The following is a 144,179-nucleotide window of genomic DNA, read 5'->3' as shown; positions in this document are numbered from 1 at the left end:
CAATATCACCAGACAGTTTAATGGTCTGTCGTCCTTTTACAGTTCTGGGTTTTATTCTGTCTTCAGATGCAACAGATGTATTTTTAAAATACGTAAATAACAATTCTGGTGCAGCAAAGCATTCTGATTAATTCAGATTCACTCTTCACGTGTGTTATAGATATCATATAATGTTTTTGTATCCACGCAAAACCTCGCATGAAGTTGATAAACTTTGCTTGTAACATATTTAACAAGGCACAGTGCCAAACTATTAAAATACATCAGAAAAGAACCCGAACTCATCTAATTGATGTATTTGAAACGAACGGATGGGAGACTTTAATATGGCGTTCTGGAAATTCACTTTTAGGAGTTTTCGGAAGTCTGGACCCAGATATACAGTGAGGGAGGAGTGCTTTGACTTCCTGCTTTCAGCTCGTGCATTGTTTCTACGTGTGACCACCAACAGAGAGAGCTTTATCGGTTCACAGAAACGTCCCGGGAGTTTTCTAGGTTAAGAGGGAAGAATAAATGTAATAAATGGAGATGTTATTGCCGCTGGGGAGTATGAAGGCGGTTTAGCGAGGCGGTGGCGTGTGGGGGGAGGAGACGCGCATTCCGCACGGGCAGCGCAGAGCAATGAGTCACACCTGCTGCGCGCTGAGTCCTGTCCTATATAACCGCTGAGCCCGGACACACAGCCTCTCCAGCCAGTGCTGGAGTTTTTTTTTAAATAATACTTCAGAAAGTGCAGGAACTGACTCTTTTGCTCAGTTGAGGCTATAGGAATCTGTGTTTCTTTTCAGGCTGTCAGGAATAGCGCTTATTATATTTTTTTTTTCTCAGACTAAACAGTCTCATTGGGCTGAATTTCAGTTAAACGCCTAGTTTAGGAAGATCAAGAATGAGTTGGGGAAGACAGAGGTGGAGACTAATGGAAGTTATGAAAGCCATTAATGGGTTGTCTCTGCTTGAGCTTGATTTAGACCTTCGTAGTGTAAAGTCTAGGGGTTAATTGCAACAAACTGAAAGTGAAGTACTAACAGGCGTTCAACCCGTGTTTAGTACGCAGCTGTGGTCTGAAGTTGTGCTCCACCTTAAGTCCAATTGCAACGAACGTTGCTGCTATGCTTAGTCCACACCGTACTAAACCTGTTCTCAATTGCAACGAACACAGAGTAATAGTTGTTGCCCTCTAGAAGTGACTAAACTAGTGAATTATTTTAAACCACCTCTTAATATGGCTTGAGCAACTTAGTACCATACTTGGTGTAACGATGAATTGCATTAGAAGGCTCCAGTATATAGTGGAAATAATAGTTACCACATACTGAATTTATGCATCTGCTTGAAAACATTGTAATATTTAATTAAAATTGCTTAACACTCATAACACATTTATTCATAATGAAGCTGATTAATGTGTGTATTTACAAAAGTGACATTTACTAATTATGTTGAATGTTAATCATTACTAGTAGCTGTGAAGTTTAAGGTGCTAGGGAGTGAAGAGAACAGAACTTAAACTATTATTTATATAAATGTAGCGTGAGGCTTTAATATGTTCTATAAAATCGAGGAGTCAACTGGATAGATTTGTTAAATATTTTAGTGATGGGTCTCCGTATTTGTGGTTATTGGAGGAAAGCAGGGATGAGGAGGAAATAGGTGGCACCCAAGTATGTTAAAGGAAAAAACTCAGCATCTTAAGTGATTTATGATGGTTTACAGTCCCTTTTCTGTCCTGTGGCTGTGATCCAATGACTGTGTTGAAACAGCCAGGGTTGTGCTACCTCTTGATGGACTGGTATGCAAACCAAATGACAGACAAGCAAAGCGTTGTTTACCAATTCTGAAAGCTCGTTCAATGTGGCTTCTTGTGTTTTTATGACTCCTGTTATAGCGCTGGTCTTGTAATGTTGTTGGATTGTGCGCAGGTGTCAGAAGATACCGTCATAAAGGATAGGCACGACTTGGCAAAACAACATGCCAGCAAGCACTTCCCCACTTTGAAAGGAAGATGTTGGAACTGATTAAAGAGCTTAATCTGAACTGATACAGGAGAGAGAGAGAAAATCAAAGTTCTGAAAAGTAAGCACAAGGCACACCCTGCTAAAGAAATGTATTGCCTTAAAAAAATGCTTAGAAGGTCAGAGGAACAATTGTTGTGTTGTTTTTTTTTTTGCTCAAGTATTTTTATAAGTTTAATTTCCAGTTCTGTTAAAAATAAAACTTAACTTTACTGATTATTAGTCGGTGTCTTTTGTAACGATTTAGCTGTAATGATGTCTGCTTATTCATCTGGAGTGTTAAACAAAATTAATTCTGCAATAATACAGTAGTGTTTAATTTCAAATGGACAGGTGCTGTTCTCATTTGTTTCATGACTAATTATAATTGGCTATCTCATTAATAACTATGTAGCCTCATCAGGTGAATCGTCGACTAAATGCAATTCTTAAATTAAAAACTAACTGATTTGTCAGGAAATTTTGTTTGAATATAAATGAAACAGAAAAGTAATTGTATATTAATGTGGCCTACATATTATTCTACTAATCAGAAGTGTTCTGATGTACAGTCCTCTCCAGTTCGGGCTAATTAGTACAACAAGGCCGAGCCCTTGGAACCGGATTAAGCACAAGTTGAGCTGAGCTCCAACTTTGTTCCACATGTTTTTTGCTGCAATTGAACTTGGAGCGGGAGATGATCTCCAGAATGTACCATACTAACTTAGTACGCGGCTGTGTTTTAACTCGGGAAGTCCATTGCATTTGACCCTATGGGTTTATATACATGGGTTTCTCTGCATACACTACCATAAGGGAGGAATGGTGAGTTAGAGGGAGGGCACCAGTTTGGTTTATCAACAATTCACCAAACTGAGTAGAACTACTCAGTTCTCACAAAGTCTAGGCTAGGTGTTACACCCCACTGTGTTTATGTAGATTAGACAGTTCTACTTGGGGAGGGGAAGGAACTTTCAGTTTTCTGGTGTCATTGTTACCGTAAATTCTCCTATAATACGGCAAGCAAAATAATAGTATCCGGAATTTCCGCAAGGTGGAGCTAATAAAGCTCAACCTCTCATGTTTGAGCTGTGGCCATCCAAGTCTTTAACGAAGATATTACTAATAGTAGTAATAATGAATGACCTTGGACGAGCTTTAAGTGTAAACTCAAAGTATTGCCCTGGTCAACATTCTTTTTTTCATTGACCCTCTTTGTAAAAGTAACACCACAGCATTTCGCAATCATGCATTTGTTTCCAATCATGCAAAGTACAGTAATTTTTGAGAATCAATTCACCAATGCTTTCACATGCTCATAAAAGAGATTGATTTAGGAACATAAACATATTACCGTATGCAAACTGTACTGTATACAGTATGTATATGTATATTTAATGTCTTAACTGTGCCCTTTAAGTATTGAATATTTATATGGAATTTTACCACTGAAGGGAAATCTTAGTGCCTGAGCATAAAAAGAATAGGAGCATACTGCAACGCGTGTGAAGGCCATAAACGATATTAATTTTGGAACTTAAACATACAGTATATGGCTGGTCTCGGTACTTTAAAGAAAACATACACACCAGTATTCCATTTCTCCCTAAACATTTTAAGCATCGAAGTCTTTAACTAACGTGATACCGAAGTCAACAAGCATACTTTTAGAATTTGATTAAAAGGGAATATAATATGGAATCGCGTATCTCAAGAAATTAATAACGATATGATTATAGTCGTGTACTGCGACAGGGCTGTGTAGGGCTGTTTCGCCTCTCTTTTCATGCGACTTCCCTTGTAGCCCACTGGTCTACGTGCCCGATTACCAACTCACGGGTTGTGTGTTCAAATCCAGCTGGTGCTGGACTTTTCTTTTAACAAACATTTCTTCGAAAAAATAGAATAGGAATATTATGGACAATCCATTGACTTTTATATTTCAAAATATCACAACATGATCGATTCTAAGTCATTTTTGATAACAATGAATAGTCACCTTCTTCCCTTCTGACAACGGTCCCTGCTTCTGCTTCCTGCTTCTATTGTGTGTGTGTGTGTGTAATAGAGTAAATTTTTATAGAGAAATGGAGGCTGGACAGTATGCGTTACAATATAAACATTTATATTGATTTAAATCGTGTTTTGATTTAAATCGCAAACGCATGTTTAATTATATGTGTTTTTTAATCATAATCAGACTAATGCAACATAAATTGATACAGTATCTTTGTCTTCTAAGTATCTTAATAAACTTTCAGCATAGCTTTCTACCCGTTTAGATTTATTTTTCTTGGGATTTTGGGATCAAACGTGGAAGGATTAGATTGTAATCGTTTTCTAAAACGTATTTGAAAAATAAAATCTATACCTGCCCAGACTGTACGCCTTCCTAAACCCCACCCTGACCACTTTCACTCCTGTCCTGCTCTTCCCCGCGCACCCCAGCCGGGCACTCTTCGGCCTCTGCCCGGGACGAATGTATATTTTGATCTTTACACCCGGCATGGCACCGAGGGAGCGTCTGCATTTATAACTTAGTTTTTAAAATTAGTCAAGCAATATGAAGATCTCCTTTTACTTTTAAGTCCCTTAAAGCACAGCTACTCACCACTTAAGATTGCTTTTTGATACCATCCTTACAAAAAGCAGAAACTTTCCGATGACTCACAGTATAAGTGGAAAGATTACAGATTTTAATCGTCTTTAATTTTGTTACGTTATACGTTTTAGGAACGTTTCATCTAAACAAACACCACAAAACTATTCTCGATTGTATTTCTGAATGTTATGTTACACCTGCAGTAGTTCACTGTTTTAAATACATCGAATTAAGAAAGTTAGATGTAGCACTTTAGATCTTTTTTTCTGAACCAGGGAAAATCTGATCATGTTTCTCCATAACAATAATAAAAAAAAATATTTTACATATCACCTTTAAAAGTGGCGTCTCAAAGCAATACTGTAGACTGTAAAAACAGTTAAAAGGGACCAAGGTAAATACCAGACAATCGCAAACGCGTTTTCAATAAAATTCTTTTATTCATTCAGCAGAGAGTGAGAGGGACATCCAGCAGAGAGAGACACACACACAGGTTTCCATTGACAAACGTAATTGTTTTTTTACATTCCTCTTGTCTAACAGGAATGTTTTGTTTGTGGACAGACTGTTAGACGAGAGGAAAAGAGCACCTTCTACGAAGCATTTCGTTGATCCGATCACGAATTATTTTCCAGTCGCACAAAGTAAGGGTTGAGAATCTCCGATTCACCATGCTACTAATGGTTTCCCGGAGATTGCAAGGCAAGGCACTTTTGCCTCTGGACCCATCGAAATTTACAGACGTGGTCCACCCCCAGTAAATTTCAAAAGTCACAAGATTTCGAAACATGAGGGCGGCGTAGCAGTCGGCTCTTGCTTTCCCGTCTATGCCGATGCACTGCAAGTACAACCCCCCCTCCATCTCCTGAGTGATGGGTAGCAGTTGGACATCTGGGAGAATTATTCGTCCCACTGGCGTCTGTGAATTCCGCTGTGCTTCCTGGGGGGAGATAGACGGCGGGGACAGCATCAACCAATTCCCATGCGGTGGTGAACGGAGAGGCCGGGATGGAGTGTCCTGAGGCGGTGTGTGCTCTGCGGGGGGCAGAGCTTCCGCCAGGCATTGCAACCTGCGCGGCGGGGAGAGGCACTTTTCGGGAGACAGCTGCTCAACTGTTTGACTGCTGGAACATACTGTCTCCTTCCTCTGCATTTTCAGGAGTGTCTCTAGCCTCCCAGTCCTCCCCAGTAATGCATCGTACTGCTCCCGCTGCTGCCGAAATGTCTCCACACAGATGCTGCTTCTACAGGTTGGCACCCTGGCCAGTGGCCGAGAGCAGAGACCCACGGCCTGTGGCAAAATAACATAATTCATGTAAGAAATAAAGTCACACAGTAGTATTCATCAGTCGCGGAACAGAAGTCAAAATAAACTTTTCTTTTTTTCCGTCTTACCGCTTTCTTTTTTACTGTCCTGGTGGTAGATCGTTTCGCCCGTGCGGTGTTTTCTTGAAGAACAGGCTACGAAGAAATAATTATAATTGAATTTAAAATTCAAAACGGCAATAATACCTTGTAATATACGCTGTAATCACGTATTTCAGATGAAGTCTGCTGTATTTGCTTACCCTTCGCTCTTTGGAAGCTGGGGCGGCAGAAGCACCCCGTCTCTTCCTGTAAAAGGTCTTGGTCTCCATACTGTACTGTGGTCGCTGTAGTGCAGGTTCGCAGTTTTTTTTGTGATGGGAGCTCACCCAATCCCTTTGTGTATTTATGCTATATTCACATGTACGGCTAGAATGTTCATTGTCTTCCAATGAAAGGCGGGTGCCTCTTGCCGAAGTCGGGAGACATTAGAGGCTTGCCACACCCGGACTGTTAAACCAACGCATTAGCACGTCAAACCCCTTTGAGGAGCCGGGTGCAATAATTGTTTTGTCCCTTGATTTACTGATCTGCATTAATTATGGAAATCGAGTTCCTGCTCTTTGCAGACGACCTGGTCCCGCTGTCGCCCACAGAACAGAGGCTGCGCCAGAACCTGGCGCTGCTGGAGCAGCACTGTCAGACCTGGGCGCCGACAGTCAATCTGGACAAGACCAGAGTTATGGTTTTCCAGAAAAAAAGCCAGACCTCAGGGAAACAGGTACAAATTCACACTTAACAACACATTAACACCTAACAACGGGAGCAGGGACGAATAAGCCCAGTACCCACTATTGTTAAACATACAGAAAAGAATATTAAAGTATTGAATATTAGTATTGGCTTTAGTATTAGCCATACAGAACATTAAAGTGCCCCTTTTCCATTCAGCAGGTGCCTGAGCCGCTGTGTCCTATCTTCTGACAGTCACCGTTGTGAATGTCTGTAGAGTGTATCTTATTTTTAGTACTAAAATAAATACTTAGTACTTTAGTACTAAGTACTAAAATACTAGTACCGAGGGAGCGTCTGCATTTATAACTTCGTTTTTAAAATTAGTCAAGCAATATGAAGCATCTCCTTTTACTTTTAAGTCCCTTAAATACATTGAGCACAGCTACTCACCACTTAAGATTGCTTTTTGATACCATCCTTACACAAAGCAGAAACTTTCCGATGACATACAGTACAAGTGGAAAGATTACAGATTTTAATTGTCTTTAATTTTGTTACGTTATACGTTTTAGGAACGTTTCATCTAAACAAACACCACAAAACTATTCTCGTATTTCTGAATGTTATGTTACACCTACAGTAGTTTACTGCTTTAAATACATCGAATTAAGAAAGACTTTAGATCTTTTTTTCTGAAGCAAGGAAAATCTAATCATGTTTCTCTATAACAATAATAAAAAACTTTATTTTACATATCACCTTTAAAAGTGGCATCTCAAAGCAATACTGTAGATCGAAAAACAGTTAAAAGGGACCAAAGTAAATACCAGACAAACACAAACGCGTTTTTAATAAAATGCTTTTATTCATTCAGCAGAGAGTGAGAGAGACATCCAGCAGAGAGAGACACACACACCGGTTTCCATTGACAAAATTGTTTTTTTTCAATTCCTCTTGTCAAACAGGAATGTTTTGTTTGTGGACAGACTGTTAGACTAGAGGAAAAGAGCGCCTCCTTCTACGAAGCATTTCGTTGATCCGATCACTAATTCTTTTCCAGTCGCACGAAGTAAGGGTTGTAAAGCGCTGATTCTTATGGAATGTGTTCCGCCGGGGATTCAAAAAAATTATTTGACAATTTTTTTTTTTCAATTCCTCTTGTCTAACAGGAATGTTTTGTTTGTGGACAGACTGTCCACAAACGTGAGACTGTCTTTCTCAGACTTACATTCCCGAATGTCCCCCGCCCCGGTCAACAATCCTAGGAAGAACACGAAACAGCCTGTTAATAAAATTTTTACAATTTTGTTCGGTCAGTTCTTCCTCCCAGAATTTACAGATTGCATCGATCAGTTCCTGCTTTGTGACGGGCTTAGCAGTTTTCGGAACGTAGTCTTTCAACGAATGCCAAACCATCTCTATCAGATTTAGATCTGGGGATTCGGCTGGAATTTTCACCCAGTTCACTCCTTCTGCTATAAGCCTCGCCCTTGCTGCTGTGTGTTTCGGATCGTTGTCTTGAAAGAGACGGTGCCTTGATCCAAACTGCTCCCTGATATATGGGGCAGCATGCTGTGTGACCACAACTTCCTCGAAGAATACACGGTCCATAATTCCATCGAAAATAAGAAGTGGTCCCGGGCCTCTTCTAGATATACCCCCCCAGACGTGAGCCTTCAGTGGATGTTTGGGCTTTGGCTTGTCCACATATCTCCCCTTTTTGCAAAATGCCATTGTTGAAAAGTGTTCCAGAGCCACTGTTGTTTCGTCGGTGAAAAGTACATCCTGAAATGCCTCCCCCTGTTCAATCCATTGGAGCGCTTGCTTGAGTCTTTCCTCTTTGTTTTTTTGCCTTATCATGGGGCATGTGTTAGTTTTTCTGTATCTCCATCCAAGCCTCCTGCGTACTCTTCTTATCGATGTCGGGCTAATGTTCGCACCGAGGTCAGCCCATAGCCGTCTTTGGACTTGCATCGCCGGTAGTTCATCATTTTCATCAGTCAGTTTGTCGACAGCTCGCACAATAAGACTTGAAAAAAAATAGATCAGCAGTTAGTTTTAAAAATAATGTGCGTAGTTGTATTTACATGCAAGAAAGGTATTTTTAGAAATTTATTTACCTTTGAATCGTCCTCGGTTTAGATTCTCTTTGCCTCCTCTCCCCTTCATAATGCCGTCTCACTGTGCTTTCAGAAACGAAGATGTCCAATCGAAGCCAACTGCTGTACAATGTCCCGTGTTGACTTCCCGTTTCTTTTCATCTTCATTATTTGGTGTGAGAGAGTCTTCGTGATTTTAGTCATTGTCCGTCCCCTTACCAAAGCGATACAGTGGTGCAGCTTGAATTCTGTACCTATATACTGTATGGTATGGTACAGATAAAACTTACACCATACCGATGAGCTAATGCCAGGGAAAGACACTCCTATTTTATTTAAAACACAATACGCCAGGAAATGTGTCTGATGCATTAGCAAGTTAAAACAATTGGGTCGAAAACCTGGGCGTAACACCATTTCCTTTTTCTGATCATTCGCTTTCTGGATACACATTTCACCTGTCCTGTTCTTTGTTTTCCTGGTTTGCTGATTATGCCTGCTGTGGTCCACTCCTACCCTCACACCTAAAGAATACTATTTTAAATATCTTGGCGCAGTTCATTAACCCTTGTATGTGCTGTCCGCGCCCAAAATGCAATTTAAAAAAAGTCAAAAACCGCGCTCAAAATGCAATTTAGAGCTTAATAAGATACACTCCACAGGCATTCACAACAGCAACATATGAAACGTTTATTTTTTAATTGCTGTCTAAGGAAATCTCAGTATAACTTTGTTCATGAACAAACAGTGGCATGTTACATTATTATTAGTTTTTTTGTTAACAAGGCTCGCCAGCTAATGTGAATTGAAACCTGTCTTGCTAGCTTTTAAAGTCGTGCATGTGTAAACGACAATTGAAATAGAGAAAAAAGACCTGACTGACAAGCCGATACATACTCTTAGAGTTTGATTAATAGGGAATATAATACAAAAATATAGTACTAAAAAAGGTACTACCAATTTTAAAGGTGATTTTACTTTTAAATAAAAATTTGAATCCCCTGCGGAACACATTCCATAAGAATCAGCGGTTTTACAGTACATATCGCCTTTAAAGGTGGCTTCTCAAAACGCTTTACAGGATAAAAACAACCAGAACAGCAACAACAACAATATTGTATTTCATTGCACTTTAAAAAACAAGTAATAACTTAACTATACGTGCAAACGTTTCATATGTTGCTGTTGTGAATGCCTGTGGAGTGTATCTTATTTGCCTTGAGTCCTGGTTATCTCTCTCCCCCTTCCCCCCTCTCTCCCTCAATTCAATTCAATTCAAGGTGTTTTATTTGCATGACAGATGGGTACAATCAGTGTTGGGTATGTATATTTTGATATTTACACCCGGCGCGGCACCGAGGGAGCGTCTGCATTTATAACTTTGTTTTTAAAATTAGTCAAGCAATATGAAGCATCTCCTTTTACTTTTAAGTCCCTTAAATACATTGAGCACAGCTTTCTCACCACTTAAGATTGCTTTTCGATACCATCCTTACACAAAGCAGAAACTTTCCGATGACTCACAGTACAAGTGGAAAGATTACAGATTTTAATAGTATTTTATAGTACTAAACTAGCGCTTCGTAGAAGGAGGCGCTCTTTTCCTCTAGTCTAACAGTCTGTCCACAAACAAAACATTCCTGTTAGACAAGAGGAATTGAAAAAAAAAACAATTTTGTCAATGAAAACCAGTGTGTGTGTCTCTCTCTGCTGGATGTCCCTGTCACTCTCTGCTGAATGAATAAAAGAATTTTATTGAAAACGCGTTTGCGATTGTCTGGTATTTACCTTGGTCCCTTTTAACTGTTTTTACAGTCTACAGTATTGCTTTGAGACGCCACTTTTAAAGGTGATATGTAAAATAAATTTTTTTATTATTGTTATGGAGAAACATGATCAGATTTTCCCTGGTTCAGAAAAAAAGATCTAAAGTGCTACATCTAACTTTCTTAATTCGATGTATTTAAAACAGTGAACTACTGCAGGTGTAACATAACATTCAGAAATACAATCGAGAATAGTTTTGTGGTGTTTGTTTAGATGAAACGTTCCTAAAACGTATAACGTAACAAAATTAAAGACGATTAAAATCTGTAATCTTTCCACTTGTACTGTGAGTCATCGGAAAGTTTCTGCTTTTTGTAAGGATGGTATCAAAAAGCAATCTTAAGTGGTGAGTAGCTGTGCTTTAAGGGACTTAAAAGTAAAAGGAGATGCTTCATATTGCTTGACTAATTTTGAAAACTAAGTTATAAATGCAGATGCTCCCTCAGTGCCGCGCCGGGTGTAAATATCAAAATATACATACCCAACACTGATTGTACCCATCTGTCATGCAAATAAAACACCTTGAATTGAATTGAATTGAGGGAGAGAGGGGGGAAGGGGGAGAGAGATAACCAGGACTCAAGGCAAATAAGATACAATCCACAGGCATTCACAACAGCAACATATGAAACGTTTGCACGTATAGTTAAGTTATTACTTGGTTTTCAAAGTGCAATGAAATACAATATTGTTGTTGTTGTTGTTGCTGTTCTGGTTGTTTTTATCCTGTAAAGCGTTTTGAGAAGCCACCTTTAAAGGCGATATATACTGTAAAACCGCTGATTCTTATGGAATGTGTTCCGCAGGGGATTCAATTTTTTATTTATTTTTTAATTGCGTATCTAAGGAAATCTCAGTATAACTTTGTTCATGAACAAACAGTGGCATGTTACATTATTATTCGTTTTTTTGTTAACAAGGCTCGCCAGCTAATGTGAATCGAAACCTGTCTTGCTAGCTTTTAAAGTCGTGCATGTGTAAACGACAATTCAAATAGAGAAAAAAAGACCTGAATGACAAGATTTAATTAATGCACATCAGTAAATCAAGGGACAAAACAACTATTGCACCCGGGTCCTCAATGGGCTTTGACGTGCTAATGCGGTGGTTTAACAGTCCGGGTGTGGCAAGCCTCTAATGTCTCCCGACTTCGGCAAAAGGCACCCGCCTTTCATTGGAAGACAATGAACATTCTAGCTGTACATGTGAATATAGCATAAATACACAAAGGGATTGGGTGAGCTCCCATCACAAAAAAAAAAAACTGCGAACCTGCACTACAGCGACCATAGTACAATATGGAGACCAAGACCTTTTACGGGAAGAGACGGGGTGCTTCTGCCGCCCCAGCTTCCAAAGAGTGAAGGGTAAGCAAATACAGCAGACTTCATCTGAAATACGTGATTACAGCGTATATTACAAGGTATTATTGCCGTTTTGAATTTTAAATTCAATTATAATTATTTCTTCGTAGCCTGTTCTTCAAGAAAACACCGCACGGGCGAAACGATCTACCACCAGGACAGTAAAAAAGAAAGCGGTAAGACGGAAAAAAAGAAAAGTTTATTTTGACTTCTGTTCCGCGACTGATGAATACTACTGTGTGACTTTATTTCTTACATGAATTATGTTATTTTGCCACAGGCCGTGGGTCTCTACTCTCGGCCACTGGCCAGGGTGCCAACCTGTAGAAGCAGCATCTGTGTGGAGACATTTCGGCAGCAGCGGGAGCAGTACGATGCATTACTGGGGAGGACTGGGAGGCTAGAGACACTCCTGAAAATGCAGAGGAAGGAGACAGTATGTTCCAGCAGTCAAACAGTTGAGCAGCTGTCTCCCGAAAAGTGCCTCTCCCCGCCGCGCAGGTTGCAATGCCTGGCGGAAGCTCTGCCCCCCGCAGAGCACACACCGCCTCAGGACACTCCATCCCAGCCTCTCCGCTCACCACCGCGCAGGAATTTGTTGATGCTGTCCCCGCCGTCTATCTCCCCCCAGGAAGCACCATTTACAGAGCGGAATTCACAGACGCCAGTGGGACGAATAATTCTCCCAGATATCCAACTACCCATCACTCAGGAGATGGAGGGGGGGTTGTACTTGCAGTGCATCGGCATAGACGGGAAAGCAAGAGCCGACCGCTACGCCGCCCTCGTGTTTCGAAATCTTGTGACTTTTGAAATTTACTGGGGGTGGGCCACGTCTGTAAATTTCGATGGGTCCAGAGGCAAAAGTGCCTTGCCTTGCAATCTCCGGGAAACCAATAGTAGCATGGTGAATCGGAGATTCTCAACCCTTACTGCGTGCGACTGGAAAAGAATTAGTGATCGGATCAACAAAATGCTTTGTAGAAGGAGGCGCTCTTTTCCTCTTGTCTAACAGTCTGTCCACAACAAAACATTCCTGTTAGACAAGAGGAATTGAAAAAAAACAATTTTGTCAATGGAAACCGGTGTGTGTGTCTCTCCCTGCTGGATGTCCCTCCCACTCTCTGCTATATGAATAAAAGCATTTTATTAAAAACACGTTTGTGTTTGTCTGGTATTTACTTTGGTCCCTTTTAACTGTTTTTCCCATCTACTTTTTTGCTTTGAGATGCCACTTTTAAAGGTGATATGTAAAATAAAGTTTTTTATTATTGTTATAGAGAAACATGATCAGATTTTCCCTGGTTCAGCAAAAAATATCTAAAGTGCTACACATAACTTTCTTAATTCGATGTATTTAAAGCAGTGAACTACTGTAGGTGTAACATAACATTCAGAAATACAATCTCATATTTGAAAAATTAAAACGATTACAATCTAATCCTTCCACGTTTGATCCCAAAATCCCAAGAAATATAAATCTAAACGGGTAGAAAGGTATGCTGAAAGTTTATTAAGATACTTAGAAGACAAAGATACTGTATCAATTTATGTTGCATTAGCCTGATTATGATTAAAAAACACATATAATTAAACTCGCGTTTGCGATTTAAATCAGATGACGATTTAAATCAATATAAATGTTTATATTGTAACGCATACTGGCCAGCCTGCATTACTCTATAAAAATTTACTCTATTGCACACACACACACACTAGAAGCAGGAAGCAGAAACAGGGACCATTGTCAGAAGGGAAGAAGGTGACTATTCATTGTTATCAAAAATGACTTAGAATCGATCATGTTGTGATATTTTGAAATATAAAAGTCAATTGATTGTCCATAATATCGCTATTCTATTTTTTCAAAGAAATGGTTGCACAAGCTGGATTTGAACACACAACCCATGAGTTGATAGTTGGGCACGTAGACCAGTAGGCTACTAGGGAAGTTGCATAAAGAGAGAGGCGAAACAGCCCTACACAGCCCTGTCGCAGTACACGAATATAATCATATCGTTATTAAATTCTTTAGATACGCGATTCCATATTATATTAGCAGAAAAGCTTAAAACTACCATTTTTTCACACGCTATTTCACATGCTAGTTATATACTTCGATGCTTAAAATCGTTAGGGAGAAATGGAATACCGGTGTGTATTTTTCCTTTAAAGTACCGATTCCTGGAATCTGACCGGCTGACACCCCTCTGAAGTCGTTCCATAAAATCTGGTATACGGAAAAGAAAGTGTTGCTACATACAAGTATCTTTTAATACAGTCTTTGCTGTGCTCTTGAGGATCCTTGTGATATTTTGAGCTCTAGTTGAATGATAAGTGTCGCATTTTAAATCATTTTCGTAGTTAGAAATTATGAAACGCCCTGTTAAAAGCAAGAAAGTTTTTATGCCCGTTGAAGTAAAACAAAATGCCTGACAAAGTACGGCTTGGACAGATTCCAAGTGCTTGTACAAATGTGCTAAAGAAATTATACTTTGAGTATACAGCTTGTCCAAAGTCATCCATTATTAATACTATTAGTAATATCTTCGGTAAAGGCTTTGATGCATAAATATTTCTGATAAAGGTAGGTTGTGTACTTTTGTCCAACTGAGCAATCTTGCTTTCATAAAATATACCAACATTTTAATGACTGATGATTAACATGCTGTAATACACAGTTCAAAATTAAAAGCTCAAATGCTGTACATGAGAGGTTAAGCTCCCACTGGCGGTTTTACAAGGTGACGCCGGATAGTTTCCGGGATGACACCAAATGACGCGATTAACCGCGTGATACTGCGTGACACCGCGACACGCCCACCGGGGTATGCCGCGAAATACCCCACCCATTTTGAATTGCTGCATCTGTAATACCTTGTGATACATGCAAGACATCTGTAAACGAAGATGTAATTACAATAAAATTGGCAATTCACAGAAAACCACAATTTGTATAATATTATTCCTCGATATCAATGATCAATTAAAGGATTTGAAGAAACAGCAGCAATAGCAGATGATTTTGGTTTTGAACCCATCTTTACACCTCAATAATCCATTTGTCCTCGAAAAAAGAAAAGACAGGCATATTTTGAGTCTCATAATTATATGTGAATATGTGAATAACAGTTTAACCCCAAATGTCTGTAATTGTGATTCTGTTAAAATTCAAAAAAGCATCTATCAATAGTAAGAAATTATTAAGAAAGGAAGAAATTGTGTTATTTCATAAACTGTAAGACATGAAGACATTTACAGGTTATATCCTTTGCTTTGTCTTTTAACACAAGTGTTCAGGATCAAAACCCATATTCGGACGGTTGTGTTTCTCTTGTAATCATCAAATGTCATTGTTTTGTCCGTCAGTTCTTTCTCGAGTTGTACCATGGATATTTTATACCATCAATACTTTTCATGCTCTTTTGCATTTTCTTTCACATACAGAAAAAAACTCAAGGCGTTCTTGTCACTGTGCTACACAGTACAGGACTGTTGCAGACTCGCTCGCTGAATCATCTCTCAGGAAATCCCGGGTGAGATTCAAAAGGTAAACCTGGCTCTCTATGAACACGAGCAAAGAGTTCTCACTCAACAGAAGATTTCAATGTGAGTACAGTTATATAAAACACCTGAAGATGCCAGGGATTGAACCCCGGTCCTGTGGAGCAGTAAGTGACTTGTAGCGCTGACATAAGAGATACTTACATAAAGTGCTTTTACTGACCATATTACAAATCACAGGAAGTAAGGTCTTGAAACATTGGGCAGTAGTGGGATTTAAACCCATGCCCCTGAGAGAGTGGAGCCTAAAATCCAGCATATTAGACCATTCAGCCACACTACCTCTGGCCCCTTCTCCTTTCCTCTCGTTGCTGAGTATAGGTGCCTTCATGCAATTGAGCCAGGTTTGAATCCCAGCCAATGCATCTCCAAATCTTTTCAAATGAATCTGTGATCTTGTAGCACATCCTCTGAAACCAGCAATCGAAATTGGAAACGTCTTCTTCAACACTGAAAAGCTCAATTAGGATGAAGCAGTAATACACAGGACAGCAGTACCATATCTGTTCTTGATTGATTCAGACTCGTTCTCAGTGGTTCTTGCTCACCAAATAACTAAAAAGCTGAGGAAGAACGCTACGAAAAATACTAATCAAAATACAAAATAATAATCAGTATTAACCAGAAACAGCAGAAAAACTGGTCACAATTGTGATTATGTCGCTTCTCTGCTTCAGCAAGGTCAATAAAGGACTCTCTGAAAGTAGTAAAGCACTAAAGCACTGCAAAACTGAATTCAAAATCATATTAGGAATTCTGAGTGGTGCCTGCTTACATGCAATCCAATACGGATGTTGTCTTTAAATAAGAATTCTCTATGTTTCCCTGCCTTTTCCCTGGAGTGAAACTATTGGATTGAAGGAATTCTTCTGACAGGTTTACAAGGTCCCGTTGATATTTGGATAAGTCTATGAACTCGTGATTTTTATATACTTTAAATAACTGCCATACACACAGAATAAAATGACAGTACTGATGATTTTTCCTGAGATGAAGCACAGCTTATCTTTCCAAGACTGCTTATAAAGGCAAGCCAGTGGATACTCTAGCAGAACATGGACAAACGTTCAGCTTCGTAACCAACAAATTCCCCATTTAGATCTGACATGTGAGGTATGCTTTGTGATTGCTTGAAGTGAAACCCACAATCTCTTTTGGACTTAGACAAGTTATTTCTGATGGAGCGCTATGCGGAAAGACATAATCAGCTCTACCCCTGAGGATGACTCGACTTGAAAATGCAGAACATTAACGTTTCACAGAAAAAAGGAGCACAACCGACATTAAAATTGAGGGCGCACTGTGATTTGCACTGACTCAAAAGTGATCTTGGTAGACAAACTTCCCTGCTGAAGGTGGAAACGATAAATTGTGTTGAAAAGAAGAAACGCTTTTTTCTCCCTGCTTTGATGTTAAGCTGATAAAGTAGCTTTTAACACATTGCTCCATTTGGTGGTTGTAACACAAAGACTCCTAGCAGCAGTGGGATTCAAGCCCACACCCCCAAAGAGACTGGAGCCTTAATCCAGCACCTTAGACCGCTCGGCCACGCTACCCACTGGGCTCTCTTTTTTGGTCTCATTACTTGCCTGGAGGAAGCCGGGTGGGTTTTGCTCTTGTCGCCCAACTTAGGGGCGTTATGACCGTGGAACCGACTGCACCTGCTTTTTCTGAGATGCTTCCCCTCTCATGGCGAGATCTCGACTTCTTTAACACCTCTGGATAAAGATCTTCTGTGGAGCAGGTTTCAGACCTCTGCGTACAGCACCCTTGATGTCATTTTATTTTTAAAGCAGCCGCATCTGGAAAGTTGTGTCTTTTACTTTTTATTTGAACAACAAAACTACATACAATACAAACAAGAGCACATATAACGTATCAAGAAAATCGTCAGGGGCACATGCTATAATACAATTACACTTTATGAAAAACGATTACACAAGGTAAATAAAGATAAGGTCCGCACAGCTCGTTCTTACATTTCGAAAGAGTCCGTAAATACCCCTTTACGTCTATTTTGAACTGTTCAAACGTAGGACTCTTCCAAAACCATTTCACTTTATACCACATTCCTAAACGAGGATGCTTCTCCTGTTTTAGAACTATTTTGGGCGGTATGGCTTATACAACACACCCACAGTATTCTAATGGTGGACTGCAGATCTGTGCTATAGTTCAGTCGAATTCAAAGGATCCAGCAATCTTACTGGATTTGACTGGGATTCTGAAATGTCTCTTGCAAAAGTATTCGGGTTTGCTTGAACCTTTGATAAAAAAAGTGATCTGATCTGAAACTACCCAGCTTACAATCTCTGAGGTAGTTGTCACTAAACTCGGACGTGATGTGGCACACATGTGCCGTGTGCCTTTACTTTTGTAAAAAACTGGTATCGGGAAAAGTTTCTTAATATTTCTTTTGATTAGCATGCAAGAAAATGTGATCATTACCTATGGAATTTCCCGCCAGCGTGGAGCTTGAATTCACAACCTTGAGACTCAGTGTTCAAGAGTCACAGAAGAGGTCAGCCTGGTCTTCAGTTTGCCAACGATAAGCTCCGGCAGTGCTCCTCTGTAAAGCAGATTGTTCGGATCGGTTATGTGGGACGGCACTTCGATACTAAGATCGTTTGCAGCACACGCATGGTTTCCCCCTTCACGCAAAAAACATAGACGAAGGAAACTCTCTTGTCTTGGGCTGCTGACTCCCGGATTTAAAGCGCTCTGGGTGCCAGCTATGTCTCTAACAAGCACACTATAAAGACAGGAATTACACTTTGCTCACGTCACGCATGGAATGGCGAGGCTACTTGTTCCAATATTATCTACTCTCACCTCATATGGTGCCGATTCCTGGTTTTCATTTAAGAAAGAGCACTGCAAACACCGTAAACAGTGCAAAACGTGTGATGAAAGAAGTCTTTTCCCCCCTTTGTCTAAAGCAGAACACAGCGGAGTCATGCCGAGGGTTGTGAGATCAAGATTTCAGTGGAGCACTGTTGTCTACGTCTTTAGCTACATGAGTTGGACATCCTCTTGTACAGGGAAAGCAGATAGAGATCCTCTGACATGAAAAGTGACAGAAAAAAGCCATTTCTCATCCTTTCTCTTAGTGGTGGAACTATCGCATGTAAATGAGGCAACTTGCAGGGCGAGCAGGCTCGGTGCACACCGAACGCAGATGTCTCAGAGCAGTTGAGACGTGTCCAAGTGGCTGTCAAAGGACAGCACTTTGCCGGCGCCGTGGCTTAGTTGGCTAAAGCGCCTGTCTAGTAAACAGGAGATCCTGGGTCCGATTCCCAGCGGTGCCTTTCTTCCTGTCTTACTGTACAGAATTTATCCTTATGGGCAAATCCCATGCCTTTTAATTCAGGTGCATGCAAGTGTTCGTTTCCTTTCTGGAACAACTTGTTTTGAAAGAAATCTATACAGCTTGCGAAAGATGAAACACAAATCTTGCTTATCAGTGAAGAAGAGGTACTCCCAGCAGGCCAGCTAATACCAGCAAAGTTTTTTTTTCACCCTAACCCAGAGAATGGAGAAAAGCGAGGCGCCTGTGGCTCTGCAGTGTAATCAGTTCGCGAGTTCGGTGGTTAGCTGAAAGAGTGGTAAATGGAGCTCGCCCCAGCCCGTCCTTATTCTTTTAAAGAGGATAAAAAATTAACTTCGCCGCCATTACTACCAGCTTTAAAAGACTGCCATGGGCACGGAAAAAAACACACTACAGATGACTTTTCTGGAACCGAAGCAGAGATTCCTTTACGAACCAACTGATAAAGCTCAGCCAGTGAATACTGTTAACAGAATGTGAAAGCACGATCAACTTTGTAACTGCAACCACAGGAAAAACAGCAAGAAGCAGGCTCCATTCCCCATTTAAATCTGTCGTGCGAGGCATGCTTTTTGCACGCATGAAGTAAATCCCACGATTGCTTTTGAACTTGGACAAAGTACTTCCAAAGGAGCGCTATGCGCAAAGATTTAACATGTTCTTTACCACCCCTGGGTGCTGCAGGTGCTTCAGGTGGAGAAAGGCCTGCAGGTAATACAGTACAAGAAGCTGCTCAGGCAAGGTGATGTCTTGCCCAGTCTGTGCAACACATCTCTCTTTGCAACCATCAACACCTTCCAGCAATCCTTCGTACTTGGTTCTGGACTCTGCAACTGTCTATATCTGTTTGAGAAATTCGTACTCATCAACTTTTTTTGTATTCAAATTAAAAGTACAACTGAAAGAAGTTTTATAATGAAAATGACCTAATTTTAGTAATCTCTTGGCAACATTCTTACTGTTCTTCTTCTGAATATCCTTTAGGATACTTTGGAAGTTGATGATGAGGTTAGGCAGGCTGGGATCCTCTACTTTCACACTGATATCATTTAGGATGTAGCCCGGAAAATGGTTTATGTTCTTAATATAATTAGCAATGATTTGGTGAGACAGTCCAGTGGTCTTCATTTGGTTACAATAATTGTTGTTTTGGATAGGCCCTTTACAAAGTTTAAGGAAGATGCAGATGGATCCATAAAAACAGTAATCTGGAAACATTTTCTACCTGATAAATGTAGAGTCACTATGTTTATGGCTGAGATTTCACATGGGTGAATTTTAAGCTAAGGAGTAAAAACATGTGCTATGGAAATATCACTGCTCAATTTTAAATGCCTTTAAAAAATAAATACCTCCTGAGAGCAATCTGCCACTCCAAGATCCTTGGTAAGGTCCTGTTTAAACCCAGCCAGGTGAGGAGCATCCAGGGAGTGCGTTCTGTCCAGTCCAGCCTGGGTCACCATCTTCCTGAAAGCCTGCTGATGGCTTTTAAGAACTGGGGGGACAGAAGGAATACAAAATACACATTTAAACATTTTTACTTCTAAGACAAACTAGAATACAAGTATAAAACAAAAGATACATTTGGAAAAAATAGAAAGTTCCCCAGAACTCACATCTTCCCCTTCCTCTTCCACTTCAGTCTCTGGCATCTCTTCCTCCTGGACAGCAGCCTCTTGCTCAGGGCATCTGGACCACTGGTATATCATTTTAACATACCCTTACATAAAGGTAAAGGTTAGAAATGAAACAGAAGAACCCTTATAAATTCTAAATATCTTACCTTGCTGATGTGTCTTCAAGATTCCACATAAAACAGTCCATGGACTCCGCCAGTCTCACATTCTCACCACACATGAGCCCTATGCTCTTGCAATCCCTGACCTGCCGATTCCTCAAGTGATTCAACAAGTCCTTCCTGGCCTGGAGAAGGACCTTGCTGATCTCCTCTGCTGAGGCTCATTTCATACACACCCTCTTTAGGTGAAGAGGAAACTGGTCAAATGTCTTCAGGCAGGTCTTGCACACCAGAGGAATCCTCATGGGTCTCTTTTGAAAATAAATAACTTTTGTGTAAAGGAACAAGTCAAGACTGTTTCAGTTTCTTAACCGAGCCTTAATTTTCTCTCCAATAGCTTCACCATATTGTTTATTGTATTTTTATCAGAATTATACCTTGCTCTAAAATAATGACTTTATAAAACAACTTAACTCTTACTTGGTCTTGTTCGCAGTCTTTCCAGTAGAAGTTGTTGTAGAATTTAAAAACTGCTGTGATAATTTGATCTGCCCGAGTGTCCTTCCCTAACCCAGTATTGATAGTTTGTGTACTGTAGGGTCCAAAGGTGGTGTTCTGCAATTTCCTCCCATAATGTTTCTTTGATCAGTTGGAAGTAAGTGTGAAAGCTTCCTCCCAGTGGGGAAGCTCAAGATCCTCTAGTTGTATGACAGATTTTCGTCGTAGTGCTCTTCGAGGATCTGCAGTGTGGTGTGAAGCCAATTTTTGGCATTGCTTACCAGCTTCAGATATGTGAGTTTAGGTGGCTTGGCAGGTTTTATGAGTTCCTTGGTCTTCCGTCGTAGGCTGGCGGGTGCTCGGTTCTCCCGTCCAATAAAACTGCTGTGTTTTGTAAATGGTGGACTGTTTGGATCATTTTGTAGATGATCCTGGTTCCTTGGTGGAAGGTATCCTGTCTGACATGTTTGCTGTGTAGGCAGTGTGGAGGGTGACCATATGGTTGCGTGCATTGTCAACTCTGGATTGATCCATACTTACCATTTAAATGCCTAAAGCTTCGTTGACACCGTTAGGTTTCCACTGTTAGGCAGCTTTAACTCTGTAGAATCTGTGGCTCCATAGGAAGACTATCTTGCCTTTCTGTGTGTCGCTATGTTTCTGCCTGGGTCTTCTTCAGGCATTGTTCTGGAACACTGTGTCCATGCTGGCTTGTTTTTATCCTGTTTTGTAAGGGGCAGTGTGTTGTAGTTCCTCCTAGGGGGCTAGTTTGTATCCTATGGTCTGTGTTCCTTCTGTACGTTTCTGTATGAGTAGGTGCAGTTTCAGTTGGTGAATGGGTTTCTGCTTTCCCTGGTGGGGATTATGCATGGACCATTAACATCTCAATAGGCAATCAGGGTCTTTTGTTTTCCTCCCTAGTAGGACTGTGCAAGCTGTGTGAGTTTCCATAGCTGATTGGTTTCAGTTATTCTTCTGTTTGTTGCGTGTTAGTATGGTGAAGAGTTCCAGTCCCTGTAGGATCTGGCTAGTTAGGAGAGGGGAACGAAGCTCCTTCTCCCAGACTTTATCCGAGAGGGGACCATCTGGGACAAGGAGAGGACTCTCCTTCCAACGACTAAAACCCTCCCAGTTTTTCTGATGTACAGGTCTTGTGTAAAGATAGTATTAAGTCTTTTGATCCACTCCCTTTCCTTTTTCTTTCTTTCTGTCTCTGTCCAGTTGGGGTTGCTTTCCAGTCCCGTGGTTCCTGATGTACCTGTGTTGTGTCAGCTGGGTTCGGATGGAGTTACCCGTTCCCCCCACATAGGTCACCCCGCACTTTTTGCACTGGATGCTGTAGATAGCGTTATTGATGTTTTCTGAGAGTGCCCTTTGCAACTGGAAGATTTCTTTAGTTTCTTTGTTTTGGATAGTTGTTTTCTGTTATGAAATGTTTGGCTCTTGGTGTATATGATCTGTTGTGTACAGGTTTTAGCTTGCTTTGGTCTAATTAATGCTAAAGGTTTTTGTTTTTTTCTGTGTGCAGATATGATTTTGTGCTCCCTCAGTATGTTTGTGTTTTCTAATATCATGGTTTTTGGTTGGTTTTTATGCTGAGTTGAAAATATGATGTGTTGAGGGGTATTTTTCTGTCATCTGGAGTTTTTCTATTTAGAAATGTTTGTGCCACATTTTTGAGGAAACTTTGTGTGTATCTTCTCTGGCATAAAGCTTGGAAGAGTGTTTAATGGCTTCCTCAAAGTCTTGTTGTTGTGTACAGATTTTGTGGAAGTGTAGGAGTTGTGATTTTACCAGTCCTTTGAAAGTATGTTTTGGGTGGAAGCTATCCTTGTGCAGTAAGCCGTGTGAATGTGTCTTTGAAAAATACCTTGATGTCCAGTTTGTCTGTGTTGTTGAAGGAAGAAACTTTGTATGTGGTGGTGTCTAGGAAGTCTATCAGGCTACCATGCTTGGTGTATTTGAGTTTAATGGACCTGTGGTGTGTGTTGAGGGTGTTAATGATTTCTTGTAAGGCTTGATATGTGCTGCCTATATGTTTATTTTTTATATCTTTGCCCTGTGATGGACTGGTGTCCTTTCCAGGGTGTAGCCTGCCATGTGTCTATTTCTTGCCACATTTTAAAGTGGAGTTATAATCTTACTATTTTTACAGTTTTAAATTGACATTTACAAATGTATATTAAAGCAGCTACCCACCTGAACTAAACTATGTCAGCATGTGTAGTCTGCAAAGGAACAAGTAATAGGTTTATTCCATACTGAAAAGAGAAGAGAGAAAACTCAACGTTTCGTCTGTGAAGCCTTCAGGTGTGAGAAGGACAGGGCAGGTTACAAAGGTTAAATAGCACAGAAGAACAAAAGCTGGGAGAGGGGAGGAGGCAGGAGCGGCAGAGAGGCCACTCAGGAAGTGCAAAGTGGAGAGAGGTGAAGAAAGGTATGAAGTCAAGACCTGCAAGAGAATAGAGAAGATTACATTAAAATAAGTCAGTCATTGAGAGATCCTGGCCATTTGAGGTGAAAAGAAAAACTATGGGCTTGGAGAAATCTTTAACCTTCCCAGCCCTAATATGTTCTCTGAAGCGTTCTCCTAGACTCCTTTTGGTTTCCCAAATGTAGATAGCTGGGCATTTTTTGCAAGCGATACAGTAAATGAGATACAGGATGTTGTCAGGGTTATCCGGAATTGTCCTGTGATGCCCTGAATGTCGTTAGATATGTATTTGCAAGTGATGCAGCGAGTGCTGTTGCAGGGGAAGGTGCCAAGTGCGAGGGAGCTGTGAACAAGAAGCTTATGTGGTGGTCAGCGATAAGAGATGATTGGGCGGTCGGGAAAAAAGAGTACCGATGGAGGGATCGTCCTGTAAAATGGAGTCATTGTTAATGATGGTCCTGGGGATAGAAATTGGGTTAGGGTGGTAGGAAAGCACCGAGGGAATGCGGTTGTGAGACCAGGAGTTCCGGATTGAGTTGATGAGCCGAGGGCTGTTTTTGGCCTGTGAGTAGAATAAAGTGACACCTTTCGTCAAACTTTTTGACAGGTACCACGCCCCCTTTTTCAGGCAATGGGAGGCCGCCATGGGCAGATGTCCTGCCCCCTTTTTGGCTAATGGTGCATCATTACGAGTGGATGTCCCGCCCCCTCCAGAGCCAATGGTGTGTCATTATGAGTGTTGTTGTCCCGCCTTCCACTCCCTGGGCCTCAGGGTCCAAATACCCACCATCGCATCCCCCTCAATTTATAAATAAGTGTATGAAAGCACGTATTAGCGACGAGGGTTGGAAGGTGATCAAGTCTGCCGTAGGTTTCAGCGCGCTCTATTATAACCCTAAGGAATCGGGGCGTTACGGCGGTGTGTGGGGAGTCTGGTGAGGGCCGCGAGTTCCCGGGGTGTAAGCGGCACCAGCCGCAGCCAGGTGTCAGACTGGTTGACCCTGATAGCATGTCTCAAAAAACATCAAGCGCGCGCGCACGCGCGCGCACACACACACACACACACACACACACACACTGAGTAAAGTGGGCCGCGAGATCCCGGGGTGTGGGCTGTTGCAGCCAGGGTCCGGTGACAGTGTGGTTGACCCTGACAGCAAGTCTCAAAATACAGCAAGGGCGTGTAAACACACACACACACACATACACACACAAAGTCTCACGGAAAGAACTCGCAGGACAAATAACATGTGAAATGTGAACCACTTTACTTCATCAGTAGGTTTTCAAATACAGAAACATCAAAGGAAACATCCCAGTATGCACTTTTGAACTTTTCACACACGTTACAGACTACTGCTTGCAATCACCAATTAAATGTTGGTGCAGAAAATCAGTTGTAGCTATCACCCCAACATTGTTCAGAAACTCAGCAGCATCTGAAAAAGCATTCATAAGGCCCTTTCCCTCGCCATTTCTATAGCCATGAACACCAAACTGGGCCACTCTGTCTAACAGATCAAATAAATTTGCCTGAGTGATCAGAGGGACGGTGTAACCACAGGTTCTATATAAAATACGTTGTATTTTGGAATACACACCGCTGAATCCGCCAGGCTTCAGTTTCTAATCTGAAAACATCAGAATCACAGTAATTTCACTCATGTTCTTTACATACACATCTATCTCTTTAACAAATTCAAGGACATGAGCATTCTGTTTATTGATTTTAATTTCAAGCTTTGCAGAAAGAAGGGTGTAAAGAACTCTTTGTAAGAATTCTAACGTATATATTCGGAATTCTTCATTCTTTGGACGATGGCTCACCCGTCTCTAAAACACAGCCATGGTTTTACATAGATCTTTTTTTCTCTTGTGTAAAAATAAGTATAATGTTTCTTTTGCAATGCACCAAAAGTCACGTCTAGTATTTTTCCATCTACCTTTTCAAGTAAGGAGCGTACACACTCATATGGCGATCGGTTGTCAATTATGTTTCTCAGCAAGTGTTTTATACTCCGCTCAGTATGATTTGTAATGGTATAGGCACCCAGGCCCCTGGCGATGTACAGAACAGCCGATAAAATTTGGGCTAAACTGAGAGACGTATAAATTTCTAACGCAGCAAACGACACATCTTCGTACCCATCCGCGCACCCGTCAACCAGGCATGTGTGACCCCGTTGACCTGGATGATTAATCAAACAGGCCTCGCATTCATCAATCAGAACCCCCTTTAAACAATGGCTGAAGATGCAACATTCCACCGACTTTACAATCTGATCCATAGCATCAGGCTCATTAGAGCCATCATTAGCTAAACTAAGTTGAACATCATCATTATTAACATTTTGGCGAATACATATGCACAGACACGAAACATTCAAGCTCGATGGTAATTAGAAGATTGATGCGTCGACCTCTTCGTTATTCTATTAAAGGAAAAAAGAAAAGGAAGGCTTAACAAAATAAATAGGCATGCTTTTTACCTAAACTATTTACCATTTTAATGCCTCTTTTGTGTTAGAGTTTTTCGTTTCCTCCACACTCTTCGCGGTTTAATATTGACTATTTGTAGCGACTCTTTATCATCAGTCGTTGACGGTTCACCAACACCAGATTCCCCGTACGTGCTCACATGACAGCCACTGTCACACACCACTGAGTGCGGGGTCAGCTTTTGCTAAAAAGAAGACGAAGTGTTGAAAATGATATACGCTAAGCGCAGATTGAAACAACAATTCCATTATCAGAAAAAATATTTTAGCAACTTACCTTTTCAGTTTGCATAGCAGAGGAATCCGATGATTCACTACTTAAAGAAGCCATCTTCGCAGCAGTCAATATCGGGGCCTGACAGCTAAGGTGTCACACTTCAAAACCGGCAAGTCGGCTCATTTAAGCATAAACTCCAAATCCGTAACCATGCCTACATATCTCAAGACAGTTTTCAAATGGTTGTGATGTTTTAGAATGCCCCACCATATCCCCCTGCCCCAAAATCACACGTGTTTTATCGAGAGCGAAAAGTAATCACGTTGAATTAAAATACGTAAGCTTATTTTTAATGAGAAAGTCAAGAACAGCTCCTCGGACAGCGCGAAACAAGCCATCCAGCAGATCCGTCAAGCACGTCCTCAAATCCTTCAATCCATCACAACTGAAAAAAAAGAGGTGCAGCAGCCCCTCCGTCCACTTCCTGCACACAGGGCAGAGGGAGTCCTCCTCAGCATGGAAGCGCTGCAGTACGATCTTGGTGAAAACGCAGTTGTGACGGATGAAGTCCAGCTGCTTGCATCTCTAGGGCAGGAAAGGCAGCCTCAGACATGCCCAGATCCATGTTGGCTCGAGGTGGCGGAAGATCTTACCACAGAACTCCTCAGAGATTGGCACACTGAACCATTTCGCCACCATCAGCCTGTAGAACATGCTGGTGGTGCACTCTAGGAGGTCCACCCCACGGTCCCCCCACTTCACCCTCAGCTCCAGCCAGGCTGGGCCTGCTGCCCCGTCTTGTGGACGGAGCTTCTCCAGCCAACTGTCCGGGAGACCGAGTTTGAGCTGCTCGTAATCCTGATGGATCTTACTGACAGGCAGCTTGTTGTCGACCTCTCGCACAGCGTCGACAATAGCCTGGGTGGGCAGAAAACTGTCCTTTACTTCATAAAGAAGATCCTTGACCTTGGATATGCCAGCCTCGTAGAGCCGCCTGTTCCATCGAGACCCCAGCAGGGGGTTGAGGAACAGAGGCTGCTCCAGAAGCTGGGCCCGGGTCTCCGGCGTGTAGGAGACATGCTGGGACATGAACTACCCCCTTGCCAGCAGGACCTCCCTGTAAAAGGAGGGCAGATGTTTTATCAACCCCGGAGTCAGCCTCACCAGGAGAGTCTCCTGCCCCAAGCCCCCACAAGTCATCGAGGTAGCGTACCATTAAAAATCTTCCAAATGCCGACATTATCCAGGTCAAGGAATTTCTTCACTACTTTCAGCCTAAAGCTTTTCAGCTTCAGGCCTACATCACACAGCTTCAGCCCACCCCTGGAGATTTCCCCAATGAGGGTGTCATGAGCAACCCGTGGAGGCTTCCCCTCCCACACGAATCCCACCACAAGTTGCCTAATCTCATTCTCTACCCATTCAGGAAGAGGCATCACAGACACCGGGTACCACAAGAGGCACAGGCACAGTGTGTTAACGAGCAGGACCCTTCCCTTTAGGGTCAGGGACCTGTGTCTCCACTGATTTAGCCTGGCCCTCATCTTAATGAGCTTCTCCTTCCACAGGAGAAGCCCAGTGGCCTGCTCATCAGCGCTAATGTAGACGCCAAGGACCTTCAGGTGACCCGTCTCCACCCTGACAGGGTAGCCGAGGAGCGGTGCAAGGTCTGCCCTCCCCACTGGCATGACCTCAGACTTCTCCAAGTTTACCTTGGCGCCCGAGGCAGCGCAGGAGGCCTGCACCACCTCCAAAATGGCCGAGATCTCCGCCACCTCTGCCAACGTCAGTGTGGTGTCGTCAGCATATTGGTATATCAACGAGGTGGCGGTGCCCCCAGGCAAGGTGACACCGCACACCCCCTCCTTACTGGGGATCGCCAGACCCAGGGGCTCAGCCACTAAGGAGTAGAGCAGAGCTGACAGAGGGCAGCCCTGCTGCACTGACCTGGTCACTGGAAAGAAGCTTGTGAGGGAACCGTTCACCTTGACACAGCTCATGATCCCCTTGTACACGAGCCTCACCCAGGAGATGAAGGCCTCGCCGAAGCCGAAGCTCTTCAAGACCTCAAACAGGAAGGAATGCTCCACACTGTCGAAGGCCATCTCCAGGTCCAGTTTCAGGACGTATCCGCCCTTCGGCTGCTCCCGCATAAGGTCCACGACATCTCTGATGGAGCACACCGTGTCCGCGATGTCTCTCCCCTTGACGCAGTAGGTCTGCGAAGGCGACAGGATCCGGGGCAGAACCTTCCCGAGCCTGAGGGAGAGAACACGAGTTAGGATCTTATAGTCTGTGTTCAACAGACTGATCGGGCGAAAGTTTTTCAAAAGGGAGGGATCCCCCTGCTTTTTGTAGACGAGAGATCACCCCCCTTCTCATAGATGGGGTCAGAGCGCCGGTCCTGGCAATCTCCTGGAACACCTCCAGAAGGAGGGGCCCCTGGGACTGCTGAAAGTGTCTGTAGAGCTCGGAGGAGAGCCCGTCCCACCCTGGGCTCTTGTTAGGAGACGAGCCCCGAAGTGCCTCAAGCACTTCCTCCAAGTTCAGCGCACTGTCACAGAGCTCACGATCGCTCTGTGACAGGCAGGTACTCACCCTGGCCAGCATGGCCTGGGTCTGCTGCTCATCCACCCATTCGGACCGGAACAAGGCGCTATAAAAAGAAAACACCTCATTCCTAACGGCCTCAGGGGCAGAGAGCCGCACACCGTCCTCTCCCACCAGCTCCTTGATGAAGGAGCTGCGCTGCCTCTCCTCCTCCAGGACGAAGAAGAACCTTGTGCTCTTCTCGCCCTTGGCCAGATACTGGGCTCTGCTGCGCACCCTGGCTCCTCTCCACTTCTCCTCCTCCAGGGCTTGCAGCTCACCCCTCAGCTCCAGCAAGAGCTCGCAGCCCCCGCCGTGATCTGCCAGGAGCCCGAGCTCTGAGGTGATCCGAGCCCGAAGCTCTCTCTCCCGCCTGGCCTTCTCCCGCCCCCGGGACAGGCCATACGAGATACTGAACTCTTTGATGGCGTACTTGAGATTATCCCACCAGACCAGCTTTTCTGACCTTATTAAAGCACCAGAGGCCAGGGCCCCGGTCCTCCTGTGCCCCTGCTAGAGAGAAGTGAAGCACAGCATGGTCGCTCAGGGTCGTGAACACATAGTGCATCCGGCTCAGGCACGGGAAGAGACTCATGTCCCCCTGCAACAGGTCGATCCGGCTCTGTCTCAAGACACCTTCGACGACCTGCCGCCGAGAAAAGTCCCTCCGCGCACCATAAGCCTGACGCCACGCATCCACGAACCAGTGAGCTTCCGCACTGCGCTCCAGGAAGCTGCGAGCAGCGCTGCTCTTAAAGGTCATCCCAACCGCGACATCGAGCGCACTCAGTGCACAGTTAAAATCTCCGACGACCAGCCCTGGCTACTGAAAGCAGCTCGCCTCCAGCTGCTTGAAGAAGGCGAGCCGCTCAGCTTCCCCATTGTGGGCGTAGATGTTGCTCAGCAGCACGGACTGTCCAGGAAACCCAAGACAGACCTGCAGGAGCCGGCCCTCCGTGTCGCGATGCAGGAGCCTTACGCTCTCGTACACTCCCCTCCTCACCAGCACGGCCACCCCCCCTCCTGCACAGGCCGGAGGCGTTGCTGTAAAACAGCTCCCAGTCCCACTGTGCTCGCACCTTTCGGACACACTCCTCGTCCCAGAAGGTCTCCTGGAGGCAGACAACATCCATCCGCCCCAGAAGAGCTAACACTGCCCCCAGCTTCGCTCTGTCCCTCAGCCCGTTGGCATTTAAAGAGGCGAAAGATGCCATCACGTATATGGCCAGGAAAGAGTGAAGTTAATTCTCCGGCCCGCACAACAGTTTCCCCGCCCTTTCTGCCACATTCTCATTGCCAACACTTGCTGCTTCCTCCCCACCTCCTGTCTCCGCCACCGCAGAGACATCAGGGATGGGTCTGCGGACAACTCTTGAACTGGGATTGAGGTTGGGCTGAGGCCTGACGTGGTGCCACTGGATCCCGGCCTTCGAGGGCCCAGGCGGTTGTACCCCGGCTCGCCCACTCCTCTCCCCCTCCTCCCTGTCCTCCCTCTCCACCCCATCCATCTCCACCACCTCTCCTTCCCCCTCCATCTTCATGCCCTGTAATTCCCCCTCCTCTGTCCCTGCCCCATCCATCTCCAGACACCCATCCTCCATTCCTACTTCCACCACTTCCCCTACCTCTCCTCCCACGACCATATCCAACTCCCCTTCTTCAGTCTCTGCCAACGGTGCCTGACCGAGTATTGAAGAGGCTCCCTCACCAGGCAGGCCGGTGTCTTGTGGCTGCTGCAGGGCAACCGGGCGCTTCCCCTCAGGCTCCTCTGGGTCCTCGGGCGTCTCTTCGTTTGGGCCTATGTACACCTTGCCAGGCTCTTGTCGCCATTGCTGCTGCCGCTTGGTCACACGCCTCGCAGCAGCGCCTTTGCTGACCCCAGCAGGTTTCTCATCCCTGGACCCAGAAGAGGGCCCTGCTGGCTCACCGGTAAGCTGGGGAACTGCTGACGGTGATGGTGGTGGTGGTGCTGGTGCCGTCGCCTCCTCCCTCTGCCTCTCTCCCTGCACAGGCTGGGGTGTCATAAGCCCACTGGTACGCTGAGGGGCCGCCTCTGGTGGTGGTGTCCGTAGGATCTCAGCTGCACCACGCTGCACTGCCGCCTGTTGTGGAGCAACCTTCCTCCGCTTCTCTTGCGGCACAGAGTGGGACGCAGCAGGTCTGTTAGGGCAACGGGGCGCCCCTGCTGGTGGAGATGCTGGCTGGTCCCCGGCTCCTTTCTGCTGCGCTGTACCCAGGATTGGAGGGGCCTCCCTCTGCCTCTCCCCCATCACCGGCTGGGGCGTTGCTGGCTCACTGGGGTCCTGGGGCACTGCTGCTGGCAACTCTCCATGCTCAGCTGCAGCGGCCACTCGTAGTCCATCTTCAACCCCTTCAGCGTTGCGGGCAGCTGCTCCTGCTCCGGCTGGATCTTCCGGCTCCGGCTCGCAGTTGCAGCTCATGAGCGCATGGAGGCAGTCCGGGCACTTGGCAGCGGTGCATTTCCTGGCGCGATGGCCGGGCTGTCTGCACTCATAGAAGAGGAACTCAGGGCAGTCCTTGGCGATGTGCCCCAAGTCCAGGCAGACATGACACACCCTTTGTTGCTGGTCGTGGAGGACCCTGAAGTACTGCCCCCCCTCTGCCGTGGCGAAGCGGGTGCTGTATGGCAACGAAGCTACATGATCGGGAAAGCGAATCCGAACAAACCTCGTGCCATCAGCAATGGTGGTCCCGGGGTAGTGGCGCATCCTGATGTCCGAAATGACTCTCACCCCCCAGCTACTCAGCTTCTCCTTGATAGTCTAATCTGAGATATATGCCGGGAGGTGGAGGAAGGACACCACTACCTCCTTCCGCTCCAGCCAGCGGCAGTAGCAGGGTGTGAACAGGGTGTGAACAAAAGAACATGCGTCCGCATGTTCTTTTGAGTCCAGAGTCAGTTCAAACTCTTTTGGCGTCTGGGGGCGGCAGGCAAAAAGAGAGCCCTCCCCACAGACGCCGTACACAGCTGCGATAATAGCACCCGCAGACGGTTTCTCCACGCCGCTCACATCCACCACAACAGTATGCGCCCTTGCAAAAACCCGCCAGGGGGGTCGGTCCAAATTCCTCATCCTTCTCTTACCTACACTACAATAACATTCTCTGCCTCCATGTTTTTTCCTTCCATTAAAACACATACAGGACTCAGAAAGCAACAAAAAAGCAACAAAAAAACCCCAAAAGTCTCTCCCCTCCCCAAACAGAGCTAGGCTGAAGGGGAGGGCTTAAAAATCAACCAAAAACACCAAAAAAACACAAAAAAACAAAGTCTAACTTAAGACAAACAAATCCTCTGTTCCTCTTCTTCTTCTCCTTCTTATAGAGAGAACAGCTCCGTCACCTCTTTTACGACGCTGCTTTTTTGAGAGCTGCTGCTGTGCTTTGACATCTGAGCTCTGTGGAAAACGATCTCAATACAATTCTGAAAAACGCGACTCCCCGAACGCCAGCCGAACAAGTCTCCACAGCGGAAGCGCTGTGTCTCTTTTCAGCTGGCGATAAACCTTTCCTCGATCCTTTGCGGACTTGTAAAACTGTTCATGATCAGTTTTACAAGCTCCTGCGCTTAAAAGCTTACAGCACCTGGTATTCCCAGGTGGTCTCCCATCCAAGTACTAACCAGGCCCATCTCTGTTTATCTTCCGAGATCAGGCGTGCTCAAGGGGGTGTGGCCGTAAGCAAGAGCAAGGATCGCTGGCACCCTTCTTATAGAGAGGACAGCTCCATCACCTCTTTTACAACGCTGCTTTTTTCCCTTGCGTTTTTCTCTTCTTCCCACGTTCTCTCTCTTCACTGCCTTCGTCCCCGCTCTATTTCACTTCAACCTTTCACTCTTGCTTCCTTCCAATGAGGACGGAGCTGCGGGAGAAAGGGCGCTATAGAGGATCGCTGTGGAGAGCTGCTGCGGTGCTTTGACATCTGAGCTCTGTGGAAAACGATCTCAATACAATTCTGAAAAACGCGACTCCCCGAACGCCAGCCGAGCAAGTCTCCACAGCCGAAGCGCTGTGTCTCTTTTCAGCTGGCGATAAACCGTTCCTCGATCCTTTGCGGACTTGTAAAACTGTTCATGATCAGAATAAAAAAAACGCTCACACTAATACACAAGCACCCGTGTCTCGCCAGAGCTGACAAATAAACAGACGGACAAGCCTCACTGCACTTGTGAACAGGGGAATGAGCGAGCGAGCGGGGATAGGGCGCCTCCTGCGCTTAAAAGCACCTGGTATTCCCAGGCTGTTTCCCATCCAAGTACTAACCAGGCCCATCCCTGTTCAGCTTCCAAGATCAGGCATGCTCAAGGGGGTGTGGCCGTAAGCTAGAGCAAAGCTCGCTGGCACCCCACTTATAGAGAGGACAGCTCTGTCACCTCTTTTACGACGCTGCTTTTTTTCCCCTGCGTTTTTCTCTTCTTCCCACGTTCTCTCTCTTCACTGCCTTCGTCCCCGCTCTATTTCACTTCAGCCTTTCACTCTTGCTTCCTTCCAATGAGGACGGAGCTGCGGGAGAAAGGGCGCTATAGAGGATCGCTGTGGAGAGCTGCTGCTGTGCTTTGACATCTGAGCTCTGTGGGAAACGATTTCAATACAATTCTGATAAACGCGACTCCCAGAACGCCAGCCGAACAAGTCTTGAAGTGGAAATCTAATAAGTAAATTGATTCTTAAAATGTAGAGAGCTTTGCAAGAAATATATTGGTGCTTTAAGATGTAGCGGTGAGGCTTAAATAATAAGGCAGAATTAAGTGTTTCTGAGCTTCCCAAATGAGGCCCCATTTCTCTGTTCATCTCTGTGGTGCAGCCACAGAGAAACTATTCATGCAAGATGTTTTCTTTTGATAAGGACAGCTCCCACAGGGGGATGCACTTAGCTAAGCCTGGCTATCATGATCAATGGTCATCCATTGGCGCCTATCTGTTTAGGGAGTGCCAGTTGGACATCTGGACTGCATTACTAAGTGTCAGGACTAAGTGACTCATATCTCACCTTGATCAACCAATCAGGGACTGGTAGGGCCGAGTAACCCACGTGGGACTCTGATGCCCATGGAACTTTCAGCCAATCAATGAGCTGAAGTTCCTCCAGGTAAAACAGGCAACACAGAGAGCCTGGGAGATTGAGATTCAGATTCAGATTCAGACAAGATTCAGATTCAGATTCAACAATTCTAAAGGGAATTCAAAAGAGAATCCCAAGGGCAGGACATTCTCACAGCGCGCCTCCTGACCATCCTGAGACTCAGCCCGGACAACCACGGAACGGCCAGTGTGTCCGAGTGCCAGAACTTTCCTTTGTTCTAAGAGTCTAGAGTGGAGGTTGCCAGAGAGTAACCAGCAGCAGGCCTCGTGAACAGGTCGGAACTGTGGACAGCTGAATCACTATTCAGAACTAGCTCTTCATCAGGAACGAACCAGTCCTCTTCCTGACTTGCTGGGACCCACAGTCATCTTTTCTCCTGTGCACAAACTTTGCTAGTTAAGCCAACAGTGAGCATCAGCAGCGCACCGTCGCAAGCCGCACAGCACAGCCTGGCACGGAGCCAGAGAGCGCGGATTGGACAGCAACAGCCTGCAACTGTTTCTTTGTGCCCGCAGGAGATCTGAATCCCCAAAGATTGGATGAGTATTCAACTTCAATGCATTACAGCTCGAGAATTCAATTGTTATCCAAACCAGTTGATATCAATTTAATTCCTAAGAGTTATGTACTTGTCTGAGTATCTAATGTAGAAGTTGTAACCAAGTTCACTTTACGAAACGGTCTTAATGAATGATATACTGAATGTATGTCCTCTGTATATGTGTAACACTTTGTAACTGATTGAATATATACCTTTTGTATTCTGATAACCCTCTCGATAAGATCTGTTAGGTTTACATGCATATTCTATGTATTAATAAATGTATCCTCGTGTGTTAGTACCTGTGTGTGTGCGTTGTTTGAGTTATGTCGCATGGTTGGATTCTAAAGCCATCAAAAGAATCAACTTTGTGATTTACTGCTACAATTAATAATTGTCTCAGTAAATGCCCAAACCCTACAGAACTGGTGCCTTCAGAGAGCCACTATCATTACATATTTGGCGTCCCTGGACCGGTTTTCCCTACATTATTTGGCGTCCCTGGGTCAGCTTAATCTACAAAGATAATATATTTCAAGGATGTAAATGCTGTGCTACAGTACGTGCAGAATTTTAGAAAACAGTTGTAGCGGCGAGGCTTAATAATAAGGCAGAATTAAGTGTTTCTGAGCTTTCCCAAATTAGGCCTCATTTCTCTGTTCATCTCTGTGGTGCAGCCACAGAGAAACCATTCATGCAAGGTGATTTAAGGTCCAAGGACAGCTCCCAAAGGGGGATGCACTTAGCTAAGCCTGGCTATCATGATCAATGGTCACCCATTGGCGCCTATCTGTCTAGGGAGTGCGAGTTGGACATCTGGACTGCATTACTAAGTGTCAGGCTTAAGTGACTCATATCTCTCCTTGATCAACCAATCAGGGACTGGTAGGGCCGAGTAACCCACGTGGGACTCTGATGCCCATGGAACTTTCAGCCAATCAATGAGCTGAAGTTCCTCCAGGTAAAAACAGGCAACACAGAGAGCCTGAGAGATTCAGATTCAGATTCAGACAAGATTCAGAAGGAATTCAAAGGAGAATTCCAGGGCAGGACGGCCCAGGAGCAGAAGGCTCCCAAGGGCAGGACATTCTCGCAGCGCGCCTCCTGACCATCCTGAGACTCAGCCCGGACAACCACGGAACGGCCAGTGTGTCCGAGTGCCAGAACTTTCCTTTGTTCTAAGAGTCTAGAGTGGAGGTTACCAGAGAGTAACCAGCAGCAGGCCTCGTGAACAGGTCGGAACTGTGGACAGCTGAATTACTATTCAGAACAATCTCTTCATCAGGAACGAACCGGTCCTCTTCCTGACTTGCTGGGACCCACAGTCATCTTTTCTCCTGTGCACAAACTTTGCTAGTTAAAGCCAACAGTGAGTATCAGCAGCACACCGTCGCAAGCCGCACACCACAGCCTGGCACCGAGCCAGAGAGCGCGGATTGGACAGCAACAGCCTGCAACTGTTTCTTTGTGCCCGCAGGAGATCTGAATCCCCAAAGATTGGATGAGTATTCAACTTCAATGCATTACAGCTCGAGAATTCAATTGTTATCCCAACCAGTTGATATCAATTTAATTCCTAAGAGTTATGTACTTGTTTGAGTATCTAATGTAGAAGTTGTAACCAAGTTCACTTTACGAAACGGTCTTAATGAATGATATACTGAACGTATGTCCTCTTGATATGTATAACTCTTTGTAACTGATTGAATATATATCTTTTGTATTCTGATAACCCTCTCGATAAGATCTGTTAGGTTTATATGCATATTCTATGTATTAATAAATGTATCCTCGTGTATTAGTACCTGTGTGTGCGCGTTGTTTGAGTTATATCGCATGGTTGGATTCTAAAGCCACCAAAAGAATCAACTTTGTGATTTACTGCTACAATTAATAATTGTCTCAGTAAATGCCCAAACCCTACAGAACTGGTGCCTTCAGAGAGCCACTATGATTACATATTTGGCGTCCCTGAACCGGTTTTCTCTACACAGTGTATCAACAAAGGAAACTGTTTAGGTTACTTTAGAAGACAATGTACCAAAACAATATATGCTTTCTGGGTCGTTAGAATTAGCTGAAAGTAACTGATTAGCTTTGAATAACAAATCTAGTGCTTCTTCTCTCGCTTTTTGATGTAATCTGTTTTCTCTTAGGGAAAGGGGAACTTTTAGAAAGGACAAAGCGCTGAGCTTTTTTACAGCGCAACATCTTTTAAAAACCCTGTACTGCTTGTAACAAATTGAGTCTCTGGTTGCACTTTGCGAAGTGGCAGCAGGGCTTGCAATATTGAAATAAAGACCTTACTCAGGTGAGAACTCTCTCTTGTGGCTTCCTTGATAGTTCCATAACAATTTGGGGGCCCGTCCGGGATCAGAAACCTGAACGCGAACGGCTGCTGAAACTCCATCTGGACCCTGACAATTTTAGCAAAATTGGACGAACCTCAGAGGATAAATTGTTTATCCTTCCAGAGACGCGTCTGGAGAATTGGCAGCTGTCTGACGCCAGTAAGTGATCCTTAAAAATTAATAGTTTGAGAAGCGAGCCACAGGGGTGTTCTCACGTGGGTTTGATGAGTCTGGGACTCATATAAAGAACTGATCTTAACACAGACGTGTGGTTTTTGCTCTGCGGAGTAGTTGATGTGATAAGGTTCTAAGTAAGGCACCGATTGGTAAAAATGGGAAATTGAAATTCAAAGATGAAAATGGGACCGAGCAGTCCAGCAAAAGTACATGTACGACAAATTCAGAGAAACAATTATAGCCTGGGTTTGAGTAAAAAAAATGTTTTATGTTCATGAACTGTAAAGCTAGGGTAATAGGTGTAAGGGAACTTGCACATAATTTATATATGATAATTAGGGGCCCATAACTATGAAGGATCTTTGTAAGTGAATCAGAATGGACAGAGGAAAGTTGAATTAGGAAAAATAAGTTTTCTGAAGAAGGGGAAACTAAGAAGAGAAGGAAAAGAACGGAAAGAAAGCGAATTGGAAAGCTTATGTAATGGAAAGAGAAATCACAGAAATAATGGGAAGCTTCAAAAAAGACTAGTCTTGAAACTAAAGAACAGCAAGCTGCAGCTAAAGTCATGACCATGCCTTCTAAAAAGAAAAAGTCTCCACCAAAACTAGAAAGCGGTCCGGAGCCAAAGCCTTTTCACTTGTTCGTGAAATGCCAATGTGCACTTTAACAGGTCCAGAAGGAACTCCAGCATATGTACATTGACATTGGTCTCCTAGTGAATTATTTGCATTAGTTAAGTCTTTTCCTAAATTGCCTGATGACCGTAAAGAATTTCGAAGAAAGGCAAGCCTTGTTCTTGATTGTCTTAAGCCTAATTACAGTGACATAACCTTGTTGCTAGATTATATTGTTCCTAAAGGTTTACAACGTCCTCTAAAAAGGAGGAGGCAGATTGGCGGATATGTAACCCAAATGATGAAGAAGTATCCATCTAAATTAAACCACACGGACATGGAGAGGAAAAGTTAGGCGACCGCTTCTAAAAAGAGGTAAGGACTCCTCTTTTCTAAAAAGTCCCTTGTCCTCTCCATGTTGCTGTGGTGCTGAAGCAAGTACAACAGAAAAATGAGTTAATGGTGTATGTGTTTTTAGATGCCTGTTTTGTGAAGGTGGGGTAGAAAAAAAGGGATTGCTGAAGGAATAGCGTCTCGCCCTGCCCGTGCGAAACAATCCAGGTGTTGCATCCTGGTACACAACTGCAGTATGGCTGAAGGTAGTAACTAGAACTGTACTCGCAGAAGAGCCGAAAATGGTAACTCGATTCAACTGTGTGTTTAAAGCCAGGATTTGGAACCTGGTCCGTGTTCCTGAATTGTGATAGTTCGTCAGTTTGTCTCGACTGGGGGGTTCCGCGGGGCGCGTGGGAGACGTGAAAATGGTTTGGTGTGAAGAAAAAAAAAAGTTTGATTAATCCAAAGTGAAACAAAGAAATATGTCGGACGGAATTTAGGCTGAACAGGAATGTAGAAAAGTGTATGAACATTTGGATAAAAATAAACAATATTTAGAGGAATATTTGAGAATTCAACAGAATATCATAGATGAGACACAAAAATCTCTGATGGAAAAGCTAAAAGCAATGGCTGAACGAAACGAAGTTATATATGCAGAAAAAGAAACAGCAAAAGAAGAAATAGAACGCCTTAAGAGAGAATCTAGGAGAAGGGTGGGAATTAGTGTGGAGATTTTTGAAAGAGCATTACCCACCGAAAACTGATTAGACAGCATGTCAGCAGAAGGAAGTGAGGATGTTTCAGATTTTACAGAAAGGTTTATAGCTTTATGGATATTATACTCGGGGTTAGCCGATGAGAAGGAAGTGAATGAAGATACTTCCACAGTAATAAAACAAATTTACTTGAGTGGGTTGATGTTGCTGATGATAAAACCTGATGTTGCCAAGAATGTACAACTATGCTTTCCTGATATTACGGACAGCGGAGACAGATTTGATTTAATAACTCGTGAAGCATGCATGCAGAAGTGCGAGCGCTGCAAATGGGGTAAAAAGACTCCCAAGGAGGAGAAAAGGGAGCCGCCAGTTTGTTGAAATTATTGTGCGACTTTAATGTTATACCGAGATATAAAACCCCAAAGACAAAACTACTAATAAGCTGGTGTACAGTTACTAAAAAAAAGGTGTTTTTTGGAGAAATTGTAAGAAAGAGGCTTGATTTCACAATTAAAGAACATGTCAGAAGCTGAAACGAGAGCCGTGCGTGAACTAACAGTTTTAATCTAGTAAACCCCTCTGTAGCCTTCCTAAATTTATCTCAGGATTTAAATAAAAGTGAAATAATCTTACAGTGTGCAGTAACTGGGGGACACAGGAGCACAGCTGTCCTGTTTTTAGACTAAAACAGCATAAAGATGTGATATAAAGTTTTCTAACGGGTAACAGGAGGCTACAGGAGAAGGGGTGCAAGGGTTGTGTTTAAAGCAAATATAAGCTGTCACAGTCTGCTTGGGAAAAGATGTACAGTTTCAACTACTGATGTGGGTGGGGGACACCCCAGACCTATTTTAGGCCCAGACCGCAGCATTTTATAAGGAATTACTGCATGAAATAGCATTTATGTAAACTAACTCAATAGAGTTATGTGATATTGTGATTGTTTTACCTAATTACGGAATCCATAAGGCCGGGCTACTCCAAGTATTGGATCTAAAGAGGAAAAAAAGGAGTATAAAACCAACTACATGATAAAGCCAGGGTGAATGCCTTCTCAGAACGAGCTTGTCCAGTGACGTATTGGTTTAAGGGGGGTAGTGCAGTCTAAAGACAAAATTGCCTTGACCCCTGCAGCAGAAACCGTTTTTGATGTTTTGAAACAAGCTTTCTTGCAGACACTGGCCCTGGACTGTATTCCCTCAGACTGATCATCTGCATGTAATCTGTCTGTAAGTGAAAGAAATGGGTTGTGAGCCGTTGTGCTGGTGCAGGAGCATGGAGATAGGCATCGTCTGGTGGGTTATTATTATTCAGGACCCCTTGATGCGGTGGCCAAGGGGCCGTGTTTATGTGTTGTGCAGGCTACCTGCCTGGCTGTATAAACTGTGAATAATCTGGTGTAGAGCTAGCAGACCGAATGAAAATATTTAATTGAAACTTGTAAATATGCTAAATGGAAAATTGTAGCAATTTATATAGACTGTATATATACATTTGGTGTATGCCACAATTTTGGATGGCAGTGAAGGAATAGGGATTTCCCTAACATGGAAGGGACTCCAATCAAGAATGCTGGGTTTGTCTCTGAACTGTTAGAAGCTTTGCAGCTACTGACTGAAGTAGCTGTGGTAAAGTGTAAATCGCATAATAAAGAAATGTTTCCAGTAACTCGAGGGAACAACTTTGCAGATGTAGCTGTCAGGTGCACAGTCCTGGTAGAACAGGAGTCTGAGACCCCTGTGAGACCTCTGTTGGTGAAAAGGGGACAGCTACAGGATATTCAGGCTGAGGCCTCTAAAGCAGAGAAAAGGACATGGTTAGAAAAGAGTGTGGTGCTGCCAGCACACTGGACGCTCTGCATGCCCTCACAGCCTAATGCCCTTTGTAGCTCGACTAATGCACTGTGTCGGACACCTGGGTGTGAGTCAAATGGTGTGCTGGTTACCCAAACCTGGGTGGGGACCGTGTTTGAAGCAGTAGCCACTTATGTGGCATCTCAATGTGATGCTTATCAAAGGAACTCAACTACAGTTCAGGTGCAGGTGCTACAGCTCAAAAGGCCTGCTCCTGAGAAACCTTTCATGCAGTACCAAATGTTTACAACCTTGGCTCTTATAATCTGTTTTCCCAGTGGGTTGCTGTCACTGCCTCTGTGTCTACCAAACACTTGATGATGGAGATAAGCCCTTGGTGGGCACTGCCCTACCGCATGTATTATGATCAAGGGACAGGCTGTGGCTGGATTATTCGGGGTGAGATGGACTGAGATCACCCTCAGTCTGCTAGAACAGTGGAATGAAGGAACAGAAAAGATTGACTAGACATCAGACTGAAGGAACACCATGGGATGCGGGCTGGATCAAACAGAACTGTGTAATAGAGCCTGTTTGATATCATCACAGGCCAATCAACGAAACTTCCTAGAGGGATGAATTTGGCTAATGGATTGTTGAATTTGCTAATTCTCTATTGTAGTATTGTAGGTTGTTAATTGAAGTGGTGCACGGGGCTGGTGAACAGGTGCTGGACACTTGGAGACCTCCAGTAGAGGGAAGACACGACCTGATACCTGGCGAGTGGGTGTGGGTGAGGAAGATATACCCTGCCAGATGTTGCAACCCTGCTGGGAAGGACCATATCAAGTGCAACTGACTACCGACTCTGCCATCTGAGTGACAGGATGAGATCGCTGGATCTACGCATTGCGCTGACACCGAACCACTGCACCAGAGACTGAGTGAACATTATTATATTGTCACTGTTTCTGTGTTTGTTGAGCTTCCTGAGGGGGGGTGACAGTGTACCTGTTAAGTGTAAGGAGTTTTACTTTAATAAATGGGGATATGGAATCAATACTTTATCAGTCAGCCACAAATAATAATCAGAGCTCCTGTTGGGATTGTATTGCTATAAAAGATGCTCATGGGAGTAATCCCCTTTGGTAGAGGTGATTATTTAGGTTAATTGGCATGGGTAAATAGCCCTGCTTTTAGTCTGAGTGTAACTCAGATATATTAGAATGGAAATAACTGTATGCTCCTCGCTATAATCACAGTTTTAGGCCATTCTCTATTAGGGTGATAGACAGCTGTTTAGGTGAGCAAAGACTAAACAGTACTTGTATTCTAGACAATTATTAGCAAATGAATGACTTAGCAAAGCACATCTATGATGAAGAAAAATATATATCATAATTAGAATCCAGATGATTGAGGCACTGGTGCATGGCTACAGTCTGTGCTAGGAACCTGGAGAGGGTCTCTGGTTCAATACATATTTGTGTGTCTGGTATTATTCGTTATGATCATACTGTTAATATCCTGCTTGAAAAACATGTGGACTAAAGCTGCTGCTTCTGTGCTAATTGTACGCCCTGAAGGGATCATGAAGGTCAAAAAATGATTTCATGGGAAAGGTTCTCTTATTTAGTGGCAGAACCTGATGGGTAGAACAATATAGTTTTAAGGGGGGTTACCCTTGGGAGTGATTCCCATAGATGCACATTATTATTATGGTTTGTTTGTTCATAATAAGATGTTTTGCAGGAACGGACCAAAGAGAAATTTTACAACTTCAGCTAGAATTGTTCTGCAAAACGGCACAGCTGAGTCAGTGGAACAATGTGTAGATTTTTCCAAGAGTTATTACCCAGCTGTTGACCAATCTTGTAAAAAAAAAACCCTAAGAAAAATGCTGGGCTCCAGCCCACAGGGATTTACCTGTGCTGTAAGAATTAATGCATGAATAAGGAGACTGGATTCTGGTGAAAGACTTCAGGAAAAAGAAATGGTGTTCACTCAAGTGGAGGGGGCCGTGCCAGGTGCCCTGAATTCATGCTTCCCACTGTAAAAAGGTCACAAACGAACTGAGCAAAGCGCAGGAGTGATGTCTCCACAGGGATAGATGGGGATCACATGCTTGGGACTGATCTGCACAGCCTTTTTCCTTTTTATGTCGAAGCCTGTCACCACCCAGAAAGAGGAAGAATCTAAATGTGAAGCCTCTTTGTATACAAACTGGCTGAATGAAACTGATAATGAGGGGGATATGAGTAATTTGTGGTATAAACTTAAAATTCATACTGTAAAGTTAAAGAAATGTAATGCATCTTGTTATGTATGTGCTTTAATGCCTCATTCTACAGCCTCACCCATTTCTCTCCTGGTTAGAATCACTGTTTGGGCCAGGGGGAATGTTTTTCTTTAAGTTACTAACACCGATTATAGTAGCTGTGATACTTGTCTTCCTGCTTTTGTGTTGCTGTACGAAATATATTATTCCAATGCTTTGAAATATGGTAATGAATATTTTTGCGCATCAGTATGTTCTGATAAGAACGCAAGAATCCGAAGTATGGGAGACTCCTGGGAGTCCATATGAAGAATCTAACTTTTAATCATTTTCAAGAATAAAAAGGAGGGAACTGAAGTGGAAATCTAATAAGTAAATTGATTCTTAAAAATGTAGAGAGCTTTGAAAAAAATATATTGGTGCTTTTAGATAATATATTTCAAGGATGTAACTGCTGTGCTACAGTACATGCAGAATTTTAGAAAACAGTTCGTCAACAAAGTACACTGTTTAGGTTACTTTAGAAGACAATGTACCAAAACAATATATGCTGTCTGGGTCATTAGAATTAGCTGAAAGTAACTGATAAGCTTTGAATAACAAATCTAGTTTTTCTTCTCTCGCTCTATGATGTAATCTGTTTTCTCTTAGAGAAAGGGGAAGTTTTAGAAGGGACCAAGTGCTGAACTTTTTTACAGCGCAACGTCTTATAAAAACCCTGTACTGCTTGTAACAAATTGAGTCTCTGGTTGCACTTTGCAGGGCTCCCAATATTGGAATATTGAAATAAAGACCTTACTCAGGTGAGAACTCTCTCTTGTGGCTTCCTTGATAGTTATATTTCCATGACAATTCTCTATAAGAAGGGTGCCAGCGAGCCTTGCTCTCGCTTACGGCCACACCCCCTTGAGCACGCCTGATCTCTTCCGATCTCGGAAGCTAAACAGGGATGAGCCTGGTTAGAACTTGGATGGGAGACCGCCTGGGAATACCAGGTGCTGTAAGCTTTTAAGCGCAGGAGGCGCCCTATCCCCACTCGCTCGCTCATTACCCTGTTCACACGTGCAGTGCGGCTTGTCCGTCTGTTTATTTGTCAGCTTTGGCGAGACACGGGTGCTTGTGTATTAGCGTGAGCGTTTTTTATTCTGATCATGAACAGTTTTACAAGTCCGCAAAGGATCGAGGAAAGGTTTATCGCCAGCTGAAAAGAGACACAGCGCTTCGGCTGTGGAGACTTGTTCGGCTGGCGTTCGGGGAGTCGCGTTTTTCAGAATTGTATTGAGATCGTTTCCCACAGAGCTCAGATGTCGAAGCACAGCAGCAGCTCTCCACAGCGATCCTCTATAGCGCCCTTTCTCCCGCAGCTCCGTCCTCATTGGAAGGAAGCAAGAGTGAAAGGCTGAAGTGAAATAGAGCGGGGACGAAGGCAGTGAAGAGAGAGAACGTGGGAAGAAGAGAAAAACGCAAGGGAAAAAAGCAGCGTTGTAAAAGAGGTGATGGAGCTGTCCTCTCTATAAGAAGGGTGCCAGCGATCCTTGCTCTTGCTTACGGCCACACCCCCTTGAGCACGCCTGATCTCGGAAGATAAACAGAGATGGGCCTGGTTAGTACTTGGATGGGAGACTGCCTGGGAATACCAGGTGCTGTAAGCTTTTAAGCGCAGGAGCTTGTAAAACTGATCATGAACAGTTTTACAAGTCCGCAAAGGATCGAGGAAAGGTTTATCGCCAGCTGAAAAGAGACACAGCGCTTCCGCTGTGGAGACTTGTTCGGCTGGCGTTCGGGGAGTCGTGTTTTTCAGAATTGTATTGAGATCGTTTTCCACAGAGCTCAGATGTCAAAGCACAGCAGCAGCTCTCAAAAAAGCAGCGTCGTAAAAGAGGTGACGGAGCTGTTCTCTCTATAAGAAGGAGAAGAAGAAGAGGAACAGAGGATTTGTTTGTCTTAAGTTAGACTTAGTTTTTTTGTGTTTTTTTGGTGTTTTTGGTTGATTTTTGAAGCTCTCCCCTTCAGCCTAGCTCTGTTTGGGGAGGGGAGAGACTTTTGGGGTTTTTTTTGTTGCTTTTTTGTTGCTTTCTGAGTCCTGTTTGTGTTTTAATGGAAGGAAAAAACATGGAGGCAGAGAATGTTATTGTAGTGGAGGAGGACAGTGGTGTAGGTAAGAGAAGGATGAGGAATTTGGACCGACCCCCCTGGCGGGTTTTTGCAAGGGCGCATACTGTTGTGGTGGATGTGAGTGGCGTGGAGAAACCGTCTGCGGGTGCTATTATCGCAGCTGTGTACGGCGTCTGTGGGGAGGGCTCTCTTTTTGCCTGCCGCCCCCAGACGCCAAAAGAGTTTGAACTGACTCTGGACTCAAAAGAACATGCGGACGCTGTGGCTGTGGGGCTGGATGTGCAGGGCACACCCTGCTACTGCCGCTGGCTGGAGCGGAAGGAGGTAGTGGTGTCCTTCCTCCACCTCCCGGCATATATCTCAGATTAGACTATCAAGGAGAAGCTGAGTAGCTGGGGGGTGAGAGTCATTTCGGACATCAGGATGCGCCACTACCCCGGGACCACCATTGCTGATGGCACGAGGTTTGTTCGGATTCGCTTTCCCGATCATGTAGCCTCGTTGCCATACAGCACCCGCTTCGCCACGGCAGAGGGGGGGCAGTACTTCAGGGTCCTCCACGACCAGCAACAAAGGGTGTGTCATGTCTGCCTGGACTCGGGGCACATCGCCAAGGACTGCCCTGAGTTCCTCTTCTATGAGTGCAGACAGCCCGGCCATCGCGCCAGGAAATGCACCGCTGCCAAGAGCCCGGACTGCCTCCATGCGCTCATGAGCTGCAACTGCGAGCCAGAGCCGGAAGATCCAGCCGCCGCAGGAGCAGCTGCCCGCAACGCTGAGGGGCTTGAAGATGGACTACGAGTGGCCACTGCAGCTGAGCATGGAGAGTTGCTAGCAGCGGCGCCCCAGGACCCCAGTGAGCCAGCAACGCCCCAGCCGGTGATGGGGGAGAGGCAGAGGAGGCCCCTCCAATCCTGGGTACAGCGCAGCAGAAAGGAGCCGTGGACCAGCCAGCATCTCCACCAGCAGAGGCGCCCCGTTGCCCTAACAATCCTGCTGCATCCCACTCTGTGCCGCAAGAGAAGCAGAGGGAGGTTGCTCCACAACATGCGGCGGTGCAGCGTGGTGCAGCTGAGATCCTACGGGCACCACCACCACCAGATGCGGCCCCTCAGCGTACCAGTGGGCTTATGACACCCCAGCCTGTGCAGGGAGAGAGGCAGAGGGAGGAGGCGACGGCAGCACCACCACCACCTCCACCATCACCGTCAGCGGTTCCCCAGCTTACCGGTGAGCCAGCAGGGCCCTCTTCTGGGCCAGGGGATGAGAAGCCTGCTGGGGTCAGCAAAGGCACTGCTGCGAGGCGTGTGACCAAGCAGCAGCGGCAACGGCGACAAGACCCTGGCAAGGTGGACATAGGCCCAAACGAAGAGATGCCCGAGGACCCAGAGGAGCCTGAGGGGAAGCGCCCGGTTGCCCTGCAGTGGCCACAAGACATCCTGCCAGGTGAGGGAGCCTCTTCAATACTCTGGCAGGCACCGTTGGCAGAGACTGAGGAAGGGGAGTTGGATATGGTCGTGGGAGGAGAGGTAGGGGAAGTGGTGGAAGAAGGAATGGAGGATGGGTGTCTTGAGATGGATGGGGCAGGGACAGAGGAGGGGGAATTACAGAGCATGGAGATGGAGGGGGAAGGGGAGGTGGTGGAGATGGATGGGGTGGAGAGGGAGGACAGGGAGGAGGGGGAGGGGAGTGGGCGAGCCGGGGTACAACCGCCTGGGCCCTCGAAGGCTGGAATCCAGTGGCACCACGTCAGGCCTCAGCCCAACCTGAAGCCCAGTTCAAGAGTTGTCCTCAGACCATCCCTGATGTCTCTGCGGTGGCGGAGACAGGAGGTGGGGAGGAAGCGGCAAGTGTTGGCAATGAGAATGTGGCAGAAAGGGCGGGGGAACTGTCGCGCGGGCCGGAGAATTAATTTCACTCTTATGGCCATATGCGTGATGGCAACTTTCGCCTCTTTAAACGCCAACGGGCTGAGGGACTGAGCAAAGCTGGGGGCAGTGTTAGCTCTGCTGGGGCGGACGGATGTTGTCTGCCTCCAGGAGACCTTCTGGGACGAGGAGTGTGTCCGGAAGGTGCGAGCACAGTGGGACGGGGAGCTGTTTTACAGCAACACCTCCAGCCTGTGCAGGAGGGGGGTGGCTGTGCTGGTGAGGAGGGGAGTGTACGAGAGCGTAAGGCTCCTGCACCGCGACACGTAGGGCCAGCTCCTGCAGGTCTGTCTTGGGTTTCCTGGACAGTCCGTGCTGCTGAGTAACATCTACGCCCCCAATGGGGAAGCTGAGCGGCTCGCCTTCTTCAAGCAGCTGGAGGCGAGCTGCTTTCAGCAGCCAGGGCTGGTCGTCGGAGATTTTAACTGTGCACTGAGTGCGCTCGATGTCGCGGTTGGGATGACCTTTAAGAGCAGTGCTGCTCGCAGCTTCCTGGAGCGCAGTGCGGAAGCTCACTGGTTCGTGGATGCGTGGCGTCAGGCTTAGTGTGCGCGGAGGGACTTTTCTCGGCGGCAGGTCGTCGAAGGTGAGACAGAGCCGGATCGACCTGTTGCAGGGGCACATGAGTCTCTTCCCGTGCCTGAGCCAGATGCGCTATGTGTTCATGACCCTGAGCGACCATGCTGTGCTTCACTTTTCTCTAGCAGGGGCACAGGAGGACCGGTGCCCCGGCCTCTGGTGCTTTAATAAGGCGCTCCTGGGGAGGCTTCATTCTGTCAGGGCATAGAAGATCTTATCCGGCAGCAGCTGCAGTGTCCCCTGTATAGGTCAGAAAAGCTGGTCTGGTGGGATAATCTCAAGTACGCCATCAAAGAGTTCAGTATCTAGTATGGCCTGTCCCGGGGGCGGGAGAAGGCCAGGCGGGAGAGACAGCTTCGGGCTCGGATCACCTCAGAGCTCGGGCTCCTGGCAGATCACGGCGGGGGCTGCGAGCTCTTGCTGGAGCTGAGGGGTGAGCTGCAAGCCCTGGAGGAGGAGAAGTGGAGAGGAGCCAGGGTGCGCAGCAGAGCCCAGTATCTTGCCAAGGGCGAGAAGAGCACGAGGTTCTTTTTCGGCCTGGAGCAGGAGAGGCAGCGCAATTCCTTCATCGAGGAGCTGGTGGGAGAGGACGGTGTGCGGCTCTCTGCCCCCGAGGCCATTAGGAATGAGGTGTTTTCTTTTTATAGCGCCTTGTTCTGGCAGAAGTGGTGGATGAGCAGCAGACCCGGGCCATGCTGGCTTGGGTGAGTACCCGCCTGTCACAGAGCGATCGTGAGCTCTGTGACAGTGCGCTGAGCTTGGAGGAAGTGCTTGAAGCACTTCGGGGCTCGTCTCCTAACAAGAGCCCTGGGTGGGACGGGCTCTCCTCCAAGCTCTACAGACACTTTCAGCAGTCCCTGGGGCCCCTCCTTCTGGAGGTGTTCCAGGAGATTGCCAGGACCGGCGCTCTGACCCCATCTATGAGAAGGGGGGTGATCTCTCTTGTCTACAAAAAGCAGGGGGATCCCTCCCTTTTGAAAAACTTTTGCCCGATCAGTCTGTTGAACACAGACTATAAGATACTAACTCGTGTTCTCTCCCTCAGGCTCGGGAAGGTTCTGCCCAGGATCCTGTCGCCTTCGCAGACCTACTGCGTCAAGTGGAGAGACATCGCGGACACGGAGTGCTCCATCAGAGATGTTGTGGACCTTATGCGGGAGCAGCCGAGGGGTGGATACGTCCTGAAACTGGACCAGGAGAAGGCCTTCGACAGGGTGGAGCATTCCTTCCTGTTTGAGGTCTTGAAGAGCTTTGGCTTCGGCGAGGCCTTCATCTCCTGGGTGAGGCTCGTGTACAAGGGGATCGTGAGCTGTGTCAAGGTGAATGGTTCCCTCACGAGCTTCTTTCCAGTGACCTTGCCTGGGGGCACCGCCACCTCGTTGATCTACCAATATGCTGACGACACCAGACTGACGTTGGCAGAGGTGGCGGAGATCTCGGCCATTTTAGAGGTGGTGCAGGCCTACTGCGCTGCCTCGGGCGCCAAGGTAAACTTGGAGAAGTCTGAGGTCATGCCGGTGGGGAGGGCAGACCTTGCCCCGCTCTTCGGTTACCCTTTCAGGGTTGAGACGGGTCACCTGAAGGTCCTTGGCATCTACATTAACGCTGATGAGCAGGCCACTGGGCTTCTCCTGTGGAAGGAGAAGCTCATTAAGATGAGGGCAAATTAAATCGGTGGAGACACAGGTCCCTGACCCTAAAGGGAAGGGTCCTGCTCGTTAACACACTGTGCCTGTCCCTCTTGTGGTACCCACTGTCTGTGATGCCTCTTCCTGAACGGGTAGAGAATGAGATTAGGCAACTGGTGGTGGGATTCGTGTGGGAGGGGAAGCCTCCGCGGGTCACTCATGACACCCTCATTGGGAAAATCTCCAGGGGTGGGCTGAAGCTGTGTGATGTAGGCCTGAAGCTGAAAAGCTTTAGGCTGAAAGTAGTGAAGAAGTTCCTTGACCTGGATAATGTCAGCATTTGGAAGATTGGTATGGGAAGCTACCTCGAGACTTGCGGGGGCTTGGGGCAGGAGACTCTCCTGGTGAGGCTGACTCCGGGGTTGATAAAACATCTGCCCTCCTTTTACAGGGAGGTCCTGCTGGCGAGGGGGTAGTTCATGTCCCAGCATGTCTCCTACACGCCGGAGACCCGGGCCCAGATTCTGGAACAGCCTCTGTTCCTCGACCCCCTGCTGGTGTCTCGATGGAACAGGCAGCTCTACGAGGCTGGCATATCCAAGGTCAAGGATCTTCTTTATGAAGTAAAGGACGGATTTCTGCCCACCCAGGCTATTGTCGACGCTGTGCGAGAGGTCGACGACGAGCTGCCTGTCAGTAAGATCCGTCAGGATTACGAGCAGCTCAAACTCGGTCTCCCGGACAGTTGGCTGGAGAAGCTCCATCTACAAGACGGGGCAGCAGGCCCGGCCTGGCCGGAGCTGAGGGTGAAGTGGGGGGACCGTGGGGTGGACCTCCTGGGGTTCACCACCAGCATGTTCTACAGGCTGATGGTGGCGAAACGCTTCAGAGTGCCGGTCTCAGAGGTGTTCTGGGGTAAGATCTTCCCCCAGCTCGAGCCAGGGCGTACTTGACGGATCTGCTGGATGGCCTGTTTCGCTCTGTTCGAGGAGCTGTTCTTGACGGGGTGCCCTGGAAAGAGCTGTTCCTCTTTGGGTACCGCGGGTCTGAGAGGGGGGTTAACGCCATTTTAGTGAACCTCCTCCTCAGCCTAACGAGGACAGCTGTCTGGGAGAGGAGGAACCTCATGATGTACAATGGCCTGAAGCCAGACCTTGTCAGGCTGTGCATTGCCAGGGTGAAGGACTGCTTCTCTCTCAGCCTGGCCTACTGCAGGGCTGAGAGGCGGATGGCCGACTTTCGCAGGATCTTCTTAAAAAATAACATCTTTGTGGACCTGCGGGAGGAAGGCCTATACTTCCGGCTCTGAGATGGGGGTGTCTTTGAACAAAAGACACACACGGCTCCACCCTTTTCCACCCCTGAATAGCATTGGCGAGTTGAATAGCATTCAATTCACATCGAATAGCATTGGCCCCTGAATAGCCCCTGAATAGCATTGGCGTAGCTCAGCACTGGGCCACTGGGCACAATTTCCCGCCGTTTCCAGAGTGTAGTGGTTATCACGTTATCACGTTAGACCGTTACACAGACAGTTTCCATGAGACGTTGGACTTCCGATATTTAGAAGGATCCGTTTTTCAAGAAACATTTAAATTGATTCTTTTATCAAGCTCGTAGTTTTCCTTCAAATCTTGAAAGCTCTCAGTGAGAACATCATAGGCTGCAGGACGCCCCGTAACTTGATTACTTCAACAGAAAGAAGAGCAGACAGCTCGACAAATATGTGAGGCGCAGAGAGCGCAAGGCGAGCCGCACACGTTTCGGTGGCTGAGAGAGGGCAGTTTTTGCTTCTGCATTTCCCAAGTAAGGACGCATGACAACAAGCGATCGCGGTGCTCATCTACGACACAGTGGTGATGAGTTTTCAGTACGTGTTCTTTTGAACGAGCAATGAGGTTGCCGCCTTGGACAGCTGACTGCACGCTCTCATTGTGCCACGTGATGAGAATTCACCAGGCTCGTTCAGTCATTAGTCACATTCCATCGTTTGCCATAAGCAGACGCTGCGAAGTGATGTGGATATCAGTTCCCAGTCTTGTGGAAGAGGAGGAAAAGAGCACACGAGGGCTCGTCCGGGAGTTGAACCCGGGACCTCTCGCACCCTAAGCGAGAATCATACCACTAGACCAACGAGCCACAGCAGCACTTTCCATTTCAATCTGTCAGCGAGCTTGAGGATGGGGAGAGGCGCCATTCGCTCGTCCAGTCAGACCTTCATCAATAAGTCAAGAAAGCCGCAATTACACGACTGCCTTGCAGACGAAGGGCAGTGAACTGTGCCCGGTAAGAGGGGAACAAGCGGCACTAGGTGACGCCGAGGCATAAGTCCCAGCGAGGGGGGTTGGCTTGTATGGTACAGCGCTTGCTTTGCATGTGGGAGATAGCAGGATCAATTCCCGCATTCTCCAGGTGTGTGCTTAGAGCTTGATGTGCCGAAAGGTGTCCTTTAGCCTGTGGTCCCGCCTTACATGGAGAGCATCGTGCAGCTGTCAAGCGTTTCGCAGCCACGCCCCCTTTTCATCTTCTCTCTGGCTTAAGCGTCACTCCGCCCCTCTCTCTTGACATTTCATGTCAGCATGTCAGAAGTCCGAGTGACATTTTTAATGGCTGAGTTAGGGCACGATGCTGAAGCAGAGAGGCCACTTCAGCCACAGAGACTTGTGCTAGGTGAGATCTGAAAGACGGACTCGCAACAGAAACAGACCAAAAATGTATCGGTGAGATCAAAAGGCAAATGCAACATTCAGCAGAGGGCGTCTAAAGATTAGGGAACGGGCGACTGAAATCCATGTGAGGCAAACTTTCCGGTGTGTGTACTGCAGCTGGGCTTGTTGGCGTAATTGGTAGTGCGTCAATCTCGTCATCTGAAGGGCCTGAGTTTGATCCTCACACGGGGCAGGGCTGCTTCCTCTCTTGCTCTTTTCAAACACTTGCGGCAACTGTTCGCTCATAACCACGTCTGGAATGCGTGACCTTTACATGGGCAAGAAGCAACGCCGCATCCCTTTTCTAAAGAACATTCACATTCAGAAATAAGTCAAGAAATTTGCCATTACTTTCGCTCGCACTGCTGTCAGCCTGCCCATGTTGCCAAAGAAAGATTCACTCGGCGTCAACATGACAGAACAGCGATCACTTGAAAACAATGTTCCACACTCCGTAAGCAAGAACTTCAGTGTTTGCAGTCACCCGATATGCCGATAGTCAAAGGAGCGCAAAACACGAAGCGTCAAAAGACAAGATGAGTTGATGGAAAGAGCGTTGAATTGATGAGCACAAAAGTTCAGCTCGTACAATAGGCAACGAAGGTCTCAGCGTCGTCATCGCACTTGAAAGGACTGCCTTGCAGACCAAGGGCAGTGGGCGGTGCCCGGTAAGAGGGGCAGAGGCGGTAAGACATGATGCCGAGACGCATGAAGTGAGGGAGATTAGCTCAAATGGTAGAGCGCTCGCTTAGCATGCAAGAGATAGCGGGATCGATGCCCGCATCCTCCAGGTCTGAGTTTGGATCTCCGGAAGCCCGGTGCTCTTGTTTAGCTTCTGCGACTTCTGACAGGTGCTCCTCCGTTGCGGAGAGAATGTCCTTCAGTTGTCAAGCGTTGAAGGGCCACACCTCCTTCCCAACCTCAGTCTGCACTGAGTGCGTCTCCGGCATTTTCTCGTCCAATTTGTCAGCTTAGCAAGTGAAAAGTATATCCGAGTGAAAACAGTGCTGATAATACTCTCACGAATTGTTAGAAGACGTGCTTTTGATCATCGATTGCTTAACAATCACATTCGGTCGACTTGAGCCATCAAGCTCGTAGTTTTCCTTCAAATTTCGAAAGCTCTCAGTGAGAACATCATAGGCTGCAGGACGCCCCGTAACTTGATTACTTCAACAGAAAGAAGAGCAGACAGCTCGATAAATATGTGAGGCGCAGAGAGCGCAAGGCGAGCCGCACACGTTTCGGTGGCTGAGAGAGGGCAGTTTTTGCTTCTGCATTTCCCAAGTAAGGACGCATGACAACAAGCGATCGCGGTGCTCATCTACGACACAGTGGTGATGAGTTTTCAGTACGTGTTCTTTTGAACGAGCAATGAGGTTGCCGCCTTGGACAGCTGACTGCACGCTCTCATTGTGCCACGTGATGAGAATTCACCAGGCTCGTTCAGTCATTAGTCACATTCCATCGTTTGCCATAAGCAGACGCTGCGAAGTGATGTGGATATCAGTTCCCAGTCTTGTGGAAGAGGAGGAAAAGAGCACACGAGGGCTCGTCCGGGAGTTGAACCCGGGACCTCTCGCACCCTAAGCGAGAATCATACCACTAGACCAACGAGCCACATTAGCACTTTCCATTGCAATCTGTCAGCGAGCTTGAGGATGGGGAGAGGCGCCATTCGCTCGTCCAGTCAGACCTTCATCAATAAGTCAAGAAAGCTGCAATTACACGACTGCCTTGCAGACGAAGGGCAGTGAACTGTGCCCGGTAAGAGGGGAACAAGCGGCACTAGGTGACGCCGAGGCATAAGTCCCAGTGAGGGGGGTTGGCTTGTATGGTACAGCGCTTGCTTTGCATGTGGGAGATAGCAGGATCAATTCCCGCATCCTCCAGGTGTGTGCTTAGAGCTTGATGTGCCGAAAGGTGTCCTTTAGCCTGTGGTCCCGCCTTACATGGAGAGCATCGTGCAGCTGTCAAGCGTTTCGCAGCCACGCCCCCTTTTCATCTTCTCTCTGGCTTAAGCGTCACTCCGCCCCTCTCTCTTGACATTTCATGTCAGCATGTCAGAAGTCCGAGTGACATTTTTAATGGCTGAGTGAGGGCACGATGCTGAAGCAGAGAGGCCACTTCAGCCACAGAGACTTGTGCTAGGTGAGATCTGAAAGACGGACTCGCAACAGAAACAGACCAAAAATGTATCGGTGAGATCAAAAGGCAAATGCAACATTCAGCAGAGGGCGTCTAAAGATTAGGGAATGGGCGACTGAAATCCATGTGAGGCAAACTTTCCGGTGTGTGTACTGCAGCTGGGCTTGTTGGCGTAATTGGTAGTGCGTCAGTCTCGTCATCTGAAGGGCCTGAGTTTGATCCTCACACGGGGCAGGGCTGCTTCCTCTCTTGCTCTTTTCAAACACTTGCGGCAACTGTTCGCTCATAACCACGTCTGGAATGCGTGACCTTTACACGGGCGAGAAGCAACGCCGCATCCCTTTTCTAAAGAACATTCACATTCAGAAATAAGTCAAGAAATTTGCCATTACTTTCGCTCGCACTGCTGTCAGCCTGCCCATGTTGCCAAAGAAAGATTCACTCGGCGTCAACATGACAGAACAGCGATCACTTGAAAGCAATGTTCCACACTCCGTAAGCAAGAACTTCAGTGTTTGCAGTCACCCGATATGCCGATAGTCAAAGGAGCGCAAAACACGAAGCGTCAAAAGACAAGATGAGTTGATGGAAAGAGCGTTGAATTGATGAGCACAAAAGTTCAGCTCGTACAATAGGCAACGAAGGTCTCAGCGTCGTCATCGCACTTGAAAGGACTGCCTTGCAGACCAAGGGCAGTGGGCGGTGCCCGGTAAGAGGGGCAGAGGCGGTAAGACATGATGCCGAGACGCATGAAGCGAGGGGGATTAGCTGAAATGGTAGAGCGCTTGCTTAGCATGCAAGAGGTAGCGGGATCGATGCCCGCATCCTCCAGGTCTGTGTTTGGATCTCCGGAAGCCCGGTGCTCTTTTTTAGCTTCTGCGAATTCTGACAGGTGCTCCTCCGTTGCGGAGAGAATGTCCTTCAGTTGTCAAGCGTTGAAGGGCCACACCTCCTTCCCAACCTCAGTCTGCACTGAGTGCGTCTCCGGCATTTTATCGTCCAATTTGTCAGCTTAGCAAGTGAAAAGTATATCCGAGTGAAAACAGTGCTGATAATACTCTCACGAATTGTTAGAAGATGTGCTTTTGATCATCGATTGCTTAACAATCACATTCGTTCGACTTGAGCCATCAAGCTCGTAGTTTTCCTTCAAATCTTGAAAGCTCTCAGTGAGAACATCATAGGCTGCAGGACGCCCCGTAACTTGATTACTTCAACAGAAAGAAGAGCAGACAGCTCGACAAATATGTGAGACGCAGAGAGCGCAAGGCGAGCCGCACACGTTTCGGTGGCTGAGAGAGGGCAGTTTTTGCTTCTGCATTTCCCAAGTAAGGACGCATGACAACAAGCAATCGCGGTGCTCATCTACGACACAGTGGTGATGAGTTTTCAGTACGTGTTCTTTTGAACGAGCAATGAGGTTGCCGCCTTGGACAGCTGACTGCACGCTCTCATTGTGCCACGTGATGAGAATTCACCAGGCTCGTTCAGTCATTAGTCACATTCCATCGTTTGCCATAAGCAGACGCTGCGAAGTGATGTGGATATCAGTTCCCAGTCTTGTGGAAGAGGAGGAAAAGAGCACACGAGGGCTCGTCCGGGAGTTGAACCCGGGACCTCTCGCACCCTAAGCGAGAATCATACCACTAGACCAACGAGCCACAGCAGCACTTTCCATTTCAATCTGTCAGCGAGCTTGAGGATGGGGAGAGGCGCCATTCGCTCGTCCAGTCAGACCTTCATCAATAAGTCAAGAAAGCTGCAATTACACGACTGCCTTGCAGACGAAGGGCAGTGAACTGTGCCCGGTAAGAGGGGAACAAGCGGCACTAGGTGACGCCAAGGCATAAGTCCCAGCGAGGGGGGTTGGCTTGTATGGTACAGCGCTTGCTTTGCATGTGGGAGATAGCAGGATCAATTCCCGCATCCTCCAGGTGTGTGCTTAGAGCTTGATGTGCCGAAAGGTGTCCTTTAGCCTGTGGTCCCGCCTTACATGGAGAGCATCGTGCAGCTGTCAAGCGTTTCGCAGCCACGCCCCCTTTTCATCTTCTCTCTGGCTTAAGCGTCACTCCGCCCCTCTCTCTTGACATTTCATGTCAGCATGTCAGAAGTCCGAGTGACATTTTTAATGGCTGAGTGAGGGCACGATGCTGAAGCAGAGAGGCCACTTCAGCCACAGAGACTTGTGCTAGGTGAGATCTGAAAGACGGACTCGCAACAGAAACAGACCAAAAATGTATCGGTGAGATCAAAAGGCAAATGCAACATTCAGCAGAGGGCGTCTAAAGATTAGGGAACGGGCGACTGAAATCCATGTGAGGCAAACTTTCCGGTGTGTGTACTGCAGCTGGGCTTGTTGGCGTAATTGGTAGTGCGTCAGTCTCGTCATCTGAAGGGCCTGAGTTTGATCCTCACACGGGGCAGGGCTGCTTCCTCTCTTGCTCTTTTCAAACACTTGCGGCAACTGTTCGCTCATAACCACGTCTGGAATGCGTGACCTTTACACGGGCGAGAAGCAACGCCGCATCCCTTTTCTAAAGAACATTCACATTCAGAAATAAGTCAAGAAATTTGCCATTACTTTCGCTCGCACTGCTGTCAGCCTGCCCATGTTGCCAAAGAAAGATTCACTCGGCGTCAACATGACAGAACAGCGATCACTTGAAAGCAATGTTCCACACTCCGTAAGCAAGAACTTCAGTGTTTGCAGTCACCCGATATGCCGATAGTCAAAGGAGCGCAAAACACGAAGCGTCAAAAGACAAGATGAGTGGATGGAAAGAGCGTTGAATTGATGAGCACAAAAGTTCAGCTCGTACAATAGGCAACGAAGGTCTCAGCGTCGTCATCGCATTTGAAAGGACTGCCTTGCAGACCAAGGGCAGTGGGCGGTGCCCGGTAAGAGGGGCAAAGGCGGTAAGACATGATGCCGAGACGCATGAAGCGAGGGGGATTAGCTGAAATGGTAGAGCGCTCGCTTAGCATGCAAGAGGTAGCGGGATCGATGCCCGCATCCTCCAGGTCTGAGTTTGGATCTCCGGAAGCCCGGTGCTCTTGTTTAGCTTCTGCGACTTCTGACAGGTGCTCCTCCGTTGCGGAGAGAACGTCCTTCAGTTGTCAAGCGTTGAAGGGCCACACCTCCTTCCCAACCTCAGTCTGCACTGAGTGCGTCTCCGGCATTTTCTCGTCCAATTTGTCAGCTTAGCAAGTGAAAAGTATATCCGAGTGAAAACAGTGCTGATAATACTCTCACGAATTGTTAGAAGACGTGCTTTTGATCATCGATTGCTTAACAATCACATTCGTTCGACTTGAGCCATCAAGCTCGTAGTTTTCCTTCAAATCTTGAAAGCTCTCAGTGAGAACATCATAGGCTGCAGGACGCCCCGTAACTTGATTACTTCAACAGAAAGAAGAGCAGACAGCTCGACAAATATGTGAGGCGCAGAGAGCGCAAGGCGAGCCGCACACGTTTCGGTGGCTGAGAGAGGGCAGTTTTTGCTTCTGCATTTCCCAAGTAAGGACGCATGACAACAAGCGATCGCGGTGCTCATCTACGACACAGTGGTGATGAGTTTTCAGTACGTGTTCTTTTGAACGAGCAATGAGGTTGCCGCCTTGGACAGCTGACTGCACGCTCTCATTGTGCCACGTGATGAGAATTCACCAGGCTCGTTCAGTCATTAGTCACATTCCATCGTTTGCCATAAGCAGACGCTGCGAAGTGATGTGGATATCAGTTCCCAGTCTTGTGGAAGAGGAGGAAAAGAGCACACGAGGGCTCGTCCGGGAGTTGAACCCGGGACCTCTCGCACCCTAAGCGAGAATCATACCACTAGACCAACGAGCCACAGCAGCACTTTCCATTTCAATCTGTCAGCGAGCTTGAGGATGGGGAGAGGCGCCATTCGCTCGTCCAGTCAGACCTTCATCAATAAGTCAAGAAAGCTGCAATTACACGACTGCCTTGCAGACGAAGGGCAGTGAACTGTGCCCGGTAAGAGGGGAACAAGCGGCACTAGGTGACGCCGAGGCATAAGTCCCAGCGAGGGGGGTTGGCTTGTATGGTACAGCGCTTGCTTTGCATGTGGGAGATAGCAGGATCAATTCCCGCATCCTCCAGGTGTGTGCTTAGAGCTTGATGTGCCGAAAGGTGTCCTTTAGCCTGTGGTCCCGCCTTACATGGAGAGCATCGTGCAGCTGTCAAGCGTTTCGCAGCCACGCCCCCTTTTCATCTTCTCTCTGGCTTAAGCGTCACTCCGCCCCTCTCTCTTGACATTTCATGTCAGCATGTCAGAAGTCCGAGTGACATTTTTAATGGCTGAGTGAGGGCACGATGCTGAAGCAGAGAGGCCACTTCAGCCACAGAGACTTGTGCTAGGTGAGATCTGAAAGACGGACTCGCAACAGAAACAGACCAAAAATGTATCGGTGAGATCAAAAGGCAAATGCAACATTCAGCAGAGGGCGTCTAAAGATTAGGGAACGGGCGACTGAAATCCATGTGAGGCAAACTTTCCGGTGTGTGTACTGCAGCTGGGCTTGTTGGCGTAATTGGTAGTGCGTCAGTCTCGTCATCTGAAGGGCCTGAGTTTGATCCTCACACGGGGCAGGGCTGCTTCCTCTCTTGCTCTTTTCAAACACTTGCAGCAACTGTTCGCTCATAACCACGTCTGGAATGCGTGACCTTTACACGGGCGAGAAGCAACGCCGCATCCCTTTTCTAAAGAACATTCACATTCAGAAATAAGTCAAGAAATTTGCCATTACTTTCGCTCGCACTGCTGTCAGCCTGCCCATGTTGCCAAAGAAAGATTCACTCGGCGTCAACATGACAGAACAGCGATCACTTGAAAGCAATGTTCCACACTCCGTAAGCAAGAACTTCAGTGTTTGCAGTCACCCGATATGCCGACAGTCAAAGGAGCGCAAAACACGAAGCGTCAAAAGACAAGATGAGTGGATGGAAAGAGCGTTGAATTGATGAGCACAAAAGTTCAGCTCGTACAATAGGCAACGAAGGTCTCAGCGTCGTCATCGCATTTGAAAGGACTGCCTTGCAGACCAAGGGCAGTGGGCGGTGCCCGGTAAGAGGGGCAGAGGCGGTAAGACATGATGCCGAGACGCATGAAGTGAGGGGGATTAGCTGAAATGGTAGAGCGCTCGCTTAGCATGCAAGAGGTAGCGGGATCGATGCCCGCATCCTCCAGGTCTGAGTTTGGATCTCCGGAAGCCTGGTGCTCTTGTTTAGCTTCTGCGAATTCTGACAGGTGCTCCTCCGTTGCGGAGAGAATGTCCTTCAGTTGTCAAGCGTTGAAGGGCCACACCTCCTTCCCAACCTCAGTCTGCACTGAGTGCGTCTCCGGCATTTTCTCGTCCAATTTGTCAGCTTAGCAAGTGAAAAGTATATCCGAGTGAAAACAGTGCTGATAATACTCTCACGAATTGTTAGAAGACGTGCTTTTGATCATCGATTGCTTAACAATCACATTCGTTCGACTTGAGCCATCAAGCTCTTAGTTTTCCTTCAAATCTTGAAAGCTCTCAGTGAGAACATCATAGGCTGCAGGACGCCCCGTAACTTGATTACTTCAACAGAAAGAAGAGCAGACAGCTCGACAAATATGTGAGGCGCAGAGAGCGCAAGGCGAGCCGCACACGTTTCGGTGGCTGAGAGAGGGCAGTTTTTGCTTCTGCATTTCCCAAGTAAGGACGCATGACAACAAGCGATCGCGGTGCTCATCTACGACACAGTGGTGATGAGTTTTCAGTACGTGTTCTTTTAAACGAGCAATGAGGTTGCCGCCTTGGACAGCTGACTGCACGCTCTCATTGTGCCACTTGATGAGAATTCACCAGGCTCGTTCAGTCATTAGTCACATTCCATCGTTTGCCATAAGCAGACGCTGCGAAGTGATGTGGATATCAGTTCCCAGTCTTGTGGAAGAGGAGGAAAAGAGCACACGAGGGCTCGTCCGGGAGTTGAACCCGGGACCTCTCGCACCCTAAGCGAGAATCATACCACTAGACCAACGAGCCACAGCAGCACTTTCCATTTCAATCTGTCAGCGAGCTTGAGGATGGGGAGAGGCGCCATTCGCTCGTCCAGTCAGACCTTCATCAATAAGTCAAGAAAGCTGCAATTACACGACTGCCTTGCAGACGAAGGGCAGTGAACTGTGCCCGGTAAGAGGGGAACAAGCGGCACTAGGTGACGCCGAGGCATAAGTCCCAGCGAAGGGGGTTGGCTTGTATGGTACAGCGCTTGCTTTGCATGTAGGAGATAGCAGGATCAATTCCCGCATCCTCCAGGTGTGTGCTTAGAGCTTGATGTGCCGAAAGGTGTCCCTTAGCCTGTGGTCCCGCCTTACATGGAGAGCATCGTGCAGCTGTCAAGCGTTTCGCAGCCACGCCCCCTTTTCATCTTCTCTCTGGCTTAAGCGTCACTCCGCCCCTCTCTCTTGACATTTCATGTCAGCATGTCAGAAGTCCGAGTGACATTTTTAATGGCTGAGTGAGGGCACGATGCTGAAGCAGAGAGGCCACTTCAGCCACAGAGACTTGTGCTAGGTGAGATCTGAAAGACGGACTCGCAACAGAAACAGACCAAAAATGTATCGGTGAGATCAAAAGGCAAATGCAACATTCAGCAGAGGGCGTCTAAAGATTAGGGAACGGGCGACTGAAATCCATGTGAGGCAAACTTTCCGGTGTGTGTACTGCAGCTGGGCTTGTTGGCGTAATTGGTAGTGCGTCAGTCTCGTCATCTGAAGGGCCTGAGTTTGATCCTCACACGGGGCAGGGCTGCTTCCTCTCTTGCTCTTTTCAAACACTTGCGGCAACTGTTCGCTCATAACCACGTCTGGAATGCGTGACCTTTACACGGGCGAGAAGCAACGCCGCATCCCTTTTCTAAAGAACATTCGCATTCAGAAATAAGTCAAGAAATTTGCCATTACTTTCGCTCGCACTGCTGTCAGCCTGCCCATGTTGCCAAAGAAAGATTCACTCGGCGTCAACATGACAGAACAGCGATCACTTGAAAGCAATGTTCCACTCTCCGTAAGCAAGAACTTCAGTGTTTGCAGTCACCCGATATGCCGATAGTCAAAGGAGCGCAAAACACGAAGCGTCAAAAGACAAGATGAGTGGATGGAAAGAGCGTTGAATTGATGAGCACAAAAGTTCAGCTCGTACAATAGGCAACGAAGGTCTCAGCGTCGTCATCGCACTTGAAAGGACTGCCTTGCAGACCAAGGGCAGTGGGCGGTGCCCGGTAAGAGGGGCAGAGGCGGTAAGACATGATGCCGAGACGCATGAAGTGAGGGGGATTAGCTCAAATGGTAGAGCGCTCGCTTAGCATGCAAGAGGTAGCGGGATCGATGCCCGCATCCTCCAGGTCTGAGTTTGGATCTCCGGAAGCCCGGTGCTCTTGTTTAGCTTCTGCGACTTCTGACAGGTGCTCCTCCGTTGCGGAGAGAATGTCCTTCAGTTGTCAAGCGTTGAAGGGCCACACCTCCTTCCCAACCTCAGTCTGCACTGAGTGCGTCTCCGGCATTTTCTCGTCCAATTTGTCAGCTTAGCAAGTGAAAAGTATATCCGAGTGAAAACAGTGTTGATAATACTCTCACGAATTGTTAGAAGACGTGCTTTTGATCATCGATTGCTTAACAATCACATTCGTTCGACTTGAGCCATCAAGCTCGTAGTTTTCCTTCAAATCTTGAAAGCTCTCAGTGAGAACATCATAGGCTGCAGGACGCCCCGTAACTTGATTACTTCAACAGAAAGAAGAGCAGACAGCTCGACAAATATGTGAGGCGCAGAGAGCGCAAGGCGAGCCGCACACGTTTCGGTGGCTGAGAGAGGGCAGTTTTTGCTTCTGCATTTCCCAAGTAAGGACGCATGACAACAAGCGATCGCGGTGCTCATCTACGACACAGTGGCGATGAGTTTTCAGTATGTGTTCTTTTGAACGAGCAATGAGGTTGCCGCCTTGGACAGCTGACTGCACGCTCTCATTGTGCCACGTGATGAGAATTCACCAGGCTCGTTCAGTCATTAGTCACATTCCATCGTTTGCCATAAGCAGACGCTGCGAAGTGATGTGGATATCAGTTCCCAGTCTTGTGGAAGAGGAGGAAAAGAGCACACGAGGGCTCGTCCGGGAGTTGAACCCAGGACCTCTCGCACCCTAAGCGAGAATCATACCACTAGACCAACGAGCCACAGCAGCACTTTCCATTTCAATCTGTCAGCGAGCTTGAGGATGGGGAGAGGCGCCATTCGCTCGTCCAGTCAGACCTTCATCAATAAGTCAAGAAAGCTGCAATTACACGACTGCCTTGCAGACGAAGGGCAGTGAACTGTGCCCGGTAAGAGGGGAACAAGCGGCACTAGGTGACGCCGAGGCATAAGTCCCAGCGAGGGGGGTTGGCTTGTATGGTACAGCGCTTGCTTTGCATGTGGGAGATAGCAGGATCAATTCCCGCATCCTCCAGGTGTGTGCTTAGAGCTTGATGTGCCGAAAGGTGTCCTTTAGCCTGTGGTCCCGCCTTACATGGAGAGCATCGTGCAGCTGTCAAGCGTTTCGCAGCCACGCCCCCTTTTCATCTTCTCTCTGGCTTAAGCGTCACTCCGCCCCTCTCTCTTGACATTTCATGTCAGCATGTCAGAAGTCCGAGTGACATTTTTAATGGCTGAGTGAGGGCACGATGCTGAAGCAGAGAGGCCACTTCAGCCACAGAGACTTGTGCTAGGTGAGATCTGAAAGACGGACTCGCAACAGAAACAGACCAAAAATGTATCGGTGAGATCAAAAGGCAAATGCAACATTCAGCAGAGGGCGTCTAAAGATTAGGGAACGGGCGACTGAAATCCATGTGAGGCAAACTTTCCGGTGTGTGTACTGCAGCTGGGCTTGTTGGCGTAATTGGTAGTGCGTCAGTCTCGTCATCTGAAGGGCCTGAGTTTGATCCTCACACGGGGCAGGGCTGCTTCCTCTCTTGCTCTTTTCAAACACTTGCGGCAACTGTTCGCTCATAACCACGTCTGGAATGCGTGACCTTTACACGGGCGAGAAGCAACGCCGCATCCCTTTTCTAAAGAACATTCACATTCAGAAATAAGTCAAGAAATTTGCCATTACTTTCGCTCGCACTGCTGTCAGCCTGCCCATGTTGCCAAAGAAAGATTCACTCGGCGTCAACATGACAGAACAGCGGTCACTTGAAAGCAATGTTCCACACTCCGTAAGCAAGAACTTCAGTGTTTGCAGTCACCCGATATGCCGATAGTCAAAGGAGCGCAAAACACGAAGCGTCAAAAGACAAGATAAGTGGATGGAAAGAGCGTTGAATTGATGAGCACAAAAGTTCAGCTCGTACAATAGGCAACGAAGGTCTCAGCGTCGTCATCGCATTTGAAAGGACTGCCTTGCAGACCAAGGGCAGTGGGCGGTGCCCGGTAAGAGGGGCAGAGGCGGTAAGACATGATGCCGTGACGCATGAAGTGAGGGGGATTAGCTCAAATGGTAGAGCGCTTGCTTAGCATGCAAGAGGTAGCGGGATCGATGCCCGCATCCTCCAGGTCTGAGTTTGGATCTCCGGAAGCCCGGTGCTCTTGTTTAGCTTCTGCGACTTCTGACAGGTGCTCCTCCGTTGCGGAGAGAATGTCCTTCAGTTGTCAAGCGTTGAAGGGCCACACCTCCTTCCCAACCTCAGTCTGCACTGAGTGCGTCTCCGGCATTTTCTCGTCCAATTTGTCAGCTTAGCAAGTGAAAAGTATATCCGAGTGAAAACAGTGCTGATAATACTCTCACGAATTGTTAGAAGACGTGCTTTTGATCATCGATTGCTTAACAATCACATTCGTTCGACTTGAGCCATCAAGCTCGTAGTTTTCCTTCAAATCTTGAAAGCTCTCAGTGAGAACATCATAGGCTGCAGGACGCCCCGTAACTTGATTACTTCAACAGAAAGAAGAGCAGACAGCTCGACAAATATGTGAGGCGCAGAGAGCGCAAGGCGAGCCGCACACGTTTCGGTGGCTGAGAGAGGGCAGTTTTTGCTTCTGCATTTCCCAAGTAAGGACGCATGACAACAAGCGATCGCGGTGCTCATCTACGACACAGTGGCGATGAGTTTTCAGTACGTGTTCTTTTGAACGAGCAATGAGGTTGCCGCCTTGGACAGCTGACTGCACGCTCTCATTGTGCCACGTGATGAGAATTCACCAGGCTCGTTCAGTCATTAGTCACATTCCATCGTTTGCCATAAGCAGACGCTGCGAAGTGATGTGGATATCAGTTCCCAGTCTTGTGGAAGAGGAGGAAAAGAGCACACGAGGGCTCGTCCGGGAGTTGAACCCGGGACCTCTCGCACCCTAAGCGAGAATCATACCACTAGACCAACGAGCCACAGCAGCACTTTCCATTTCAATCTGTCAGCGAGCTTGAGGATGGGGAGAGGCGCCATTCGCTCGTCCAATCAGACCTTCATCAATAAGTCAAGAAAGCTGCAATTACACGACTGCCTTGCAGACGAAGGGCAGTGAACTGTGCCCGGTAAGAGGGGAACAAGCGGCACTAGGTGACGCCGAGGCATAAGTCCCAGCGAGGGGGGTTGGCTTGTATGGTACAGCGCTTGCTTTGCATGTGGGAGATAGCAGGATCAATTCCCGCATCCTCCAGGTGTGTGCTTAGAGCTTGATGTGCCGAAAGGTGTCCTTTAGCCTGTGGTCCCGCCTTACATGGAGAGCATCGTGCAGCTGTCAAGCGTTTCGCAGCCACGCCCCCTTTTCATCTTCTCTCTGGCTTAAGCGTCACTCCGCCCCTCTCTCTTGACATTTCATGTCAGCATGTCAGAAGTCCGAGTGACATTTTTAATGGCTGAGTGAGGGCACGATGCTGAAGCAGAGAGGCCACTTCAGCCACAGAGACTTGTGCTAGGTGAGATCTGAAAGACGGACTCGCAACAGAAACAGACCAAAAATGTATCGGTGAGATCAAAAGGCAAATGCAACATTCAGCAGAGGGCGTCTAAAGATTAGGGAACGGGCGACTGAAATCCATGTGAGGCAAACTTTCCGGTGTGTGTACTGCAGCTGGGCTTGTTGGCGTAATTGGTAGTGCGTCAGTCTCGTCATCTGAAGGGCCTGAGTTTGATCCTCACACGGGGCAGGGCTGCTTCCTCTCTTGCTCTTTTCAAACACTTGCGGCAACTGTTCGCTCATAACCACGTCTGGAATGCGTGACCTTTACACGGGCGAGAAGCAACGCCGCATCCCTTTTCTAAAGAACATTCACATTCAGAAATAAGTCAAGAAATTTGCCATTACTTTCGCTCGCACTGCTGTCAGCCTGCCCATGTTGCCAAAGAAAGATTCACTCGGCGTCAACATGACAGAACAGCGATCACTTGAAAGCAATGTTCCACACTCCGTAAGCAAGAACTTCAGTGTTTGCAGTCACCCGATATGCCGATAGTCAAAGGAGCGCAAAACACGAAGCGTCAAAAGACAAGATGAGTGGATGGAAAGAGCGTTGAATTGATGAGCACAAAAGTTCAGCTCGTACAATAGGCAACGAAGGTCTCAGCGTCGTCATCGCATTTGAAAGGACTGCCTTGCAGACCAAGGGCAGTGGGCGGTGCCCGGTAAGAGGGGCAGAGGCGGTAAGACATGATGCCGAGACACATGAAGCGAGGGGGATTAGCTCAAATGGTAGAGTGCTCGCTTAGCATGCAAGAGGTAGCGGGATCGATGCCCGCATCCTCCAGGTCTGAGTTTGGATCTCCGGAAGCCCGGTGCTCTTGTTTAGCTTCTGCGACTTCTGACAGGTGCTCCTCCGTTGCGGAGAGAATGTCCTTCAGTTGTCAAGCGTTGAAGGGCCACACCTCCTTCCCAACCTCAGTCTGCACTGAGTGCGTCTCCGGCATTTTCTCGTCCAATTTGTCAGCTTAGCAAGTGAAAAGTATATCCGAGTGAAAACAGTGCTGATAATACTCTCACGAATTGTTAGAAGACGTGCTTTTGATCATCGATTGCTTAACAATCACATTCGTTCGACTTGAGCCATCAAGCTCGTAGTTTTCCTTCAAATCTTGAAAGCTCTCAGTGAGAACATCATAGGCTGCAGGACGCCCCGTAACTTGATTACTTCAACAGAAAGAAGAGCAGACAGCTCGACAAATATGTGAGGCGCAGAGAGCGCAAGGCGAGCCGCACACGTTTCGCTGGCTGAGAGAGGGCAGTTTTTGCTTCTGCATTTCCCAAGTAAGGACGCATGACAACAAGCGATCGCGGTGCTCATCTACGACACAGTGGTGATGAGTTTTCAGTACGTGTTCTTTTGAACGAGCAATGAGATTGCCGCCTTGGACAGCTGACTGCACGCTCTCATTGTGCCACGTGATGAGAATTCACCAGGCTCGTTCAGTCATTAGTCACATTCCATCGTTTGCCATAAGCAGACGCTGCGAAGTGATGTGGATATCAGTTCCCAGTGTTGTGGAAGAGGAGGAAAAGAGCACACGAGGGCTCGTCCGGGAGTTGAACCCGGGACCTCTCGCACCCTAAGCGAGAACCATACCACTAGACCAACGAGCCACGGCAGCACTTTCCATTTCAATCTGTCAGCGAGCTTGAGGATGGGGAGAGGCGCCATTCGCTCGTCCAGTCAGACCTTCATCAATAAGTCAAGAAAGCTGCAATTACACGACTGCCTTGCAGACGAAGGGCAGTGAACTGTGCCCGGTAAGAGGGGAACAAGCGGCACTAGGTGACGCCGAGGCATAAGTCCCAGTGAGGGGGGTTGGCTTGTATGGTACAGCGCTTGCTTTGCATGTGGGAGATAGCAGGATCAATTCCCGCATCCTCCAGGTGTGTGCTTAGAGCTTGATGTGCCGAAAGGTGTCCTTTAGCCTGTGGTCCCGCCTTACATGGAGAGCATCGTGCAGCTGTCAAGCGTTTCGCAGCCACGCCCCCTTTTCATCTTCTCTCTGGCTTAAGCGTCACTCCGCCCCTCTCTCTTGACATTTCATGTCAGCATGTCAGAAGTCCGAGTGACATTTTTAATGGCTGAGTGAGGGCACGATGCTGAAGCAGAGAGGCCACTTCAGCCACAGAGACTTGTGCTAGGTGAGATCTGAAAGACGGACTCGCAACAGAAACAGACCAAAAATGTATCGGTGAGATCAAAAGGCAAATGCAACATTCAGCAGAGGGCGTCTAAAGATTAGGGAACGGGCGACTGAAATCCATGTGAGGCAAACTTTCCGGTGTGTGGACTGCAGCTGGGCTTGTTGGCGTAATTGGTAGTGCGTCAGTCTCGTCATCTGAAGGGCCTGAGTTTGATCCTCACACGGGGCAGGGGTGCTTCCTCTCTTGCTCTTTTCAAACACTTGCGGCAACTGTTCGCTCATAACCACGTCTGGAATGCGTGACCTTTACACGGGCGAGAAGCAACGCCGCATCCCTTTTCTAAAGAACATTCACATTCAGAAATAAGTCAAGAAATTTGCCATTACTTTCGCTCGCACTGCTGTCAGCCTGCCCATGTTGCCAAAGAAAGATTCACTCGGCGTCAACATGACAGAACAGCGATCACTTGAAAACAATGTTCCACACTCCGTAAGCAAGAACTTCAGTGTTTGCAGTCACCCGATATGCCAATAGTCAAAGGAGCGCAAAACACGAAGCGTCAAAAGACAAGATGAGTTGATGGAAAGAGCGTTGAATTGATGAGCACAAAAGTTCAGCTCGTACAAAAGGCAACGAAGGTCTAGGCGTTGTCATCGCATTTGAAAGGACTGCCTTGCAGACTAAGGGCAGTGGGAGGTTGCTGTTTTGAGACGGAGGCATTGGGATGGTGGGCCGAGATCTATTCTTCTTAAGGAATTCTTCATCGTGAAAGATCGGTCCACAGGTCATCCAACGAACTCAGGGAATCATGTGGTACTGAAGAGAGTGAAGTGCTGAAACACATGACATGCCCCCTTGATCTCACATGCACAATTCTGCTGCAATATACACAGCTACCGTCCACACCAGGCAGTGGGGCTTCAGCAGAATCTGCTACGCCACCTGTAATTACATATCCAGCTGCACACATATACATGGCCCTTCTGTCCTTTTCAGGATCTCAAAAAAAAGCATAGCGTGGTTTTCCTGCCACATGATTGACCTCATCTCCCTCAGAATGTGCCCCGCCACATTCATTGCTGAAGCAGGACGGAGGCTAACGGACATGTCAGAACAGTGAGGTTCAACGATCTCTCCAAAATATTGTGGTTGTAGTGGAAGAGATATGTTTTAAATTGTACCTTGGTATTTCAAACTCTCTCTAGAATGTTATCCATTTCTATTTTATTTTGACAGGAACTGTTAAAAGGCTAATGACACTAGATGAAAAGAGAAGAAAGAAAACACAACGTTTCAGCTGTGGAGCCTTCTTCAGGTGTGAGGGCTCCACGGCTGAAATGTTGTGTTTTCTTTCTTTTCTTTTAAGCATGGAATAGACCTATTACTTGTTCCTTTGCAGCCTACACATGGTGATGCAGCTCCCCACCTGAACTGCTAATGATACTAGATGCCTGGTAGTTTGTGGTACTTGGTTATTGTCTTATGTTTGCTCAAACTGCATATGTGTTGTAGCAGCGAGGCTTATTAATAAGAAAGAATTAAGTGTTCTGAGCCTTCCCAAATGAGGCCCCATCTCTGTTCATCTCTGTGGTGCAGCCACAGAGAAACTATTCATGCAGGCTGATTTAAGGTTTCCTTTGATAAGGGACAGCTCCCAAAGGGGGATGCACTTAGCTAAGCCTGGCTATCATGATCAATGGTCATCCATTGGTGCCTATCTGTCTAGGGAGTGCCAGATGGACATCTGGACTGCATTCCTAGGTGTCAGGAGTAAATGACTCATATCTCACCTTGATCAACCAATCAGGGACTGGTAGGGCCAAGTAACCCACGTGGGACTCTGATGCCCATGGAACTTTCACCAATCAACGAGCTGAAGTTCCTCCAGGTAAAAACAAGAAACACAGAGAGCCTGTAGTAAGATTCAGGAGAATTCTGTGGACTTTTCTAAAGGGAATTCGAAGGAGAATTCCAGGGCAGGACGGCCCAGGAGCAGAAGGCTCCCAAGGGCAGGACATTCTCGCAGAGCGCCTCCTGACCATCCTGAGACTCAGCCCAGACAACCACGGAACGGCCAGTGTGTCCGAGTGCCAGAACTTTCCTTTGTTCTAAGAGTCTAGAGCGGAGGTTGCCAGAGAGTAACCAGAGGATCCACCCAAGGTTAGCACCAGTAGCAGGCCTCGTGAACAGGTTGGAACTGTGGACAGCTGAATCACTATTCAGAACTAGCGCTTCATCAGGAACGAACTGGTCTTCTTCCTGACTTGCTGGGACCCACAGTCATCTTTTCTCCTGTGCGCAAACTTTGCTAGTTAAAGCCAACACTAACTAGCCGGTCAGTGAGCATCAGCAGCGCACCGTCGCAAGCCGCACAGCACAGCCTGGCACCGAGCCAGAGAGCGCGGATTGGACAGCAACAGCCTGCAACTGTTTCTTTGAGTCCGCAGGATATCTGAATCCCCAGAGATTGGATGAGTATTCAACTTCACTGCATTACTGCTCGAGAATTCAATTGTTATCCCAACCAGTTGATATCAATTTAATTCCTAAGAGTTATGTACTTGTTTTGAGTATCTAATGTAGAAGTTATAACCAAGTTCATTTACGAAACGGTCTAAATGAATGATACATTGAACGTATGTCCTTTTGATATGTGTAACACTTTGTAACTGATTGAATATATACCTTTTGTATTCTGATAACCCTCTCGATAAGATCTGTTAGGTTTATATGCATATTCTATGTATTAATAAATGTATCCTCGTGTATTAGTACCTGTGTGTGTGCGTTGTTTGAGTTATGTCACATGGTTGGATTTTAAAGCCATCAAAAGAATCAATTTTGTGATTTACTGCTACAATTAATAATTGTCCCAGTAAATGCCCAAACCCTACAGAACTGGTGCCTTCAGAAAGCACACTACAGTGTGATTGCATATTTTTGTGTATTTTCATATGTCAATATTTAATTCACTCACATTCCTGTATGATTGGAAGGAAGGCAGATTGGATTTGGCACAGGACGCCTGCTCATATATGTTGATCTTTGTTGGGCTGGAAAAACAATGATAAAAAGTGAAAAAAGCTCTCCCCAACATTTCCCTTCTCTTGGCCATGGTTACACTGCCCTTTCTTTCCTTCTTTTGTCCTTCTACAAAGATTCCAGGGCTCTTTATCCACCATAATATCAGAAGCCAAAAATAACCATCTAATGTGTAAACAGCATTTGTAATGTTGGTAGCTGGAAGAGGTTAAGTATGTTTGCAAGACCTAGTTGATTACACCACAGACTTACCTTGTTTTTTAACAACTTTAAGCCACTGAACTACCGTAGTTCCTCCAGATAAAACAGGCAGCACGATGCCCAGAAGGTGCCCCTCCAGGACGTTCTCAGACTCAGCTCGGACAATCACGTGACGGCCAGTGTGTCCGAGTGCCAGGACTTAACTTTGTTTTAAGAGTCGAGAACGGAGGTTGCCCACGCATAACCAAAGGATCCGCCCGAGGTTAGCCCAGCAGCAAGCCCCGTGAACCGCGGGTACTCCACCTTCAAAGCTAACCTGATCAACGAGTGAACTACGGTTGGAACTGTCGACAGCTGAATCTCAGGATTCAGGACTAGCGCTACATCGGGAACGAACTAGTCTTCTTCCCATCTAAAGAGTGTGACTGGCTTGGACCCGTAGTCACTTTCCATGTGCACAAGCTCTGCTAGTTTCAGCCAACACTAACTAGCCGGTCTTCAAAGAGCATCAGCAGCGCATCGCAACAGGAATCTCTCCCTCCTCTCCTTCTCACCAGCCGCACCGGCCACTGCCTGGCACCGAGCCAGAGAGTGCCGATTGTACACAACAACAGCCTGCCACTGCTTCTTTATGTCCGCGGGAGATCGGAATCCACACAGATCGGATGAGTATTCAACATTCTGCATTACAGCTCAAGAATTCAATTGTTACCTCAACCACAATTGATATCAATCTAATACCTATGAGTGATGTACTTGCTTTTGAGTATCTAGTGTAGAAGTTGTAATCCCAGTTCATTTACGAAACAGTCTAAATGAATGGTATACTGAATGTATATCCCTCTTGGTTTGGAACTCTTCATGATTTAATATATACCTTTTGTATTCTGCTAACCCACACTCTTAAGATATGTTATGTTTATATGCACATTTTATGTATTAATAAGTGTATTAGTATCTGTGTGTGTGCGTTAATGAGTTAACCCGCAAAGTCGGTTTTCTAATAGCCATCAAAGAATCATTTTGTGACTTACTGCTACAATTAATAATTGTCCCAGTAAATACTCAAAACCCCTACACACGCATGGAAACCAATATTTACCTGCTAATCCAGAATGCAGCAGAGAACAGTTGGACAGAAGGTTAGTATCTGTCGATACTGCATCACAGAAGTCAGTCTCTTCCCCCTCATTATGCAGGCTCACTGACTCAGACATGGTGTTGATACACTGAGGGCACTTTGGCTGATTTGGTTAACATGCTTTCCTCTTAAACAGGAGATGCTTAAATCCCAGCAGTGCTTTTCTTCCTGTCTTGTCTTACAAAATGTATCACTATGAATGATTACGTACAGCTTGATTTTGTTTAACGCAAGTTTTCATTTTCTTTCTGGAACAACTTGCTTTTCATGAAATTCATACAGCTTGTTAAAGATGAAATACAAATCTTGCCTTGTATATCGCAGGCTGGTAAGAAAAAAGCATTATTTTCTTTTTTTTAAGCTTGCAAATGGAGAAAAGGGACACACGTGAGTCTCTGTTAATTTAAAGGTTAGTGGTTTGAGCCCACCCAGAAATGCACTTCTCATTATTGCAATGTAAACCTCATCTCTACTTATTCAGATTTCTTAGCAAAACCTTAACCCACTTGATATTTGCAAGAAATGTGAATGTTTTTGTTAAACAATTAAGTATGTAAGTCAATATCACTGGGAATGGCCAATAATGACCAACATTCAAGGACATCATATTCAGCCAAGGACTTTGATCTTCGAACGGCTAGCAGAAGAATTCATTTATGCTCTCGATGCATCCTTAGTTAGAATATTTAAAATTACGACACAGATTTGTTGGAGAACTTGACAAGCAAAAAAGACAGTTGTACAGCATGATTATGCTAGGACTGTACATTTGTATTTTAATACTTTTGTATATTTATCTTAATTGTAATATACATATAACCATAAATGCTGTTCTATGTAAATACATTTTGTTGTATTTTATCATATTTTAGCTGAGGGCACAAGGGGGTCTATTATACCTTCCGAAACTTCCAAGACAACTATAACAGAGGCTCATATTTTAATATAATTTGCTTTAAAAGAAAACCACAATTTGTACGATATCATCCCTCAATGTCGACGTTCAAATGAAGGATTTAAAGAAGCAACAGCGATAGGAGAGTTCATTGATTTTGGACCAATGTTTGAATCTGAACAATCCTTCCTCCTGGAAAGAAGAAAAAACAGGTATGTTTTGAGTCTCATGATGATGCTCTTCTGGATTAAAAAAAAAAACAGTGCAAATTTGTTTCGGATGTATTTTGGATAAAATTATAACTGTCATCGAAGAGAAATTTGATCAGTTGAATGCAGTCGAAACTTTTGACATTTTATATGATGACAGGACGTACATTTAGGACTCAGTACCGATAACGCTGCTGATATTGATGGAGTAGAAATTAAGTGTATTGGCAATTTTATCTGAGGCAAGAAGTACTAGAACACCTCCTATAAAAATGTTAGGATTCAGAGCAAGAAATATTTTTCCACCTCACCCAATGGTATTGCATTAACGAGGCTGAAGCTGGCTTCTTATTCGCCAGCTTCTTCTTCTGCCTTTAATGCTGCTGCTGTGTTGTTATGCCGCCTTTCGCCTTTAGATGGCTCTTTACAGTAATTTTTAAAAGTACTAATCAGGATGGATTACTGTATTTATCCTCAGTAAATGGGAATATGTAAGTAGTGACTATCCAAATAACATTTTTGTGTGAAACACATTTCAGAAAATTGTAAACCAATTTTCAAAACTCACAATAACACAAACACAATAAGTAAATAAGACAAAGGCAAAACATAAGTTCACAGGCACTTTCTGCATATTTACCACGACCTTGCCTTCTGATCATAAAAAGTCTTAAAATCTTGCATTTTACAAGAACTTTTTAATATAAATGGGACATTTAGAACATGGCATATGAGAATATATGGTTAACCGAGGATGAGCAACAGGAGATGGCACTTCCTGCTTCTTGCTATAAACCTACCCCCTGGTTATAAAAACATCTAAAAATTCTGACACTGAGGTGTGAGAGACAATGGAACAGACTATCAAAATCCTGAACTTTAGGAAATTTTACAGTGCCATTTTTTCAAATATGACCCTGTGAACATGGCATGTCCCTCCTTCCTCATTACCAAAACATCTCAATGTTCCAACACTATGTACATTGGTAATTACAACACTTCAATGTTGCATTTCTGAGTTGTGACATTGTGAACATGGCATGTTCAAGTATATAGAAACTCTAGATCAGAACAGGCTAAATGCAATTCATAGTGATTTATCATTTTCTGACTTTCTAAATGAAAAAAAAAATCGGTGATTATGACACTTCGGTATGACATAAAATATGCTTCAATGATAGAATAAATAATCATGGAAAAAATACCCACATTGGACATTCATAGTTGTGATTATAGGAATGTTAAATATCAGGTGAGTAGCTGCGTCAGCATGCGTAGGCTGCAAAGGAACAAGTAAAGGGTTATTCCATGCTGAAAAGAGAAGAAAGGAAACACGACGTGTTGGCCGTGGAGCCTTCTTCAGGTGTTAGAAAGACAGGGCAGTATGCACAGATAATTTTCTTTTTATCTTTGCTTACTGCAGTTTATCTTTGATGACAACATCAAAGACATTAAGGAATTCTTACGGCTAACAGCTCCACATCAACTTCCTTTTATAACTAACCTCATCAGATCTCTCAACTGCACTCTTCCAGTTTCTCACTTCAGAGAAGGATAAAAAACTCAATCATCCTCTACAGAGAAAAACCATCAACACCCCTACCACCTCCACCAATCCTAACCTTGTTGTTACTATACCCTCTGACCTTTCCCTTTCACCCCTTTGCATCCTCAGCTAACATATTTTAATATTACAACACAATTACAATAGATTGTACAGTATTTACAGTTTAAAATTAAGGTAAATATGTCCAAATATCAAAATCCAACTGCACAGTGCTAACAAAACAATGCTTGTCAAGTTCTCAAACAAATCTGCATTGTATTTTTAAAATATTTCAGCAGAGGATGTGACGGGAGTATAAATGACGATTCAACGATCATTTTTCTTGGGTGAATATGGTTTTCTGGGGAGTTGCGATGTTGGGCATTATTGGACATTTTTGACAAGTGTTGAACAGTCACATTTCCTACAAATATTAAAATGGCTATGGTTTAGCTGAGAAATCCAATCGACCTATGTGAAAACAATGTTTACATCACAGAAGAAACCCATCCCTGGGTGGACTTGAACCACCAACCTATCGGTTAATAGCTAAACACGGTAACCGATTGCGTCACAGAGACTGACTGGTGGAGTCTCTTCTCGAATCAAAAAAAAAAACTCTTCCCGTTTATTTTGCCAGCCGGTAATATTTCTTCTGCACTGATAACCAAGAACTGAATTTCATGTTTCGCAAGCTGTGTGAATTTCATCAAAAACAAGTTTTCCAGAAAGGAAATGAACACATGCATTTAATGGAATCAAGCCCTTTGTGAGTGCCCAAAATGGTACGTTCTGTACTACAAGATAGGAAGAAAGACACGGCTGGGATTTGAATCACAGTTCTTTTGTTCAATAAAGAGGCTCTTTAACCAAATAAGCTACGGTGACAGGACCACCATCACCTTTTACAGCCACTTGGACACACCGCTCTGAGACATCTGCGTTCAGTAAGCGCTGAGCCTGCGCTCAGAGCAATTTGCCTCTTTTACATACAGTAGCAGCCCCGACACTGAGAAACGAAGAGAACTGACTTTTATCTGGCATTTTTCATGTCCAATGCGTTTGACATCTCCCAAGGGCGACAAGGTTCTTCTGATTTTGGATCACAAGATTGTAGGTCCGACTTCTACCTGGCTCGTGTAAATTTTATTCAAGCTCCTCAGTAATAGATGTCTATTATGTAATGAACCGCACCTGAAAGCAAACATTGGGTCTGTTTCCTTTGTTTTCCAGCATGAAATAGCAAATTGTTACAAAAAATACCTGCTAATGTCCAATAGCGTTTTTTTTTCAAATTACATTTTCAGGCTTCAGACACTTTTTAATAAAAAAAAATGTCCGGAAACTCCATAACTTTCAGGTTTGCTTGAACCTGTATTAAAAGAAGTTATTTGAAACTTCCGGGATTCCATTCTCTGATGTAGCTGTCTCTAAAGACGGATGTGATGTTTCGCAGATGTGAACTGTGCCTTCTCTCTTGTGTTCAAGGGTATTCGCTGTGTGAGATCCTAACTGTATGTCCAGTAGGGCTCTATTTTGTTTAGATTATCTATGTGGTGTACAGATAGAACTCAACTGCATGGTGTGAATTCTGTGTTCAGGACGAGCAGAACCTGAAAAACTAAAAGCAGACCTCAACGTGATTTGAACACGCAGCCTTCTGATCTTTAGTCAGACACGCTACCTTTGCACCACAAGGTCACAACTTCCAGCTAATTTGAATTCCCCAAAGGAGACAAATCAGCTTCACAAAAAAAAGATTTTTTTTCCTCCTGTGAGGAGCGCCGCTCTTCTGAAGAGAGTCTCTTCATCCCAGACCACATTTTATTCTTCCTGCGCAGCTGAAGTGCAGGTGTTGTTCTCAATAACAGATCCAGGAACACTGACTGTTTTTCTATTTTTTTTAATTAAGTACCCCATGGTGCAACGGTAGCACGTCTGACTCTAAATCTCCAAGTTCATTTTCAAAGTATATCAGAGTCAACTGATACTGATCAGGTTTTGCTGCTACTGAACCCGCAGTCTTCACCTTAAAGTTCAATTCCCCAAGCCTTCTGACCTTATATGTCCATCCCTTCTCGTCAAAACTCGTATTTTCACAGAGTACCCTACAGAAATCGCAGTATAGAATGAAAAACTCCAGTAGATCTCGGCCACTGTTGGTGATTTTCCTTTAAAAACAAATTAATCTCCTGAAATTTTAGTGTATCACTTTCACTGAGACCGAGGAGTGTTAAGCTGTACATGAGTCTTTGTGGCTCGGTTGTTAACAAAAAGGGTGGTGGTTTGAGCCCTCCCAGGGACACTATGAGCCTTTTAATGTACACACCCGTCTCACTTTATCTCCACGGCTGGTCTCCACCGCAATCAAATACAGAGCCCGCAGGGGGCAGTAAGCTCGCATATATAGCTCACTGTGTATATAATGAAGAAGCAGAGGTTAGTTTCTTATCTGCGCGTTACAGGGTCTTATGCAACTCGTACCAACAGCTGGGGTTTGATCCCTGCACGGGCTATTAGTTGAAAGGCCATTGTAAATGACATGTAAGAGATTTATAGATAGATACTTTATTGATCCCGTGAGGGAAATTAATCAAGCTTATCCAGCTGGCTTTTACGTTTCACACTAAATTGCGATCTTGAAACCAAAATAGTTAGAAATATGGAACACAACCATTGTTCCCCAAGAAGGAAAGCTGTTTAACACTGATGTCACACCTTTTTATTTAACCCAGATTGTGAAGACAACTCTGCCCTATCAAAGGAAAATGTTGCACAAAAGTTGGAAAGCACACTCTGAATCCATCTGTACTGTATATTTGATTTCCGCGAACCGTTCAAGGCTGCTTGGTGCTTCGCAAGCAAGTCATTTCAGGGAAGAAACTCAGTTTAGAGAACTACTGGTGCATTTTCACTCATTGAATTTGATCTTTGTACTCTCTTTTCATTCTCAGCTATAATATTTCAAAATTACAGTTCGGATTTGTTGGAAAACTTCAGAGGCATTATTAAGTTAGGACTATACAATTGTATTTTAATATCTTGTTATATTTACCTTCATTTTAATATGGATGTAACCATAAATGTTGTACTTTTTAAAACATTTTAACTGAGGACGCACAACGACTATTATACCTTGTGATACATGCAAGACATCTGTAAACGAAGATGTAATTACAGTCAAATTGGCAATTAAAAGAAAACCACAATTTGTATAATATTATTTCTCTATGTCGATGATCAGTTGAAGGATTTGAAGAAACTATATATTATTCCTCGATATCGATGATCAGTTGAAGGATTTGAAGAAACAGCAGCAATAGCAGGTGATTTTGGTTTTGAACCCTTTTTTACACCTCAATAATTCATTTGTCCTCGAAAAAAGAAAAGACAGGCATGTTTTGAGTCTCATAATGATCATCTTCTCGATCCAAAGAAACGTATAAATTTGATTCCTTCCGTAGTATTTTGAAGGATTCAGGCTCCTTCTCAGAGATCCTTGCTCGCCAAATAACTTTGCATCTGAGGAAGAGCACCACGGAAAAAACCCAACTCAACAAGAGAGCGCGTTGGTTGCTCTTGCTCTTAATGCAAGGAGCTGTTTTTTTTTCCTCACAATAATAATTATTAACCAGAAACAGCAGCACAGGTAGGTCGCATTTGTGATTATGTCACTTCTCTGCTTCAGCAAGGTCAATAAAAGACTCTGAAAGTAGTGAAGCAAAACTGAACTCAAAATCATATTAGGAATTCTGAGCGATATCTCCATACAGGTAATCCAACAGAACGTTGAAATATTTGAATATCATCTCTCTGTATATTGCGCTGCTTTTAACCCAGAGTAAAACTATTGGATTGAAGGAATGCTAACCGCTGGGTTAAAATGTATAGTTGTTATTTGGAGAAATCTGTAAACTCGTGATCTTATATGTTTTAAAAGACAGCACAGGAAAAAACAGTGCTGATTATTTTCCGGAGACGGAGCACTGATGACCTATCCGAGCTAATCGATAAAACCCACCCAGTGGATACTCTAGCAGAATGTCAAAGAACATTCACCTTTGTATCCAAAGAAACCACAGGAACAACATCAGGAAGCACAATCAATTCCCCTTTTAAATCTTTCCTGTAAGGTATGCTATGTGAATTCATGAAGTGAATCCTCTGATCTCTTTTGATCACGAACAAAGTACTTCTGATGGAGCGCTATGTTCAAAGATTTAATAAGCTTTACCCCTTCCAACGATTCGGCGTGAAGAATTAAAAGTTTCACAGACAAAAGCAGCTCACCACCACAGCCAATATTAAATGTACTTGCTGGTACACTATCATGTGCACTGCCTCAAAAGTGATCTCGGCAGATGTTGTTCCCTACATAAAGCTGAACGTGCCAAAGAGAATTTCTGTTGAGAAAACAAAATATTTTTTCTGCCTTGATGTTAAGCCTGTCTTTTAGAAAGTCTATCTCTAAACACCTCCCGCAGCCTAACAAAAAGCGCTTTTACTGATCGTATTGCAGGTCTTAAAACAATAACATTTGGCAGCGGTGGGATTCGAACCCACGCCCCCAGAGAGACTGGAGCCTAAATCCAGCGCCTTAGACCGCTCGGCCACGCTACCTTCCACCAGTTCCATCTTCCTCACATTGCTGGCTTGGAAAATGCCGGAGGCTTCAACTCTTGTCGTCGGATCTAATGATATCATGACATGTGGAAGTGACTGCACCTTCATCTTCCAAGATGCTTTCAATAGCACAAACGCTACTTTCACCGGCACAAACATAGCAATAACGAAGGAGGTGGGTTTCATCCTTTGTGCTGTTCGTAGGGGCGCAACTCTACGTCGATCTACTGACTTGAAGAGCAAAAATCAAAATCCTCTGCTGCTACTATTGCTTTTTTCATAGTTTCTTCAAATCCTTCATTTGAACGTAGATTTTGAAGGATATTGATGATAATACCACATAAATTGTGGTTTTCTTGTGATCGCCAATTTTATTCAAATACCAGCCTTTTTTACAGTTCCTTGCGTGTTTCACAAGGTATAATAGCCCCCCTCGCATCCTCAGCTAACATATTTTAAAATTACAATAGATTATACAGCATGCATGTTACATTTATATTAAAATTAAAGTAAATATACAAGAATACATACAGTGCTAACCCAATAATTCTTGTCAGGTTCTCCAACAAATCTGCGTTGTTATTTTAACATGTTTCAGCTGAGGGTGCAACAGGAGTATAAATGAATTTTCCCGCCAGCCATTCAAAGACCAAATTCCATGAGTGAACATTATTTTCGCAGACGTTGCCGGCATTGGACTTTGCCGGTGGTATTGAATTATGTCCACAACTGTTGTAGTAGTTCCTTCTTGAAATTCGACACGTGCAAAGCACTCGTAATATCATAGGTGTTAACGTTCGCTGAGACTATTCGAGTCATGGTGTGTATCCCTGCCTATCATTGGGAGACGGGTAGCTTTTTTACACTCAGATTCCAATCTTCAATGCTTGTGGGAGAGATTACATAACTTTCATTTTCTCACATTTTCTGACGACTGTTCCAAAGGGGCACCCTGTCAATTCCGAATACTTTTCAAAAATCTGCCTGCATGTTTGATTATTGTCATTTAATTTCGAAAAAGTTCAATATTGATCATAACTAAAGAAAATAATGATCACGAACAAAAAAGGGATAAAGATGCGAGTCGATCTTGAATCACAGCTGGGTGACACGGGCTTCTGTTCTGATATGGTTGTACGAGAAACAGAAGGAATCGCCAATCTCCTATAGAACATGAGTTGAATCAGGAGTGAGACATTTCGTATACTCGTGCATATGTCAACGCCTGACCTACATCGTTAAACTAACATTAAGTTGTCAGAGACATTCATTTATATACAAACAAGAGACAGACCAAGTAATAATTCTACATTAGTTCAGGTGGGTAAACCTGAACTAACTAACTAATAAACCTATTAATAATTCTACATTAACATGTCCTACACGGATCAGACTAATTGACATGGTCTGATTCAGAGCCTGTGCAGTTCGTGCTAATTACAACAAGGACAGTTCTGAACCCTCATCACCGAACTGAGCACAAGTTCAGCTGTTCTCCAGTTTTGTTACGCATGGTTTTTCATTGCAATTGAGTTCAGAGCTGGAGCTGATCTCCAGACAGTACAGTGTTTTGGGTAAGTTGTCAAAATTCACATGAGGCTGCAGACAACTTACCCAAAGTGTTTTCTATAGCTTTCAGGTGGAGTTCATTTATATAAAAGAATGTAAGTGGTATAAACGCAACAAGCCAGACGGCAGGCCAACCTATAATTTTCCGACGCGAGGCCTGACGCGTTATTCATTACGCCACTGACCCTGCTATTGCAGTACTAAAAAAAACACATTTTCTACATTTATGTCTGTTTAAAAATCACTCTAAAAAAGACAAAGGGTTTGGGTGTCGCGCTAAAAATCCGCTTCATTTCGAATGCAAATAAAAACCGTTTTGTTCCAAGAAATCACAAATTTGTCACATCTTTCATACTTCTCTCTTGTATCAGTAAAGCATTTTGATTTAAACTGAACAATATATGAAAGGTTTCATCTATACATTTACACATAATAAGTATACGAATAAATACTCGGAAGAAGCCGCAGCTCAGGTATTAGATAGATTTAAAATCGGATCGGAGGATTTAGAGCCCAGACTGCAAACCAACAGCTGACACAGGTCTTTTATAGAACCGTTTTGATTTCCTCTACTTTGTCCCCATGACGTCATTGTCCTGCTCGCAGCCGAGCCCGACACACGTCTGGTTTCTGTCGCTGGGCGCACACCCTGCGGTCCATGCGGGTCCTGATACCCCAGTACAATGACGGGGACACTAAACTGTAAACAGGTGCCGTCCTTCGGCTGAGACATTAAACCGAGGTCCTGAGTCTCTGTGATCATTCAGGAGAATGGTGGTGGTGGAGGGGAGTCCCCATTACCTGTAAAGCGCATTGAGTGGAGTATCCAGAACAGCGCTATATAAGTGTACGCAATAATAATGATGATGATGATGATTATTATTATTGTAATGTAAAATGCAATAAAAAATAAAAAAAATATCAAACTTTGATTCAAAATAGATTAATGTAAAAACTGATAAAGCTAATGCTTTTTTCAGGGCTATATCTACGTTTTTTTTTAATAAGCGAAGTCTGTCGCGATTGTGAAAGTTAGAGAAGGTATACCAGCGGGTGCCTTCATACCGCGAGCGTCAGTCTCGCCCGTAGCTGCGAGAAGGTTAAAAGCGCACAAGTGGTCTGTCTTTCGTCAAAGTAATTGCCGGAGCAGTAAGACGCTCCCAGCAGAATCCATCCTGGTTTGGTTACAGTGAGTCTGAGGCTCTTTGGATCGTAACGTAAAAAAAACAATTGCTCACATCGTGTGACTTCCACGACAGGAAGGAAAGATATCACTTAAAAAAATCAAAACTGAAGATTTGGATCCTGGGCCTCAATTTGATCAAATTATTAAAATAATAACTATCAAAATATCAGATTGTGTTTCTGCAACAATTCGTGCACAGTACGCCATTTTAATCTAAAACAGTCACAACGAGGGCTTTACACGCAGTCTGGGGTATTTTCCCCTTTTATATTTTTGCCACTTTATATCGAACCTGTTATACTCCCAGAAGTGCACAGTAGCTTGTACTTAATAAAAATGTACAATTCACCACTGGTATAAACAGATGTGTGCCGTGTTTGCCTTTGTAAGCATTTGTTTAAAAAATAAGTTCACAATACGATAAAAACACAGAAAGCACAAACTTTATAATACAACGATACAAAATCAATACCAAATCATTGTGCCAATTAAGTACCTATCCTTTGAAAACAGAGAACACCTTTATATCTACAAAAAACTTGACATTTGTATGTATTTTTGAATTACAAAGCAGACAGTGTAGTCGCTTAATTCAAAGATCAGATCTTGGCCAAAACAAGACAATCAGACGTGGGCTGAATTCGGAACAGGAGCCTTTGCTTAGTCGATTATTGAGCTTTTGATCAATGTCTGAATAAAACAGATTCGCTTTTTTAACTCTTTTATTAAATTACATGAAAAGCACCTTCCTTCGAGCCGGAATCGAACCAGTGACCTAAGGATTCCCTGTTGACTCCACTACAGTCCTCCGCTCTACCAACTGAGCTATCGAAGGGACGCTGTAGCATTGCTCTCTGGCCCATACTGCCCAATGAAGTAAAATGTGAAATGGGTGATTTAAATCCCACTTCGACATCAAGTTTCCAACTCGTTTCCTTAGTCTCATTAACTTGAATTTAAGCCAAGAACCAGGATTCTACTGTATAAACTTCCAGGGATATTACAAAATGTTTGATGGGGCATCAATCATTCCAGGCGGAAATTGATTCCTTTTTTTTCTCGAGGGATCATATTAAACATTTCATTAGTCTCGAGAGGAGGATCACCATAGCGTTTGTGCTACATTAATAATATTTTCGTGGAAATAAAGAAGTTGTAAATTTTAAAAATTTATATTTGAATCGAAATGTGGTTTTGAGTTAAATATTAGCGTGTTCATGTAATTAGTTTGTGTTTGTCATTAATATATATATATATTGCCATGTTACTAGAATTTGGAACTGAAGTTTACTAGTTGTGTTTTTTATAATGATTAGACATTTGAATACAATATTGTATATAATGTATAATTTGAACTACATATTGTTAAGGTGTGAATAATTGTATATTTTAAGAATACATTTCTAAAACAAATCATTGGCTTTATTTACTAGTTTCTACACCTATAAAAATCTTTCTTTGATGTCTATTATACAGATGCAGCCATTCAAAATGGGTGAGGTATTTCGCGGCATACTGCGACACGCCCACCGGGGTATCACGCAGTTCACGTGTGTCACGTGACTAACTATCCGGCGTCGCCTTGTAAAACCGCCAGGGGGAGCTTAACCTCTCATGCACAGCATTTGAGCCTTTAATTTTGAACTGTGTATTACAGCATGTTAATCATCAGTCATTAAAATGTTGGTATATTTTATGAAAGCAAGATTGCTCAGTTGGACAAAAGTACACAACCTACCTTTATCAGAAATATTTATGCATCAAAGCCTTTACTGAAGATATTACTAATAGTATTAATAATGGATGACTTTGGACAAGCTGTATACTCAAAGTATAATTTCTTTAGCACATTTGTACAAGCACTTGGAATCTGTCCAAGCCATACTTTGTCAGGCATTTTGTTTTACTTCAACGGGCATAAAAACTTCCTTGCTTTTAACAGGGCGTTTCATAATTTCTAACTACGAAAATGATTTAAAATGCGACACCTATCATTCAACTAGAGCTTAAAATATAACAAGGATCCTCAAGAGCACAGCAAAGAGTGTTTTAAAAGACACTTGTATTTATCAACGCTTTCTTTTCCGTATACCAGATTTTATGGAACCACTTCAGAGGGGTGTTCCAGGAATCGGCACTTTAAAGAAAAAAATACACACCAGTATTCCATTTCTCCCTAAACATTGTAAGCTTCGAAGTCTTTAACTAACGTGATACCGGAGTCAACAAGCATACTTTTAGAATTTGATTAAAAGGGAATATAATATGGAATCGCGTATCTCAAGAAATTAATAATGATATAATTATATTAATGTTGCAAAAGAACTGCAATGGACATAAAAACTCCCTTGCTTTTAACAGAGCGTTCCATAATTTCTAACTACGAAAATGCCAGGTGAAAGGATTTGTAAACATATTTTGTTAAAGCAAGTCATTTTTTTCCGCAGCACATAAAATACATTTTTCCAAGAAAGTTTAGCCTTTGTCACTAATGAAACCACTAAATAAAGACATAAATATAGAAATCTTAAGATTTGTTTTATTTAATGTTGGTAGCAGGATGAACTGTCAGAGTGTATATTTTGTGGCAGAGTTGCTGCAAGATGTTAACAGTGAAAAAGGTATTTAGAAATGAGTTATTTCAAGATGAAAAAGAAAACATACATGAAACATGGTTTCATTATGACTAGAATCGGTCTTGAGATATTTTTAACTTGATTTACAGTATTTGAGAGGTATGTCTTAACACCGATACTACAGTGCTTAAGTACTGCTCACGTATATGTTTCTAGGTTTATATTCTGCATTTCATACGGTCAAATTACTTTTGAGCAACTTATAAGAAGGGCGAAACGGTATTCGTTTTAGTTTCGTTTTGTGCTGGGACCCGTGGATTGATTAGAGATATCAAGTACATAAAAGTCATTTTTTAAATGTTGTAGTTCGTCTTGAAAAAATGTTACGAGTACATCATCTATCAACAATTAAACAGGTTCTGTTTCCATATTGCGGATTTTGGTTAGGTATTATCAAATCTGGTGGCGCTGTTTGTTAGTTTACTGAGTCCCATGTCACATGGTCTGTGATTGAAACCTGTAAAACCGGTTTAATTCGTCACAGCCAGCACTCTTCAGGTGTGAGGGTCTTCTGCTCAGAATGAAACGCTAAAATGTTTGTGTATATTCTAATGGTAGTGGGGGCAGGGTGTGTGGGAACAGGTTTGGTTGAAATTGCATTGGAGATCTATGTTCTTCACACCTGAAACATTTTCTCTGAAAGCATTTTCTTCGCAGTTTAACCGATCTTGTTACAGCATGTTACAGTTTACTATTATTAACCATATTAATTTTAAGTGCTTAATGTAAAATCTTGTAAAAATATATTTTCAATGTTCAAATATACATTAAGTCTGACTATCATATAATAAGTTAAATACAAAACTAAAGAAAAAATAGGGTTAAATATAATTCAAAATATTTTGCTAACAATGTTAACTGTTTATGAATAATAAAATGTATTAACTAAGGAGTAGGATGGCACAGTTGTTAGTATGTTTTTTGTTTTGTTTCTTTCTCATAAATACAACAGTAGTACCTGATGTCTCAGTGGCTTTCAAAATTAAATTATGCATGCAAACCTGTGAACTAGAAAGATAACTAAGATATCCATCCATTATATTCCATAATATCCATGAAATATACGGCGCTGAAATATGTGTGACGCAGTGGTGGCCTGACACGGTGAGGTGCCCTGGCAGCTGTATGATGCAGTGGTGGCCTGGCACGGTGAGGTGCGCTTGCAGCTATGTGACGCAGTGGTGGCTTGGCACGGTGAGGTGCGCTGACAGCTGTGTGGTGTGGGGCAGTTGTGGCCTGGCACGGTGAAGTGCGCTGGCAGCTGTGTGGTGTGACGCAGTGGTGGCCTGGCACGGTGAGGTGCGCTGGCATATAATGAATATATTCATGTGCATCCAACACACAGTTCAATGCTAGCAACTACACAAAATCTAAAATATGAGCTCTACTTGCCACTTACAATACCAACAGTACCAGTATATTCCATAATATCCATGAAATATATAGCGCTGAAATATGTGTGATGCAGTGGTGGTCGGGTATGTAGAGGTGCACTGGCAGCTGTGTGTTGTGACGCAGTGGTGGCCTGGCACGGTGAGGTGCGCTGGCAGCTGTGTGATGCAGTGGTGGCCTGGCACGGTGAGGTGCGCTGACAGCTGTGTGATGCAATGGTGGCCGGGCACGGTGAGGTGCGCTGGCAGGTGGGTGATGCAGTGGTGGCCTGGCACCGTGAGGTGCGCTGGCAGCTGTGTGGTGTGACGCAGTGGTGGCCTGGCACGGTGAAGTGCGCTGGCAGCTGTGTGGTGTGACGCAGTGGTGGCCTGGCACGGTGAGGTGCGCTGGCATATAATGAATATATTCATGTGCATCCAACACGCAGTTCAACGCTAGCAACTACACAAAATCTAAAATATGAGCTCTACTTGCCACTTACAATACCAACAGTACCAGCTAACTTTAGTAGTGACATTTTCATGGATCTTTTTAACAAAAAAAATTTACAACATCAGACTTCAGACACAATTAAACAGGCCTCAAAAAAGTCTGGTACAAACATTTTCAGCATGGTGAAACATGGTGAACATTTCCACCACTGCGTCACACCACACAGCTGCCAGCGCACCTCACCGTGCCAGGCCACCACTGCATCACCCAGCTGCCAGCGCATCTCACCGTGCCAGGCCACCACTGCGTCACAACACACAGCTGCCAGTGCACCTCTACATACCCGACCACCACTGCATCACACAGCTGCCAGCGCACCTCACCATGCCAGGCCACCACTGCATCACACAGATGCCAGCGCACCTCACCGTGCCATGCCACCAGCTGCGTTAAACCACACAGCTGCCAGCGCACTTCACCGTGCCAGGCCACCACTGCGTCACACCACACAGATGCCAGCGCACCTCACCGTGTCAGGCCACCACTGCGTAACACCACATAGCTGCCAGCACACCTCACCATGCCAGGCCATCACTGAGTCAGAGATTAAATAAAACCTCACTTGCACCAAACAAATTTATATTTCTAAATATCACAACATGATCGAATTTAAGTCATTTTAATAACAATGAATAGTCACCTAGGCGTTACAATATAAACATTTATATTGATTTAAATAACGTTTTGATTTAAATCACAAATGCTGGTTTAAATATATGTGTTTTTTGATTCACAATCAGACAAATGCAACATAAATTGATATCTTTGTCTTCTAAGTATTTTAATAAACTTTCAGCATAGCTTTCTCCCCGTTTAGATTTATTTTGGGATCAAACGTGGAAAGATTAGATTGTAATCGTTTTTATTTTTTAAATACATTTTAGAAAAGTGTTATCTATCCTAAAAAGCTGTACACCACCTGCTATAAAGATACATATTGTAATACTTTCGAGTTCGGATAGGACAGACACAAGAACTCAGACTTGCGGAGTTAAAACAAGTTAAAGCCTTGATTTTATATATCACCTTTAAAAGTGGCATCTCAAAGCAAAGCAAATACCCAACACTGATTGTACCCATCTGTCATGCTAATAAAGCTGCTTGAATTGAATTGAGAGAGGTGGAGGGGGGTTATATTTGCTTTGTGTATAAAGTACATTGTGAATGTTTTCACAGCCTTCACTTTGTCGTTTTTATGCCATTTTTTGACCACGCACGAATATTCCTATGTCCGTATCTTCGCAAGGGAATCAGTGTGAATTTTAATACTAATTAAATGACCGCGGGCACTTTCCACCCCCTCTACATTCTCAGAGTAGAACAGACTAACCTTCTAATGAAAGACGGTCCACCCCCCACTGACAGGAAAAGTGCCCACAGGCACTTAAACTTAAAATGGTCAGTAACAGTAAACAGTAACATGGTCAGAAGGAGCACGTACAAACGTTTCCGAAATAACCATATGTAAGACTCTGATGCTTAAAATTTTTAGGGAGAAAGTGGAATACTGGTGTGAATTTTTTCTTTAAACTACCAATACCAGCCATATACAGTCTGTAACGTAGGGATTTCTATATGTCTTTATTTAGTGGTTACATTAGTGACAAAGGCTAAACTTTTAGCTTCAGTAACGTGTACATATCTCCCCTTTTTATAAAACGACATGGTTGAAAACTGTTCCAGAGCCACTGTTGTTTCATCAGTGAAAAGTACATCATGAAATGCCTCTCCCTGTTCAATCCACTGGAAAAAAGAAAAGGAGCATAAAGCTTCTGATGGTCATAAACGATATTCATTTAGGAGCAGCATCAGAGGTATGTTTTTAACTGCACTGCATTGGAGAGAATACCATAGTGTGTTTTTTTTTTTACTCCCTGGCGGAAACTGGCTTCCAGAAGAATCAGTATGGCTCAGAGATTAAATAAAACTTCACTCGCACCAAACAAATGTATATTTCTAAATATCACAACATGATCGAATTTAAGTCATTTAAATAACAATGAATAGTCACCTATGCGTTACAATATAAACATTTATATTGATTTAAATCGCGTTTAAATCACCTTTATTTAAAACCCATAAATAAAGCTGATACTGTTTAGACTTTTAATTATTTAAAACTGTATTAAAGCAGCACGATACACAATGCAATGTAAATCGCTATCTTTGTCTTCTGTGTAATAATGTTCACCTCTCTGTCCATCAAATTTACAATAGTAATAATAATGAACTTTATTGTATATGGTGCCTTTAAAGGTGTCTCCTCAAAGCGCTTTACAGGTTAAAAACAATACTGTTAGGCTGGGAAAACGATTTTTTTTAAAGAAATACAAAATGAGATATAATGATATGTTCCGGCTTAGACATTAACGAAGAGCATAACGCGTGTACTGTATACACTGCAAGTACAACCCCCCTCTCTGCAGGAGTGCTGGCTGTGACGAATTGAACCGGTTTCACGGGTATTTTCAAAGTAGGAGGCGAGATTTCCAGCGAAAGACACCTCCCCCCCCTCAAAAACCCAGTAAGTACAGTACTTACTAGTTAAAGGCTAGGCTCCCAACTACGGCGAAAGGAACCCTTCTTTCATTAGAAGACAATGAACATATTTTAGCCCTGAATGAATTAATAGCAAACATGGTTTACATAAAATACATTTTTCCAAGAAAGTTTAGCCTTTGTCACTAATGAAACCACTAAATAAAGACATAAATATAAAAATCTTAAGATTTTTAAAATACATGACTTTGCTAAAATTTATTTGAAAATAAAAACAATTACAACCGCCAGGGGAGAGAGAGAACAGGGGAGGGATGTTGGTTTTGCATAAGGGGCGGGGCTATTGAAATTAGGTCTGTTTCGGAATGTGTAGTTACATGTTCTGGCTGTTTGTGAATTATCGTTGTTGAGTATGGAGTGTTGAGGTATTGATTTTGTGTAATGCTTTATGTTGAAAATTGAGGTGGATTTTGTTTATGATAAAGAGGATAAACTGGGATGGGAGGAGGGTTTGGTTTTGCATAAGGGGCGGGATTATGATAATTGGTGGAATTAGCGAGAGTAAAATGGTTTGATATATTTGATTTTGTATTGTGGTTGTTATCTATGTTTTTGGTTGGTATTATGTTTATATGGTTGTTTTTGTTGGTTGGTTGTTATTATGGTTATTAATAATACGATCTATAGTTGAAATCTGAGCCTAAATAAAAAGAAAAAGCAAGTGATTAGGTTTATGAGCAATCTAATTACTTATTCGTTTAAAACGCTATATAAAATAAAGTTTATTATTAATTTGCTGGACAGAGCGGTGAACATTATTATGCATAAGACAAAGATAACGATCCTGATCAGTTTAGAAATCTGTGTACGCTGTAAGGTTTTTACTTCTTAAACTTTTAAAATACACGTTTTGAATAGAAAGAAATCCTCTTCCTGGTACAGTATGTATAGCAAACCAGCACGTCTTTTTTCTCCAATGAGAGGGGTGTCAGATGGTGTCAGCTAATCACCATTCTGAAGCCCTACCATAATCTCTGGTATGGGGAGACCCCAAAATTCTGTCCCATAGTTTAGACAGATGATAGATAATTTTATTGATCCCGTGAGGGAAATAAAGTAAATCATTTTCATTTTAGGAAATTATTAAACGCTCGGTTAAAAGCAAAGGAGATTGTCTGTAATAGTGGACATAAAAACAAGAGTTCCCTGGCATTATATCCTGGAAGACACAGACCGGCGCCAGACCGGTAAAATGCCTGATGAAGTAGGGATTGGACAGTTTCCAAGTGCTTGTACAATCGATAGAAATGTTCAAATAAATGTGCAAAAGAAATAAACAAAATAATCATTTATTTCTTTATCATATTGGGTAGCTAATGTCCTCTCTTTGCTAGTTAGTGGCTGTGTTTCTGCGTTGGGTAGCAACGGGTGACTGTTCTCAGGCGGAAGATGTAAACAGCTTAATGTTCGTGTCAAATAATTTTTTTAAATTCAATTAAACGGGCACAGTTAAGACATTAAATATACATATACATACTGTATACAGTAAAGTTTGCATACAGTAATATGTTTATGTTACGCGATTAAAAAATAAATAAATAAAAATGAAAAGTCCAGCACCAGCTGGATTCGAACACACAACCTGTCAGTTGGTAGTCACGCACCTAGACCAGGTAGGCTACAAGAAAGCTCGCATGAACAGGCAGGCGAAACAGCCCTACACAGCCCTGTCGCAGCACACGGATGTAATCATACCATTATTAAATTCTTGAGATACGCAATTCCATATTATATTCCCTTTTAATCAAATTCTAAAAGGATGCTTGTTGACTCCGGTATCACGTTAAAGACTTCGAAGCTTACAATGTTTAGGGAGAAATGGAATACTGGTGTGTATTTTTTTCTTTAAAGTACCAAGACCAGCTATATACTGTATGTTTATGTTCCAAAATTAATATAGTTTATGGCCTTCACACGCGTTACAGTATGCTCCTATTCTTTTTATGCTCAGCTACTAAGATTTCCCTTCAGCAATAGTCACAACATTATTCCACACCTCTAACCCTGCACTAGGGGGCATGCTTCAGGCTCGGGCCAGGGTGAGAGGCGGGTTATGATGACAGTCATGCTTTCTACACCTTATACTGAGCTCAGAAATGGACCGAGCGGACATCTCACGAGCAGATCCCTCCGCGTATAAGAAAGGCAACTTGTCTCGGCAAAAATACCGCGGTATTTTGCGTCATCGCGCGTCAGGATGCACGACGCCGTAGCCAATTACCTCCGGTACGTGTCTGTACCGCGCAATTTGAATGGCTGCATCTGTACATCAAAGATGAGCAGTGTGTGTCGTGTTCACAGCTGATAACTAGAAGATTGTCACGATATTAGTTCCCCCTCCTTAAGGGTGCTCCAGCCCTTTCACTTAAGACTTTATTCTCTGCACGTTTCCCATTCCCAGCCCACCTTAAAAGCCAGGCGCTGACGCTCATCCGGGCTCTGCATCTGATTTCCGTATCGTGCGAGTCTGGGCCATGGAAGAGCCTGGTCCCGTTAAGGTTTTAATCTCGGTTCCCGTTCCTGTTCCCTGTCCGCCGGTCTTCGCGGTTTTTAACTTGTTCTGATGGATCTTCTGGTTTTGGACTTTCTCGTGTGTTTTGGATATTCCCTTAGGACTTCTCTTTTGGATTGTTCGCCTCGGCCACACCTCCGCTGTGCACCAGCGCACCTTGGACACGCCCTCCTGTCTTCAGCCCCGTATTCCTGCATGACGTTTCCCCAGTGTTTCCCCACTTCGTCGGATTGTGTCGTCCGCATAGGGTCCGGAAAGAACTGTTCGTTACAAAGATGTCTGGAAGAGCCAAAGGCGGAAAGGGACTTGGGAAAGGAGGCGCTAAGCGTCACCATAAGGTTCTCCGTGACAACATCCAGGGAATCACCAAGCCCGCCATCCGCCGCCTGGCTCGCCGTGGGGGAGTGAAGCGGATCTCCGGGCTGATCTACGAGGAGACCCGCGGGGTGCTGAAGGTGTTCCTGGAGAACGTCATCCGCGACGCCGTCACCTACACCGAGCATGCCAAGAGGAAGACTGTCACCGCCATGGACATGGTGTACGCGCTGAAGCGCCAGGGCCGCACCCTGTACGGCTTCGGAGGCTAAACAGGAGAGGAGCTTCACTACCGGACCATGACGTATAAACCCAAGTGACCCAGTGACATTTGTCACTGCTGAGGTTGCTTTATGGGTCTATTTTCTATACTGTGCTGATCAATTGGAAATCAAATTGCAAAAAAGACCCGTTCCCACACCTAAGGTCAAATATTAGGAATCAAAACTGCTCGAGTGTATGGTAGCACACAGCTTTATCAAGATTTCCAAGTGCAAGATCTTTTTATTCATAAAAGACCCTATTTATGTTGTATGAGAAATATTAATATTAATACAGAATCTTTTTTCACCAAATAAATGGGCTTCCTGACTTCTGAAAGCCTTCTAGACAAATACTAAAAGAGCAAAAATTCCATTTGGTAAATGAAATGAAAACACATTCCCTACCAAACCTTGAGTACAGGCCATTCAGGATGATAATACAAAACCATTTATAATTCAACAAATAAAACCTGTCAACTGGTAATCACCACTTATCATAAAAAAATAAGTAGCAATACACAGTAGGGGACTCTTGGGTGCAAGTTAAATCCATGCAAGAAGGGGGTTTAGTGTTGTATTTCCAAATCAGATATGCAAATGAGAGATCTGGCCCAGCCAATCTCAAAGCTCCCTTGGTCTGGAATGGAGCTGCTCCCCTCTTCTAGTTATTCACACTGGAGTTAGGTTACATATTAGCACATTTCATCTAACAGTTGCTGCAGAAACAAAAACGTAAACAAATGACCTGGACTGTGACCACACCTATTAGAATGTAGTTCAACAGATAACTTGTAAACCATGTCATAAGATTTTTTTTGTTCTACAAAATATACTTTATTCCGCAAAAAAAACATCTCAAAAGGAACATCTCACACATATTAACACTCCATGTAATAAAAAACAACGGCGTAACGGAGATTGATTGTCCGTTATCAATCTTTGCAAGTGGGGGCGGATTTGCGCAATTAAGAGAGTCCCTCCAAACCTACCACTCGCTATTGTCCTTTAATCCCTGTATAGGGCCCAAAGTCCTTTCCAGCGCTCCCTCGCCGTGGGGAAGCCCCATTTGGCGACTAGGCGCTTCGTCCTCCTCCTGAGGTCCGATGGGCTCCCGCAGTGCCCGACAGAGGTTGCAGTAGAAGATGCAGTCGAGTTTCAGGGGGAAATGTGGGACATCTCGACCCCCTTCCTCGACCAGCTGACACATCCGGTTTCTCGTGATGTACTCGTACTTGCCGCCCCAGACGAGGCCGAAGATAATCCCTTGCAGCGCTCGTCTGAGTCTGGCCGGCAGCGGGTACACCACCGCCAGGTAAACCAAAGCCGGCAGGATGTCTGCTTTCAACACCATCACTTTCCCTGTGTAGGACAGCTACCGCGTTTTCCACAGACCCAGCTTCGCGTTCACCTTGGCGATCCTCTCGGTCCAGTTGTTGGTCTCGTTGTCCTGGCTCTGGAAGGAAACCCCCAGTATTTTGAGGGGCTCCGTGCAGAGCTCGAGACCCTCCGGCGCCGTCGTCCTGTGCTTCCAGGGCCCGAAGAACTTCAGTTTGCTCTTTCGGCGGTTGAGCTTCGACCCCGAGGCTCTGGAGTATTGCTCCATGACCTGCAGGGCCCTCCTCAACCCCCTGTCCGACCTCAGGAACAGCGTCATGTCGTCAGCGAACTGGGAGATCTTCAGGGTTTCCCCCGCGCCTCCCGGTATCTCCAGGCCGTCGATGACAGGGTCCCGTCTCACCGTCTCTGCTAAGGGCTCCCCCGGCGGAAGATCTCCTGCGCCACTTCCACCAGATCTGCCGCCAGGGTGTCCCAGAAGCAGGTGTAGAGTTCCTTTGGGAGTCCGTCCGGCCCCGGCACCTTGCCATTCTCCATGGACAAGAGCGCCGCCTTCAGCTCCTCGGCCGCGATCGGACCCTCCAAGTCCTCCCTCACCTCCTCTGGTACTCGTGCCTTCAGCTCCTCCAGAAAAGCATCGCCTGCCTCCACCTCCGTCTGCTTTTCTGAAAAGAGCTCCGTGTAGAAAGCGGTGGCCGCTTCTACCTTGTCGCTCTCGTCCAGCACTTCCTCTCCATCTCCTCGTCTCAGGCCGTGGATCACCCTCTTTTTCTGGGCTCCTCGGACCTGATTGAGTTTGCGGAGCCTCTCCTTCAGGTCCCGTGCCCGGGCTGAATTGAAGGCTCCTCCCCCTTTAGCCGAGCTGTACTCCTCCTCTAGTTGTCTCTGGAGTCGTGCAGCTTCCTTCCTCTCCCTGGCCGCCTTCCGTCTGCAGTACATCTGCGCCAGGGTTCGGGTCCTGTCCTTCACCGACTCCCACCATTCCACCATGGAGCTGTAGCCGTTTCTCAGATCGACCAAGCTTGCGTAGTCTTTACGGAACAGTGCCTTGAAGTCGTCTTCCTCCAGTATCTCCCGGTTCAGCTTCCAGTACCCACGACCGAATGGCGGCAGGTTGGTGTTAGCCATCACCATCAAGCGCTCGTGGCTGGAATACCACTCCGGGGTCACCGTCGCCGACTCCAGGGAGCAGGTCGTGTGCAGAAAGATGTAGTCCAGGCGGCTGCACACTCCCCGGGAGTTTTTCCATGTCGTTCCGGCGTCGTTAGGGCGGCACCGTCTGAAACCGTCTACCAGGGAGAACTGCTTGAGTAGCGACTCCAGCTCTGCCGAGCTAGCATCGCTCCCCTTCTCCCGGTCGACGTTGAAGTCCCCGCCAAGCACCACCTGTCTGTTGGTGGTGCAGCAGCTGGCCAGGTCAGCAAACACTTCCTTCCGGATAGAGGGTTCCGTCGGAGCATAGACGTTAATTGCTCTCACCTTCTGCTCCCTCCAGTCGATGTCTGCGACCAGGATCCGGCCCTGCACCACCGAGAAGGAGGAAACCAGCGTCATTTCTGGGTTTCCGAGGAGGATTCCCACTCCGGAAGAGTGGAGCCCTCCTACGCTCCAGCATGATTCTCCCTTCGTCCATTCCCTGGTGAATGTCAGCTTGTCGCTTTCATCCTTCAGGTGGACCTCCTGTAAGAAACAAACTGAGAAAGACTTTGAGGCCAGATCATGAAAGACTCCCCGTCTTTTCACCGGGTCTCTTAGCCCTCTCACGTTAGTTGTTAGAAAGGTAAGTTTCACAATCATTATTAAACAAGTGAAAGTTGAACCTCCTCTCTTTGTGCTTACAGTGGAAAACTTGGGAGTCTACATCTGGGCACTGTTTAGCCTAGATCTAACTCCTCTCGTTTGGGTCCTGGGGGGAATATGCTGGCTCCCTCCAGGTCTCGCTGGGGACTGAAAGGTAAACATGCTGGACAGGTCCAGCCCTACCATCAGTCCCGGCTCCAGGGCGGCTTCAAAGTAATCCTCGTCTTCCTCGAAGATACTCTCCGCCACCGCTTCGGGAAGGCTTTTTTCTTCCCTTTCTCCAGGAGTTTCGGGGACCTCCAGTTGCTCCTGGGCCTTGGGGGAGGGGGGCTCCACTTCCTGGGCTGCCTCTTCCTGTTGTTCCTAGGCCTCGGGGGAGGGGGTTCCGACTTCCTGGGCTGCCTCTTCCTGTTGTCCCTGGGCCTCAGGGGAGGGGGTTACCTCTTCCTGGGCTGCCTCCTGGGCTGCACCAGTGCCACAAGATGGCCGCCACCATCCCGCTACAAAGAGAAACTATCACAGTGGCTGTCCTTGCAGTGTCTGTACGGGTCAGTAGGAGAGTGGTGGGAGGAGGTGAAGGTGAGGACAAAGGCCTTTTTCATGGCTGAGGGAAGGAAGGCTGCTGCCAGACGGAGAGGAGTGCTAGCCAGGAAACAGAGGCAGCTGCAGCGTCTCTACACGATGCTGCACAGTGGCTTCGATGTGCTCGAGGATATCACCCTTTTAAAAAAGGACATCCGGAGCACAGCCGAAGAAAGTAGTCGAGGAGTGCTGTTAAGAAGCTGAGTGCAGTTCTTGGAAGAAAATGAGAAGTGTACTCGCTTCTTTTTCAGGAAAGTGGTAGGCTCCAAGTCTGTCATGGAAAGTGTAGTTGAGTGCTATCCTCTCCTGCATCGAGGCCTTCTTGTCACGGACGTCCAAAGGGACTTACCGTGGGGAACAGGAGAGCGGAAAAAGAGCCATATGCGTAGCGGCGAGACGGGAAAAAGGCCCGGGCTTATTAGTGCAAAGAGTTCAGGAATGCCGTATAGAAACCTGTGCCCTCAGGGAGCGGACGTGGGGCGCCCTGGTGCTAGACGGGTCTCAGGACATCCGAACGTCAATGCTGAGCGAGGACAGAGTGCAAAACCCGGAAATATATAGCCCAAGGGAAAGAGAGGGACAGGAAGGACAGCAGACCAGAAACTAGGGACAGGACAGAGAAGGACCGCCCTCTGGCTGCAGAGGGCGTGACACTTCTACTCAAGACTGTACAGTTCTAAAGAGGTAAAGGATGAAGAAATTCATTTTTTTACCTCAAAGCTAGAAAACGTTTTGAGTGAAGAAGATAGGGAAGTACTTGAGGGGGATTTGACAGTAGAAGAGCTGAGAGGCTATGGAGAGCTTACAGAAGGGGAAAACTCCGGGTGCTGACAGGCTCCCTAAAGGGGCGTCTGCTTTTACTACTTGCACGAATGAAGGCAAAAAAAAGCCAATCGATGTGAACGAACGGCTCTTTACAGAGGAGTACTGCCTGACTGGATAGTTGATGAACGACAGAGGCCACTCCGACCTCTTCTCCGGTTTCTTCAATGACTTACGAAGGATCTTCTTCACATTCGCCCATGCAGGGGAAGCCAGTTACACCAAAGCAAACGCAGGAAAGTGCAATTCAAGCAGAGACCAGGAGGGACTTGTTTACACCGAGAGTGGTCGGAGAATGGAACAATGCGCCCAGCCCTGTTGCTGGAGCCGATTCTTGATGAGTTCTTGGGCTCACTAAGAAGCCCCTGCTGGATGCTAATCTTTCTGTTGTTCTTGCAGGTCCTGCACTGCTTTTGAGCCGACAGAGCTCATCCTGGTCTGTAGGCACAACCCAATTGCAAATGATCGGCTCCGCGTGCAGAAGGAACGTGCGTTTGGTACAAGAGTGCATGAAGGCACCGGAAATACATTGGGAACAAATGACCGGTTGCTCAATACCTCTGTGAAGTACAGGAGCGTGCAAAACGAGGCTGTTTCCGCCCGGTCTCGAATCGGGAATCTTTCGCGTGTTAGGCGAACGTGATAGCCGCTACATTTCGGAAACCTGCAGGGACCGCTGCTGGTGTCTCGCTTGCGTTTCAGGCTGAGAAAGGGAAGCGTCACTTTAGGCAGGGGGTGCTGGAGAGAGGAACAAAGGGCGTGATGAAACAAAATGCCAAAACCCGGGATCGAACAAGGGACCTTCAGATTTTCAGTTTAACGCTCTCCCAATTGAGCTATTTCAGCAGTATGCAACGCCCACAGCCACCTGCTCCAGCCTTCCTGTGTTGCGGCATTAGCGCACCAAGAGGAGCAGGAGAGTGTTGCAGGAACGTCACTCAGAAGGAAAGCCACCCAGCTGCGCCCTCTGAGCTCTGTCCAGCGCATCTTCCTCGCATGGACTCCTGCCTGCGACGGGCAGGAAACAATTAGCAAGAACAGAACGACACCCCATGGGTGTCTCATGACCGCACCTTAGGTTGTGACACGTGCAGGTGTGAGGGGTTGCCGGGCTACTTTGGAGCAGAGTTTGGGCGGAGGGGGGGCGGGAAAGCAGACAAAGAGGTGACACCTCAAGGTCTGCACGATCACAGCTCTCCGCCGCCCCAGGCTTCCGCTCGATAAGCTACTGGACACACCCGCCCCTCCTCACACAGAACGTGGAAAAGCCCCCGAGTGGGAGGGCTCTCTCTTCCTTCCAGGAGCTCTTGGATACGACACACAGACAGGGCGCGGGGTGCTGCTGCCTGCAAACACGGCTCCAGGCAGGACTCCACTCCGCAGGAGCCGCAGAGCAGAGGAGATGAGGGCAGCTTAGCTCCTGTGCAGAGACCTGAGCTGTTGTTGCTGTGGATGCTGTCTTTTCTGCACTCGGGGTAGGAGTGAATGTTGAGTTGCCCTTAGAAATGAAGCAGAGCACTTCAACGGCACGGGTGTGTGTGTGTGTGCGCCCTGGTGATTCTGGGAGACAGATCGAACCTGGGCTAAAAGAGAGGGGACTTAGCCCTCTTCCATTTGCTAATTCAAAGTTGTACAACCCATTTGTATCTGCTAGGCGGCGCAGTCGTCGTGTTTAAAGAACGCTTTGAAAAGCGTCAAAGGCAAGTCATTCCGAGTTGGTCGTTTGTGTTTTCCGTTCAGACGCGAAATGCTGAAATGATCTCTCGGCTCCTCGGTTGTCATTTCTGCTCCGTAAACGGATCACAGCACGCGTCGGCTTCCAGCATGCTGGGTCGGGACACGATGCCGGGGTTTGGAAAGAGCAATGTCTTCCTCGTTAGTATAGTGGCAAGTATCCCCGCCTGTCACGCGGGAGACCGGGGTTCGATTCCCTGACGGAGAGTAGCTTTCTTTCACCTCCTTAGAGAAATGACTGCCTTTCACTTCTCTGTTTTCTTTCACAGCGTCGTGCACCTTTTCATTGCTCTCGCTTTCAGAGCCTCCGCACGGCACACGACTCGACATCAGGAAGCACATTGAAGTGAAAGCAGGAAGCGCTGCGACATGCACTGTGCAGATCCCGCCACACTAAGAGGTGAGTGGGTCTGTTCGATGCACAAAGAACGCTTTGAGAAGGGTCAAAGGCAAGTCATTCCGAGTTGGTCGTTTGTGAGGTGAGTGGGTCTGTTCGATTACAGCGCTAGATGGTCAGTTTAAGATTATGCCCCCAGGGGGTTCCTTGTTCGCATCTGGAATCCTTATCAGTTAACCCCCTTTCCTGCCATAAACCCCTGTTGCTTAGAAGTCTAATTTTCAGGCAGAACTGACTTAAGTTAACCCTTTTTACATCTTATCTCTTACTTCATTCTTCCCCCCTTATAAAATATGGCATACGTCAGGACTGCCTATTTTTACACATACAATGTCAGGGCAGATCTTTCCTTTTTAGATGTACAGGCATGCATTACCATGACATTGTGTGTTCCACAGTTACAACAAGATGTTATTGATGTTTTTGTACAAGTGATAGTTACAATTATACATATAAAACAACCCTAATCCTACAAATACATAAAGTCCTACTCCAGGACCCAAACGCAGACCTCAGCCATGTGGAGATCTATCGTCAGGATCTTGGAACAGCAATACTGACCCAACTCCGATTATAATTTTTTGGCTTATAGATATGCCAACACCCGGAATGTATTGATACCATATCCCCAGAAATGCTCCTCAGGCCTAACAAGCACACTGTTGGTCTTAGGAAACATCAGACACAGAAACGGTAACAACATCCTTCTTTCTGTTCACTCAGTCTCTGGTGCCGTGGATCGGTGAAAGTGCGATACGCGGATCCAGCGATCTCATCCTGTCACTCAGATGGCACAGTCAGTAGTTGGTGGCACTTGATATGGTCCCTCCCAGCAGGATTGCAACGTCTGGCAGGGTATCTCTTCTTCACCTACACCCACTCGCCAGGTATCCGGTCGTGTCTCCCCTCTACTGGAGGTCCCCAAGCGTCCGGCACCTGTTCACGAGCCCTGTGCACTGCTTCAGTTAACAAACCTACAATACTTTAATAGAGAGTTAGTTAATTCATCAGTGCGTTAGCCAAACTTGGCCTCCAGGGAGTTTCTTTGGCTGCCCGTGATGATCTCAAATGGGCTCAGTCTCACAGTTCTGTTTGCTCCAGCCCGCAAACCGCACAGGACTGCAGGTAGAGCATCTACCCATGGTGTTCCTTCACTTGATATTTCCTTAGTTGGTCTTTCAGACTGTGGGTGATGGGGGCAATGTGACTTCTAACTTACCCCTAGTGAGGCAATTACAGCCTGGCACACCTTCCCAGTGTAGTATGCCCCTAGATCAGTATCCAAGGGGAAGGGCAGTCCGTACCACGGGATCATCTTTGTCATACACTTGGATATGTGCCAGCCCACATCCCATCATTAAACAACCCCACATTTTTACACATTTGTCCTAACCACTATTAAACATCTATTAAAGCCCTCAACCTGAATTCTCCCCTTTCCCCAATAGAGGTTTCACAGGGGTCTCAGACTCCCGCTCTCCCAGTGCCGCTCGTCTGGCATCTGCATCTGCATGGTTGTTACCTTGAGTTACTGGAATTCTTTATTTATTGTGTTATTTACACCTTACTCAAGCTGCTTCTGTCGGCAGCTGTAAAACTACAAATCAGTTCAGAGACAAGCCCAGTATTCTTAACTGGAGTCCCTGCCGTTGTGAGAGAATCCTATTTCTCCATAGCCATCCAGAATAGTGGCCTACATGCAACAAATACATACATTATATACATATACAGTAACCCTTTGTCCACACTTACATATAAAGGAATGGTTGATCCATCTGAGGAAACCCCAGTCTCAGCACCTGTAAGAGAGCTTGTTTCAAATTATTAGAGGCAGCTTTTGCTGCTGGAACCAAGGCAATCTTGTCCTTGTACTGCACTCCCCCCTTAAGCAGATCTGTTAAAAGTTGTGCTCACCCCGTAAAAACATTGCACCCTGGCCCTGTTAAAATTCCACAATGCTCGACACAAAAGGGCCTTATTATAACTGCTTAATATTAGACACTCTAAAGCTGAAGCAACTCAGACTTGTGGGTTTCCTCGTCAGGGGAAGCACTCAGAATACCATCAACATACTGAGTGATCACAGTCAGTTGAAGCCACGTGATACCCTGTTCTGGATAGTCATTCTTTGTAATGCATAATATTCCAACCCAATAGATCTGGGATAAAACCACCCATTAAAATCTGGTACTCGGTAAGTAAAACTTGCTCCCCCAATACTTCTGTGGCTTCCTGCCGTCTCCCCATATACATTACTCTATAGCACACTGTTGAACAGAGGAGTGAAACAAGCATGACAGTAGTGCTCCAGTATCCCCTAACAGAGAAACCAACACTCCATTAACAATACATTTTTATCCACTGGACTGGGACAGACTTAGGGAGGCTACAAGGGATTTACAGGATCTAATCGTTAGGTAAACAGATCTTCTCACAAGATGTTATTCTCCCCAGTCTCGATTCTAAACCTACAGCGTTTCAGCATGTCTGGTTTCGAGACATTCAAAAAAATCCAAATTGTTTCCACTATTGCAACTAATTGTATAAAAATACAAAAACTGTTTATCTAACTACTTTTACGTCCACCTGTACTGTACTTATACGTTTCAGACGCTCTTATATTTTCCAATCTCCTTACAGATGCAGCCATTCAAAGTGCGCGGTACAGACACGTACCGGAGGTAATTGGCTACGGCGTCGTGCATCGTGACGCGCGATGACGCAAAATACCGCGGTGCGTGATTGGTTGACCGACAGGGGCACTCGTGGTCCGTTGGTCTGTCATAGAAAGACTTACTGTAAACGTCTTTACTGTGCCCGTTGTAGATATTGAATTTTACCACTGAAGGGAAATCTTAGTAGCTGAGCATAAAAAGAATAGGAGCATACTGTAACGCGTGTGAAGGCCATAAACGATATTAATTTTGGAACATAAACATACAGTATATAGCTGGTCTTGGTACTTTAAAGAAAAAAATACACACCAGTATTCCATTTCTCCCTAAACATTGTAAGCTTCGAAGTCTTTAACTAACGTGATACCGGAGTCAACAAGCATACTTTTAGAATTTGATTAAAAGGGAATATAATATGGAATCGCGTATCTCAAGAATTTAATAACGGTATGATTATATCCATGTACTGCGACAGGGCTCTGTAGGGCTGTTTCGCCTGCCTGTTCATGCGAGCTGTCTTGTAGCCTACTGGTCTAGGTGCATGACTACTAACTGGCAGGTGGTGTGTTCAAATCCAGCTGGTGCTGGACTCCTCATTTTTATTTATTTATTTTTTAATCGCGTAACATAAACATATTACCGTATGCAAACTGTACTGTATACAGTATGTATATGTATATTTAATGTCTTAACTGTGCCCGTTTAAGTATTGAATATTCATATCTAAATTTACCACTGAAGGGAAATCTTAGTAGCTGAGCATAAAAAGAATAGGAGCATACTGTAACGCGTGTGAAGGCCATAAACTATATTAATTTTGGAACATAAACATACAGTATATGGCTGGTCTCGGTACTTTAAAGAAAAAAATACACACCAGTATTCCATTTCTCCCTAAACATTGTAAGCTTCGAAGTCTTTAACTAACGTGATACCGTAGTCAACAAGCATACTTTTAGAATTTGATTAAAAGGGAATATAATATGGAATCGAGTATCTCAAGAAATTTATAACGATATAATAAATTCATGTTGCAAAAGAACTGCAACGGACATAAAAACTTCCTTGCTTTTAACAGAGCGTTCCATAATTTACTACGAAATGCCAGGTGAAAGGATTTGTAAACATATTTTGTTAAAGCAAGTCAGTTTTTTCCGCAACACATAAAAGACATTTTTCCAAGAAAGTTTAGCCTTTGTCACTAATGAAACCACTAAATAAAGACATAAATATAGAAATCTTAAGATTTGTTTTATTTAATGTTGGTAGCAGGATGAACTGTCAGAGTGTATATTTTGTCGCAGAGTTGCTGCAAGATGTTAACAGTGAAAAAGGTATTTAGAAATGAGTTATTTCAAGATGAAAAAGAAAACATACACGAAACATGGTTTCATTATGACCAGAATCGGTCTTGAGATATTTTTAACTTGATTTACAGTATTTGAAAGGTATGTCTTAACACCGATACTACAGTGCTTAAGTACTGCTCACGTATATGTTTCTAGGTTTATATTATGCATTTCATACGGTCAAATTACTTTTGATCAACTAATAAGAAGCGGGAAACGGTATGTGTTTTAGTTTCGTTTTGTGCGGGGACTCTGCTTTTAACAATGTCCCCATGGATTGATTAGAGATATCAAGTACATACAAGTCATTTTTTAAATGTTGTATTTCGTCTTGAAAAAATGTTACGTGTACATCATCTATCAACAATTACACAGGTTCTGTTTCCATATTGCGGATTTTGGTTACGTAATATTATTTTCTAGATTTCACGTTGTGAATATATGATTTGGGCAAACAGAGCCGCAAAGAAGTTAATTATTGGTTGTTGTTTTTTTTTTGCAGTTTTATCTAGAACAAGCGATGCTTAAACCTTTGTCTGATTCTTGTGAAACTATCCACACGACAGTTACAGTACCTAGGAGTTGACTTCAGTGATGTCACTGATGGGATGTTTCAAAAATCCATCCTCTGTAAAACGTCTTCTCTAGTTGTCCTGCATATGTATTCGCTAATGAAGCTGTGTGTTCTGAGCCTGGATCTCTACATTTCTGTATGAACCAGCTTAGAGGGCTAAAGACAGCTTGTGTTTAAATTGAGTGTAAGGCAATTTATGCTTCTAAAGTCATGGTCAGCATTTATTTTTGTACTGTGCTGTAAACTTGTTCTGTGCCAAGTCACATTATTTTATAGCGTTTTTATAGCGTTATCAAATCCAGTGGCGCTGTGTGTTAGTTTCCTGACTCCCATGTCACATGGTCTGTGATTGAAACCTGTAAAACCGGTTTAATTCGTCACAGCCAGCACTCTTCAGGTGTGAGGGTCTTCTGCTCAGAATGAAACGCTAAAATGTTTGTGTATATTCTAATGGTAGTGGGGGCAGGGTGTGTGGGAACAGGTTTGGTTGAAATTGCATTGGAGATCTATGTTCTTCACACCTGAAACATTTTCTCTGAAAGCATTTTCTTCGCAGTTTAACCGATCTTGTTACAGAATGTTACAGTTTACTATTATTATCCATATTAATTTTAAGTGCTTAATGTAAAATCTTGTAAAAATATATTTTCATTGTTCCAATATACATTAAGTCTGACTATCATATAATAAGTTAAATACAAAACTAAAGAAAAAATAGGGTTAAATATAATTCAAAATATTTTGCTAACAATGTTAACTGTTTATGAATAATAAAATGTATTAACTAAGGACTAGGATGGCACAGTTGTTAGTATGTTTTTTGTTTTGTTTTTTTTTCATAAATACAACAGTAGTACCTGATGTCTCAGTGGCTTTCAAAATTAAATTATGCATGCAAACCTGTGAACTAGAAAGATAACTAAGATATCCATCCATTATATTCCATAATATCCATAAAATATATCGTGCTGAAATATGTGTGACACAGTGGTGGCCTGACACGGTGAGGTGCCCTGGCAGCTGTATGATGCAGTGGTGGTCGGGTATGTAGAGGTGTTGTGCGAGGCATGCTTTTTGCACGCATGCAGTAAATCCCATGATCGCTTTTGAACTTGGACAAAGTACTTCCAAAGGAGCGCTATGCGCAAAGATTTAACAAGCTCAACCCCCGCCGATGATTTGGTGTGAAGAAGCAGAACATTCAAGTTTCACAGACAGAAGCAGCACGCCAGCACAGCCAACATTAAAACGGAGGGCACACTACGATTTGCATTGACACAAAAGTGATCTGGGCAGACGTCGTTCCCTGCATAACGCAAAAAGTGGCAAAGCGCTTTTGGGTTGAGAGGACGCAAGAAGGTTTTTGTTTTGTGCCTTGATGTCAAGCTGAGAAAGTATCTTTAAACACTTTGCTTAGTTTCTCGAGAGACTGCCAAAAAGCAGTTCCCTCCCTTTCGTCTGAAGCCAGTTGAAAGGGGGTCTCGACAGAAGCACCTGGCAGTGATTGGATTCGAACCCACGCCCCCGAAGAGACTGGAGCCTTAATCCAGCGCCTTAGACCGCTCGGCCACGCTACCCGCTGTGCGTTGTCTCTTTGTCTCATTACTTGCCCGGAGGAAGCCGGGTGGGTTTTGCTCTTGTCGCCCGACTTAGTGGCGTTATGACCGTGGAACCGACTGCACCTGCTTTTTCTGAGATGCTTCCCCTCTCATGGCGAGATCTCGACTTCTTTAACACCTCTGGATAAAGATCTTCTGTGGAGCAGGTTTCAGACCTCTGCGTACAGCACCCTTGATGTCATTTTATTTTTACAGCAGCCGCATCCGGAAAGTTGTGTCTTTTACGTTTTATTTGAACAACAAAACTACATACAATACAAACAAGAGCACATATAACGTATCAAGAAAATCGTCAGGGGCACATGCTATAATACAATTACACTTTATGAAAAACGATTACACAAGGTAAATAAAGATAAGGTCCGCACAGCTTGTTCTTACATTTCGAAAGAGTCCGTAAATACCCCTTGACGTCTATTTTGAACTGTTCAAACGTAGGACTCTTCCCAGACCATTTCACTTTATACCACATTCCTAAACGAGGATGCTTCTCCTGTTTTAGAACTATTTTGGGCGGTATGGCTTATACAGCACACCCACAGTATTCTAATGGTGGACTGCAGATCTGTGGTATAGTTCAGTCGAATTCAAAGGATCCAGCAATCGTACTGGATTTGACTGGGATTCTGAAATGTCTCTTGCAAAACTATTCGGGTTTGCTTGAACCTTTGATACAAAAAGTGATCTGATCTGAAACTACCCAGCTTACAATCTCTGAGGTAGTTGTCACTAAACTCGGACGTGATGTGGCACACATGTGCCGTGTGCCTTTACTTTTGTAAAAAACTGGTATCGGGAAAAGTTTCTTAATATTTCTTTTGATTAGCATGCAAGAAAATGTGATCATTACCTATGGAATTTCCCGCCAGCGTGGAGCTTGAATTCACAACCTTGAGACTCAGTGTTCAAGAGTCACAGAAGAGGTCAGCCTGGTCTTCAGTTTGCCAACGATAAGCTCCGGCAGTGCTCCTCTGTAAAGCAGATTGTTCGGATCGGTTATGTGGGACGGCACTTCGATACTAAGATCATTTGCAGCACACGCATGGTTTCCCCCTTCACGCAAAAAACATAGACGAAGGAAGCTCTATTGTCTTGGGCTGCTGACTCCCGGATTTAAAGCGCTCTGGGTGCCAGCTTAGTCTCTAACAAGCACACTATAAAGACAGGAATTACACTTTGCGCACGTCACGCATGGAATGGCGAGGCTACTTGATCCAATATTATCTAGTCTCACCTCATATGGTGCCGATTCCTGGTTTTCATTTAAGAAAGAGCACTGCAAACACCGTAAACAGTGCAAAACGTGTGATGAAAGAAGTCTTTTCCCCCCTTTGTCTAAAGCAGAACACAGCGGAGTCATGCCGAGGGTTGTGAGATCAAGATTTCAGTGGAGCACTGTCGTCTACGTCTTTAGCTACATGAGTTGGACATCCTCTTGTACACGGAAAGCAGATTGAGATCCTCTGACATGAAAAGTGCCAGATAAAAGCCATTTCTCATCCTTTCTCTTAGTGGTGGAGCTATCGCATGTAAATGAGGAAACTTGCAAGGCGAGCAGGCTCGGTGCACACCCAATGCAGATGTCTCAGAGCAGTTGAGACGTGTCCATGTGGCTGTCAAAGGACAGCACTTTGCCGGCGCCGTGGCTTAGTTGGCTAAAGCGCCTGTCTAGTAAACAGGAGATCCTGGGTCCGATTCCCAGCGGTGCCTTTCTTCCTGTCTTACTGTACAGAATTTATCCTTACGGGCAAATCCCATGCCTTTTAATTCAGGTGAATGCAAGTGTTCGTTTCCTTTCTGGAACAACTTGTTTTGAAAGAAATCTATACAGCTTGAGAAAGATGAAACACAAATCTTGCTTATCAGTGAAGAAGAGGTGCTCCCAGCAGGCCAGCTAATACCAGCAAGTTTTTTTTCACCCTGACCCAGAGAATGGAGAAAAGCGAGGCGCCTGTGGCTCTGCAGTGTAATCAGTTCGGGAGTTCGGCGGTTAGCTGAAAGAGTGGTAAATGGAGCTCGCCCCAGCCCGTCCTTATTCTTTTAAAGAGGATAAAAAATTAACTTCGCCGCCACTACTACCAGCTTTAAAAGACTGCCATGGGCACAGAAAAAAACAAACCACAGATGACTTTTCTGGAACCGAAGCAGAGATTTCTTTACGAACCAACTGATAAAGCTCAGCCAGTGAATACTGTTAACAGAATGTGAAAGCACGATCAACTTTGTAACTGCAACCACAGGAAAAACAGCAAGAAGCAGGCTCCATTCCCCATTTAAATCTGTCGTGCGAGGCATGCTTTTTGGCACGCATGAAGTAAATCCCACGATCGCTTTTGAACTTGGACAAAGTACTTCCAAAGGAGCGCTATGCGCAAAGATTTAACAAGCTCAACCCCCGCCGATGATTTGGTGTGAAGAAGCAGAACATTCAAGTTTCACAGACAGAAGCAGCACGCCAGCACAGCCAACATTAAAACGGAGGGCACACTACGATTTGCATTGACACAAAAGTGATCTGGGCAGACGTCGTTCCCTGCATAACGCAAAAAGTGGCAAAGCGCTTTTGGGTTGAGAGGACGCAAGAAGGTTTTTGTTTTGTGCCTTGATGTCAAGCTGAGAAAGTATCTTTAAACACTTTGCTTAGTTTCTCGAGAGACTGCCAAAAAGCAATTCGCTCCCTTTCGTCTGAAGCCAGCTGAAAGGGGGTCTCGACAGAAGCACCTGGCAGCGGTGGGATTCGAACCCAAGCCCCCGAAAAGACTGGAGCCTTAATCCAGCGCCTTAGACTGCTCGGCCACGCTACCCGCTGTGCGTTGTCTCTTTGTCTCATTACTTGCCCGGAGGAAGCCGGGTGGGTTTTGCTCTTGTCGCCCGAATTAGTGGCGTTATGACCGTGGAACTGACTGCACCTGCTTTTTCTGAGATGCTTCCCCTCTCATGGCGAGATCTCGACTTCTTTAACACCTCTGGATAAAGATCTTCTGTGGAGCAGGTTTCAGACCTCTGCGTACAGCACCCTTGATGTTTTTTTATTTTTACAGTAGCCGCATCCGGAAAGTTGTGTCTTTTACGTTTTATTTGAACAACAAAACTACATACAATACAAACAAGAGCACATATAACGTATCAAGAAAATCGTCAGTTGCACATGCTATAATACAATTACACTTTATGAAAAACGATTACACAAAGGTATTCGGGTTTGCTTGAACCTTTGATAAAAAAAGTGATCTGATCTGAAACTACCCAGCTTACAATCTCTGAGGTAGTTGTCACTAAACTCGGACGTGATGTTCCACACATGTACCGTGTGCCTTTACTTTTGTAAAAAACTGGTATCGGGAAAATTAAAGTCGAAACCCAAAACAGTAACATATTTAAGAGTAAATGCCTCCTAATAGCTAGCAAACGCTCCTAGTTAGTAAAGTTGTTTGTGTCCCTGCCTGTCATGCGGGAAACCGGGGTTTGATTACCGACGGGGAGACAGCTAGTTTTTTTATGATCAGATTCCAGTCTTTAATGCTGTGTGTGAGAGTTTATGTAACTTTCCTTTTCTCACATTTTCTGACGACTATTCCGAAGGAGCGCCCTGTCAACTCCTAATACTTTTCAAAAATCTGCCTGCATGTTTGATTAGTTTTGTTTTACTTAGAAAAAGTTCAATATCGATCATAACTAAAGAAAATTATGATCAGAAACAAAAACAAAATGTTGAAGATGCAACTCGATCTTGAATCAGAGATGGGTGACATGGGCTTCTGTTCTGATATTGTTGTACGAGAAACAGGAGGAATCTCTTCTCTCCTATGGAGCATGAGCTGAATCAGGAATGAGACATGTCATATATCAACGCATGACCTACATCGTAAAACTAAAACTAAAATAAAAACTAACATTAAGTTATCAGAGACATCCATTTATATACAAACAAGAGACAGACAAAGCAATAATTCTACATGAACTTGTCCTGCACTGATCAGACTAATTGAAATGGTCTGATTCAGAGCCTGTGCAGCCTGTGCTAATACAACAACACCAGTATTGAACCCTCAGCACCATACTGACTACTGAGCACAAGTTCAGCTGCTCTCCAGCTTTGTTACGCATGTTTTTTTATTGCAAATGGAGCTGATCTCCAGACAGTACAGTGTTAGTCAGCAGCCTCTACTAGTAATACATCGCCCCTGTCCAAAATCTCTAGGTAAAAAAAACACATTTTATACATTTGTCTGTTTAAAGATATAATCTCTTTAAAAAAGACAAAGGGTTTGTGTGTCAATTGTTTCGAATTAATTTTTAACGCAAAGAAAAGTAGTTTTCTTCCAAGAAATCACACATTTGTCGCAACCTCCATACTATACTTCTCTCTTGTAGTATTAAAGCATTTTGATTTAAACTGAACAATATATTAAATGTTTCATCTATACACTTACGATTAACATAGGCAGCCTTGAACGGATTGCGGAAATCAAATATACAGATGGATTCAGAGTGTGCTTTCCAACTTTTGTGTAACATTTTCCTTTGATAGGGCGGAGTTGTTTTTAAAATCTGGATTAAATAAAAAGGAGTGACTTCAGTGTAAAACAGCTTTCCTTCATGGGGAACAACAGTTGTGTTCCATATTTCTAATTATTTTGGTTTCAAGATAGCAATTTAGTATGAAACATAAAAGCCAGCTGGATAAATCTGTTACACGTCATTTACAATGGTCTTTCAACTAATAGCCCGTGCAGGGATCAAACCCCAACTGTTGTTGTGAGTTGCATAAGGCTCTGCAACATGCAGATGAGAAACTAACCTCCGCTTCTTCATTATATACACAGTGAGCTATATTTGCGAGCCTACTGCCCCCTGCGGGCTCTGTATTTGATTGCGGTACAAGACCGGCCGTGGAGGTAAAGTGTGACGGGTGTGTACATTAAAAGGCTCATAGCGTCCCTGGGAAGGCTCAAACCACCACCCTTTTTGTTAACAACCGAGCCACAAAGACTCATGTACAGCTTAACACTCCTCGGTCTCAGTGAAAGTGATACACTGGAGTGAAAGTGAAAGTGATAAATTTCTGGAGAATCATTTGTCAGTTTCCCTACGGGACTAATAAAGTATTATCTATCTCTCTTAAAGGAAAATCGCCAACAGTGGCCGATATCTATTGGAGTTTTTTTCATTCTATACTGCAATTTCTGAAGGGTACAGGCTTGGGGAATTGGACCTTATGGTGAAGGCTGCGGGCTCAGCAGCAGCAGAACCTGATCAGTATCGGTTGACTCCGATATACTTTGACAACTTAACTTCTGGATTTAGAGACATTTACCTTAGTGTCGGTATACTAAGATGTTTTGGTATCGAGGAAGGAGGGACAAAGCAAATTGGCAGAATGTGTGCTACTTTGTTGACTACAAGTCCTCACATGCCAGAGGGTCAATATTAAAAAAAAACGTAACAGTATAATCTCTTGTACTTCAAAATTTAATAGTGTCTGTTACATTGTGTCTCACACCTCAGTCTCAGAATTGTGAGACGAGTTTGTAATCAGGAGGGAGGGCAATAGCAATTCAGCAGAAATTGCATTCACCTTTTCCCAATGCATTCTCACATGCCATTTTCTCACATGCCATGCTCAGAGGGTCATATTTTTAAAATGGTATCATAAAATGTCCTGAAGTTCAGGATTTTGACAGTCTGTTATATTGTGTCTCACACCTTGATGTCAGAAATATGAGATGATTTTAAAATCAGGAGGGAGGGCCCTAGAAATATAGCAAACATTGCATTTACCATTTGACAATGTATTCTCTCGTGCCATGTTCAGAGGGTCGTATTTAAAAAAACGGTACAGTACAATGTCCTGAAGTTCAGGATTTTGATAGTCTTTTCCATTGTCTATCACACATCTGTGTCAGAATTTTTAGACATTTTTATAACCAGGAGGTAGGTTCGATCACCCTCTGCTCATCCTCAGTTAACCATATAGTCTCATATGCCATGTTCTAAATGTCCCATTTAAAACTGCTATATTAAAATTTCTTGTAAAATGCAAGAGTTTGAGACTTTTTATGATCAGAAGGCAAGGTCGTGGAAAATATGCAGGAAGTGCCAGTGAATTTACGTTTTGCCTTTGTCTTATTTACTCGTGGTATAACATGCCAGTTTGTTTTATTGTGAGTTGTGTTTCTGAAATGTGTTTCATACAAAAATGCAATTTGGACAGTCTCTACTTACATATTCCCCTTTACTGAGGAAATGTACAATAATACATCCGGATAAGTATTTTTAAAAATGACTGTAGAGAGCCATCTACAGGCGAAAGACGACATAACATGACACCAGTAGCATTTAAGATGGAACGAAAAACACAAAGCAGCAGCTGGCGAATAAGAAGCCAACTTCAGCCTCGTTAATGCAATAGCATTAGGTGAGGTGGAAAAATATTTCTTGCTCTGAATCTTAACATTTTTATAGGAGGTGTTCTAGGACCTCTTGCCTCAGAAAAAAAACTGCCAGTACATCAGTTATTTCTACTCCATCAATAGCAGCAGTGTTATCAGTACTGAGCCCTAAATGTAGGTCCTATCATCATATAAAAAGTCGAAAGTATCGACTGCATTCAACTGATAAAATGTATCTTCTATGAGAGTTATATCTTTATCCAAAATACATCAGAAACAAATTTGCATGTTTTTTGGGGGGGATCCTGAAGACTGAGACTCAAAACTTTTTTTTCCTTCTCTCCAGGAGGAAGGATTATTCAGATGCAAACATTGTCCCAAAATCGATGTACTCTTCAATGATATTCAAATCCTCAAATTCTTCATCTGAAGGTCGATATTGAAATATGATATCGTACAAATTGTGGTTTTCTTTTTAAAGCAAATTTTATGCTTTAAATTAAATAAATTGTATTTATTATGAATGTGCCGGAATTTTTTCAGTACTTTAGAGGGTTCTGCCATTTTAGATGTTATGCTGTTCCTGTCTGATTTATCAAATGTGTCATTTAAATCTCCCGTCATTTCTATATCAGCCTGAAGGCCTTGAAGTAAAGATTGCAATTCATCCAAAAATGCAATTCATCCAAAAAAAGTTTCCCACTGGTGATACATACAAGGAAATGAATGTACATTTTCCCCCCAAATCAACAAATTTAAAATCAAATACCTCCCTCATCTGCAGGTGGAGAGAATAATGTCAGAATAAATACAGGTTTAAAAGTCAGGAGCATTGATAGTCCTATTTTAAAATGACACTAAAATTCTCACAATATATTAAAAAGCTCTGTAAAATAATAAAAAAATTAAAAAAGGTAAAAAGAAATAATACACAGTTATAAAGCTCAGGAATTATCAATGGGAACTTACAATGGGTTGATCTGATTTAAAAAATAAAATATTTGAAAAAATCCACTTACAATATGCTAAAAATGGCAAGAATACTTAAAACAGGTTTTGAAATTTAAAAAAAATAAAACAAGTTAAAAATAAATACTAAATGGGTTTAAAATTCAGGAATGTGATTGGTCAGATGCTTACAATGAGTGTTGCTGGTGTTTCGTGTGATTTACTGAAATGAAAAAATATTCAATTTAAAAAAGGCAAGAGCTCGTATGAAAAAAAAGTTCTTAAGTATCTTTGTTGTAAGAGCTGCACCAGAACTAGTGTATTCATATACATCAGAAAAGTAGCTGAACTTGACTGGTTTCTATTCAGTTATATGCATTAGGGATGAAAAGGAGACTTACATGGATTTTATTAGGTTTTAGGAATCAGAACATTTATTTTTACACATTTATGCCTATGAGGAGAAATAACTTCCTGCTTTCAGCGCTTTTATTGTTTCTGCTTGTAACCTCGAACAGAGAAACCTAGTACTGACTCACAGAAACGCCCTGGAGTTTCTGTGTTTCTGGGATTTAAGAGGGATGTACTGTATGAAGACAGTAAAGGGAGTTTTTTTTTCCCGCTGTAGAGTATGAAGGCGGTTTGATGAGTCTGGAGGGAGGAGACGCGCATTCCGCACGGGGAGCACAGAACAACGAGTTTCACCTGCAGCTCACCGAGTCCTGTCCTATATAACCGCTGAGCCTGGGACACACTGAGTCTCTAACCAGTGTTCGAGATGTAAAGGGTTAAACCCAGAAGTCGAGAGTGGAGTTTTTGTATAAGTGTAAGATTAAGGGAATAGGGTTTTGGTGGGTTTGGTGCACAGCAGAGGTTTCGGTTTAGGTTAAGTTTGCTTTTGACACATTTGTAACGGCCATGGCGGCCTGTAGAGTCGGCATGCACCGTTACTTTTGCTCACTTTTGGTGTATAAGGGTGGTGAGGGTTTGGCTCACTCGGGTGATATTTCACGGTTGGACTTTTCAAGGAAGGTGTTAGAGAAAGGATTAAGGCATTAGATGTCAAATGCTTAATCACTTTGCTGAAGGGAATTGGTTTTGACATTAGTTTCAATCGGCGAAGTTACTGGAACAATTTTGGATAAAAATAGAGTAGAAAAAAAGATGTGGGCCTGATTAGAATGTTTGAATGGCAGAAGCTGATGGATCTTTCTAATGTGGTGTGAGCCTGGTCAGTACCTGGATGGGAGACCTCCTGGGAAAAACCAAGGTTGCTGCTGGAAGAGGTGTTAGTGGGGCCAGCAGGGGGCACTCACCCTGTGGTCTGTGTGGGTCCTAATGCCCCAGTATAGTGACGGGGACACTGGACTGTAAACAGGCGCCGTCCTTCGGATGAGATGTAAAACCGAGGTCCTGACTCTCTGTGGTCATTAAAAATCCCAGGGCGTTTCTCGAAAAGAGTAGGGGTGTAACCCCGGTGTCCTGGCCAAATTTCCAATTGGCCCTCACCAATCATGGCCTCCTAATAATCCCCCCCTATGAATTGGCTACATTACTCTGCTTTCCTCCCCACTGAGAGCTGATGTGTGGTGAGCGTTCTGGCGCACTATGGCTGCCGTCGCATCATCCAGGTGGATGCTGCACATTGGTGGTGGTGGAGGGGAGTCCCCATTAACTGTAAAGCGCTTTGAGTGGAGTGTCCAGAAAAGCACTGTATAAGTGTAAGCAATTATTATTAATTAATAGGACTGTGATTGTTCGCATGTTTAATGAGATGGTGATGAAGGAAGATGTTGTGACATGGTTGTCTAAGTATTGTTTAGTGAAAGGTGAGCTTCAGAAAGTCTTGGATGATGATGGCATCTGGAACTGTGCATGGAGAGTACCTGTTTCATTGCATGAAGACAAAAAATGGTTATGGTGGATTTAAACACATTCCTTCTTTGATTGGATTAGGTGAAAATAGAGGCCTTGTGTTCTGTTTTTCAAATGAAATGTACAGAACAGAGGGTGCAGTCTAAAAGAGACATTAGATTTAGAAAATGATTTAACTCTGAGCAGAAGAGTGAGGGAAGATCATTTTCCGAGTCCTCAGGTAGGTTCTCCCATGGGTTTAGATGTCTCCAATATATGTGATCTTACTTACCAAGCTTTAGAACCAGAGACTCAAGGAAGGCAGGTGGAGATATATCCTATGGATTGTGGGGGTGGTGGAGGAGGAGACAATTAAAACAAAAGGGGGGGAGGCCTGTATAGTAGGTGTCACCTACTGAATGATTGTAGCCAGAGCTTTAAGTCTCCCCTGGTCCTACTTAAGTATGGCTCTTAATATTGTGTCCATAAATGTGAGAAGCATTCGCTCCAAGTTAAGGGCAAGGAATATACTATCTTTTGTGAGGAAGGTAAATGCTGATATTGTGTTGTTACAGGAGTGTGGGTTACCCTTTAAAAACTGCCATAAGGATATGGAAGAACTGGGGACATTGGGCCCATCAATCTGGAGTGGGTCCAAAGAAAATAAATCTGATGGTATAGCTGTTCTAATTAAAAATAAGATGGTAGAGGTACGTCAGCACCTTGTAGTGAAACCAGGGAGAGCACTGGTGGTGTATCTGGGTTTCATGAATGTCTAATTTAAACTCTTAAATATATATTGTCTGAGTTGCTCACATGACAGATATGTCCTAATTCAGGAACTGAGTATATTGATTGGGATGGGAACCAGTGGTTTTAGCTGGGGATTTTAATTCTCTTTTAGAAAGAGAAGGCAGAATGAGGGGCGAGAGACGGGTCCAATTTGATAAATCATCAATATTATTGCAAACATTATGTAAAGATTTTAAACTGAAAGATGGCTTCAAACTTCATAGTCAGGGGAGGGCAGGTTTCACATGGGACTAGTCTAATGGGACCCAAGGCTCACGCATTTTGTTTTGATACATGATTTTACTTGCACGACCGCAGGCCTAACCCCTGTTTTTTTTTCTCTGACCATTGTCTGCTGTCATGTACAATTTCTATTCCAACAGCTGTTACTGTGGGGAAGGGTGTGTGGAAGCTCGATATTTTGCTTCTGGAAGGTGAGGAAGTGACACACAGGTTCAGGGAAAGATATAAGGAATGGCAGTCTTTGTATGACCTGTTTGGCACAAGAGCACAGCGGCCTGCGCTCTGACCCCCAGCTTCTCTCCCTGTCTGTGTGTCTCATGGAGTTAGAAAGACTACAAGCTGTGCAAACTTGCAAATCTTTAACATCATTTCAAGGGTGTATGATAGATCATTCGCAAGATCAAATGGCTGTTTATTATTGTAAGAAATGTAGTTCACTACTGTTCTTTTTACTCTTTTGCTTGCATTATACAGCCGTTAAGTGCATTTAGAACCTAAGAGATATCCAACTGATTAACCTGTCTGATGAATGTTAAATGGGTTGTGACTTTTGGCAAAGTTTTTTGCAACATTATTTGTTCATGAATACCATTCATCTCTATAACAACTTTCCTGTACCCTGAACATATGTTTTAAATTGCTTGATCCCATTTGGTGCAAACTTTCCATTGTACTCGTAATGTGTTGTTTGCATTAGGAGTGTGTTAAATAAGCAGAAAAGAAGCCCGTTTCTTCTATTGCTTCTGATCTTATATAGTGGTCAGAATCTCTCATCCAAAAGCTGATGAGTGGGAGGGGGGGAAATTAGTGCATAAAAAAACATTAAAGAGCATAAGGGTTTTCATCACATGGACCTGTTTGACTGTTTAGGATTAATGTTTTGGTGCCAGATCAATTAAAGGACAACAACCAGAAACACTGGTTCTCAGACTGAACGCATTCTCCTTCAATAATCTTTTTTACCAACAGGTGAGTGGAGTTGCCATGGGCACCAGAATGGGACCCAGCTATGCCAATATCTTTGTTGGCTGGGTAGAAGAACGCTTCTTCGCTTCCTACACTGGCTATGTCCCTGACCTCTACAAGCGATGTATTGATGACTGCGTCAGTGCCGCCACATGCTCCAACGATCAGCTTAAGTGCTTCCTGCACCATTACACCAACTTCCACCTGTACCTCAAATATATAGTTAACATATCTTCAACTACTCTTCAGTTTCTGGACATCAACTTCTCCATCAACTACCACAGACTCTCCACTTCTGTTTATTACAAACCCACAGATTCACACAGATATCTTGTATAGCTCATTTCACCCCAAACATACTAAAAATCTCTCCCTTTTTCACAGTTCCTTCGGCTACAACAAATATGCAGCGACGACATCGAATTCCAGAACCAAACCCTCAAAATGAACTCCTTTTTCATCAACAGAGGATACCCCAGCAGTGTTATTGACAGGGCCCTTGCCCGAGCCAAAAACACCCCTCGGACCATCAACCCAATCAGGAACTCCCACCGTAACAACCGCATTCCTTTGGTGCTTCCCTAACACACTTCCTATCCCCAGGACTGTTAACGACAACTTTTCCATCCTACAGGATGATCCCTCTGTTGGGGCCCTCTTTTCTGACCGCCCCATCATCTCATATCACCAGTCACCTAATCTGCACAACCTTCTTGTTCACAGCTCCCTTGACCGCCCTCAGCAACCATCCACACCAGGTACTTTCCCTTGCAACAGAGCTCGCTGTATCGCCTGCAAGTACACATCCAACACCACACTCATTCAAGGCCCCTCAGGACAATTCTGGATCACCCAGATGGCATCTTGTACCTCCAGCAACCTTATTTACTGTATCTCTTGCGTAAATGCCCAGTTTCTCTCTATATTGGAGAAACAGGAAGGAGACTTGGAGACCGCTTCAGAGAACATGTCAGGGCTATGAAGATTAAAGATCTCTCCACTGTTTCTCATTTCACCTCTGATGGCCATGACCACTCTAATCTCTCCATCTGTGTTCTCAAAGATGGTTTTCTGAACTCATACATTAGAAAGAATACCAAAACCAAACATATCCTGCAGCTAGGATCACACCTTACCCCTTCTCTAAACGAAAGACTACTATTCTACTAAATTTTCTCCATTCATTGGAAGTTTCATTTCACACCTCTCAACACCTATTCTGACTTCACACCTCTTGATTGGCCTCTCTTTCTGTCCCCTGCTCCCGCCTCTCACCCCTCCTCCCTCCCAGCCTTTGTTCTCCCACTACATTACCTTTGCCTACTGCCTTCTCTCTCTCACACCTGAATGAGGCTCCACGGCCGAAACATTGTTTTCTCTCTTCTTTTTTTTCAGCATGGAATAAACCTATTACTTGTTCCTTAACAACCGGAAACAATATCTTCGGTCTTTCCAGAGCTGTAAGTAGTCATTCCAAGTTTATTAACTTGTCTCTGTGCTTGTATGTACTCTTCAATAGCCACTGATGTTCTGTACAACAGCTATTTTTAAAAATAAATTTGCATTTTTTTGGACTGCTTTTAAAGAATTGGCACATTTGGCAGAGCGGCGGCTCTGTGGCTAAGGATCTGCACCTGTGGCTGGAAGGTTGCTGGTTAACATCCCACGGTCGGCAGAGGAATCCTACTCCATTGGGCTCCTGAACAAGGCCCTTAACCCCATCTGCTGCAGGGGTGCCGTATAAATGGCTGACCCTGCGCTCTGACCCCCAGCTTCTCTCCCTGTATGTGTGTCTCAAGGAGAGCAAGCTGGGATATGCAAAATAGGAATTTCTAATGCAAGAAATTGTATATGGTCAATACAGTGATCTTATCGTATTGGCACATGGTAATCTCCAAGGAAAAAGTAATAGGTTTATTCCATGCTGAAAAGAGAAGAAGAAAACACAATGTTTTGAGCATGGAGCCTTCTTCAGTTATGATTTGATTTTTTACAATCATACCCACACAAACTTTCCAATTTTAAAAAATCTTGCAAACACAACCCAGATATGTTGACTTTTAAAAAACAAAAACAATTTGGGGTATTTTTTTTAAGAAACACATACTTCTTTTCTAGTTTTTTATGTGGCTGTGACTGTCAGAAATCCTCAGTGAAAAGGTATGCAGATCCTGTGCAGATGCAGGAGCAAGTAGTTATTGAGACAGGCGAACAATCCAGAACGAGATTGTTAGGTGAAAGGTAGATCGAAATACTGGAAGTACAGAGAGAAGCAAACAATTCAAAACAGAAGGTAAGGTCCAAGGTCGAGAGGCAAAAGGGAGTTCAGTAACCAGTAAGCGAGATTCAGAGTAAACGCGAGGTAGAGCTCTCAAAGAGAAGACTCAATACCGAGTAGCGGGAAGCGGGTTTGAATGGTTAAAACAGTGCTTTGCTGGTGGATTAACAAATGTTATTATTAACCCGCTGCTGGTACTGGTTAGTTCTTTTGTGAGTTGATCTCCCCTGGCTGGTGGTCGTGACAGTGACAGAATGCTGTTTTGTGATTGATGCTATATCAAAATATAGGGTCCCTCAAAAATTAAACACAGAAATAAGAACATTTAATGGCTTGTACATCTGTTGCACTCCTACACTATTAACATCCATTGGGAGTTGAATTTCAATTATGTTTCCACTTCATTCAGATGTGTTCCCTATTTTTCAGATTTTTGGCAATGCCACATGTTAAAGGAGGACAGAGGAGTAGGAGGCCAGACCTGTGGTCAAGGGCTGGTGAAGTAGGGAATGAGATCAAAGAATTTCTGAAGTTTTCTAAGCTAGAAAAAAAATTAGGTGGCATGACAATATGTGGTCAACACTGTCAAACAGAGTCCTTGGAGAGGATTGCTCCAGCAACAGGAAATGGTTATCAGTGATTTGGCATGAAGATAGAAAAAAAGTAAGAATCCAAGTGCTTAGGGCGCAGAAGGAGGTGAGTATTGGTAAGGATTCCAAACCAGATGACAGTACACAATCTATAGTCAATATTTCAAGTCAAAGTGAGGGACATAGTTTGGAAGGCAACACAGAGCTCAGAAGTTCATCAGAAGATACAGAAGATGCATGGGCTGCACACGGCAGCACAGACAGTGGTGACATGTTTGAAGGAGAAAAAATCTGTGTAGAATCAGAAAAAAAGCCTGAAGAGCACAGTGAATATTCCCAGGGGGCAAGCGTGCCTGGGACGTCACCTCAGGATAAAAGGGGATTAAGAAAGATTGTCTGTGCCTAACACTTTCCAAGTATGTCTGAAGGCTGAACGATGGAGAAAAATACCACCTCTAAAAGGTACATCTAAACTAAGATGACCATGGACCCATATGTTATATAGCGAGGTCAGGAAGATAAATCATTGCTACCCAATAGCCTTCAAATACCAATACATCAGGAAAGAGAACAGCAGAAAAAAAAAACTTTCTGATGATTAAAGCAGTCTGTACTTTCAGTTCCTACCTTCAGTACCTTCAGTTCCTGTAATGTAAAATACATAATGATAACAAGACACAAACCAATGGGCAATGATGACATCACAATTGATGTTGTTCGAGTAGGAAAAATACAACACAGTGAAAGGGAAACAAAATTTCGACAGGCACGTCAGCCTTATCGTTGAAAGATTGCCCGTGCCCTCACAAAAGGAATCAGCAATGTGTACTACAGGCAGCTGAGCAGAACTCCGCTTGCTGAAATTGCAGCAGGCAATTTATCTAAGGCTCACAAGCAAGTATTAAACACTTCAGCATTTACTATTCGAATACCACACTTTGTCTAAACACTGCCGCTTCTTAAGCTAATGAGTAACGGTTTTTGAGCACGCATTGTGTTGTTAATACTTATATTAAAAAAGCATAAATTCACATAATGGAATTTGGACTGAACAAAGTAGTCCAGCCCCTTTACAACATTACATACCCACTGATTAAAGCTTAAAACTACAGCAGCAGGAGTAACAATAATGGCAACAACATGTTTGGAGTTCGGCATTTCATTTATTCTGCGGAAACATCGTATGGGAATGAACTGCCTGAGATAAAAGAGTAATTGCGGCTTCAGATCGTTTTTACAGAGCATTGCGTTGTTCTGTTCATGCTGACTACACGCTTTAAATTTGTCGTTTACTGCAAGCGTTGCTTTTCCAGGTTTTTCTGAAATTCCTCGCATTTGAGCCAGCACTAAAATATTTCATTCCCGTCGCTGAATACATCGTGGAAACGGTATTTGCAACGGAATGCTGTCACACATGAAACCTCTTTGTTATTCGGTTCTGAAGTTTGAAAATGAAAATAAAACGGGGGTCACTTCATAGGCTTGAAAGAAGTCCAAGCAGCATAAAAACCCGCGAATTCTCACAAATTGCATTGTGCTGCACCTTTCTTCTGCCTTAAACATTTGAATGCATACCTTACTGCTGCTAATCACATTCACGTGTTTACAAAGCTTTTTTCTGTCCGTTCTGTTTTTGCTAAGCAGTGTCTCCGTTTTCCTCGTACTGTGATTGTCAGCGAGCACAACAAGACTGAAACAGTGTAAAGGCAGGTAAAAAAGACAGGGTAAAACACCTGACTGTCAGGAGTGGGATTTGAACCCGTGCCTCTATTTGGAGAGCGAAACACAAAGCTTATAAGAAGCTGTGAATTTGCTGTTTTAAACTGCTCGACTATCCTGAAAAAATGTGTGCTGATTGCACCAGTCGCATGCGATTTTCCGTAACTTTAGGACGATATATACGACTGGACGAACACAATTTGTGGCGTTTAGCATGACATGGAAAACGGTACCGGAGCATTCGGGTCCGGACTACCAGACTCAGAAACAGTTTTTATCCCCGCACTATCAAACTATTAAACTCCCAGCTTCTCTCACTCTCTCCTCACCTCTCACCTATGACCTGAACCTCACAGTGCCTTCTTTCTTACCAAAAACCCAAACACACATTGAAAATCTACCTCTACCTTACATGTCAAAAAGCTCACTCCCCATCATTTCTATCCCTTTATTCCATTCTTTTGATGCATGTTTTTGCACATAACCTGTTACCTTTTTGTTGTTTTGCACACTGCCCATTGTTTTTTTTTTGCACATCGGCTGTTGTCTCTGTCTTTCTTTTGTTATACAATTGTATTGTTGTTGTGTTTTTTTCTTGTACTACTTATGTCCGAGAGCTAGCTAAATAGCATTTCGTTATACCATATACCTGTGTATGAGTATAATGACAATAAACTTGGACTTGAACTTGAACTTGACATAGTCTTGCAGGCAGTATATTATTTTATCGTTTACTCGTTTAATAAAACATGGTCTTCTTGTTCCTAAGTCAGATTTTTAGTGCTTTCGAACGTTACTTCCAACCTGGACTGACAGCTCACCCGATATGTTTGTGATCAGACAATGGAGTCGGGGGCTGTACCAAGCGCACGTTCCTTCCCAATGCTGAGGCGATCATTCGGAAGATAGGTGTGAAGAGAGACAAGCTTTGTCGACTAAAAAACAAGGCAGGATATGCAAGAATATTAATCACTGGCGACAGTTATGTTCTCTTACTATTGAGACTCCTACATTGCAAGTTTTTTTGAAGACTTTGAAACAGGCATGGGTGGGGTTTGAAACCACAATCTTCAGTTTACAAGACCGACACCTTATCACTTGGCCACTGGACCTTCGAGAAAGCATGGGAATAATGTTGTTCAAATTATTTTTTTCTGAATCTGGTTTACATCGCCTGGAGGCAGCAACAACAGTAAAAGGGATACTTAACAAGGAGATACGCTGTAGCAGTGCGACTCCAACAGATGCTCCTGAAGAGACTGGAGGTTTAAGCCAGCTCCTTAGAGCGCTCGGCCACGTTACTCTCAACAGCGGCTCTTCAGCTCTTGTTGTTTGACCTAGTGTTTTTATAACGCGTGGAATTGACCGCAACTTCGTTTTCTGAGATGCTTTCTCTCACGTGGTGAAATCTCGACCTCTTTGGCATCTCTGGCTATAGTTCTTCTGTAGAGCAGGCTTTCACACCTCTGCTTATAGTGAAGTCATTTTATTTTTACAGGAAGACCCATTCCATAACGATCTCTCCTGTTTTAGAAATGCTTCATAAGGCGTGTTTGATTCAACGGACAAACAGTATACTAATTGTACAATGTAGATTTATCCGGCATTCATACTGGATTTGAGTGGGATTCTGAAATACTTCTTGCAAAGGTATTCAGACTTTCTTGAACCTATAATAAAAAAACAGACCTGAAACTTCCTAGCTTCCAATCTCTGATGTTGCTGTCCTTAAACTCGGACGTGATGTTCTGCAGACGTGTGCATAATGTCCTGTTTTCTTACAGTGTAGACATTTTGCTGTTCACGCTCCGCATTCATCTGCTTTGTGCATTGTTAGTCCGCACCTTTAACATGTAATGTCAGCCGTCCCCTGTTCTTCTATATCTCTAGCATGACTGCGTCCGGCTGCTCGGCTTTTGTTTGTAAAGTTTGAGCGAGCGCCCCGTTCAGTGTCACTTTGTCACTGTGGTCAGAAAGCATTCTTGATTCTGCTTGAGCTGCTTCATGAATTCTAGCGACTGTAAGAGCTCTTTCTAAAGTCAGCCCTTCCTCCTGCAGCAATTTATAGTCTCTTATGTGCACATTTTTCCACAAGTTAATCTCTTAACATGTCAGTTTCCAATACTCCAAAGTCACAAGATTTAGCCAGTTCTCTTAGTGCAGTCACAAAAGCAACAACAGATTCGTCCTGAGACTAAGTTCTCTGCCTAAATTTATGCCGTTCCAAAACCACTTTTCTCCGCGGTGTAAAGTAAGCGTCTAAGGCAGCTACAGTCTGTTCATATGTACCTTTTTCTCCAGGGAGGTTGGCGAAAATCCGCTGCACGGGAGCCCCGATACAGTGCAGTAGTGTAGCCCGTCTCACGGCATCCTGAGCTTCTGTAGATCCACTGGCTATTTAAAAAAATCTGTACGACTCCATCCATATCTTGTATTCCGTATACAAATACGGAGCTCCGAGGTTCAGTAGAAATGGTGGAAAAAGCTGAGCATAAGCAAAGCTTCTCGGCGCGGCTGCCATATCTTCCATGGCGCAAGCTAAACGAAAAGTCCGAAAATTCAGAAGTTCGTGTTCTGCTCGCTTTGAGTCCGTTAACCACTCATCTCTCGTCGCCATAAATGTTGTGTATCTTAATAAAGAGACGTTTTCATATTAGTTTAACTATTTTATTAACTACACAGATCACGCCCTTACACCATATATTCCCGCCTTCTACTCTCTCAATCTGTTGTCTCGCGATGTCTACTCACTATACTACATTAAGCATGACTTCTTGTTGCAGTTGAGCTCAAAGCTGGAGATGAACTCCATATTCTACCGCCGTAACTAGTCCGAAACGTAGTACACAGTACACACTTTTTAAGTGAACTCAGGTTGTTAAAAAATTAAACCAGCGCCCTGTCACAGAAACGTACCCCAGTCTCCCGCGCAACAAGCGGGGGTACTCAGCACTATACTAACGAGGAGCGCTTGTCTGCAGCTGAGCGTCAGCTCTGTTTACTGTCAGCAGTCATTTCCTCATTTCTAAAGACTTTTTCACTTGCTCTCAGCTTTTAAAGACGGTCATAAACGCTCAAGAAGTAATTCATGTCAGTTGGAAGTCTGTTTCTGTTGTCTCAGCTCTTGATAAAGAAAAGCCGTGCGTGGGAGACTCCCTCTCTGAAGAAGTTTGCCGTCACCCTGCGAGGGAGAAGAGCCATCAATCACCGAGGCAACCACTGAGACAGTTAACATTAAACACGTGAAATGCGAGATGTTGTGACTTTTTTCCCGCTTAAGGCTTCTATCGTTTCTACTCTAACGAGAAAGACCTCTTTATTAGAAGTGAGATTTTAACAAACGTCTCCAGGGTTAACTGCGACCTGAACGCAACGCCTTAGACCACCAGCCATCTTGCCTGTGGTACTTAGAGCAGCGCTCAAAAAAAATGATCAGAACCCGAAAGCGCTTCTTATGCGGATCAGTATATTCCGATACCACTGGTTCTGCAGAAGAAATAAGAAAAGCCGAACTCAAAGCAGTGTGTTGCCATTACGGGTACTCAGTAGCTGCTTTAAGATCTACTCACACCGTGTTGCCATTAAGGCTACCTAGTTAAAAAAAAAACTTATCGTCATCTTTTTGAACGTGATTATTAGACACCCGTTAAATCTCCACCGAGGTTTCTTGAGAGATCGTTCAGCGAGCGAGTATTAAAAAACTACGTCGCTTCCAACCTCTGCTCTCACTGTAAACTCGGACGTGATGTTCTGCAGATGTGCAGTGTTCCTTTCCTCTTGTCGTATTCAAGAGTACTCACTGTGTGCGCTCCTCACTGCGTGTTCTGTACTCTACTGTGATTTAATTTAGATGATTACGTGGAGTAGAGTGACAAGATCTACTTGAACATTTTCGGTTTGTGAAATGAAACACTAAATACAGTACTGTAAATACAAGTAATGGACATTTAAAATAACCACAGTACAGCTAGAAGAGTGAAAGATAAGAGACTATTTAGAATGACATTCACAATAGACTTAAGAACAGCACAACCGCCCGAAGAGGGACTTGAACCCTGGGCCCTCAGATTAAAAGTCTGATGCTCTACTGACTGAGCTATCCGGGCTCTGAAAGAAAGTCGACACTGTCGGGATCCTCGCAAGTCACCTGTCTCTTGTGCCTAAGAGCAGTCATACCGGACCCGTCTGGAATGACCACTGACAGACTTTATCCAGAAGCGACGGCACCACTTCCAGTAGAATGAGTGAGAAATACAGCATGACATGGGTAGTTAAGGGGCTCCCACAATCCATCTTTCCTCACATTACTAATTTTTTTCAATAGCATTTTGACCTTTTTTCACATTCAGATTTTTTTTCACATTTAATAAAATCTTTTAATCAACAACATTAAAAAGAAAACAAATGGAACATTTTTGGGAACAATAATTAAAAAAAAAACTTTCAATGCCTTGGTTGTTTACGTGTGCACACCCTTTATAAAGGGAGTTGCAACAGTGCTGAAATGTAAAGAGCATTTCTGTAGAGAAAACAGCATTTTTTCTGCCTTGATGTTAAGCTTAGGGAGCCTGTCTTTTAGAAATTCTATTTTATAACACCTTGCACAGCCTCCCGGCAGACTAACAAATATTTTTTTGGAGAAATTGGCTCACACACCGGAAGACACTAACGTTTATTTACGTTAGAGTATGTAAAACTCAGGCTTTAACAGATGTTCATGATGTTTCACACGGGGTGTTACCTGTTGTAGTTTTTCAAAAGATGTGTTAGCGGACAACAAATTATCTTGAAAAGATTTGGGTTTGTACTGGCTGGGATTCAAACCCGACTCAATTATTTGGAAGGCGCCTGTACCACCAACGCACTTCCGAGAAGCACCTGCAAATTGTCACAATCCTCTCTCTCACCTACAAAGTTATGGAGAAACAGACGTCCAATGAAAACTAATCTTATTCACTCAAGGCTCCACTCTTTTGCTGTGAAGTCATTTTAATTAATTTTAGCTTTGATAAGGTGTCGTTTTTGCCTCTTAAAGTTAAAATCTGCTCCTTTCTTCCTGGTATAGAAATAACATGTTCCATCTTTGTTTAAAAACACCACTAAAAGTAAATTATTCAGCTCTAACGCCTGTGTGCATTGACAAGACATCTCAAAAGGACTTATCAAATAAGAACACGATCCTTCCTGTTACCATTCCTGTGGTGGGGCGTTGTTTCACCCTTTTATTTTCTTCTACAATATTTGCAGACAGGGCTTTATCACTCGAGTTGTACAGAACAAGTGTACATCGGTCCATGAAAATCATCAGTAGTGCTGTTTTTCTATGCATAGTTTAATCAAGAGCACTTAAAAGATGCAAAAAGCTTTCAAATAAAACAGAATTGAAAGACAGTCGAGTAAGAAGGTAGAAAAAAAGCACTCCCCCGTCTGGGAATTAACCACCGTCGCACGTATGACTGGATACAAAAATAATAGATTAATTTGTGCCCAGTCTCTTGAAGCTTCAATGCGATTATTTCTTCATTCCCATGCATTTACTCTGTAGTAGAGGAAACGCGAAAGTGGGAAACTGCAGGCATTCTTCGTGAGTGGTGGATTGTGATCAGTGAGCATCTGGACAAGTCTGTTCCATTACTTTGCCATCGGGGATGTAGCTCAGTGGTAGAGCGCATGCTTCGCATGTATGAGGTCCTGGTTCAATCCCTGGCATCTCCAGGTGCTTTATATTACAGTACTCACATTGCAATCTTTTGTTGAGTGAGAACTCTTTCATTGTGTTCAGAGAGAGCCAGGTTTACACAACTAAATGCAGGCACACTCGACGTGCTGCAGAGTTGCGCTGCTGTTTTAAATGTACCTCATTTAGTTCTGTTAAATCCTAAATTATTTGAACTAACCCTAACCCTAATAATTTAGTTCAAATTCAGGAAATCCAGAGATTGCTGCACACTTGCCGTGGCTGTTGCAGAAAACACCTCTTGAATCTCACCCGGGATTTCTTGAGAGATCATTCAGCGAGCGAATCCTCCTTCTGATCTCCGCACTAAACTGAAAGCTTCACGAACTCCTCACTGCGTGTCCTGTACTGTTACAAGTGCTCTCGTGTAGATGTGAAGCACAGCCATAAACACACTTTGAACTTTTGCCGTTTGTTAATGAAAATGCAAAAGAGCATGACAAGTATTGATCGTATAAAATATCCATGCCACAACTCGAGAAAGTACTGAAGGACTACATATCGACTTTTGATGATTACAAGAGATTCAAGAAACACAACGGTCCGCACCTGGGTTTGGATCCTGAATGCTAGAGTTAAAAGAACATAACCGACGTTTATGACCTATAAACTCTCTAAATTGTCTTATAGTTTATGAAAGAAAACACTTTCTTAATAATTACTTACTGATGATAGACGATTTATTGAATTTTAACAAAATCACAATTACAAACTTTTTCGGTTAAACTGTTATTCACATACTCTAACGTAAATAAACGATAGTGTCTTCCGGTGTGTGAGCCAATTTCTCCAAAAAAATATTTGTTAGTCTGCCGGGAGGCTGTGCAAGGTGTTATAAAATAGAATTTCTAAAAGACAGGTTCCCTAAGCTTAACATCAAGGCAGAAAAAATGCTGTTTTCTCTACAGAAATGCTCTTTACATTTCAGCACTGTTGCAACTCCCTTTATAAAGGGTGTGCACACGTAAACAACCAAGGCATTGAAAGTTTTTTTTTTTAATTATTGTTCCCAAAAATGTTCCATTTGTTTTCTTTTTAATGTTGTTGATTAAAAGATTTTATTAAATGTGAAAAAAATCTGAATGTGAAAAAAGGTCAAAATGCTATTGAAAAAAATTAGTAATGTGAGGAAAGATGGATTGTGGGAGCCCCTTAACTACCCATGTCATGCTGTATTTCTCACTCATTCTACTGGAAGTGGTGCCGTCGCTTCTGGATAAAGTCTGTCAGTGGTCATTCCAGACGGGTCCGGTATGACTGCTCTTCGGCACAAGAGACAGGTGACTTGCGAGGATCCCGACAGTGTCGACATTCTTTCAGAGCCCGGATAGCTCAGTCAGTAGAGCATCAGACTTTTAATCTGAGGGCCCAGGGTTCAAGTCCCTTTTCGGGCGGTTGTGCTGTTCTTAAGTCTATTGTGAATGTCATTCTAAATAGTCTCTTATCTTTCACTCTTCTAGCTGTACTGTGGTTATTTTAAATGTCCATTACTTGTATTTACAGTACTGTATTTAGTGTTTCATTTCACAAACCGAAAATGTTCAAGTAGATCTTGTCACTCTACTCCACGTAATCATCTAAATTAAATCACAGTAGAGTACAGAACACGCAGTGAGGAGCGCACACAGTGAGTACTCTTGAATACGACAAGAGGAAAGGCACACTGCACATCTGCAGAACATCACGTCCGAGTTTACAGTGAGAGCAGAGGTTAGAAGCAACGTAGTTTTTTAATACTCGCTCGCTGAACGATCTCTCAAGAAACCTCGGTGGAGATTTAACGGGTGTCTAATAATCACGTTCAAAAAGATGACGATAAGTTTTTTTTTTTTAACTAGGTAGCCTTAATGGCAACACGGTGTGAGTAGATCTTAAAGCAGCTGCAGAGTACCCGTAATGGCAACACACTGCTTTGAGTTCGGCTTTTCTTATTTCTTCTGCAGAACCAGTGGTATCGGAATATACTGATCAGCATAAGAAGCGCTTTCGGGTTCTGATCATTTTTTTTTAGCGCTGCTCTAAGTACCACAGGCAAGATGGCTGGTGGTCTAAGGCGTTGCGTTCAGGTCGCAGTTAACCCTGGAGACGTTTGTTAAAATCTCACTTCTAATAAAGAGGTCTTTCTCGTTAGAGTAGAAACGATAGAAGCCTTAAACGGGAAAAAAGTCACAACATCTCGCATTTCACGTGTTTAATGTTAACTGTCTCAGTGGTTGCCTCGGTGATTGATGGCTCTTCTCCCTCGCAGGGTGACGGCAAACTTCTTCAGAGAGGGAGTCTCCCACGCACGGCTTTTCTTTATCAAGAGCTGAGACAACAGAAACAGACTTCCAACTGACATGAATTACTTCTTGAGCGTTTATGACCGTCTTTAAAAGCTGAGAGCAAGTGAAAAAGTCTTTAGAAATGAGGAAATGACTGCTGACAGTAAACAGAGCTGACGCTCAGCTGCAGACAAGCGCTCCTCGTTAGTATAGTGCTGAGTACCCCCGCTTGTTGCGCGGGAGACTGGGGTACGTTTCTGTGACAGGGCGCTGGTTTAATTTTTTAACAACCTGAGTTCACTTAAAAAGTGTGTACTGTGTACTACGTTTCGGACTAGTTACGGCGGTAGAATATGGAGTTCATCTCCAGCTTTGAGCTCAACTGCAACAAGAAGTCATGCTTAATGTAGTATAGTGAGTAGACATCGCGAGACAACAGATTGAGAGAGTAGAAGGCGGGAATATATGGTGTAAGGGCGTGATCTGTGTAGTTAATAAAATAGTTAAACTAATATGAAAACGTCTCTTTATTAAGATACACAACATTTATGGCGACGAGAGATGAGTGGTTAACGGACTCAAAGCGAGCAGAACACGAACTTCTGAATTTTCGGACTTTTCGTTTAGCTTGCGCCATGGAAGATATGGCAGCCGCGCCGAGAAGCTTTGCTTATGCTCAGCTTTTTCCACCATTTCTACTGAACCTCGGAGCTCCGTATTTGTATACGGAATACAAGATATGGATGGAGTCGTACAGATTTTTTTAAATAGCCAGTGGATCTACAGAAGCTCAGGATGCCGTGAGACGGGCTACACTACTGCACTGTATCGGGGCTCCCGTGCAGCGGATTTTCGCCAACCTCCCTGGAGAAAAAGGTACATATGAACAGACTGTAGCTGCCTTAGACGCTTCCTTTACACCGCGGAGAAATGTGGTTTTGGAACGGCATAAATTTAGGCAGAGAACTTAGTCTCAGGACGAATCTGTTGTTGCTTTTGTGACTGCACTAAGAGAACTGGCTAAATCGTGTGACTTTGGAGTATTGGAAACTGACATGTTAAGAGATTAACTTGTGGAAAAATGTGCACATAAGAGACTATAAATTGCTGCAGGAGGAAGGGCTGACTTTAGAAAGAGCTCTTACAGTCGCTAGAATTCATGAAGCAGCTCAAGCAGAATCAAGAATGCTTTCTGACCACAGTGACAAAGTGACACTGAACGGGGCGCTCGCTCAAACTTTACAAACAAAAGCCGAGCAGCCGGACGCAGTCATGCTAGAGATATAGAAGAACAGGGGACGGCTGACATTACATGTTAAAGGTGCGGACTAACAATGCACAAAGCAGATGAATGCGGAGCGTGAACAGCAAAATGTCTACACTGTAAGAAAACAGGACATTATGCACACGTCTGCAGAACATCACGTCCGAGTTTAAGGACAGCAACATCAGAGATTGGAAGCTAGGAAGTTTCAGGTCTGTTTTTTTATTATAGGTTCAAGAAAGTCTGAATACCTTTGCAAGAAGTATTTCAGAATCCCACTCAAATCCAGTATGAATGCCGGATAAATCTACATTGTACAATTAGTATACTGTTTGTCCGTTGAATCAAACACGCCTTATGAAGCATTTCTAAAACAGGAGAGATCGTTATGGAATGGGTCTTCCTGTAAAAATAAAATGACTTCACTATAAGCAGAGGTGTGAAAGCCTGCTCTACAGAAGAACTATAGCCAGAGATGCCAAAGAGGTCGAGATTTCACCACGTGAGAGAAAGCATCTCAGAAAACGAAGTTGCGGTCAATTCCACGCGTTATAAAAACACTAGGTCAAACAACAAGAGCTGAAGAGCCGCTGTTGAGAGTAACGTGGCCGAGCGCTCTAAGGAGCTGGCTTAAACCTCCAGTCTCTTCAGGAGCATCTGTTGGAGTCGCACTGCTACAGCGTATCTCCTTGTTAAGTATCCCTTTTACTGTTGTTGCTGCCTCCAGGCGATGTAAACCAGATTCAGAAAAAAATAATTTGAACAACATTATTCCCATGCTTTCTCGAAGGTCCAGTGGCCAAGTGATAAGGTGTCGGTCTTGTAAACTGAAGATTGTGGTTTCAAACCCCACCCATGCCTGTTTCAAAGTCTTCAAAAAAACTTGCAATGTAGGAGTCTCAATAGTAAGAGAACATAACTGTCGCCAGTGATTAATATTCTTGCATATCCTGCCTTGTTTTTTAGTCGACAAAGCTTGTCTCTCTTCACACCTATCTTCCGAATGATCGCCTCAGCATTGGGAAGGAACGTGCGCTTGGTACAGCCCCCGACTCCATTGTCTGATCACAAACATATCGGGTGAGCTGTCAGTCCAGGTTGGAAGTAACGTTCGAAAGCACTAAAAATCTGACTTAGGAACAAGAAGACCATGTTTTATTAAACGAGTAAACGATAAAATAATATACTGCCTGCAAGACTATGTCAAGTTCAAGTTCAAGTCCAAGTTTATTGTCATTATACTCATACACAGGTATATGGTATAACGAAATGCTATTTAGCTAGCTCTCGGACATAAGTAGTACAAGAAAAAAACACAACAACAATACAATTGTATAACAAAAGAAAGACAGAGACAACAGCCGATGTGCAAAAAAAAAACAATGGGCAGTGTGCAAAACAACAAAAAGGTAACAGGTTATGTGCAAAAACATGCATCAAAAGAATGGAATAAAGGGATAGAAATGATGGGGAGTGAGCTTTTTGACATGTAAGGTAGAGGTAGATTTTCAATGTGTGTTTGGGTTTTTGGTAAGAAAGAAGGCACTGTGAGGTTCAGGTCATAGGTGAGAGGTGAGGAGAGAGTGAGAGAAGCTGGGAGTTTAATAGTTTGATAGTGCGGGGATAAAAACTGTTTCTGAGTCTGGTAGTCCGGACCCGAATGCTCCGGTACCGTTTTCCATGTCATGCTAAACGCCACAAATTGTTCGTCCAGTTGTATCAATCGTCCTAAAGTTACGGAAAATAGGATGCGACTGGTTCACTCAGCACCCATTTCTTCAGGATAGTCGAGCGGTTTAAAACAGCAAATTCACCGATTTGTGTCTTTTAAGCTTTGTGTTTCGCTCTCCAAATAGAGGCATGGGTTCAAATCCCACTCCCGACAATCAGGCGTTTTACCCTGTCTTTTTTACCTGCCTTTACACTGTTTCAGTCTTGTTGTGCTCGCTGACAATCACAATACGAGGAAAACGGAGAAACTGCTTAGCAAAAACTTAACGGACAGAAAAAAGCTTCGTAAACACGTGAATGTGAGTAGCAGCAGTAAGGTATGCATTCAAATGTTTAAGGCTGATTTATAACAGCAGCAGAAGAAAGGTGCAGCACAATGCAATTTGTGAGAATTCTCGGGTTTTTATGCTGCTTGGACTTCTTTCAAGCCTATGAGGTGACCCCCGTTTTATTTTCATTTTCAAACTTCAGAACCGAATAACAAAGAGGTTTCATGTGTGACAGCATTCCGTTGCAAATACCGTTTCCACGATGTATTCAGCGACGGGAATGAAATATTTTAGTGCTGGCTCAAATGCGAGGAATTTCAGAAAAACCTGGAAAAGCAACGCTTGCAGTAAATGACAAATTTAAAGCGTGTAGTCAGCATGAACAGAACAACGCAATGCTCTGTAAAACGATCTGAAGCCGCAATTACTCTTTTATCTCAGGCAGTTCATTCCCATACGATGTTTCCGCAGAATAAATGAAATGCCGAACTCCAAACATGTTGTTGCCATTATTGTTTCTCCTGCTGCTGTAGTTTTAAGCTTTAATCAGTGGGTATGTAATGTTGTAAAGGGGCTGGACTACTTTGTTCAGTCCAAATTCCATTATGTGAATTTATGCTTTTTTTTAATATAAGCATTAACAACACAATGCGTGCTCAAAAACCGTTACTTATAAGCTTAAGAAGCGGCAGTGTTTTGACAAAGTGTGGTATTCGAATAGTAAATGCTGAAGTGTTTAATACTTGCTTGTGAGCCTTAGATAAATTGCCTGCTGCAATTTCAGCAAGCGGAGTTCTGCTCAGCTGCCTGTAGTACACATTGCTGATTCCTTTTGTGAGGGCACGGGCAATCTTTCAACGATAAGGCTGACGTGCCTGTCGAAATTTTGTTTCCCTTTCACTGTGTTGTATTTTCCCTACTCGTACAACATCAATTGTGATGTCATCATTGCCCATTGGTTTGTGTCTTGTTATCATTATGTATTTTACATTACAGGAACTGAAAGTACTGAAGGGTAGGAACTGAAAGTACAGACTGTTGTAATCATCAGAAAGTTTTTTTTTTCTGCTGTTTCCTGATGTATTGGTATTTGAAGGCTATTGGGCAGCAATGATTTATCTTCCTGAACTCGCTATATAACATATGGGTCCATGGTCATCTTAGTTTAGATTTACCTTTTAGAGGTGGTATTTTTCTCCATCGTTCAGCCTTCAGACATACTTGGAAAGTGTTAGGCACAGACATAATCTTTCTTAATCCCCTTTTATCCTGAGGTGACGTCCCAGGCACGCTTGCCCCCTGGGAATATTCACTGTGCTCTTCAGGCTTTTTTTCTGATTCTACACAGATTTTTTCTCCTTCAAACATGTCACCACTGTCTGTGCTGCCGTGTGCAGCCCATGCATCTTCTGTATCTTCTGATGAACTTCTGAGCTCTGTGTTGCCTTCCAAACTATGTCCCTCACTTTGACTTGAAATATGGACTATAGATTGTGTACTGTCATCTGGTTTGGAATCCTTACCAATACTCACCTCCTTCTGCGCCCTAAGCACTTGGATTCTTACTTTTTTTCTATCTTCATGCCAAATCACTGATAACCATTTCCTGTTGCTGGAGCAATCCTCTCCAAGGACTCTGTTTGACAGTGTTGACCACATATTGTCATGCCACCTAATTTTTTTTCTAGCTTAGAAAACTTCAGAAATTCTTTGATCTCATTCCCTACTTCACCAGCCCTTGACCACAGGTCTGGCCTCCTACTCCTCTGTCCTCCTTTAACATGTGGCATTGCCAACAATCTGAAAAATAGGGAACACATCTGAATGAAGTGGAAACATAATTGAAATTCAACTCCCAATGGATGTTAATAGTGTAGGAGTGCAACAGATGTACAAGCCATTAAATGTTCTTATTTCTGTGTTTAATTTTTGAGGGACCCTATATTTTGATATAGCATCAATCACAAAACAGCATTCTGTCACTGTCACGACCACCAGCCAGGGGAGATCAACTCACAAAAGAACTAACCAGTACCAGCAGCGGGTTAATAATAACATGTGTTAATCCACCAGCACATGCTCTGCTGTGCGGCAAAGCACTGTTTTAACCATTCAAACCCGCTTCCCGCTACTCGGTATTGAGTCTTCTCTTTGAGAGCACTACCTCGCGTTTACTCTGAATCTCGCTTACTGGTTACTGAACTCCCTTTTGCCTCTCGACCTTGGACCTTACCTTCTGTTTTGAATTGTTTGCTTCTCTCTGTATTTCCAGTATTTCGATCTACCTTTCACCTAACAATCTCGTTCTGGATTGTTCGCCTGTCTCAATAACTACTTGCTCCTGCATCTGCACAGGATCTGCATACCTTTTCATTGAGGATTTCTGACAGTTTTCTTCTTCTCTTTTCAGCATGGAATAAACCTATTACTTGTTCCTTGGAGATTACCATGTGCCAATACGATAAGATCACTGTATTGACCATATACAATTTCTTGCATTAGAAATTCCTATTTTGCATATCCCAGCTTGCTCTCCTTGAGACACACATACAGGGAGAGAAGCTGGGGGTCAGAGCGCAGGGTCAGCCATTTATACGGCACCCCTGCAGCAGTTGGGGTTAAGGGCCTTGTTCAGGAGCCCAATGGAGTAGGATTCCTCTGCCGACCGTGGGATGTTAACAAGCAACCTTTCAGCCACAGGTGCAGATCCTTAGCCACAGAGCCGCCGCTCTGCCAAATGTGCCAATTCTTTAAAAGAAGTCCAAAAAAATGCAAATTTATTTGTAAAAATAGCTGTTGTACAGAACATCAGTGGCTATTGAAGAGTACATACAAGCACAGAGACAAGTTAATAAACTTGGAATGACTACTTACAGCTCTGGAAAGACCGAAGATATTGTTTCCGGTTGTTAAGGAACAAGTAATAGGTTTATTCCATGCTGAAAAAAAAGAAGAGAGAAAACAATGTTTCGGCCGTGGAGCCTCACTCAGGTGTGAGAGAGAGAAGGCAGTAGGCAAAGGTAATGTAGTGGGAGAACAAAGGCTGGGAGGGAAGAGGGGTGAGAGGCGGGAGCAGGGGACAGAAAGAGAGGCCAATCAAGAGGTGTGAAGTCAGAATAGGTGTTGAGAGGTGTGAAATGAAACTTCCAATGAATGGAGAAAATTTAGTAGAATAGTAGTCTTTCGTTTAGAGAAGGGGTAAGGTGTGATCCTAGCTGCAGGATACGTTTGGTTTTGGTTTTCTTTCTAATGTATGAGTTCAGAAAACCATCTTTGAGAACACAGATGGAGAGATTAGAGTGGTCATGGCCATCAGAGGTGAAATGAGAAACAGTGGTTTTTGGAGAGATCTTTAATCTTCATAGCCCTGACATGTTCTCTGAAGCGGTCTCCAAGTCTCCTTCCTGTTTCTCCAATATAGAGAGAAACTGGGCATTTACGCAAGAGATACAGTAAATAAGGTTGCTGGAGGTACAAGATGCCATCTGGGTGATCCAGAATTGTCCTGAGGGGCCTTGAATGAGTGTGGTGTTGGATGTGTACTTGCAGGCGATACAGCGAGCTCTGTTGCAAGGGAAAGTACCTGGTGTGGATGGTTGCTGAGGGCGGTCAAGGGAGCTGTGAACAAGAAGGTTGTGCAGATTAGGTGATTGGTGATATGAGATGATGGGGCGGTCAGAAAAGAGGGCCCCAACAGAGGGATCATCCTGTAGGATGGAAAAGTTGTCGTTAACAGTCCTGGGGATAGGAAGTGTGTTAGGGAAGCACCAAAGGAATGCGGTTGTTACGGTGGGAGTTCCTGATTGGGTTGATGGTCCAAAGGGTGTTTTTGGCTCGGGCAAGGGCCCTGTCAATAACACTGCTGGGGTATCCTCTGTTGATGAAAAAGGAGTTCATTTTGAGGGTTTGGTTCTGGAATTCGATGTCGTCGCTGCATATTTGTTGTAGCCGAAGGAACTGTGAAAAAGGGAGAGATTTTTAGTATGTTTGGGGTGAAATGAGCTATACAAGAGATAGCTGTGTGAATCTGTGGGTTTGTAATAGACAGAAGTGGAGAGTCTGGGGTAGTTGATGGAGAAGTTGATGTCCAGAAACTGAAGAGTAGTGGAAGATATGTTAACTAATATTTGAGGTACAGGTGGAAGTTGGTGTAATGGTGCAGGAAGCACTTAAGCTGATCGTTGGAGTATGTGGCGGCACTGACGCAGTCATCAATATATCACTTGTAGAGGTCAGGGACATAGCCAGTGTAGGAAGCAAAGAAGCGTTCTTCTACAGGGTACAGGAAAGTTGTTATAGAGATAAATGGTATTCATGAAACAAATAATGTTGCAAAAAACTTTGCCAAAAGTCACAACCCATTTAACATTCATCAGACAGGTTGAATCAGTTGGATATCTCTTAGGTTCAAAATGCACTCAACGGCTGTATAATGCAAGCTCAAGAGTCAAAAGAACAGTAGTGAACTACAGTTCTTACAATAATAAACAGCCATTTGATCTTGTGAATGATCTATCATACACCCTTGAAATGATGTTACAGATTTGGAAGTTTGCACAGCTTGTAGTCTTTCTAACTCCATGAGTCACACAGACAGGGAGAGAAGCTGGGGGTCAGAGCGGGTTGGCCACTGTGCTCTTGTGCCAAACAGGTCATACAAAGACTGCCATTCCTTATATCTTTCCCTGAACCTGTGCGTCACTTCCTCACCTTCCAGAAGCAAAATATCGAGCTTCCACACACCCTTCCCCACAGTAACAGCTGTTGGAATAGAAATTGTACATGACAGCAGACAATGGTCAGAGAAAAAAAAACAGGGGTTAGGCCTGTGGTCTTGCAAGTAAAATCACGTATCAAACAAAAGGCGTGAGGCTTGGGTCCCATTAGACTAGTGCCTTGTGAAACCTGCCCTCCCCTGACTATGAAGTTTGAAGCCATCTTTCAGTTTAAAATCTTTACATAATGTTTGCAATAATATTGATGATTTATCAAATTGGACCCGCCTCTCGCCCCTCATTCTGCCTTCTCTTTCTAAAAGAGAATTAAAATCCCCAGCTAAAACCACTGGTTCCCATCCCAATAAATATACTCAGTTCCTGAATTAGGACATATCTGTCATGTGAGCAACTCAGACAATATATATTTAAGAGTTTAAATTAGACATTCATGAAACCCAGATACACCACCAGTGCTCTCCCTGGTTTCACTACAAGGTGCTGACGTACCTCTACCATCTTATTTTTAATTAGAACAGCTATACCATCAGATTTATTTTCTTTGGACCCACTCCAGATTGATGGGCCCAATGTCCCCAGTTCTTCCATTTACCTTCCTCACAAATGATAGGATATTCCTTGCCCTTAACTTGGAGCGAATGCTTCTCACATTTATTGACACAATATTAAGAGCCATACTTAAAGTAGGACCAGGGGAGACTAAAAGCTCTGGCTACAATCATTCAGTAGGTGACACCTACCCAACAGGCCTCCCCCCCCTTTTGCTTTAATTGTCTCCTCCTCCACCACCCCCACAATCCATAGGATATTTCACCACCTGCCCTCCTTGAGTCTTTGGTTCTAAAGCTTGGTCAGTAAGATCACATATATTAGAGACATCTAAACCCATGGGAGAACCTACCCGAGGACTCGGAAAATGATCTTCCCTCACTCTTCTACTCGGAGTTCAATCATTTTCTAAATCCAATGTCTCTTTTAGACTGCACCCTCTGTTCTGTACATTTCATTTGAGCACTTTCAGTCTCCACAGGTGGCAGGCTATTGGAAGAGTTCCCAGTTTTGTTCTATTTGCAAAGGAATTTGGACAGTCTTTAAACACATGACCTTCACACTCACAGAGATTACATTTCCTCACGCTTGTACATTCAGTATATGCATGTCCAATTTCCTTGCACTTAACACACACCACCTTTGTACAAGCATCCACAAAGTGACCCAGCTCCCCACATCTCCTGCACGGTTTTGGCTGCCCTTGGTAGAACACAAGGCCTCTATTTTCACCTAATCCAATCAAAGAAGGAATGTGTTTAAATCCACCATAACCATTTTTTGTCTTCATGCAATGAAACAGGTACTCTCCATGCACAGTTCCAGATGCCATCATCATCCAAGACTTTCTGAAGCTCACCTTTCACTAAACAATACTTAGACAACCATGTCAAAACATCTTCCTTCATCACCATCTCATTAAACATGCGAACAATCACAGTCCTATTAATTAATAATAATTGCTTACACTTATACAGCGCTTTTCTGGACACTCCACTCAAAGCGCTTTACAGGTAATGGGGACTCCCCTCCACCACCACCAATGTGCAGCATCCACCTGGATGATGCGACGGCAGCCATAGTGCGCCAGAATGCTCACCACACATCAGCTCTCAGTGGGGAGGAAAGCAGAGTAATGTAGCCAATTCATAGGGGGGGATTATTAGGAGGCCATGATTGGTGAGGGCCAATTGGAAATTTGGCCAGGACACCGGGGTTACACCCCTACTCTTTTCGAGAAACGCCCTGGGATTTTTAATGACCACAGAGAGTCAGGACCTCGGTTTTACATCTCATCCGAAGGACGGCGCCTGTTTACAGTCCAGTGTCCCCGTCACTATACTGGGGCATTAGGACCCACACAGACCACAGGGTGAGTGCCCCCTGCTGGCCCCACTAACACCTCTTCCAGCAGCAACCTTGGTTTTTCCCAGGAGGTCTCCCATCCAGGTACTGACCAGGCTCACACCACATTAGAAAGATCCATCAGCTTCTGCCATTCAAACATTCTAATCAGGCCCACATCTTTTTTTCTACTCTATTTTTATCCAAAATTGTTCCAGTAACTTCGCCGATTGAAACTAATGTCAAAACCAATTCCCTTCAGCAAAGTGATTAAGCATTTGACATCTAATGCCTTAATCCTTTCTGTAACACCTTCCTTGAAAAGTCCAACCGTGAAATATCACCCGAGTGAGCCGAACCCTCACCACCCTTATACACCAAAAGTGAGCAAAAGTAACGGTGCATGCCGACTCTACAGGCCGCCATGGCCGTTACAAATGTGTCAAAAGCAAACTTAACCTAAACCGAAACCTCTGCTGTGCACCAAACCCACCAAAACCCTATTCCCTTAATCTTACACTTATACAAAAACTCCACTCTCGACTTCTGGGTTTAACCCTTTACATCTCAAACACTGGTTAGAGACTCAATGTGTCCCAGGCTCAGCGGTTATATAGGACAGGACTTGGCGAGCTGCAGGTGAAACTTGTTGTTCTGCGCTCCCCGTGCGGAATGCTCGTCTCCTCCCTCCAGACTCATCAAACCGCCTTCATACTCTACAGCGGGAAAAAAAAACTCCCTTTACTGTCTTCATACAGTACATCCCTCTTAAATCCCAGAAACACAGAAACTCCGGGGCGTTTCTGTGAGTCAGTACTAGGTTTCTCTGTTCGAGGTTACAAGCAGAAACAATAAAAGCGCTGAAAGCAGGAAGTTATTTCTGCTCGTAGGCATAAATGTGTAAAAATAAATGTTCTGATTCCTAAAACCTAATAAAATCCATGTAAGTCTCCTTTTCGTCCCCAATGCATATAACTGAATATAAACCAGTCACGTTCAGCTACTTTTCTGATGTATATGAATACACTAGTTCTGGTGCAGCTCTTACAACAAAGATACTTAAGAACTTTTTTTTCATACGAGCTCTTGCCGTTTTTAAATTGAATATTTTTTCATTTCAGTAAATCACACGAAACACCAGCAACACTCATTGTAAGCATCTGACCAATCACATTCCTGAATTTTAAACCCTTTTAGTATTTATTTTTAACTTGTTTTATTTTTTTAAAATTTTAAAACCTGTTTTAAGTATTCTTGCCATTTTTAGCATATTGTAAGTGGATTTTTTCAAATATTTTATTTTTTAAATCATATCAACCCATTGTAAGTTCCCATTGATAATTCCTGAGCTTTATAACTGTGTATTATTTCTTTTTACCTTTTTTAATTTTTTTATTATTTTACAGAGCTTTTTAATATATTGTGAGCATTTTAGTGTAATTTTAAAATAGGAATATCAATGCTCCTGACTTTTAAACCTGTATTTATTCTGATATTATTCTCTCCACCTGCAAATGAGGGAGGTATTTGATTTTAAATTTGTTGATTTGGGGGGAAAATGTACATTCATTTCCTTGTATGTATCACCAGTGGGAAACTTTTTTTGGATGAATTGCATTTTTGGATGAATTGCAATCTTTACTTCAAGGCCTTCAGGCTGATATAGAAATGACGGGAGATTTAAATGACACATTTGATAAATCAGACAGGAACAGCATAACATCTAAAATGGCAGAACTCTCTAAAGTACTGAAAAAATTCCGGCACATTCATAATAAATACAATTTATTTAATTTAAAGCATAAAATTTGCTTTAAAAAGAAAACCACAATTTGTACGATATCATATTTCAATATCGACATTCAGATGAAGAATTTGAGGATTTGAATATCATTGAAAAGTACATCGATTTTGGGACAATGTTTGCATCTGAATAATCCTTCCTCCTGGAAAGAAGGAAAAAAAAGTTTTGAGTCTCAGTCTTCAGGATCCCCCCCAAAAAACGTGCACATTTGTTTCTGATGTATTTTGGATAAAGATATAACTCTCATAGAAGATACATTTTATCAGTTGAATGCAGTCGATACTTTCGACTTTTTATATGATGATAGGACCTACTGTACATTTAGGGCTCAGTACTGATAACACTGCTTCTATTGATGGAGTAGAAATAAGTGATGTACTGGCAGTTTTTTTTCTGAGGTAAGAGGTCCTAGAACACCTCCTATAAAAATGTTAAGATTCAGAGCAAGAAATATTTTTCCACCTCACCTAATGCTATTGCATTAACGAGGCTTAAGTTGGTTTCTTATTCGCCAGCTGCTGCTTTGTGTTTTTCGTTCCATCTTAAATGCTACTGCTGTGATGTTATGTCGTCTTTCGCCTGTAGATGGCTCTCTACAGTCATTTTTAAAAATACTTATCCGGATGTATTATTGTACATTTCCTCAGTAAAGGGGAATATGTAAGTAGAGACTGTCCAAATTGCATTTTTGTATGAAACACATTTCAGAAACACAACTCACAATAAAACAAACTGGCATGTTATACCACGAGTAAATAAGACAAAGGCAAAACGTAAATTCACTGGCACTAACTGCATATTTTCCACGACCTTGCCTTCTGATCATAAAAAGTCTCAAACTCTTGCATTTTACAAGAAATTTTAATATAGCCGTTTTAAATGGGACATTTAGAACATGTCATATGAGACTATATGGTTAACTGAGGATGAGCAGAGGGTGATCGAACCTACCTCCTGGTTATAAAAATGTCTAAAAATTCTGACACAGATGTGTGATAGACAATGGAAAAGACTATCAAAATCCTGAACTTCAGGACATTGTACTGTACCGTTTTTTTTAAATATGACCCTCTGAACATGGCACGAGAGAATACATTGTCAAATGGTAAATGCAATGTTTGCTATATTTCTAGGGCCCTCCCTCCTGATTTTAAAATCATCTCATATTTCTGACATCAAGGTGTGAGACACAATATAACAGACTGTCAAAATCCTGAACTTCAGGACATTTTATGATACCATTTTAAAAATATGACCCTCTGAGCATGGCATGTGAGAAAATGGCATGTGAGAATGCATTGGGAAAAGGTGAATGCAATTTCTGCTGAATTGCTATTGCCCTCCCTCCTGATTACATACTCGTCTCACAATTCTGACACTGAGGTGTGAGACACAATGTAACAGACACTATTAAATTGTGAAGTACAAGAGATTATACTGTTACGTTTTTTTTAATATTGACCCTCTGGCATGTGAGGACTTGTAGTCAACAAAATAGCACACATTCTGCCAATTTGCTTTGTCCCTCCTTCCTCGTTACCAAAACATCTTAGTATACCGACACTAAGGTAAATGTCTCTAAATCCAGAAGTTAAGTTGTCAAAGTATATCAGAGTCAACCAATACTGATCAGGTTCTGCTGCTGCTGAGCCCGCAGCCTTCACCATAAGGTCCAATTCCCCAAGCCTGTACCCTTCAGAAATTGCAGTATAGAATGAAAAAAAACTCTAATAGATATCGGCCACTGTTGGTGATTTTCCTTTAAGAGAGATAGATAATACTTTATTAATCCCGTAGGGAAACTGACAAATGATTCTCCAGAAATTTTACGGAGTGTATCACTTTCACTGAGACCGAGGAGTGTTAAGCTGTACATGAGTCTTTGTGGCTCGGTTGTTAACAAAAAGGGTGGTGGTTTGAGCCTTCCCAGGGACGCTATGAGCCTTTTAATGTACACACCCGTCTCACTTTACCTCCACGGCCGGTCTTGTACCGCAATCAAATACAGAGCCCGCAGGGGGCTGTAGGCTCGCAAATATAGCTCACTGTGTATATAATGAAGAAGTGGAGGTTAGTTTCTCATCTGCATGTTGCAGAGCCTTATGCAACTCGCAACAACAGTTGGGGTTTGATCCCTGCACGGGCTATTAGTTGAAAGACCATTGTAAATGACGTGTAACAGATTTATCCAGCTGGCTTTTATGTTTCATACTAAATTGCTATCTTGAAACCAAAATAATTAGAAATATGGAACACAACTGTTGTTCCCCATGAAGGAAAGCTGTTTTACACTGACGTCACTCCTTTTTATTTAATCCAGATTTTAAAAACAACTCCGCCCTATCAAAGGAAAATGTTACACAAAAGTTGGAAAGCACACTCTGAATCCATCTGTATATTTGATTTCCGCAATCCGTTCAAGGCTGCCTATGTTAATCGTAAGTGTATAGATGAAACATTTAATATATTGTTCAGTTTAAATCAAAATGCTTTACTACTACAAGAGAGAAGTATAGTATGGAGGATGCGACAAATGTGTGATTTCTAGGAAGAAAACTACTTTTCTTTGCGTTCGAAATTAATTCGAAACAATTGACACACAAACCCTTTGTCTTTTTTAAAGAGATTATATCTTTAAACAGACAAATGTATAAAATGTGTTTTTTTTACCTAGAGATTTTGGACAGGGGCGATGTATTACTAGTAGAGGCTGCTGACTAACACTGTACTGTCTGGAGATCAGCTCCATTTGCAATAAAAAAACATGCGTAACAAAGCTGGAGAGCAGCTGAACTTGTGCTCAGTAGTCAGTATGGTGCTGAGGGTTCAATACTGGTGTTGTTGTATTAGCACAAGCTGCACAGGCTCTGAATCAGACCATTTCAATTAGTCTGATCAGTGCAGGACAAGTTTGCCCATGTCACCCAGCTCTGATTCAAGATCGAGTTGCATCTTCAACATTTTGTTTTTGTTTCTGATCATAATTTTCTTTAGTTATGATCGATATTGAATTTTTTCTAAGTAAAACAAAACTAATCAAACATGCAGGCAGATTTTTGAAAAGTATTAGGAGTTGACAGGGCGCTCCTTCGGAATAGTCGTCAGAAAATGTGAGTAAAGGAAAGTTACGTAAACTCTCACACACAGCATTAAAGACTGGAATCTGGACATTAAAAAAACTAGCTGTCTCCCCGTCGGTAATCAAACCCCGGTTTCCCGCGTGACAGGCAGGGACACAAACAACTTTACTAACTAGGAGCGCTTGCTAGCTATTAGGAGGCATTTACTCTTAAATATGTTACTGTTTTGGTTTTCGACTTTAATTTTCCCGATACCAGTTTTTTTACAAAAGTAAAGGCACACGGCACATGTGTGGCACATCACGTCCGAGTTTAGTGACAACTACCTCAGAGATTGTAAGCTGGGTAGTTTCAGATCACTTTTTTTTAAAGGTTCAAGCAAACCCGAATACCTTTGTGTAATCGTTTTTCATAAAGTGTAATTGTATTATAGCATGTGCCCTTGATGGTTTTCTTGATACGTTATATGTGCTCTTGTTTGTATTGTATGTAGTTTTGTTGTTCAAATAAAACGTAAAAGACACAACTTTCCAGATGCGGCTGCTGTAAAAATAAAATGACATCAAGGGTGATGTACGCAGAGGTCTGAAACCTGCTCCACAGAAGATCTTTATCCAGAGGTGTTAAAGAAGTCGAGATCTCGCCATGAGAGGGGAAGCATCTCAGAAAAAGCAGGTGCAGTCAGTTCCACGGTCATAACGCCACTAAGTCGGGCGACAAGAGCAAAACCCACCCGGCTTCCTCCAGGCAAGTAATGAGACAAAGAGACAGCACGCAGCGGGTCATGTGGCTGAGCGGTCTAAGGCACTGGATTAAGGCTCCAGTCTCTTCAGGGGCGTGGGTTCAAATCCCACCGCTTCCAGGTGCTTCTGTCGAGACCCCCTTTCAGCTGGCTTCAGACGGAAGGGAGAAAACTGCTTTTTGGCAGTCTCTCGAGAAACTAAGCAAAGTGTTTAAAGATACTTTCTCAGCTTGACATCAAGGCACAAAACAAAAACCTTCTTGCGTCCTCTCAACCCAAAAGCGCTTTGCCACTTTTTGCGTTATGCAGGGAACGACGTCTGCCCAGATCACTTTTGTGTCAATGCAAATCGTAGTGTGCCCTCCGTTTTAATGTTGGCTGTGCTGGCGTGCTGCTTCTGTCTGTGAAACTTGAATGTTCTGCTTCTTCACAACAAATCGTCGGCGGGGGTTGAGC

The 144,179-nt window shown here is 44.1% G+C and overlaps 1 protein-coding gene, 16 non-coding genes and 3 pseudogenes across 17 annotated transcripts; 7 read left to right on the top strand and 13 right to left on the bottom strand.

Annotated features, from left to right (window-relative positions):
- The first annotated feature begins 18,721 nt into the window (after positions 1-18,721).
- On the top strand, positions 18,722-18,795 carry trnat-agu (transfer RNA threonine (anticodon AGU)). The gene has a single exon. It is a non-coding gene; the product is annotated as a tRNA-Thr (tRNA).
- A 13,588-nt stretch (positions 18,796-32,383) lies between these two features.
- On the bottom strand, positions 32,384-32,492 carry LOC148665440 (5S ribosomal RNA; annotated as a pseudogene).
- Positions 32,493-43,595: 11,103 nt separating this feature from the next.
- Positions 43,596-43,714, top strand: LOC148665439 (5S ribosomal RNA; annotated as a pseudogene).
- A 536-nt stretch (positions 43,715-44,250) lies between these two features.
- LOC148665438 (5S ribosomal RNA) lies at positions 44,251-44,359 on the top strand (annotated as a pseudogene).
- Positions 44,360-51,024: 6,665 nt separating this feature from the next.
- On the bottom strand, positions 51,025-51,096 carry trnap-agg (transfer RNA proline (anticodon AGG)). The gene has a single exon. It is a non-coding gene; the product is annotated as a tRNA-Pro (tRNA).
- A 2,117-nt stretch (positions 51,097-53,213) lies between these two features.
- Positions 53,214-53,285, bottom strand: trnap-agg (transfer RNA proline (anticodon AGG)). Its single transcript has one exon. It is a non-coding gene; the product is annotated as a tRNA-Pro (tRNA).
- Positions 53,286-55,402: 2,117 nt separating this feature from the next.
- Positions 55,403-55,474, bottom strand: trnap-agg (transfer RNA proline (anticodon AGG)). The gene has a single exon. It is a non-coding gene; the product is annotated as a tRNA-Pro (tRNA).
- Positions 55,475-57,591: 2,117 nt separating this feature from the next.
- trnap-agg (transfer RNA proline (anticodon AGG)) lies at positions 57,592-57,663 on the bottom strand. The gene has a single exon. It is a non-coding gene; the product is annotated as a tRNA-Pro (tRNA).
- A 2,117-nt stretch (positions 57,664-59,780) lies between these two features.
- Positions 59,781-59,852, bottom strand: trnap-agg (transfer RNA proline (anticodon AGG)). Its single transcript has one exon. It is a non-coding gene; the product is annotated as a tRNA-Pro (tRNA).
- A 2,117-nt stretch (positions 59,853-61,969) lies between these two features.
- Positions 61,970-62,041, bottom strand: trnap-agg (transfer RNA proline (anticodon AGG)). Its single transcript has one exon. It is a non-coding gene; the product is annotated as a tRNA-Pro (tRNA).
- Positions 62,042-63,327: 1,286 nt separating this feature from the next.
- Positions 63,328-63,400, top strand: trnaa-agc (transfer RNA alanine (anticodon AGC)). Its single transcript has one exon. It is a non-coding gene; the product is annotated as a tRNA-Ala (tRNA).
- Positions 63,401-64,158: 758 nt separating this feature from the next.
- Positions 64,159-64,230, bottom strand: trnap-agg (transfer RNA proline (anticodon AGG)). The gene has a single exon. It is a non-coding gene; the product is annotated as a tRNA-Pro (tRNA).
- A 2,117-nt stretch (positions 64,231-66,347) lies between these two features.
- Positions 66,348-66,419, bottom strand: trnap-agg (transfer RNA proline (anticodon AGG)). The gene has a single exon. It is a non-coding gene; the product is annotated as a tRNA-Pro (tRNA).
- Positions 66,420-75,616: 9,197 nt separating this feature from the next.
- Positions 75,617-75,688, bottom strand: trnaf-aaa (transfer RNA phenylalanine (anticodon AAA)). The gene has a single exon. It is a non-coding gene; the product is annotated as a tRNA-Phe (tRNA).
- Positions 75,689-78,525: 2,837 nt separating this feature from the next.
- On the bottom strand, positions 78,526-78,607 carry trnal-uag (transfer RNA leucine (anticodon UAG)). The gene has a single exon. It is a non-coding gene; the product is annotated as a tRNA-Leu (tRNA).
- Positions 78,608-82,112: 3,505 nt separating this feature from the next.
- Positions 82,113-82,200, bottom strand: trnay-gua (transfer RNA tyrosine (anticodon GUA)). Its single transcript is given in 2 exon segments — positions 82,113-82,148; positions 82,164-82,200. It is a non-coding gene; the product is annotated as a tRNA-Tyr (tRNA).
- Positions 82,201-91,068: 8,868 nt separating this feature from the next.
- LOC148665425 (histone H4-like) lies at positions 91,069-91,543 on the top strand. The gene has a single exon (XM_088631613.1). It carries the CDS (start codon positions 91,232-91,234, stop codon positions 91,541-91,543), a length of 312 nt encoding a protein of 103 aa, XP_088487739.1. The 5' UTR covers positions 91,069-91,231.
- Positions 91,544-91,849: 306 nt separating this feature from the next.
- On the bottom strand, positions 91,850-91,907 carry LOC148665424 (U7 small nuclear RNA). Its single transcript, XR_015938997.1, has one exon. It is a non-coding gene; the product is annotated as a U7 small nuclear RNA (small nuclear RNA).
- A 14,150-nt stretch (positions 91,908-106,057) lies between these two features.
- trnat-agu (transfer RNA threonine (anticodon AGU)) lies at positions 106,058-106,131 on the top strand. The gene has a single exon. It is a non-coding gene; the product is annotated as a tRNA-Thr (tRNA).
- Positions 106,132-125,847: 19,716 nt separating this feature from the next.
- On the top strand, positions 125,848-125,918 carry trnaa-cgc (transfer RNA alanine (anticodon CGC)). Its single transcript has one exon. It is a non-coding gene; the product is annotated as a tRNA-Ala (tRNA).
- Positions 125,919-144,179: the final 18,261 nt, after the last annotated feature.

This window comes from Lepisosteus platostomus, chromosome 5, assembly GCF_059453375.1.
Source record: "Lepisosteus platostomus isolate fLepPlt1 chromosome 5, fLepPlt1.hap1, whole genome shotgun sequence".
Taxonomy (NCBI): Eukaryota; Metazoa; Chordata; class Actinopteri; order Semionotiformes; family Lepisosteidae; genus Lepisosteus; species Lepisosteus platostomus.
This window is presented reverse-complemented; position numbering and strand designations above follow the sequence as displayed.

What these genes read in the sequence shown, in the direction of transcription:
- LOC148665425 (XM_088631613.1), top strand. Translation starts at nt 91,232, where the DNA reads ATGTCTGGAAGAGCCAAAGGCGGAAAGGGACTTGGGAAAGGAGGCGCT.